At 46.8% G+C, this 144,179-nt stretch overlaps 2 protein-coding genes, 1 long non-coding RNA gene and 1 pseudogene across 6 annotated transcripts; 1 reads left to right on the forward strand and 3 right to left on the reverse strand.

The window, feature by feature from the left end:
* Window positions 1-1,697: 1,697 nt before the first annotated feature.
* LOC144152192 (uncharacterized) lies at window positions 1,698-5,010 on the reverse strand (annotated as a pseudogene). The gene is made up of 2 exons (XR_013319094.1): window positions 4,711-5,010; window positions 1,698-2,645 (listed from the first exon to the last, which is right to left on the reverse strand). The product of XR_013319094.1 is annotated as an uncharacterized LOC144152192 (transcript).
* An 11,872-nt stretch (window positions 5,011-16,882) lies between these two features.
* On the forward strand, window positions 16,883-105,424 carry LOC144152450 (uncharacterized). Its single transcript, XR_013319168.1, has 5 exons — window positions 16,883-17,017; window positions 42,147-42,280; window positions 44,360-44,392; window positions 94,095-94,200; window positions 105,231-105,424. It is a non-coding gene; the product is annotated as an uncharacterized LOC144152450 (long non-coding RNA).
* LOC144152185 (uncharacterized) lies at window positions 62,382-69,110 on the reverse strand. 3 transcript variants are annotated; one of them, XM_077683412.1, is made up of 4 exons: window positions 68,474-69,105; window positions 63,187-63,370; window positions 63,043-63,118; window positions 62,382-62,987 (listed from the first exon to the last, which is right to left on the reverse strand). In XM_077683412.1, the coding sequence occupies exons 1-4, from the start codon at window positions 68,477-68,479 to the stop codon at window positions 62,891-62,893; spliced, it is 363 nt and encodes a 120-aa protein (XP_077539538.1). In that variant the 5' UTR covers window positions 68,480-69,105; the 3' UTR covers window positions 62,382-62,890. The 3 variants fall into 3 exon arrangements, with proteins under 3 accessions (XP_077539538.1, XP_077539539.1, XP_077539537.1); XM_077683413.1 differs by lacking the exon at window positions 63,187-63,370 and having other exon boundaries at window positions 68,474-69,110; XM_077683411.1 differs by lacking the exon at window positions 68,474-69,105 and having other exon boundaries at window positions 63,187-64,051.
* On the reverse strand, window positions 73,058-75,986 carry LOC144152264 (uncharacterized). The gene is made up of 3 exons (XM_077683496.1): window positions 75,122-75,986; window positions 74,978-75,053; window positions 73,058-74,922 (listed from the first exon to the last, which is right to left on the reverse strand). The coding sequence occupies exons 1-3, from the start codon at window positions 75,357-75,359 to the stop codon at window positions 74,826-74,828; spliced, it is 411 nt and encodes a 136-aa protein (XP_077539622.1). The 5' UTR covers window positions 75,360-75,986; the 3' UTR covers window positions 73,058-74,825.
* Window positions 105,425-144,179: the final 38,755 nt, after the last annotated feature.

Here is a 144,179-nt window from a genome sequence, read left to right on the forward strand (position 1 = left end):
ATGGATCGCAGCTGGAACGTACACAAAATGGCCGCGGGTTTTGCGGGAATCGGCGTGCTGCGATTGCTCAGTGCATTTTGAATGCTGCCTCATGCTGCTGCTCTTGAGATGGTGCCTTGTGTGCCGAAAAAGTATTCTCGTGAAGAGCGCAATAACAAGTATACGGTAGGAAATGCAGTGCAGCCGCGATGTGTAGTGTTATCAACCCAGTCCCACTGAATTGGCCATGAAATATGAAACCGGACTTCGTGGGTACACTCGGTAGGATTCCCGCCTACCTGTCACTGTGAAAACTGGTAGTGCGATTGATTCGTTCCTACTTTTTTTCCTTTTTTGCAAACGTGCAGTGACCACAGCACAAAAGCGATGGAAATTGCTTCGGGACACTTTTGTGAAGAAGCGAAGGGAGGCCCCACCGGCACCGAGCGGGTCCAGCCCGACTAAAGTGGTTGAAGTGCGCTGGCCCCACTACAAGCAAATGAAGTTCTTGGAGGACACGCTGGACTACCCCGAGTATGTGACCATTCATTTATTTCATTGTTTTTTTATTGCTACGAGCAGTGATCACTGCATTGTTGGTTTTAAGTTTGTTGTAACGAAACTTCTAACTTCCTGTGCCAGGGAAGCACAGCCAGGGAACTGAGCACTTTGTGCTCAGTGGAACGAATCAGTGGATGTTAACACTGGAGCCATTAAATTTGCTTGCAAATTTGAATACATAAATATAATGCACGGTTCACACTGACATAGTCCGTCATAATCTTTAAAATGAACCAGTGATTCCTGCATCAAAATCTGTGTTGATAGCTTCTTTTTGTTTTTTACAAAAAAAATCCGGGGGGTATTTCGATATCTCTATTTTGAAATAAATAGGTGTGATTCACCATTGGACTGCTGTGCAACGACACACCACTGTGCAAAAACAGTGGATCAGTTGTTGACACCTGTGCACTGTTGCCCCCCAAAATACTGCGCAGAATATTCTCATGCATTGTTCTCACAGCAGCAACTTTTGGAAATGCAAGAAAAAATATTGCATAAATTCATGAAACGATCGAACGTACCCAAAGCATTGACCAAATACCGCATGTTGTACAAAATTTGTGCAGGACCAGCGGTAACCTGCATGGGAAAAGTACACCACACACATGCCGGCCACGCTCCCACCCACGAAAGGATGCCAGCCATGATCTCTAAGATGCAGAGAGCATCCTCTACGGCCTGTACGGCGAAGGAACACCCTACAGTAGCCCGTTGGCTACGCCAGTGCCACAGAATGTGCCAGAAGCAGGCACCAGTGCGCGAGGAGGTAGCCTCATTCCGCCAGGACCAAGCGTCACTGCCCCAGGACCAAGCACCAGCCGTGCCAAGCAAACCAAGAGGCGGCTGGAGAAGCGATTTGATAGAGAAATTAGCTTGCTAGGGCAAATGGCCTCCAAGGAAATAGATGCTTCCGAGCACTTCGGAATGCTTGTTGCAAGCAAGCATTGCCAATGCCCGGCACATCTCCGATGTGAAATGGAAATTGAAATGCTTCAGGTGGCAGCTAGGTATCTGAACCTGCAATAAAGACCTTCAGACGTGTCTACTGACTGTTGAATTGATTGGAATAACAGTGAAATAAGGGAGGCCACAAGGCCAAAGTTGGGAAAGGGCAACAGGAAGGAGGAGGCAGTGATTTTATTAACTCTCGTTGCTGTTTTTTTGTATGGCAGGCTACTTTAAAGTATCACACGTAACATAAACATGGACCCTGAAAACCACAATGATAGCTGGTAAAGTTTATTGTATGGGTCATCTAACAGAGCTGGGTGGCCTTTTTGATAATATCTGGTTTCACGACCAGACTTGACATATGACACTCCTGTTTCGGCATTTTATATTTGAAGAACACTCCCAAAATGAAAAAAACAATTGTTGGGATATATACATCTTGGAACCATTATAAGATAAAAAAACTTGCAACGCTATAAACATTTAGCTATCACTTTTATATTGCAAAGTCTACCCGAAATGATTGCCTAAACAGTCACTGCAGTATAAATTAGGTACTCAACTGTTACTGAAATGAAGGACTAATTAATGCTCTTACCAAATTAATGACTGCATTGTGTTCATATTAAGAGTACTTCTATTTATAGAAGCAAAGCTCTATTTAACTGAGGCTTTCTTTATTGTAAAACTTTCAAAGAAATTTCAGCGATTTTAGCCAACAGGGCTAACATTTGGCTTGGCTTCAGCTTGGGTACCATGAGTGCTAGTGGTTTGGCTCTGGGATGTTCAACATATCCCATTGCGAAGGGACCTTTCCTTCCTTTGTGAAGTACTGAGCGTACTTGTTGCGCACCCATTGTGCTGAGTGGCTGCTGTTTCTGGATTGCGACGCCCGCAGGTCAAACGTCGACGTCACCCCAGAGACATCGTCACGCCAAGTGCCGTCGATGACATTCCCGAAAGCATCTTCGTGGTCAGCGAAACCCACAGGGCAGTATGTCGACCTCGCTCCCTACTCTTCGCACAAAAAAATGTGTAGAACGCAAGCACCTTTGACAACACCCTCTGCGTTTTCTGGCTGCAGTATGATGGTTGTGCGGAATATGCGGTACCGTGCTGCCCTAATGCCAAAAGCATTTTCCACGCACCTCCTGTAACAAACAAAAAAAAATTCAGGGAAGCTTTCACTGACACGCAAGACTGGAATGGTGAAGCTGCTGTAGGTGAGCATTGGCGGACAGCGTTAAATTTCAGTAGCACTGCTTATGTACATAGTTGCACTTCTAGAAACCATCATATGCTTCAAAGAGGTTATCGTATTAGCGGCAAGTGGCGGATGCAATCATCGTCAGCGTAGTAGACTTCCACCAGCTCCTCGTCAACTTAAGGCACCGGTGACAGGAACTGCAAGTCGTCTCGGGAAGGAGTAGTATACTCGTAGCTGTCTCCGATTATCCATAATGGCTTCCAGAGAATGTGGCGGCCGTGGTGACCTTACCCAAGCAGGGTGTGCACATGTTGCTCTTTTGGTATACCACACCTGCACTATGTAAGCACACTACAGATTTCCATGGTGCCACACATTTTTCAGCTCCAGAAGAGTTGACACATCACTTCCAGCCCTCAAAAACCGCACCACTGACAAAATTCAGGCCGTTTGTGGACAATACAGAGTTGTATGGCATCGTTCACGGTATAATTTATTAAGTGTTTCTGTGTTCTCCAGTCAAAGCCTTGCCTTGTGCTTCGAGGCTAATGAAGCGTAGAGAACGACATGTATGGAAGGAACAGTGCCCAGAAACTTGAATGCATTGGGCATGTCCGAAAGTGTGTTGGCTGCCGGCTGGGAGAACTCAAGAAGACAGCGCGTGGGCTTGGAGGGAAGCTCACAAACCACCTGCAAAACTATTACGGCAATACCATTAGAGCTAATGTGGGGAACACTTCTGCAATGAATCAAGCTACCCTAGCCAGTCAGTCTGTTTCACTGCAGCTCTACAGACAAGCATCCAAGAGACACCCTGTGCCCACTTGGACCACAAAGCTGATGTGGGTACAAAAGGGTAGATGCACTCGGCCAAGAGAGGGCTTCCAAGCGATGTGCCTAACAAAGTGAAAACAGTGTACAATGATTTGTGTTTGGATTGACTTCTAATGAAATGTCTGCATGGAAAGACACAAAACGCAAATGAGTGCTAGCAATACTGTAATACATTTTTTTTTCACCGCTGTACACAACGTAGAGCTAAGTCTCAGCTTGATGCATATGGCATTGGGTAAGCCGGATTGCCCCACTGTGGCCCAGAAGTCTAAAGCAAGAGAAACAGCGTCCCGCTCATATGTAATGCCTCGAATACTGGTAAAAGTTTTTTTTATTTATATCATTTTTTTATTTTGTCCTTGCATAGACACGGAAATTGTTGCATTATTTTTGTGCTGTAGTGTCCAGTATGGGAAATGTTTTCATCCAAATGATGCGGAGTAGTGATCTGTGCCCTGTACTGCCTTTCTTCCGCCCGTGATTTTCCTGTTGTCGAAATGGAATGTACTGATACCAAATTTCCATACTGACATCTTGTAGAGAAGAAAGAGCAATCATGCAATTAACGTGAACAAGTGCGGTTATGAATAAAGATGTACTATAAAAAGCAATTTTCTGACATAAGTCAGGGCTTTCGTCAGAATGCACCTTAAAGTAATCTGCACATGCATGTATGCTCGTTATGGTAACACAGAGAGACGGACAAAAGATGCAGTGGGATTGAAGAAATAAGTAGCCAGGTAGTCTCAGTATCTGTATTGCTGAAATCAACATACCAGACTCAAGCTAGGGTTTTTATGAAGGTTACGTTGGATGGTTGCGTTTATGCTACTGCCTGACTGACCTTTTATGGTCCTCCTCCCTTTTGTGAATTACACAAGAAAATTAGAATTGGTGTATGAACACTGCTTCCTAAACCTGAGATAGCTACACTGCGGAACTGACACTTTGAGATCCGCTGCAAAAACAAAACAAACAAAAAATAACGTCACACGCTTGTTCAGATCTTTTTTAAATTGATAACATAAGTCTTCAAGCATAGCTATTCCTTCCTTCTGCAGCAGCAGGCTGCACAATTTATGTGAAATAAAAAAAAAAACACTAGAAACTCAGCGCCGATTCCCCTTTCGCTTCAGTGGCGGCCCATCTTTCATCCCTGCCCTATCTCAGCTTACCGTGCTCGGCTAAGCCGGTAGTTGAACACCCGTTCAGCCGGGTCATCTCGGAATCCAGGGTATGGTCTCAAGAAGTCCTTGCGAAGCTGGAAAGCCTCGTCTCCAACAAACGTGCACGGCAGTACAGCATTAGTGCCTGGAAGCTTCCCAACACGAGGAAGCTCGAGCTGATCTTCCTCTAAGCGCTTGTCAATGGGTGACCGCTTGAACAAACCACCGTCGCTGATACGGCCCGGTGCTCCGACGTCGATCAGGCGAAACAGGTATGCACTGTTGACGACAGCCATCAGTACGATGGAGAATGTGCCCTGCAGAAAACAACGCAGAGCAGATATGCTTTCAGACAACTAGTGACTGAAAAACACCAAAATGACTTGTGTGTACCAAGAAAGACTCTTCAAAATAAAATAATTACATTACACACGTTGTAGTTGTAGTAGAGACGACCGGAGTTAGCTGGGGCCTCTATTTGCGCATGCTTCCCGTCAGCGGCCCCTAGACAGTTGGGGAACTGCCACCTCTTTCAAAATCCATCAGCTATGGGTGCCCACTCTTCCTTATTTCGTGCCTGAAATTGCACAAACCACACATCTTGAATGACAAGATCACGCCTGCATTGGCAGTTTCTTCACCGAAGATGCATTTTTGAAAAATGTGCCCATACCACCCTTGCATTTGAATTGACTGTCAATTACATTGAAAACTACCGTATTTACTCGAATATAGGCTAATACTAGGCCGATGCCAGCAGGGCCTGGGTCACTTGTTTTATGAAGCGGTTCGCGGTTTGGGTTCAGCTTGCGAGTGAGCATTGAAAATGCTATGACAAGCACTGCAACTGGCTCCTTTGGAACGCCGACATGGGCCAAAATCACTTGTTCAGCTTAAACGGCTTTCACAGCAACAAGTTCGACAGTGTCTTTCACTTCCTAGCACCGGCCCATGATCGATTATCGGTTTATGCGTGCGCGGGTAGGGAGTGGAGAGAGAAAGAAAAACCATTTTATTGAGCATTACCTTCAGTCAGAGGATGCTCGTGGCCGCAGGAATGAGCCGAGCGGAGACGTCGGTAGCTCGGGTGACCAGGGAGGGTGGTTTGCACACCTGGGTCTGGGCTACGCAGTGCCTCCTCCCACTGCTCCTCAGATGTGATCAGGGGAAAGCTATTTTGAGGGCAGGCCCACATTATGTGAGTTAAATTGGCTGGGGCGCCGCATAGGGGGGAATTAGGTGTGGGGTATATTGACGGGTGAATATGCGTTAGCCGCGCGGGGTTTGCGAAGGCATTTGTTTGTAGGAGGCGCCAGACGTGTGCTTGCTCTTTAGGGTTTTTTTCCGCCAAAGGGCATACACGGCGGCAGAAGCGGTACTGTTTAGTGTTTACCCTGTTGTTCTGAATTTCGAGGCCCAGGATTTATAGTCCCAGGCCCTCTATATATCGAGGCCCAGGATATATAGACCTCTGGAATGCAATTGTCGTTATTGTGCATTTTAATGTCGGGGAGTTGCTGTTTACTTTGTTTAGAGGGGATTAGAAGGAGTTCAGATTTATTTGGTGAACCTGATAATCCTGCCTTCTTTGCTTCCTCTATTACCACCTGTGAGGCCTTCTGCAGAGTCTCCTCTATATATGCGTCCCTACCGCCTCTCATCCACAGAGTAATATCACCTGCATACAGACTAAATTTCAGGTCAGGGATCAGGCTTAGCTTTTTGGGAATGTTCAATATTGCCAGGGTAAAGAGGAGCGAGGAGAGCATTGCCCCATGCGGTTAGCCCTTGTCTGAAAGTAAAATAGTGCTCGAGGTGACGCTTCCTATGTTAAGTACTGCAGTTCTGTTTGCAAGGAAGTTCCTGATGTAGTTGTATGTCCAGGTACCTGGGTTAGTTGATTCTAGCCCTTCCATGATGGCAGCGTGGGTGACACTGATTAAAAAACTTCGTGATGTTAGTAATCTACTCGTCATCTAGATTCTACAACATCTTGTTGGTCATTTGATCTGGGCCAGGGGCCGACCCTGAGCGAAGTTTAAGTATTGCCGCACGTACCTCTGCCTCCGTTATTTCCCTATCACCGGATTTGGTCGCCTGCTATACTGGGGGAGGGATTTTGGAGTTCCGGAGGAGAGATAGGTTTTTCTGACTTGTTCTATGAAGTCTCCATCAGTGCCTGAGAAAGCTTGGATTATTTTAGTCAGTCTGTGTTTTGTGTTTTTGGTCAGTTTTGCTGTGATCTGGGTACAGCAGGGAGCGGGTTCGTGCACACGAAGGTATATGATAGGTTTCATGCTCTTACTGGTGATGTGTCCGTTTTGTTGGCCTGAGGTTTAAACGTGGCCGTAAAACTGCCCAATGCGACCGGTCCAGTGTCCTCAGTGGTAGGGCAGATTGGGTTGGCGTGTCACACAAACAGTATACGATGCCTACGACGCAGGAGGGAAAGAGACACCTCTACGTTTGTCCGCTAGGATAAAGCTCGGGTGTTTCCAAATGTAATTCAGATAATTGGATCGGAAGTATGCTCAGTCGTAAATTAAAAAAAACGTGTTTTGTTTCGTGCACTCCGTGGAGGGCGTGCAGCTTCGCAGGTCATCCGTTTTTGCAAAGTGGATGGGCACTAATTTTTTTACATCCGGCTCACATTCGAGGTAAGTTAATTTCGGGGGTCGGCATAGAATCGAGGCCGGCCTAGATTTGAGAAAATACGAGAATCAGTGCACTTTGTTTTAATGTGACAAAGCAGAAACTGTGTGGGCGTGTAACTCTGAGCCAGCAATTTCCTTTCCAGCACCCAGCACACACCTTCACGTATCGGGGCTCCAGTTCCTCCCCCAGCACACGTAGTGTCAGATGGATGGCCTCTCGAGCAGTCTGAAGGCCCACTCGCAAGTCCTTAGCGATGTCCATGATCGCATTACTGGAGCTTATGTACCTGCACAATCCACACACACAAGAAACCATCGACACGGTTGAAGAGAGATGCCATTATTATTCATGTCTGCTTTGTTCATGCACAAAGTTAACAATCTGACATTAAGACCACTGCGAAAAGCAAAGTAAGCGTTAAAGAAACTTCCTTGCGGCCACTCCGTGTGCTAAAGCTTTGTTTTTGCCCAGCCCGATACCTTTAATGACGAACGAGTCCACTGCAGCGAATAACTTCCCTGTGCTGCCATGCAATTTATTAATTTCTGGCTCGCTCCTTCTGTGCCCTCAACATGTAAACAATCGCAACCACTTTCGTAACACGTTTTTTGTACTGCAGCATTTCAAGAGTTGTAGACACCCCCTCTTTAGCATTGCCTTCAGGCTCTGTTCATTCTTGTTTATGTCACTGTACGACACTTTTTTTTGCATTTTTTTTTTATCTCATGACAAGGTAAAATTTAACTGATGCCATTACCAGGTAAAATGAACCAACACCTCAAAGTGGTCACAGCCCTGCATACTCGTTATTTTCTGTAATGTTTTTTTTTTGTTGCTGCTGTACTTAAAAAAACAGGCCTGCAAGGGCTCTTGCACAAAGCTGTCTTTTCGCCACAACCGCAGCTACAAGACTGCCTGATGCCAATCTTGATTTGCACGTAGCATGCGAGCTCATGCAGCTGGGTCTGTCTCTGGCTTTTGAGCACCTGCTACACTTTCCCTGTTGAGCTGCGTAAAACTGAAGGCCCTTCAGGTTCCATGCTTTCATGGAGCTCGTCATTCATGCGAAACCGAACCCAATGTGCTATGTATAGGGTGCAACATCTGCCAGCACGGCCATCTTTGCAGGCATACCCCAAGGAAGCGTACTTGGGCCAGCACTCTTCACAGTGTATATTGATACTGTCACTCACAATTTTTTTCTGCGTGCCAGTCCTTTATTCTGATGACATGCTGCTTCAGCCCATCTACTACCCTGCTGAACTGTACGACACTGACCACCTGTTAACGCTGCCAAATAGTACGGTCTGACATTCACTGGACGGTGTCATCCCAGTGATGCACCTGTGCATCACAGTGATGCACCTGTGCATCACTGGGGTGACGCAGGAGGTCGTGAACTTCCACGAGTGAGATCAACTGCTCTTGGTGTTAAACCAGACTCATGTCTGTTCTTAAGATTGTAGGGTTCAACGTGCCCACGCAACGTAGGCAATGAAGTGCGCGGTAGTGGAAGGCTCCGGATTAATTTTGACCACCTCGTGATTTTTAACATGCGGCGAAATCCCACACACACGGGCATTTTTGCTTTTCGCCTCCATGTCTGTTCTTTACTACTCGGGTACACCGCACTGTTGCCAAATTTCAGCGTATGCTTGGTTTCATGTACAGCACCACTGGCATGCCACCAGTGGTGTTGCAACAGCTGTGCTTTGCCTTGTATTCCTTATCATGGAGTACTCTCTGCCGTCCGGCTGCTCCCCTTAGCCACCTGTCGAGTTAGCCTCACTAGTGTGCAATGTCGTGCTGCTTACACGCGTTACTCGCACAGCACGCTGAAAAGACAGTGATATAAATACGAAGCCCACCACCCTGCTGCAATTTGCCTCCAGGTAATACCTGTCGAGACTTCAGACTGCCACCATTCGCCTGTTCCTACCCACCAAACACTAGAATATGACCCGTGCCTTAATCACTACACACAGAGCACTTTCAGCTCTTTTTGACTTACATGGAGAGATAGAGTTCCTCGTGGCTCCCCTATGCACTGGGGCAATAGCTTCCAGCAGACCTCACAACAGTTTCCCTTGAAAATCACGGCATGAAACCTGTTTCAAAGGCTGCACAGCACTTGATGCAGTGACCTGATGCTACTCGCTCGCCAGCCAATCTTCCCCACTACCTCAATCTTCACTGTGCAGCATTCACTGCTACGCCTTCCACCTCCTCATTCTCTGTCTTTTCACTTTTCCCCTCTTTTTCTCACTGTCTCACTCCCTCGTGATTCTCCAAACTCGTGTCCACACTTCGTGCTCAGGTAGGGTTTGAAAACCTCAATAGTTTGTGCGCATCTGCCTGCTTTGCCTCAAACACCCCTAAGTGCAAACTTTCTTCTATGCAAATCAGCTACACAACTTATGCAGAGGACAACCAGCCGTGATAAGTAATGGTTACCAGCAATATATGTGAACCGTATTTCCACTCGCTTCAATCGAGCTTATAAACTCTGCAATGCAGGCGAAATACTGGTCAAATAGAGGCGTGAAATACAGGCGACCCGGAGAGGGCAGTTGCTACAGCAAAACCAAGTCTATAGCCAAATAAGAAAGCAGTCTTCATCACAGCCGTTGTTGCGCTACAAAACGTACCTCAAGGTCATCGCCAAGCGCTCGCCGGAAGTGATGGGCTCCCGCACAACATGCTGCTTTTCCAGCCAGCGGCCTAGAAGGCCGTGGAGCTTATCAAAAAGCGCGGGTGCCATCCGGTAGAACTTAAAGAAGAGGTCAGTGTCCTGTTCCTCATAACCTGGAACTGCATATTAAGGAGATTAGCTGAAAACTGCTTTCACCTTTGCACCGAGCGGAAGATGAGATGCTCACCAGAGTGTAATACTCGCTCTCCTTCTTTCTGTTCTGCCACGCAGCTCGTACCCACACCGACCTGCTGTTTAGTAGTTGCTCCTGCTCCATTATTAACATTCCATTCCCCTCATGTAGAGAAGCCTGCGTCTCCTTTCTTCCATATCGCGCACGATAGGAAGCGACCTACCGTAGCAGTCAACAAACTGCAGCCAGAAAAGCGCGCGTACTTCGGCTTCACTATTTCCGAGAAAATCACCCCGTGGTTTCGTACGCACAAATGAAAGGCTTCGACGTTTAAGTGCAAAATTACTTCAAACATTATTTTAATGAGCAAAACGTATTGTAAAAGCTTTTTTGTTACGTTGTAAGATATTTTGTTTTATAAATTTAATTTGCAGGTGGCGTAGGCTGGGCTTGTGAAGTCTGGCCACCATGAGAACGCGCCGCCGTGCAAACGCGCCATGGAGGAATGGAACGCGCCGTGTTTTGCATGCGGGTTCTCGCGCAGAAACGCGAGCGTTTGCCGCGCGCGGCGTTCTCCGCGTGGGAAGAACGCTCCATGCGGTTCGGGCTTTACAGCGTGGCCGCGTACTACGGGCGAGGCCTCTACCGCGATCCAACAACGCCATTAGCAGCTGCTTCTTCTCGAGCGAGTGCAATCTTCGAGCCTCCGAAGCTACTCGATGCCCCCCCCCAGGGGACCGAACGGGACCGTTCTCTTCCGCCGGGAGGTAACGTGACACCTCGCAGCTCGGTGCTCGCCGTCTCTCTCGCAAGCTGCGTCTGCCCGCTTTCGAGGGGAGTGCCCACTACAGACGTATTTTGTGGTCTGTGTTTTCTGGTGCCTGTGGTGGACTCGTGATTTCCAACTCACCACGCCTGACCCTGTGAGTGCGATTGTGGTTCAACGGGAGACGAGTGACCGGCGAAGGGTTCGCGATGGGCGTTGATCTGTGCAAGTACCGCTTAAGAGTTGGCTGCTTTGTTCGCGCCAGTTTCTCTACGCGTTATGATTGTCCGGTGTGGCTTCAAGCCGAAAGTCTTACTCGACATCTGACTACTGGGGCAAGGTTCTCGCTGGTCTTGTTTTGTCTTGCCCACTTGCTGGTCTGTGCTGGCGACGTGGAAACAAACCCCGTGCTGGAGAAATTAGATCACGTGTTGACACTTGTTAAGGAATTGATAACATGAAACCACAAATTTCACGAGGAGGTATCTGGCAGATTGAGAGACTTCCAGCTCAATGTGACGGATATCAAAAGACGCCTCTCTGAGCTCGAGCAATCTGATTCTGTCAGGGACCTCCGTGTAGACGTCAGTAGTCTCAGCTTCCTTCTAAAGGAATCATGCGATCCGCTTAGGAACATTGACTCAAGGCAAACTCAGCGATCGGTCCTTGTTGTTGACGACCTAGACAACCGCATACGGCGCAATAACCTTATTTTTAAGGGCCTCCCTGACACCAGTCCCGAAAAGTGGGCAGACTGAAGAAACGATTACCGAGTTTGTTAGCGAAAACTTAGACATACAAGTCGGTGAGATCGAGTGGGCACACAGAATAAGTGAATGGAAAGAAGGACCTGTCCGCCCTGTAGTTGTCAAATTTCTCAACTTTAAAGACAAACATAACATCCTAAAGAATGCATGGAAGCTGAAAGACGTATTGTCGTCACGTGTATGGATCGAGGAAGTCTTTTCGCCAAGAATGCAATTATTCAGAAAACAGCTCAGAGGCTTTTCCCATGCAACGAAGCAACCAGGTGAAAAATACAAGGTACTTTCTGATAAGGGGATCCTGAATGGCCGGTTTACCACCTCGACCCGGTAACTAATATTGTCGTGCCCTTGCCGAGGCGCGGAACCCCTGCAACAAAACAGAGTGAGACAATTTCAGAGGAGTCAAGCGCCACGGCTGCTACAGAAAAGTGACTGAAAAATCGTTCGTCTTCAAAGCTGTCAATCCTCCTGGCAAATGTTCGCAGCCTATTTAATAAACAGGACTTCCTATGCTCGTTCACTGAATCATGTTCGGCGGATATTGTGCTTGGAACTGAAACGTGGCTTTCTTCTGATGTTAGTGATTGCGAGTTGTCATTGGCTACACAGTTTTCTGTATTTAGGAAAGATAGAACAGTGTCTCGAGGTGGTGGTGTTATTGTGGCGGTTAAAAAGAATTTGCAAGCAAATTTAGTAGGTACAATTTCATGTATAGAGATTTTATGGGTGATATTGCGCGTATCTGCCTCTGTGCGTTGGGCTGTCGGGGTCTGCTACCGTCCGCCAGATTCTTCCCCGGAATTTATTGAGCACTTAAACGAATCGCTGTGCTTTATAGAAAACAGGTATCCAAGATACCCAATAATTCTTGCTGGACACTTCAATTACCCAGGGATTCATTGGCGGTCAGGCATACCACATGGCAGCAAAAAAAGGCATGAATGTCAAGAATTTCACGATGTGTTGTCTGCCTTTAGTTTGAGGGAATTGGGCAGATTGCCTACACCTGACGACGGAATTTTAGATCTTGTGCTGACAACAGAACCAAGCAATATGCTCGTACATGTTTTAGATAACATCAACGATCAGAACGTAGTGCATTGTGAGGTAACATTAAAAAGCTCCAAAACCGAGAATAAAAAGAAAACAATTTTTGATTACAGCCGCGCGAACCGCGTCATGATAGAAACCGAATTGTTATCATTTTACGCGCAGTTCTTCACTTGATTTGCTCTCAGAAATGTAAATAAAAACTGGCAAATTGTTCGCGATAAGCTTCTGGAACTGAAAGAAAAATACGTTCCAAGAATCAGTACCACGTCATCGACGCAAAGCGCGTGGTTTACGAGCGGCGTTAAACGCTGCATCAATAAGAAAAAGCGACTTTATTCCAAGGCCAGATGATCTGATTCAGCTGATGACTGGAAGCGCTACAAAGAACAATCTAAACTGTGCAAAGCAGAAATCGACGCAGCCAAGGAAAAATGTCTCAACAACGATATAACAAACCTAGTGCAGACCAACAGCAGAAAATTTTTGAAAGTGATAAATCCAAAGTACTCATCATCATCGTCCATATCATTGTTTAAAAATGGTACAGACCTTTCCTCATCAGAGGCTGCTGAGGAATACAATTCGGTTTTTTGTTCTGTGTTTACAAATGAAAGCCCATTACCAGCCACTCTTAATATACAGTCGTTAGATTCAGCAATGAATGACTTGCTTATCACTCAGGATGGTATTGCTGCAGCCATTGATAGACTCTCGACCAACTCTGCACCAGGCCCCGATGAAATATCCACCAAACTACTAAAAATGACTAAAGTGGTCATATCCCCGATTTTAGCTGCTTTATTTCAGCAATCGATAGACACAGGATGCGTACAGTTTGCTTGGAGAATTGCTCGTGTTATCCCCATCTTCAAGTCAGGCGACCCATCTGTGCCTCTTAACTACAGACCGATTTCCTTAACCAGCATAGGTTGCAAACTTCTAGAACACATAATATCATCTGCCGTAATGAGCTAGCTAACAAAACAAAGCTTCTTTTTTTCTAATCAACATGGTTTTTTGAGAGGCCGTTCTTGTGAAACTCAATTATTCGAATTAATGACTTATCTCCATAATGCAGTACATTCGTCCTCACAAATAGATGCTATATTTATAGATTTCGCCAAGGCCTTCGACAAGGTCCCTCACATCCGTTTAATGGAAAAACTTTCTGCTCTTAATATCAACACTAAGGTTAACAGGTGGATTAAGAACTTCCTAACCCATCGGTTTCAGTCAGTAACCATTAATGATCATTCCTCCTGTAGGACGTCTGCCGCCTTTGGGCATAGCGGAGGAAGGGAGATTAAGAGATAAGATGCGCGGGCCGCGCGGCCGCGTGCATTGCCGCCCCCGCTCCTCTTAATGGCCGCCGCCGTAATTGGTTTTGCTTGGGGGGAAAGCGGCTTCCCTTTTTGGACTCCTCGGAATGGCGCGCCCTTGAGTGCTTTGGAGGTCACCGTGTCACTCTCACGGTGCCTATGCCGGGACGACGTCTTTTGTAAACGCCACCCTTGCTTCTCTTTGTGACCGCCGGACTAGTTCGGAAGAGACTGGCTCCCGTCTTCAGATGCGCCGAAAGGGCGCGGCCAATTAAGGAAGTAAAACGCCGCTTTGGGGTTGCGTGCCTTGGGGCCACCTTGTTACGCTTGGAGTGCGTAAGCCCGGGCAGCGGCTTTTGAAAGTGCCGCGGCGCCTAATGGCCACCCTGGCCGTGTCAAAGCTGCCCCGTGCATGTGTACGCGTCTTCCCGCGTCCGCCCCGTCTGAGGAGAGGAGGGAAGTGCGCGAAGTTTGAGAAGGCGGCGTTTGGCCCGACGATTGGTGGGAATAGAGATGTCCCTCTGGCCAATCAGGTGTGCTGTCCGGATCACAATGGACACGAGGGATTATAGTCGCGGGCAGAACGGCCAGCGGGAGACTTAGCTGAGACTTAGCTTGGGCTGGGGACCAGCGAGCCTCCGTGCTTAGTGCGCGTAAACCTTCCCGTCTAGGGCGCAACCCAGAGTCGATCGCTAAGGTATGGCACCTAGGGCGCAACTCGCAGGGTCGATCGCTAAGACGGCCATGCTTAACCAACCCTGTAATCAACTTTCTGTAACCAACTCTTGTAAATAACCGTAAATACAGTTTGTGTTTGTCATCATCTCTTCGTCCCGTCATCGTCTTCTTATCTCTTCTGCTTCACCGCCAACACCGCCGAATTCTTCAAGCGAAGGGTTCCTTCGCCACCGAAAACGAACCACAAACCCTGAAGAAGGGGTTTTTAACTCCTCCTCTTTAGCTCAAGTAACTTCCGGTGTTCCACAGGGCTCAGTCTTGGGTCCTATCTTATTTTTATATATTTTAATGATATTAACACTAATATCTCTTTTACTATCCGAATGTTCGCGGATGACTGCGTCATTTATCAGCAAATTAAAAACCTTCAAGATTTCTTATCCTTGCAAGCAGACCTCAATCAACTGACGAAATGGTGTAGGGATTGGCAGATGGAAGTAAATGTGCCCAAAACTAACGCCATAACATTTACCAAAGTTAGCGCGTCTGAGCCCCGTCACTATTTTCTCAATAGTATGCCTGTACAAACCGTAACCATGGTAAAATACTTGGGGGCCCCCATAACGTCTGATCTAACCTGGAATCACCATATCGATAGAATAACCAGCAAAGCTTCTATATCACTGGGATTCAGTACGCGCAATCGGCATTCAGCTAACACATCCACAAAGCTTCTGGACTACCAAACACTTGTTCGATCAAAGATTGAATATGCAGCGCTAATCTGGAACCCCCATCAGTCGTATCTCGCAAATAAACTTGAGGCACTCCAAAATGAAGCTGCCTGATTCATTCTCAGGAAATACTCACCAACATCAAGTATAACATAAATGAAACATTCTCTGAACTTACCACCTCTACAACAACGCCGGCTTTATAGCTTTTTATCGGTTTTTCATAGGCTATACCACAGGCATTCTTCTTTCGCTGCCTCGCTGGTGGCGTTTTTTTCCCGTTTAGATCATGCATTCAAAGTTCAACCAATGTTCGCGCGTACCAACCTATTTTTCTTCTCGCCACTCTTACTTGCTATATGTCACTGAAGTCAGCTCCCAGGTAACATCGTCACCCTCAGTAATCACGACTCATTTATCAAAGAGTTACAGTTATTCCTCAATGTATAAATCATCTTTCAGTGTTTGTTTCATTTTTGAACCTCTTAGATTGGTTCAATGTTCGATATTTGTGGTATTTTGAACCTGGGTCATTTTTTAACCCTCGCATTTTAGGAATTGTATAACTGTTGTGCGCCTCTTGTCTACCGTTTTTTTTGAAACTGCGCATTTCGACATGAATGTATTTGTATTCGCATTTTTATGGGTGTTGCTGTTTTTAATGTTGCAATGTGTTTTTTTTCATTGCGAGCCCCGTGTAATGCCCGTAAGAACCTTTAGGGTAAATAAATAAAAAAAACGTATTTTGCACTCTCTGATGTATGAACGCACAAATAATAACTGGTTTCTCCAAATAATTGGACCACGTTACAAGCGCAACCATGACCGCCCGATTTCGGCCAAAACACGCACTTTGTACTTTTACCGCAAGAGCGCGAGGATACCAGTGTCAGAGTTTTTCCCAATTGCTTTTGATTTGCCCCTGTGCGTTACAATCAGAGCTCACTGAAATGCTCGGTTCTCTCAAGGCGAGTATAAGTACGAGTGTTGTCAATGTGGCTCACAGTGCAGCAGTAAAGTTAAGATGCTCTACGTTGTGCTACATATTTGATGCCCTAAATGTTCTTTGGGGCGCGTGAATTGCCTCTGGACCATTCGTGTTGGACACCGGGTAGGTTATGAAATCTTCGGGGTCATTGAACCTGCTAGGGGAAACTTGTGCCCTTGACAAGATTATGGGCGTCCCAGCTCTGTGTGCTCGCCGTGATACTGCTTACGAAAGTGCTACGTGCGACAACGCCTTTGTTCGAATCGTGCTTATGTAATCTGGGGGGGGCTGTAAAAATAAATGTGCGGGAACAATAGCTTGACGGGCGAATAAATTTTGCGTTTGAAAAATGCCTACAATTTCAACTACGATGGCCACCCCCTAGGTTTTCTCATCGTTTTACTAAAGTCAAAAGCATAAAAACGAAGATTTATCACTTCACTAACAAGGTATACTTTATGCCATTTTGAAAGAACACCCGACAAGCACAAGTTGCGTACGAAGCCCAAAAAGGCCACAGGCATCGATAGTGTGAGTGGAAAACCTTTATTTTTTTGTTCAGTGAAGAATGTCTTCTTTCCTCCTAATATCAAGCTACTCCCACTTGTTTCTAGAAGCCTGCTGTACTAATGCTACATAGAAGCGCTTTGTTCGTACAACCATACGTCAAGATTTGTGCAAATACGTTTCACGGCATAAAATGATCTAAAAGCGTTAAGATTAGATGGTGAAGTATGCAATTAAGTGAGTTCGTAGAACAAATGAGCAGAAGGGAAAAAATATTTAAAACCAAATGGTAGAAAAAGAAAGGGTCCATCTCCCCGCGAGGGGCACTCGAGTAAATGCGTCGCATAGGGGGTGGGTGTATTGCGTTAACGTTTAGTGTTTTTGGAGTTGGTGGTAGTGAATGCGTTGTATCAACAGCTTCTTGACGTAGTTTGAAGGAGTTATTTTGGAATATTTTGCAATACTGCGTACACCCATTCCGCTTCCAGAAACTGACATAAGCTGCTTTAAAACAACGGGAAATGTGTGGGAAACAAACAAGGACAGCCTGATTGCGTAGTCGTTTCCTGAAACTAAATGTCAGAAAACGGTAACACGGCCAGACACATGGTGTTGCTGTTTTTAACAAGACGGGTCATTGTTAAGGCGAAGAAGTGGGTTGCTACGTCCTTTAGAAAATATATACCCCTTCGGACAATTAATATAAAATTCTTGTTCAAAAGTGATACAAAAACACAGAGAAACCAATGATTGAAATTACTGATGCACACACCTCGGCATTAGTTTCACATATGATCATGCCTTCTGGACTGCGATTCAACCCAACTAACTGCTACTCATCGTAGGTGCTGTCTGCTGGAGAAAATTGGTAAAGTCCAGTTCTCAGGCCTTGTTGCGGGTGTTACAAGACATTTTCGACGGTTGTGTTATGTGATAACATGCTGGACATCTTGTCCTAACAGACAGGACGTCTTCGAGAAGCACGTCTAAGCTAAGAACATCTTGTGTAGTGTTAAATTGGAATAGTGCTCCGGGCCTCGCACACGCCAAAATGTACATTTTCTGGTTGAACCTTGAAGGTTTCTCAAGATTGCCTTCTCTTTATTCTATCATACCCTCCACCATGCATTCTTTTCGAGTAGGATCAAAGTTTGTTGGCAGCTAGTATGAAATATTTCATCCTGACTGTGAACTTGCCCTTCCGGTCGTTATTTCTTTGCTCTGCTTGAACCTTAAGCCGTAGTAGGCGGACAGTTTTTTTCCTTTGGGATGGAGAGTTGTTTATCTGAAGTTCTATTTCGGGAGTTGCGGCTTGGGTTCTCCACAGGTTGTTTTTTAGAAGGAACTCAAATTTATCTCAGGAACAGCGCAGGCCACGTCCGCGATGGTATAATTTCGTGTGGCTTGAATGGCTTCTTTCAAGAAGTCTTGCTGTGTACAGGCAAAGCCCGTGCCTGTCCATACTGTGATGTCTTCGACGTAGATACTGTTCCTGATGTCTCCGATAGTGTTCAATTGTCCAGTGACCACTCTCGTAGCGCTATAAAAAAGGAGTGGTGATGAGACAGAGCCATGAGTCTTTGTTCTGAGGTTTCCTAGGCAAATTTTAGCAGTTTAGCCTGTTATGAAAGTTGCATGAAGTTTTGTATCCGCTCACTGAAGTGGGTTGAGCAGATGTTATAATCTTGCATGATTTATGAAGTTCAAGTTCCAAAAGTCAAGCTTTGACGTCAACATCCAAAAACGCACTTTTGTGGTAGCTCTTAGGTTGTCCACGATAGTTTTTTTGGATACGTGGGAGTTTTTCCTGGCTAGGCCCATTCGAGAGCAAGCTCTACATGCTGCAATGTTAGTGATCATTGTCCTCGAGCTAAGGGGGAGCCTATCGTGTCCAATATTGATTTACGAACACATGACGTAACGAAGGTGGGGCATTGGTTTGGAAAATGGGTTGCTTTCGTGTTCTGGGATTAGGCTGATACCTGCATATTGTCAGATGACTAATATTTGACCCTTTTTGATTGTTCATTGATGCATTGCAGTAAACATTTAATTGCATGAGTATCCAGGTTTCTGAGCGTCTTTTGACTTTCTCGTGGCCTGGCGTTTTTTCTTGCCGGGTTGGGAATTGCTGCGATGAGTTGTGCTTTCATAAAGGGGTATAAATTGTGGGTTCGGCTTACCACCACAAGCGGGTAGCAGACCAGGATTAAAGGTGTAGAATATATGGAAGTGTCAGCCAGGTCTCTCAGGAGGTTTTTGGTTCCCCTTTCGTAATAGCAGCATAAATTACGGGCAACGGTTGCCCATGTTTCTGCATCGATAAGTTTTTTTAGAGTGGGCCAACTAGAGATATTGCTCACCGCACCTTGTGGTGGATCGTAGAACTAATACCACCTCTGTCTGCTGAGATGTTACGCATATTCTGTAGTTTTTTAGAGAATGTGCCTATTTCGGATGTTGTTTAGCATTTCTTATGGTTAACATCAGAACTAATGGAACTTCTGTCTGCTGAGATGTGCTGCATAATCTGAAGGCTCCGCCGTAATTTGGGCTATGCGAAGTTTAAGGACATAGTTCCGTTTTTTCAGCCGTTCGATCAAGCTTCTTTGAACCTACAATTGGTGTAGGAGTAGTGGGTCAGTGACAGGATTATCGTTGGGAATTTGAGATGGTTTCGTGTGTTTGGATAGACTACGATTTCTGCTGGCCATTGCTCTGCGGTATGAACGTTGGCTGTTGGGGTGTCCTCATGGATTGCTTTACAGGTAATGACATTTACTTTTTCAACGCGTGGCGGGGTTTTATGTTGGCAAGAACCGGTTTCAATGTTGTGGTCGCTCCCTATGATATCATCTATTCGGAGCCAGTCCATGTTTTTATGTTAAAATAAAAGTTGTTATCCTGCGTCGGGGCTGTCGAGAAACTGTTTTCTATTCTTGTTGGTGCAGTTGCTTCGTTGCAGAGTGTTAGCTTATATTGCTGCGGCAGGCTCTGCACGCCTGCTCCTTTTTCGGCAGCAACCATAGAGCCCAATGCCACGTGGAAAGCGTTTCAGGCACCTAAAATGACTTTGTGCCCTGGAGATTGCCATTTACATGTTCTGTAAGGCGATCCATACAGGTAATGTATGCCTGTTGGCGACGGCAGATTTCAAGATGAAGAGGCTTGCTTGGGTGTTAATTTTCGGCAGGAGCGCAAAACAAAATTGTTTTTAATGACGAAGAAAATTGATACTGCGCCATGGCGTAGGAATTCTTGAAGATTACAGTACGGTACTTCCCTCTACTAAAGTATGTGTTCTAAACGACTGAGATAAATGTGATCTCCCCGCCTAAGTACAATATGGGGTCGTGTAACTTCCTCTCAGGACTAAAACTTTGTTTTCTAATATTAACGGATCTGCTTTTCCACTGCCAAATTGTGAGTTTCTTGGACATTCCGGCATTTCTCTGTGGACTAGCCATTTGGGCAGAGGGAGACATTCAGATAGGCGTTTTTTTTCTGAAGTTTTTTTTTTGTTTCTTAGCGGGTGTGAGCGCTTTTTAACTCTTGGTAAGATAGTCGCTGTCGGATCTTTTTGAGCCGTGTGCGTAATTGTTGCATAGCTTGTTCGACGCGCGTTTTTTGTTGCTGAAGGAAATGGTCGAAGCGTGGTTTTTTTTTTTTGCTAATGGGCTCATTGTAAAAGTATCGCAGGATTCTAGGGCAGCAACGTGGTCGTCTGTCTCTTGGCAGACCTTGTCCATTATTTTTTCATTTGTAATTCGTGTGTAATTTTCTTTTCCCAAATTATAAATTAAAACGTGAATAATTAGAATTCATCAATACATTGAACTGTGTGGTTAAGTTGAGCAAAGTTTATCAGGAGCTTATAAATAACAGGACCGGTAATTCCAACTCGAGTAGGTGCTCTCCAGATATTTCAAACAATGTCCCCGGCGCCGGTGGCGTGCCGCGTCGCACATTATTTGTGAAGCGCACCCGTTGTCTACACATGCGGTGGCTCACCTCCGGAAAGCAGAGAAGAGCGGAAAGAGAGGGAAAAGAACACTTTTCGTTCTCCCTCGCTAAAACGCAGTCGGCGTGGTCGCAAAACGGCCGCGGCGGTGGTCTCCCATCCGTACTACATTTTCTCAAAGAGCACCTATCCACACGGGTCCAGAAATCATGTCACCTACCCTCTGTGCTTAAGAGAGGGATGGCGGGAGATGCACCTAATTGGCAGCAAAAATTGTTAAGAAGCTTCACAATTACAGTTTACTGTTGCCCTCCTCGCTTCAAGAGCACATGCTCGACGAACTTTCGGGTCTGTACTGTGGTTGTGCGCATTATATTGGTGCTGTCTATTGTTGACGAGGAGAATAGACGAGCAACGACCGTCCTTTGCTCCATTGTGCAGCTTCCAGATAGAAGAAACAATGCACTCAGGTGGTTTACCTTTCGTCGCAAAGACGCATAGCAACCCAATGAAGTGAAGCCAGTTTATTATTTCATTACTCGTTGCATGCGGGGAGACGCATCATACGCAAAATTATACCGGCGTATTGGCTGGAATGTATCAGGTACAATACCTCTAACCACATTGCTCGCACCTGCTGAACCAGTTTCCAGAAGCGAGCAGGTATGTTTAAACATATACCCAAGTGCACACCGAAAGAACTGCGCGTGAAGTAGCCTTACCAGGCTCGATCTTGTAAAGCGGCGTCGCAGGAGAAACCACCCAAAGGAAGCTCCAATCACGGACCCGTTAATGCCCATTACAAGGGGGAGAAGCCAGCATTCGTTTCAAGACTTACGATATGAATTTTGCGTAAATACGTGAGCGCAACGTGGTGTCAACTGCGAGTGCAGAGGGCAAGTTTTATGGTCCGGCAATATTCTGCTAGCAGTAGTCGTACATCATCGGACATTGCATTGCGGTTACTGAGTTTGTCGTAGTGGGACTGCAGGGCTGACAGGGCTAACGCAACAGGGGTCCAGTAGCCTTGAATAAAGACCGTCTTATCTGGAATGCAACTTGTAGCACAAAATGCATCCTTAGCGTTTTCTTTGCTTACTCAGATCACCATACATTATTCAAATACCGTGCCACCTTTACAGGCCAGGAAAGGCTTTAAAGTTGTTACTTTTGCACCTAAACGTTATTATCGAAGCATTTACGCTGTACAATTATTGATTAGCTCCGAAAAACCTGAAAGCGATGAAGAACAACTCGCACACGCTACCTCTGAAGTGAACTTAGGGAACGGTAGCTCTTTTTATTCTACACCCGATGTTGTTTTGCTCGCACGGGACACCCGATTTGTTTGGGAAACCGTAAGTGGCTACACTATGACCAGTTTGTCATCACCAATTTTTGGTTGTCGCGAACGCCTGAACCACCAAACCAAAATAATTGCGCATTCTGTCAGATGGCAACCAAATTTTGAAATCATTTAACTTCACGGTTCGGGGTCAACCCACCCAGACTAATCCCAAAGAAGTCTTACTGCATCGAACCTACTGCATAAGGGGGCACAGGTAATTTATCTGCAACACTGCTTATGCTGGAGGCAGAGGGAAATCAGAAAGGCCATTTTTATGCAACCTAATAAGGCGCTTATTAAATGTTTAGTTTTTTACCTCCTATATCAAAATCAGAACACGACGAAGCTCAAACGCATAAGTTTACTTGTAAGGAAGGCCTAAAAACGTCACGGTTAGTACAATCAAAGTTTTGTTCACAACTGTAGCCGCCAAACACCATCCCCTTACTTTCGACCTTACCCATATTGTCCCTGTAGACCAGGCCATTACATCTTGCGGCCACTAACTACGTGGCGTAACAATATCGCCAACGTTGATTTGTCAAATTAAATGTAACTTAGCCAATTAGGCAAGACGAGAAATCGTGGTAAGTGCAAAGAAGGCGAGAGAAAAGAAGAAAAAAATTGCCTTCTTTCCCCCCCCCCCTTTCGTTGCAAATGTGTACGATAGAAGAGAGAATTTCGTCGAGATTTTCCAAGCACATCCCTCCGTTCGCTTTCTTACTCACCACCCACGTTGTTCTTCCCCCGTCGCTCTCCCCCTAATGTAAGCTCGCAAGAGGTTTGTTCTAGTCAATTTAAATTTACCGCGTTCCACAGCTCCCCGTCGGGTGCGTGGATGCCAGCGCTGCCGTACGGCGGAAACGCGCGCGATTAGAGGCGCCTTACTTCAGCGTTTATAAAATCACGTTGTCCTACTCAACGTGTGTCCCAAGCGTAACGTGGAACCAATCTAATGGCACCATTCGTAAGTGTTGCCGTTTGATTTCTTAAAATGCCGCCATAAGTAATAGGGGCGCGGGCGACAGCAGGCGAGAAAGTGTTTTTTTTTCCATTGGATGTAGTATTTCGTTTGCTATCGCAAAATCAAGCAGCCATAATAGTTTTATAGATGCAGACTGCAGATATCCTTCATGTATTGAGTTGCTGCGCCATATTCTCATAATGTTTTATTATTGTTCTATATTGTCGACCAGTAGGAACATTGCCACCGAATTTAAACGTTTAGATTTGGCTGTGGGAATATAAACCTATTGGGTGGTTTGTTTCTCACTTTGGCCGGCTGTCTGAGGCGAGAGACAGACAGACAGGCCAAAATTTTCCCGTTCAAGCAGCCCAAGAAAGACTAACGTCTTTAAAATAAGAACGGCACAGGTGCAATGTCGCTCTTAGTCTTCTACTCCTGTGTTTTGCTTGTGCCGGATATTACTAGAAGTAGTCAGACCACAGAGGTATAGTCGGCGAAATATCATACATGTATCATACACCCCAAATTCGGCCAAACCTTGCTGATAAGGTACGTTCGCCGCATAATCTGTGAGTAAACAGCTCTTTGCCTTGATACTGTGCGTGGGGAGGAGACGACAACAAAAGCAGGCGGTCAACGCTTAAATGACAGCGTACAAACCTGCTCTTGAGGAAAAAAACGCCCTTTTCTAACCAATATACGACCATATACACAAACAAAGCTTCTGTTGGCTTAGTAAAGTAGGGCTGAGTTACCTCATCAGAGTGAAGATCGATATGGCCGGAGAAGGAGTAATATTCTTCAGATGCCCATCTTGTTTACCGCCGCAACAGGCGACGACAGATGGCAGCTTGGCGGAGCTAACAGCGGTCACATCCAACAAAGAGCTTTAGTGGTTTTTCAGTAGAGCATAGTTAGTAAGAGTAAATTTGGGCTATTGTACTGATAAAAATAGAACCTTCATAACCAAAAACCACCGACTCGACATAGCCGAAGCGACAGACTATATAAGGCTCACTGCAGTACGATTTGCTCTGGAGAACGATCACGCTTTGTTAGCCTTTTCTTGTGGAGAAGAGCATGGCCACTCTGCGATCATTGTTCTTTAAACAACCCTGTTGTCCGGCTTTGTCGGAACAAAGAATGGTTTGGCGCTCTAGTTAGCAGACTTGGGGCAGCTACAAGCGTTTCATTTTGAATTTGGCACAGCACATTTCTGAAGCCTAATTTTGTGCCTAATATAAAAACATTCTGGATTTGTGGGGTCTTCTTCACCCACTAACGACATAAGGTATTGTTTGGCTTCTTTCCAACAAAGTAGGCTATCGACCTAAATGTGGAAGTTAACACGCAGGGTGGTAATGGGTTACCAATGTGGACAGCAGACGAACGGATTTGACATGCGGAAAGAAGGCTTTATTTAGGATTTAAACAAGAATACCCGTGGAAAACATAACTTGACAAATATTATAACAATAAAACTGCACCTTTGCCTACAAAATCCCCCAGACCCTGCAAAAATATATATCCGCTAACCCTGCCGTTCAATTGAAAGACATGGTATGCGAAATAACACTTCAGGCGTGCGTCGCCATAATTCTGAAGACGGCAATGACTCATTACTTTGCGAAAGCCGCTAGACGTTTTAAACTTTTAGCGACTTCTAATACGGTTGCTTGCACATCACAAATCAATTGCATTCTATACCAAAAGTTAGAATAAAAAGTAAGAAACTTCGATTTTACAGTGTTGGAAGAAGGTATTGGCAACAATCCAGCAAAGAAATACTAAAATTCGGCCTCAATAAAAAAATGTTTTAGCTGTGATGAAACATCTCCGGATATGGGAATTTCGGTTATTCACTTTAAGATGGCTGTAGTCCAGCTATGTGAAAATGATTGATAAGCGCGCGTAGCAGCGATGCTCTCAGTCAGATGTAAACTTGTAAACGAAACTGGGTTGCCATAATGCTGTATAGCAGGCTGAGAAAACAAGGGGGTTTTATACGTTGTCCTGCTGTATTTTTGGTTGCTGTTAAACAATGTGGAGCATAGTAAGCTTGAGGACAATCCTCTGGATAGGACCTAGGATATAAACAAGAATACAGCGATTTTGTGATAATGGGGACATAGTATGTAACCCTGAGTCATGACACGGTTGAAAGTTTTCTTTACATGGCAATCGAGTGGTTCCTACGTGAGTGCGGTTATATTATCATGCAGACAGCTGCGCACATTGATGTATATTTTTGAACCGCAGTTTGTTTCTTGTATGCTGGCCAGTATTAGGTCATCTGAGACCTTATCAAATGTCTTGAAGATGTCTAAGGCGAGGACCACTCGGATTTGAGCAGAGCTGAGCTCATCCATTATTTCCTCCATGAAATTGAAAAGGCAGTCCTGTGCCGAGATACTCTCTCGGTAGGCAATGAGCGTGTGCGAAAACGCGTTCGTGTCCTCGAGGTGTTTTGTGAGCATGATTGATATTACCTTTTCCGCGAGCTTGCCCAAACAGGATGGTAATGATATTCCGCTTTCTTGTATTTTTGTTTTGTGGCGACCAGCAGAATTAGCTGCGCGTACACCCATTTCTTTTTGCCCCGTGCGCCTCGGTGATCTTCCTCCTCTCCCCTTCTATGTAACCCCCTCTGGGTGCGAGGAGTTAAATACACGCGTGTCGCAATAAACGTTGTTCTTCTCTGCGCGACCCTCGTCCATGCTGCTGCGCCGCGCGCGCCGAGTTACAACGCCCTTAAAATATGCAGATACAGTTCTTTTTTAGGTATTAGTGTGAATCGAGACGTCTTCCATGCTATCGATATCTCCCCTTGTTGGCGGACTTGATTTATGAGGGTGGAAACACGGGCATACTTCTGATGGGAGAGATTTCTGGTGAGCTTGTCCTGAATTCTTTGCGGCCCTTGTTTTGTGTTGCGTTTCGTGAACTGCAGGGCAGCCTGTATTTTCTCGATAGTTATATCTCCTATCAGATATTGAAGATCGTTTGGTTCCTCTGTATAGTCTCGATATTCCGGGTCATCTTTGAGAGATAGGAACATGCTGGCTAGTTCCTCATTGTCTACCTCGGATCTTTGTTTTGTCTGTATAGCAGGTAAGTTATGTTTTAGCCTTGTCTGTCGTTGAATGATCTGGTTTTATGAGGCTTCGTAAAAGTGCCCACGTACGTTTGCGCTGCAGGTGTGGTTGAGCTTCTCGCACCTTGTTTTTAATGCCGCAATGAACAACCTACCACCGCATTTGGACCGCATCGGCGATATCAGATATTCCATATATATGCCAATGACATCACCATCCTCTCGCACCAGCTTTTCATATCACCAGCAATGGTGTCACCAGCTTGTCGCACCTTCTTTTAACTATCGCGATGAAGAACCTACCAGAGCATCTTAATCGCATCGGCGATGCGAAACATTCCGTATATATGCCAATGATATCATCATATGAACAACAAGAGGTACACCAGCACAAGTTCAAGAAGTACTTCAGCAATTGGCCGAAGTGGTAGATTGCTACGCCAGTAGCGGTGGCCTGGACTGTTCTGCTGAAAAATCAGGTATTCTTAGGGTAACTAAACACAAAAGCAAACTACAAGTCGAAGTGAAGGTGCAACTGCAAGGAAGAACCATGCCCAGCCTCGCCCGTCAAAGGCCCCGGATTAATCCGATAGAGCAATGGAAAAGCCAACCATTCATTCTGCAAACTCTTAAATGAGGGACATGTAGTGCTACAGATGCTCCGAAGAATTATGAACAGGCACTGGCGTCATCGGGAAGCTGATGTACTTTGCCTTCACACAGCCCCAACCACTCCCAGGATAATTTAACGTTTGCCACACCAAAATCGCAACAAATTTTAACTCAAAATGCATAGAGGTACTTTTAAGAAAGGCCCAAGAGAAGCCCAAGAGAATCAGGGAAGCGCGCACGAAGTGCAGCGTAACATACGGGGTAAAATCTGTACTTCTCCTAAACAACTTCGTATGCATCTGTAGAGGACCAAATAATGGTGAACCATTCGCATTAAGGCCATCCTGAAGCAGATCAAGACCAAGCCACAACCCGAACTCTACTATACGGACGCCAGTCTCCGAGATGGGACTAATGCCACCTTGTTGTAGACCGTAGCCATGCCCTCAGAACAGCAGGCACAGAACTTGACCTCAACCCAACCGGCGATATGGAGACAAGATATATCCCGCGTGTTATAGAGCACTCTTGCTGTTCTGCACCCGACACCGGCACAGTGTATATCTACACCTATTCACAGGCTGCATGCTGACAACTTCTCTGCAACCGAATACACAGAAATAGCCCACACGTACTCAACATGCTCCTACCACAAGTAAGAAGTGCTTCAAGGTGACCTGGGTTGTTGGGCACGAAGGCATGCCAGGAAGTGAGTGCGCACACGGATTCGCCAGAGCATTAAACCATCGACCACCTGAACTTGCACTTCCACATGCAAAGCAACGTAGGACACAGCCAGGATATCAATAACCAGTTGACACCACAGATCTCCTACGGCGAGTCACCCAAAACAACAAAAAAACACTCACGCGCCTGCCATCTGTTGTACTAAGGCCGATTGAGACAAACACGCTACCTACCGTACGCACCACACACTGATTCCAACAGTTACCGGGTACCCTCAAGTATCCTAACTGTGGGGACCACCCCAGCATCCATCATGCTCTCTGCACATCTACACAGAACCGGAAAGTTCCAACATACCCAATAATGCCCCCTTAGAATGAAAGGAGGCGGTCTGACCCTAGCACGGAAGTGCAAAGGACAGTGGTAAAACGCGCATGGATGTCCCTGACGACTATCCCGGGAGCTACTAACTATGGGATCCCCGTGGAAATATAGCTCTTTTTTTATGCTGGAAGAATTTTTTGACCTTTCCAAGTGCTCTAGCTTAAGTAAGATAACATTACTACCACGGCAGTGTGAAACCACAACACGCAAAAGAAATGAATCTTCGGCTGCTACTAAATTACCTTCTGCTTTGTTCTGCCGCGGTGCCATCATTGTCAGCGGACAAGCGAGCACGTCTCACTGTTTCGACACTCCAGATATCGCTGCACCCGACGGTAGCTGCACGAGGGCGCAAGTTTACCGCTACCAATGAAGCTTTTCTGGTTAGCTGTTTTGATGTTTCATCAAGCCCCTGAGAAGTTGACATAAAGGACGTGGCCGGTGGGCACGGGAGGTACGGAAGCATCTTTGCAAGCTATCTACCTCAAAATACTTTTAGATTAGAGTTAAGGAGGTGTTTTGCATTTCGGTAGCTATTGGTTATTCTTAATTTAGTAAGGTTATGGCTGTGCAACAGTCGTGGTGCGTTGGCGATTTTTCCCCAACCTTAGCGCTGCTCAGATGTGTTGCAGATTAATATAAACATCTACACAAACAGCACGAACGCACTTGCGTTAGCATAGCATACACATAAGTGGAGAATAGAAAGATAGCCCTGCATGCTCAATGTGGCTGTTATTCCACTTACTTCGCTAGTCGTCCTGCAGAACTATCTCATAATGACCTTGCTTCCTCCGATGGCTCTACCAGCCTTACTCCGCGCATAAAATAGGCACACAACACCAACCAACAAAAGTTGAACTGGGCAACATACTTCAGGAAGAAGATTTGCACTGGCAAAAAGACAGGCACTCTTTCTTACTGTCTCGCCATAGGTTAGTTTAGCTGCGAGACGCTTTTTGCATTGCCAACGCTCGAAGGCCTCACGCCGCAATGAATTCGCTCTGTTTTTTTGACAATTTCATCGGTAACATCGTTTGACAGATTAGAGAGGTGTTGTGAACAGGAACACATACACTTTCTCGTTGTCATATTATTTGATGAGGATACGCGTGCTTCATCATCATCATCATTACCAGCCTATCTACGCCCACTGCAGGGCAAAGGCCTCTCCCATTATTCTCCAATTCCCTCGGTCCTGTGCCAACTGTGACCAATTTATCCCCGCAAACTTCTTGATCTTATCTGCCCATGTAACTTTCTGCCGCCCCCTGCAACGCTTCACTTCTCTAGGGATCCACTCTGTTACCCTTAATGACCAACGGTTATCTTGCCTTCGCATTACATGCCCTGCCCACTTCCATTTCTTCTTCTTAATTTCTACTAATATTTCTTTAACACCCGTTTGCTCCCTGACCCACTCCGCTCTCTTCTTGTCCCTTAATGTTACACCTATCATTTTCCGCTCCATTGTCCGCTGAGTCGTTCTCAATTTAAGTTGAACCCTATTAGTGAGCCTCCAAGTTTCTGCCCCATAGGTGAGTACGGGTAAAATGCAGCTGTCATACACTTTCTTCTTCAGCGACAGTGGTAGGCTGCTATTCATTATCTGAGAATGTCTGCCATATGCACCCCACCCCATTCTGATCCTTCTAATTATCTCTGCCTCATGGTTGGGATCTGGGGTCACAAATTGGCCTAAGTAGATATATTCGCTTACCACTTCCACTGCCTCGCCACCTATCTCAAACCGCTGTGCTGTCCCGAGGTTATTCATCATTACTTTAGTTTTCTGCATATTAATTTTCAGGCCCACGGTTCTACTCTGTTCGCCCAGTGCGGAAAGCATGCTTTGCAATTCGTCCCCCGAGTTACTTAGCAAGGCAACGTCATCAGCAAATCTGAGGTTACTGAGGTATTCTCCATTAACCCTTACTCCCACCTGTTCCGAATCCAACGTTCTGAATACTTCTTGTAAACATGCTGTGAATAGCATTGGAGAGATTGTGTCTCCTTGTCTGACACCCTTCCTTATAGGTATTGTACTGCTCTCCCTATAGAGGATGATCGTAGCTGTAGAGCCATTGTAGATATCCTCTAGTATTCTTACATAATGCTCATCTACCCCGTGGTTCCGTAATGCCTGAATGACTGCTAGGGTTTCCACCCAGTCAAATGCTTTCTCATAATCTATGAAGGCTATATATAGGGGTTCAGTATACTCAGCGCAGTTCTCTATCACCTGATTGATCGTGTGAATATGGTCCATTGTTGAATAACCTTTACGAAACCCTGCTTGTTCTTTAGGTTGACTGAAATCTAAGGTTGCAGAAATTCGGTTTGCGATTACCTTGGTAAATACCTTGTAGACGACTGACAGTAAGCCGATCGGCCTGTAATTTTTCAAGTCCTTCATGCCGCCTTTCTTATGGATTAGGATGATGTTCGCGTTCTTCCAAGATTCCGGTACCATTGCGGTCATTAGGCATTGCGTATACAGGTTTGCCAGTTTTTCAAGGACAATTTCTCCGCCATCTTTCAAGAGTTCTGCTGTTATCTGATCCTTACCAGGTGCTTTGCCCCCTTTCATTTCTTTCAAAGCCTTCCCTACTTCTTCGGTCGTTACTGGTGGGATGTCTATCTCCTGTGAACTACTGTCTCTTTCGGCATTATCCTGTATGTCCTGGCTACTGTACAGATCCCTATAGAACTCCTCGGCCACTGTGACTATTTTATCCCTATTTGTGATGACATTGCCTTGCTTATCCTTAAGTGCATACATCTGATTTTTCCCCACGCCAAGACGTCTCTTCACTGCTTTCAGGCTACCTCCGTTCTTTACAGCGTATTCGATCCTCTCCATATTATACTTCCGTATGTCAGCTGTCTTACGCCTATTGATTAGCTTCGAGAGCTCCGCTAGTTCTATTCTGTCAGCTGCGGTGGAGATTCTCATTGTTTGCCGTTTCCTTATTAGATCTTTAGTCTCCTGTGAAAGTTTACCGGTATCCTGTCTAGCCATAGTGCCCCCGACTTCTACTGCACACTCTGTGATAATGCGTGTAAGGTTGTCGCTGGCTTCCTGTGTCGTAAACTCGGCTTCCTCGTTAAGAGCGGAATATCGGTTCTGCAGCGCGATCCTGAATTAATCTACTTTACTTCTTACTGTTAGCTCATTTATCCGCTTATTTCGTACAAGCTTTTTGCGGTCCCTCCTCAAATCTAGCCTAATTCGAGATCTTACCATACGGTGGTCACTACACCTTACCCTTCCGAGCACTTCCACATCCTGCACGACGCCTGGGTTATCACATAATATGAAGACTATTTCATTTTAGTGCACCCCATTCGGGCTCCTCCAGGTCCACTTCCGACTCTCCCGTTTACAGAAAAGGTATTCATTATGCGTAGGTTATTCCGTTCTGCAAACTCAACTAGTCGGTCGCCCCTGCTATTTCTACAGCCCAGACCATAGTTCCCAACTGCCTAGTCTCCAGCCTGATTCTTGCCTACTTTAGCATTGAAGTCCCCCATAACTGCGGTATACTGTGTTTTTACTTTGGCCATTGCCGATTCCACATCTTCATAGAAGCGTTCCACTACTTGGTCGTCGTGGCTGGATGTAGGCCCGTAGCCCTGCACCACGTTGAGCTTGTACCTCTTATTTAGCCTAATTACAAGACCTGCTGCCCTTTCGGTAATGCTATAGTATTCGTCTATTTTGCCAGCTATGCTTTTACTGACTAGAAATCCCACTCCCAGTTCTCTTCTGTCCTCTAGACCACGGTAACATAGGACGTGTCCATTTTTCAGCACCGTAAATGCTTCGCCTGCCCTCCTAACCTCGCTAAGCCCTATTACATCCCATTTAATGCCCTCTAATTCCTCGAACAACACCTCCAGACTTGCTTCGCTAGATAAGGTTCGCGCGTTAAACGTTGCCAGGTTCAGATTTCATTGGCGGCCTGTTCGGATCCAGGGATTCTTAGCACCCTCTGCTGCGTCACAGGTCTGACCGCCGCCGTGGTCAGTTGCTTTGCAGCCGCTGGGGACTGAGGGCCGAGGGTTAGTTGGCGTATTCATGGGAGGTTGTGGCCATTACTACACCAGGGTGGCCAATCCTGCTCTGCTGAGGTAGTGCATTGCCGGCAATGGTCGCCGGGGTCAAGCCGTACCCCAAGCCCCTTTGTGCAATTCCATCACTACGCGGATTTTTTTTTATCCGGTTGGAATTGTCCGGCACCGGGATTCGAACCACGGTCATTCTGCACGCGAGGCGGGTGTTCTACCTCTACGCCGTCGCTGCATCTCCCATCGCTGCGCCATCGCTGCATCGCGTGCTTCATATTTTGTATTAAAATGAGGAAATGTACAGGGTAAGGCAGATTAGGGGACCATTTCTCAAGAACGAATGTGTTTCTCCGCAGTTTTTAAGTCACTAGCATGTCCGAATAACCAGGGCTGGCTCTTTTGCAGCACTGCGCAAACTACTTGAACTGTGCGTGTTGTGACGTCCGAAATTTTGAAATTTGGAACTGAACTCACGGCACCAAATTGTGCAACCGTTTTTGTTAAGAAACAAAAATGTATGCGCGTGCGAAGTAATGTAAAGCTGCCTATAATTTTACTTAATTACATTACAGAATAATGTTTTTTACGAAACACGTTACACAACTATATTTATTTCTTCAACAGCAAATGCTCTCGCAGTAGCTTAGGCTATGTATTTTGTAAAGCGCGTCACATGGGTACCGTCCAGATGTTTAGAGAAGAACGAGAAAGCAACCACCCCGCGTGGCAGTAGCTAGAAGTGTGGAAATAACACTCTCAGGCATTGTCCAATTCCTTTAAACAGGTGCTGCCAGAGGAAAAACCTGCGCGCATTAGCTTCCATCAGTCGCTACAGTTGTGCCCTCTTCTCTACATTCGCGTTACAACATATGTTGTACCGGATTTACTTGCAATTCGCAGACGCGTCTGCAGCCCGAACACTTCCATGCAGGTTCCAGGCGCCATCCAGCAACATTATAACCGGATTTTCCGGTAGCACAGAAGGAACTGTTTGTATTTGGAAGATGAAATGCCTAAGTTATGTTAGAAAAAATATGGGCGCAATGGCACCAGTGGTTCAAGGCTGGAAAGCAGCAGAGCTGAGGATCGACCTAGCGTCTCCCCGCTATAACTGCGGATTCTAAGAAAGCGAGGGTTGTCATACCCCAGCAGTTCAAATACGTCTTGGACGGCCCAATACAGGAAAGACCACTAAAGTATGAACAGTGTTTCATTCATTCGCAATCGTTGCCACCTCCTTCGGCGTCGTCTTCTGACGGCACAGCCCAGTAGGGCAGGGAAAATCCTGTTGTGGCGCGCCCTCGCCCTGTTAGACTGCACTTCTTCGTTAGCTGATCCGATTAGGACGCTTAATAGACGCTCGGAAGCTTTCTAGAAAACACAGCGTGAACGCCTAAAAAACAAACATAATTCTATACTTCGCCGTGAAGTGGCAGCATGAACGAGCACAATACAAGAACATCCGTCACGCCTCTTTTCTGATCAGTTGCGCCAGGCCTGCAAAACAAGTGAGAGAATGTGATACCTGAAACATTTGGCCACCTTCGCAATTGAGACGCGAAGACTGAGGAAGCACTGGAGATGGTGTTCTTAAGCTTTAACTTGGCTTTTGTTGGGTCCGCCTCATGTTAAAAACATGGCTAAAAATCTGAGCTTTTTTTATGCAAAGTGAGGTAAATCAAACCCCACAATCCACACTCCTAAATTAAAAAAATCCAAACTTCGCAAGTCCAAATCAAAGCTGAGCCAAAGTTCAAAGCCTACGCCCGCCCTACGAGCTGGAAATAAAATTCTTAGCACCCCGCATATGCGATGACGGTGCAATCGCACAGACGCTGATTGTGTAACGTGATGGACCCAAGTTCGAATACGACCAGGGGAAGCGTTGTTTCTTGATGAGCGCACACGCAACAGCTATTTGTCAGTTCCTTGCCTCCTCGCCTCCTTTGATCACACTTGAGTTGCCAGAATATTCCCTCTCGTTACTTCGTCGAGCGGAATTTTTAATGGTCCGCACACACAGAAAAGACAAAGAGCGCTCCTGTTAACAGGGCGCTCTCTTTTAAAACACGTCCTTGATTCTGGTCGCTGTAAACAAACATAACTCGCCACCTCACGTTCATTACGTGCAGTGTAGCTGGTACGAAAGATGAATTGGTACATAAGGTACGCTATCCCGACCTAGTCTCTGGTTCAAGGTACCCGCTCCCCTCACGTGGAAGTTGGTTCCCTAAACGAACATCTCGGCGCTGAACCCAAGGGGTGGAGGTGCGGGATGTGTGTTACCAATATATTGCTCCGGACTGTTGAGGATTCTTCCATCTAGGTTACCGCGGCCTACTTCCTTCACTTCCGAAAATAACAGCTCCTACATGCGCTCTGGAAGTGTATAAAAATCACGGTCATTCCAAGCCTAAAAAACAATTTTTTTAACATCTTAAGACACGTTTTCTTACCTCCTGCACGGAGAAAGTTTTTGGACACGTTCTTCTTCTCGTATCATGTCGCATCAAAACTCATCCGGCGCACTACCGGAAGCCATGATGACATTCATAACCGGCATATACGCACAAGGCCTAGTCCTCCAGTTGTGGCGAGAATTCATCCGTCGCGCAACCACGTTCGGCACGGCCGCGGGGGATGCCATAAAGTATCCCAAGGCATTTGACTGCATTGTATCCCGTAATTTCTGACTGTTTGGCGCACATCGGTCAGGCAGGGCGCGTAGAAAAAATATCCGCCATTTTCTTGAAGGTCCGTACAGCACTCATGACAGTAGGCAATAGCGCACCAAATTCCATAGACGTACTATTCATTGTCACAACAAAATTTTCTTATCTATAGCCACTCCTATACAATTCGGGAATCCCGAACGTTCCCAAAAAGGTCGATTATCCTGTACCCTCAAGATTGATTACCTATACGGAAACCATATAACGTTCTAGTTCACAGAAGACACTGGCAACTTCGTTGACGAAACACCAAAGTGGCGCTGAATTATTGCCGAAAGACACCCAGACTCGCTGGCATTATCTGCTGAGCCACCGAACCAAAGAAACTTCTCCTGCAACCAAAATGCCTGGAAGAATCTTCTCGCAGCATAAAAACCTCTCACAGCTGACTTGCTCGCACTGGAATAAACCCTCAGTTTGCTTCTTTTACTTATAAAACATAGTAGTCTAAATATCCAATCAATCTCTCAGTTGAAATACACCATCACAAAAATCGGAGTTATCAAACTGCTCAGTATCCACCGATTTGGCCTATGAATTCACGAAAGGCTACACTTGTTTCAAGGATTTGTCATTGGCCTTCTCCCATATTCGCCCCCGTACCAGCACGCTATCGCGTGCTATTGTTTAGAAGTGATTGGTCATATCTAGAAAGCCGTGAAAGTGGAACTGCCAGTAAACTTCAACACCTCTACTTCCAGATTCGAGTACAGGGATGTGGAATTCCACAAGCAGTTGGTACAAGCACATGTCTACGCTCAAACGGCCCGCCCAGCTGCTAACCCCATTAAATTGTGCACTGTAGGAATCATGGCCCCTCTTACTCTACGAAATAGTACTGAAAAATCCCCATTCCTCAAGCCGTCACGCTCACAGTGTTGCTGGTGGAATGTCCCCATTATGAACTCTAGGCTACACGCGGGCCAATCCAAGACGCAAGAGCACTCTAGAAAGGTGTAGTTGGGTTCGCCACGACGCGCAAAAAATAGACGCCGCCCAGGGACGTCTTTACGACGCATATGCCGTGGCCCTGATCAATAAGCGAGACCAGATTTCCCAAACCGCCAGCTCCCTCTCGGAAAACGGGAGAGAACAGAAGATATTAAAAGTTGTTAACAATCAACGCTTGAGCATATACCAGCTGGTTTAACGTCGTCAACGGGGGCATAAAGAGCCACATAATTCAACCATTGACGATATTTTTGGCTCAGAACGATGTAATCCACATTAGCTGAATTGAAAGCAACGCAAATTGACACTATGCCAGTTATATGAGACGATAAAGCGGGTCCAAAGGTGTCGCTCTGCGTGGGTTACACAGCCCAAGGGGGGATTTCTTATTTTTACGAAACTATAAATTACTGATCCTAGTTAGTTTTGTTACTGCGTGAGCAATAGAAGGAGCCCACCAGCGAAAACTTCGCGGACTATAGTTCGTGAGGTTGACAGAAAAGCAGAGTCCAAGAAACCACGTGGCTGCGATTGGTGCTGCCTCCTCACGCTTGTCGACATTTTCTATAGAAATGCGAAGTCGAAGTGTGGCTCCTCATGTTCCTTTACTGACACCCCTTTCACGCGTGGTCTCGAGGGGTCCTAAGACTCTCGTCAGTGCTTTTAGGCTTGGTCAAATCTAGTACGCAACACGTTCAGTCTGGCAAAAAAAGCGGTTACCTTCGAAGAAAGATCTCTAAAACGCAAAAATTTCGCCATTAAAACTTCGTAAATCATTCCAAAATCCGCGATCAATAATTCCAAACCCAAAATCCGCTCTAGTCAAAGTGCCGACGACACGAAACCAAATGAAATCCTGAAATACAACGACAGCGCCGTCGGATAAACGTTGGCTTTATAACGTGAGGAACCAAGGTTAAAATTTGGCCACGGGAAACGTTTTTGTTCCTGTTGTATTAATTGTAAGTCGACTGCGGAGTTTTTGGGTAATGGGCTCTCGCCATTGAGTCTAAGGACAACACGCAGTAGCTCGCGATTCTCCAGATATCGGAGCGGAACCGCATCATATTCTTCTGTTCGTCGGCGCGATGTAAACCCGCGTAAGTGGCGCTGTGCCGTTTTGGGTTGGCTTGTTTTATTTGTCGTAGTGTGTTCTATGTTTGCTGGCGGGCCAATCAGGACTTAACGAAATTATGTCATCTCTTTATATCAGGCGGATAATCACCTTACAACACTTGAACGGTGGCGCAGGTAGAGGCGCTGCCCAAACTCAATATATGCGAGGAACCCCATTGTCTGCTCTCGGGCACCTGCGTCTTGTAGGCTAAGTTTCTTTTTTTTTTTTTTGAAGATCCACCACTTGCGTCACTTGTATATCAGGTGCTCTGCGCTTTTGGCAACGCTGGGAGTTTGTGATAAGTTAACCTGTTCTATGTGTAGACTGTACCTTCCTTTTGTAAAAACGTAAAGCCATTTCACTCAACGTGAAAGCCGTTGGAAGTACAGAGCAGTGATTCGCCATAATTGTCTGTAGGGCCGTTACCCGCTCACTTCTACCACCCAATGGAATTCCAATTTCCAGCTATTGCAGTGCTCGTGCGCCCCTGTCTGAAAATGCACCAGCGGGAGTTGTGTTGTTTTTGCGCACGTCTTTCCTCCTGCGCGTGCCGTCGTTGCACTACCACCTTTTGTCTCTTATTATCGTAAAAACCAGCCCAACGAGCCTTCCTGGATAAATGGACGCGGGCGCTACCGGTTAATTACGTATATTTTGCCTCAATTGTAGCTATAGTTTTCTTTGCGCTCAACAACGGGGAGATGCATGACAAGCGCCACCGGTTGACCAATTTCGACCACTTCTGACTATATAAACCGCTTGGCTTTCGAACCCTCTGCGTTACGCCGCGATAACAACCGGTACGACGGCATGCAGTGTGGCTCTACTTGGGTCTAATGAGAAAGCTACGACGACAAGGCGAGCCCCTCAAGTGCTCTGAACTTAATACGTTCTGCCTACAAACTTCCAGTTCTACCATAGCTAAACCTTCATGTCCTTGCTGCCGGGCATCATCAACAATTCGAACCCTTCCAACTCCCGATACCCGGTTTAGGTGACACAAGAGATCCTCGGCCGCACTTGTAGGCCTTTCTTCTGAATCTCCTTGGCTCACAGCGGTCCCAGCGGATCTACCTTGGGGAAACAGGTTGAAGCAAACATTAGTGTAATCGTCATTGTCACTCTAATCCCCCCTAGCCTATTTGTTTCATGCCGGACGAAGTGTTTTCCTATTGAACTTCACCAGCTCCTGTCCTGCGCTTCCCAAGTAGATTCTTCCCTCCAAATTTTCTGATTTCGTCCCTCCATCGAGTAAACGCTTCCCCTTCTCCTGGATACGACTCGCCTTATCCGGTCTGGAACCCTGGCTGTCAACGAGTTCACACTTCTAACTACATGGCCGGCCCAATCCCATCTGGTTTTCCTAATTCGAACCGTGATATCATCTTAAGTTCGCTCCTTGATCCGGGAGCCTCGTGTGTATTCTTTAGGATTAATCGCTATCATCCCTCTTTCCATGGCTTGTTGGGCCGACCTATAGTATGCTTTCAAGTTGTTTAGTAAGGCGCCAACTTTCCGCTCCGTACGCCATCACCTACAGCGTGCATTGGTGGCATTCCATTTTTTTTCGGTGAGAGAGGTAGCTTTCTTTTTATTATTCTGGAGTTCTTGCCCAGTGCACTCTTGCCGACACTTATTCTATGCCAGATTTCTTACTAGTGATTTGTATCAGCACTGACAACTTGCGAGAGGTAGCTACACTATTCTAAATGCTCTAGCGTGGCGTTGCATAAGCTGAAGAATGCCCCTTTGCCATGCTTATTTATGGTAACTTTATATTTACTTATGGTTATTTGTATTCCCACGGCCAAGCTCTCCTCACGTATTTTTAGTTCTTCACGCATAGTAGTTACTCACATATTTTTCGATGTTCTGCTGACCCACTGGGCAAGTCGATGTTGTCTGGAAACTTTGTATGGCTCAAGTATTCTCCATCCATGAAATTCCTGAGTTGTCCAGTCAAGCTTCCTGATTATCTTCTACAGACCTGCTCACAGTGTTCATGAAATTCTCCCTGTCGCGCTCCTTTTCTGCTGGGGGAATTTTCGATTTTCTTTTAAAGCATTCTTCTACCCCGTAGAGCTCTTATATGCGTCGTTTAGGTCATCTCTATTCCCAGGTCTTTTATTGCTTCAAGCACTGCTGCGGTGCTCGTTGAATAAAAGGCTTTTTCATATGCTATACCAGCCCTGTAAATGTTATATTCCGCGGATTTTCGAATTACTTGGTTGATGACGTTGATGGGATTTATTCTAGAAGATCTTTTTCTAAACCAATGCTGTTCCCGGAGTTGTTGTAACTGTAAGCTGTCGCTTAGCGATTGAATATTACGTTGCTGAAAGTTTGCTTACAACGAAGACAAGGCTGAATGCACTGCAATTCTTACAGTCTTTCAAATCTCCCTCTTTTTGAATCAAAAATATGTTGGCGTATTTGCAACCACGGGCATTATTAAAGTTCTTATGCATTCTGAAGATAGGTCAGCCAGCCTTCGCATGTTAATTTCCCCTCCCTAGTTTTAAAGATCTATTCTTGCGCCGTTGTCACCTGCAGCTTTTTTTCTATTTTCAAGCCCTTCACGGCCTACTGATCAGCGGGACCTCGCTAGAGAAGCTTGTAAGATCAGCAATTCCATCTGGTCTAACATCGCTGGCTTAAAGTCGCGTGAAATTGTTGTGTTTTGCCTAATGTTGCTTTGAATGTTTCTGAGCGAGCACAGTCTGTCTTTCCCAAAAAATAAATTCTTCATTGCTGGTTGTAGGCTTGCTCCGTTTTCTAGAGTTTCCTGGATCCTTGCCATGTTGTACGCCGGGACCAACTTGATCGCAACGACTGCTCCTGTTTCTTTAATGCTGAAGAATTCCACGGTGTCGTCTGGTATTTCCCTGGGGATTAGGAATCCGGCGCTTTGATGCCACTATTCTTGAGGACATCCATAGTGCAGAATGCGTCCGCTAGTCAGTATAATGACGCCTTCTTCTGTTTTTATACCTTCGCGAAACGCTAAATTATCCTACCAAAGGACTGGCAGCTCCTCTAATAGTAAAGCTACGACTCCCACACTAGATAGGGATCGCGCGTTTAGCGTTTCCAGGTTCAGATTCCAAAGGCGGCCTGTCTGACCCCCGAGATTCTGAGCACCATCTACTGTATCGTAGCCCTGAACGCCGCCATGGTCATGTGCTCGACAGCTGCTCGGGACTGGGGGCCAAGTAATGGGTTGGTCAATCATGGGAGGTGAGCCAAACTACTACACCAATGTGGTGAGATGCTGATCTGGTGAGGCAACGCTGTTTGTGTCCCTCAGAGACTTCGAACTCGCTTCATGAATACAAAAAAAGATGCACTGGGTTCGCTAGAAGTCTGTCTTCTTACCATGTCCACAAGCAAACAAACTCCCAGAAGCCTTTCGTATGAGCATATAAATTCATAGCTCCGCCCACGCAACTACAACTTATTAGCTGGACTAACTAAAGAAGAGACAACAGCAGTCGACGCTGGTTCACTGCGTTACTGCATAATTTGAATATTTCTAGGTGTATGCACCTTACTGCGGCGAGAACGATTACTGGGACTTGTGCGTTCGTGAACAAATCCGAATATTGATTTTCTTTAGGACAACCGCAATTGAGCATTCCAAATATTTATTCAAGAAACAACTGTTTGAATTGCATGCATTTATTCAAGCCTTTACGTTTAATATATAAAGAAGTTCTTTATGTAATTGATGATAACATGATTTCTTTGCTGGAATCTAATTTGTTTTTTGTATTCCAACGGTACAATCTCCGTAGCAAATTTCTGAGATTCTGAATCACTAATATTCAAAAAAGATTTCTTTTACTTCTTCGATAGTTCAATACCGTTGATTATATTCATTATTTTTCGATGGCGTTTTGCGGAGTTTCCCTTGTTCTTTTACTTTGTAACCTAGCGAACCTAGCAATGACCCTAATATTCTAGGGTGGATAAGTTGTTTCTTGCAAAATTGCTTCGAATAGGTAACTGTAAACGACAAAACCTCCTCACGGTCCTATATCCCTGTCGTCCCTAAGACATCTGTCTTGAAGCCCCTTGTCTTCCTAATCCACATAATTATCTGCATGATAACATAAACCCGTTTTTATATTGTCGCTGACGGTTGTATGCAATACAGAAAAAAATGTCTGACCCTCCGATCATTGTAAGGCTTAAACCGATCTTAATTTCCGCTTAGTGCCACACCTGCACTGCCGAAACTAAACTTCGACAAGTGCAAGTGCATGAGGGTAACTCGAACCTGCAGGACAACCACCGGAAACAAGCATTCCCTTAATGGCACGCGCACGTGAGTATACGACTAGCACTGCGAACCTCGCAATGGCCTTTTTCCGAAGTAACTTTTCCCGATCTCCCGCTTAATTAAAACAGCAACTCTACAAAACCTTCGTTCTTCCGAAAATTCAATACGCCTCATCTGCATGCGATCTGAATTCCGCCAACCTCGTGTCCACTCTTGCAGTCATGCAGAATTGGTCCGATTGTTTTATGGTTTCTAATTATTTCCGTACAGCCAGTGTCAGAAAGGTAAAAAAACATAAGTCCCGAATCTTGCATGCCGTCGCATAATACCGCACTGATGTTTTAGATCAAGGAGACCATAGAACGCTGCATTTTTTTAGTCACCACATACGCATCATCACGCACTCATCATGTCATATATGTTTGTGAGACAAGCAGCCGAACTAACATCTATTTTAACTTGTTCATCTTAAATTTTTTATCCATCTTGACTCTTAACTTGCCTGTTTCGAGGACCACTGTTTTTAGACATTTTATGTCGCTGTCCTGCTATTTAAATTTAGTTTTTATTAGTTTTTGTCTGTAAATCTCGTCTATAACGCCTCAAGCCCCTGAAAGCGAATAAATAAAATGAAATAAAAACAAAACGAAAGCTGCTCAAGCATCACCTAGTCTAGGTTGCCGTCAGCTGTAATTGGTGTATGTGCAAGTATCACCACAAGTGACAAGCAGATACCTTACAGCAAGTACTGTTAGCGGTAACACTAATTACACGGCAATTAGGTATGAATGAGCATGAATTCATGAAAATATTAATAATAGTCACTTTTCAATGAGTAGGCAAAAAATGTTTACGAATAGATTACGTGTCCGCATTTGAGCTTGACTAAAACTCTTACTTGCCGGCCTTTATGACGATGCGATGGCTCAAGACACACTTTCTTTCAGATAAACAAGAATAACTCAAAACGTACAAACTGAAAATATGCTGGGCGCGGCAATTATAGCCACCGTACTTTTCATGCTGCTTCTTACTCAAAACTGCATTTTGGAGAGCAGCGTTATGCCTAGTGACTACACAGGTAAGTATCACCACTATACTATTTTGGGAAAACAGAACCCTGGCAGCTACCCGCCCGATAGGTGTGGCGAGAACGATGCTACGAGGGATAGTTAAGCCGATGACCATTCAGCAGATCCAATATTGGGTACTGCTACATGAGTAGTGCGGTGTTTAAAACGTGTTCTGCGTTTGTAAATTGTAAGGTTTAATTACATTTTGCAAAACATGATGGGCTGTTGTAACCGGACCAATTAGCAGCTCAGGCGATCAGCATACCAAAAACTAAGATAGAGAATGCTGCAAGTTACTTTCCTGTAAAACAAAAAAATGTTGTTTTATTCATTGTGATTTCATGGTACAGGCACAACACAAAAATTTAATTTCGAGCTCTGCTGGAAGCAGGTGGACTCCTGTTCCACAACAGATGCTTGTTTGGCACTATGAAGAAACGCACCCCAAAATGAAACGAACTTACGTGCTCTCCATATTTAAAAAATATCAGCTGTATCAATTTAACATGCTTTGCCAACCGCCAACTGCTCAGTCACCCTGTCAGTATTGAAGGTTTCTCATGTCCGATCCGCTGGACTTGAATGCACTTAAAATGTTTCAATGGCACGGCTATGTGCAACCCCTAACGAAACCATATGAGCAAGGCATTCCTTGCCCCGATAATAAAAATTTACCTTTTTCTTGCATATTGCTTCGTCCGCCGACCGCACGGCTTTTCGCGAGAAACTAACAATGCATCTGACCTAAATGGTTTATGTTAAAATGGCTTTCTAGTTGAACCATGTCAGTAACAATCTTTTAGTGACCCATGCATTATGATGCCTAATACTTATGTATATTGCTGTTTTATTTCCAGTCTACGATTTTGCGTATTTTACTGCCTGATTGTTTCCTTTCTGAGCGATGTTTTTCTTCCATTTCTTCGTCTTTTCTTCCTTTTTATTCTTTTTGTGTGATGAAGAGTCCCTCATATATTGTATGCCCCCGCTTTATGTAATGCCTACGGGCCCTTAAGGCTTCATTAGAAATGAAAAATAAAAGAAATGAGTGGATAATTTACCCAGCTTGTCTACCATTCCTTTTAAAACAAGTATATGCCCATAAAGTATTACTAAAGCGGACGCTTTGGTTTGTATGGTGTACGAATTATGTTTTAGCACTTCCAGAATTTTAATTACTTAATGCCGTGCTATTGAAAGAGAAATGAACTCGTCTTGCTGGTGGTATTTTTTTACTGAAAGAGTCCAGACAATACCCGATGTGTACATCAAAAGAATGTATTCTGAATAATACAGCCAACACCGATTGCTTTTCATATATTTTTATACACGTAAAAACATCCTACCCAAGATCACCTTACAAAATTCGTAATAGGTTTTGTTGAACCCGGTTTTTATATAACTTCGAAGCATTTAGAGCCGTTATCAACTTTTGATTCTCGTATGTTGCGTTCGTGTCGACCCATTTTTAAGACGACCTAAGTTGGATATCACTTTTGCATACTGTTGGCTAACTCGTCACCACAAACCATTCCATTTCTTCGCGTTATCTTGAAGTCCAGTCATGCGTGCGTTCACTCGGCAAATTCACGTGTACCTTTGAGCAATTCTATACGCCTGCTTGCCCACTTGAAGAAATTTTAAGCTAAAAAGTGTTTCCTTGACACCACTCATATTTGATTGAGGAAGCGTGTCTCTTAATGATTTCGTGTCTACGCCTCAACCTTAACAGAGATGACATTTTAAACATTTTAAACTAATTGATTACAACAATACTGCAAATAATTTTCGAACAGTTTATTTAGCAGCAAAACCTCACGTATCCGCTGGTACGCTGCCAGGACGTCCGAAACCAAGCGTTTATAGGGTCTTTATTCTACATAAAAAAGTGTTATGGCTTCTCGTTTATGTTAACAGTAAGGGTTGCCCCTGAAACAACAGCTACGTATTTGGGACCTTTTACTAGTTGCTGCACAATACGCGGTGGCGGCTTCGGGGTTCTAAACAGCTCGTAAACAATTTTGTGCTGCTTTATTTCACGCGAATGTTTCATTTTTTCACTAACGCCTGTCTTTAATTGATTTCAGAACATTCTAACACACCCGAAGACGGGAATCCAGGTATGGCTGTATTTTTAGAATTTCGCTGCTTTGCTGAGGGTCATGGCAGTTAAACGTTTTAGGTGTTGCCGAATTTCTTGAACATTTCAAGCTGCGTCAAGTCAACAAATGGTCGTCAAGAAAGAAACGGTAAACACATGGGCATCGAGATTCAATGTTAGTGTAGGAAATTTAGCTTCAAAATAAATGCATGCAGATCGAACGCGTCGCCATTCGATTCACCATATCTTAACTACGTGTGGCACTTTGCTTGATGGATGTTTCGACGTCTGGGTATTCGATGATGTTTTGGAAATCCCACGCTCGCTGTTTTACACGCTTGTAACATAAAAATACTGTACGGCATTCCAAACTTTGCACACTGTTGGGTAGTTGGAGTATGATGCGCTTTCACACCTGATGCCCACGGAAAGTTACCAACCAAGTTCCAAAGGAAGTTTCATGCTAGAAAAACACTTGCAGAAGAACGCGGCGAACACCGCTATATTACCAGCCCCTGTGTTTGCCGGATTTTTGTGCGCAGGTCCCACAGAGCGATGATTGGCTGCTAAACGTTCATCTGGATTTAGGCTACAACCCTAAATGCTCGTCAACCGCCTCGACAAACTTTAAAGCTGAGATTGTAATTATATCTACCGTGGTTGTGGGATAAACAAAAGATTTTGTTGCCAAAAACACACGCATTCCTTAACGAAGCAGTCGCGTTTTAAAATGCAAACTGAAAAGGTGGTTTGTCATGCGGACCAAGGGACCAAAGGCGTATGTGGCCTGACAGGGGCCTCAGCCACCCGATTTACAGCGTACATAATAACACGTCTGTTCACAAATTTAACCATAATAGGACAATCGTAATAAAAAATAGCAGAAAGCAAAGTCATTACTACATATCCTATGTATTATACAAAGCATAGGTCTAAAATTTCCAGAAGGATCACAGTGTACACATAAAAGCAGCAATTCGTACGCATGAAGTTTGATTAGTTACACTACTATTTCACAATTACGTACGAATGTATTTTTCTTTGTAATTATTCTTAATTTCCACCTTTAGGGGAACATCTATACCTATATTTCAAACCCTTAATTATATATCAGTATTGCAAGCGTTTTGCCTAAGTAACAGTTCTTTGACCTCTTTTTTCTACGTACGTTCACTGGCGCTGAAGCTTAATTTTTCTCCCAATGTATTTATTGCTTCAGTTGACTAGTACAGGATAGATTGCTTACCATAGGTCGTTCTTACTTTTGGAGTGTGCCGTATTGTATGCCTGAGATGGTAGCCAGAAGATATATTGTTAACTTGATTGTGGGTCTTTTGCTTATAAATGGTATGCAGAACCTTCATGTAATGGATTTGGTCAGCTTGAAGCATTGAATATTCAGTGAATAAAGAACTTGTCCTGAAATCTCCGTAACCGTCATGATTATCTAAATATATAAGCAAAATTCTTTTTTGCAGTACAATGAGCCTGGTATAATTAGTTTTAGTTGTGATCTCCCACACCAAACTCCCGCAGCCTAATATAGAATGAATGAAAGCATTGCATAAGTTTTGTTTCAACCATAGTGGTATATATTACCCGATTCTATATATGAGGCCTATACTTTTCGAGTTCGGTGGGCGGTGAGCACTCTGCGTGTTCCACGAAAGTTGTTCTTCAAACCAAACTCCTAAGAACTTCTGTTCTGTCACTCGGTTTATCTTGGTTCCGTTCAATATAATCGGGATTTCTTTGTCAACATTTTTATTGTACAGCCTACATATCACGTAAGTTGTCTTTGTAGCGTTAGGTTGCAATTTATTATCTAATAACCAAGTGGATAATTGTTCCAAGGAAACATTTACTATTGAGTGAAGTTTAATTATATTATCACATGTGAAGAATAACCAAACTCCCGCAGCCTAATTTAGAATGAATGAAAGCATTGCATAAGTTTTGTTTCAACCATAGTGGTATATATTACCCGATTCTATATATGAGGCCTATACTTTGAGTTCGGTGGGCGGTGAGCACTCTGCGTATTCCACGAAAGTTGTTCTTCAAACCAAACACCTAAGAACTTCTGTTCTGTCACTCGGTTTATCTTGGTTCCGTTCAATATACTCGGGATTTCTTTGTCAACATTTTTATTGTACAGCCTACATATCACGTAAGTTGTCTTTGTAGCGTTAGGTTGCAATTTATTATCTAATAACCAAGTGGATAATTGTTCCAAGGAAACATTTACTATTGAGTGAAGTTTAATTATATTATCACATGTGAAGAATAAGTTAGTGTCATCCGCATACATTGCAAGTTCTTGCGGACCTTCTATATTTATGATGCCATTTACATCCTCAAAACCATTGTCACACTATACCGTATGAGGGCATTCGATAGATTGTGCTATACGGCTATAGCTGCCGGCCATAGTGTCCCATTCGACCCTAGGTCCGTAGCACCTGGCCAACGCACGTATAACTACGTTAGAGGTTTCCTAATATCCCGTCCGGCCAGACTTCAATTAGGTAACATTACGTCCGAGGTCGTAAACTGCCTTCAATTGGCAGACCCCTGGGAGCAGTCCTCTCCCCGCTGCCACTTAAACTAGTATGCTTAATATCCAATGCAAATTAGATTAGGTCCCAAACTTCCGACGAAGCCTCTATGCCGACGATAAAAACCTTTGGACATAGAGAGGCAGCGACGCGAAAAAAGAAAGCGCCCAGCAGAGAGGAGCCCAGATTGTCTTCGATGAGGCAAGAATTTCAGGTATAGAATGCTCCCCAGCTAAACTTCTTCCAAACTACTCATGCCCCCAGCCAAACAAGTCTCCTAGCCACCTTCAAACATAACAATACGTATTGGCGGAACGGATGTACCGACAGTGCCCAGCATAAAGATATTGGGAATAATTATCCAAAGCAGTGGTGCCAACACTCGCTCTATGGCACAACTAACGATTCAAGTGGACCAAACAATTGGACTAATACGGCGTGTAGCAGCCCGGAATAAATTACTTTAAGAGGCTAAAAGATTCAGACTAACTTCAACACTTCTAATCAACCGTATTACATACTCGCTAACATACCTTAATCCATCTCCGATTGAAATGGGCAAAGCAAATGGCCTTATTCGTAAAGACTACAAGACAGCCCTACAAATACCCCAGATAACTTGCACTGCCACATTACGACAGTTGGGCATCTACAATACAGCCAAGTAACTCATAGAGCCCCACAGGCTGAAACAGCTATTGTGACTGTCGGCATCCCCTACCGGCCAAGAATGCATGCACCGACTGAATCTGCGAGCCTCGCTAACTACGGATTTCATAGTCCCCATCCCCCATAAATTCAATCAACTTCTCATTCGCCCTCTCCCGTAAAACATGCAATCGGTACACAGTCAAAACAGCAGGAAACAACGAGGCCGAACTTTAACCAAAAATACCCAATAAACCCAAGCATGGTATAAGTGGAAGTGGTCGACTATTGGCGTCAGGACGCCTATACTGTGACGGCTCTGTATGACCCCAACATTCCACATATCAATGCCCCTACTCTCGTCATCATCACTGCAGGGCAAAGGCCTCTCCCATTAGTCTCAAATTATCCTGGTCATGTGCTGAGACCCATTTATCCGCGCCAGCTTCTTGGTCTCATCAGCCCACCTAACGTTCAGCCACCCGCTGCTCATCTTGCCTTCTCTAGTGATCCACTCTGTCACCCTCAATGACCAATGATTATGTTGCCTTAGCTTTACATGCCCTGCCCACATCAATTTCTTCTTAATTTCTCTAATATGTCTTAACACGGGTTTGTTCCCTGACCCACTCTGCTCTCTTCTTGCCCCTAATGTTACACATATCACCTTTTGCTCCATTCCCCGCGGAGTTATTATCACTTTAAGGTGAACCCTCTTAGTGAGCCTCACAAGTTTCTGTCCCGTAGGTGAGTACCAGTAACATGCAGCTGTCATATACTTTCTTCTTCAGGAACAATGGTAGGCTGCCATTCATTACCTGATAATGCCTGCGGAATGCACTCCACCCCATTCTTATCTTTCGAATTTCCTCTGTCTCATGGTCGCGATGGGGGAACACAACTTGACCTAATTAGATATATTCGCTTACCACATCCACTGTCTCGCCACCTATCTGAAACTGTTGTGCTCTTCCAAGGTTATGGGTCATTACTTTAGTTTTCTGCACACCAATTTTCAATCCCACGGTTCGACTCCGTTTGCCTAACGCGGTAGGGTTCTTTATAATTCCTCTCCAGTGTTACTTAGCAAAGCAACGTCATCAGTAAGGTTACCGGGGTATTCTCCATTAACCCTTATTCCCACCTGTCACCAATACAAGTTCTTAATACTTCTTAGAAACATACCTGAATAACCTTGTAGGGATTGTGTCTCCGCGTCTGCGCACTTCTTTATAGGTGTTTTACGGTTCTCCTAGTGGAGGACGATGGTAGCTGTGGACCCATTGTAGATATCCTCTGGTATTGTTATATAATGCTCGTGTACACCCTGTTTTCGTTATCCCTGAATGACTGCTGAGGTTTCAACGGAGTCAAATGCTTTGTCATAATCTATGAAGGCTATATATAGGGGCTGAGTATACTCCACGCACGTTTCCATCACCTGATTGATGGTGGGAATATGGTCCATTGTTAAATATCCTTTAGAAAACCCTGCTAGTTGTTTAGGTTGAATGAAATCTGAGGTGGCAGAAATTCTGTCAGTGATTACCTTGCTAAGTACGTTGTAGACGACTGACTAACCCGATCGACCTATAATTTCTCATGTCCTTCATGTCACCTTTCTAATGGATTAGGATGATGTTCGCGTTCTTTCAAGAATCCGGTACACTCGCGGTCATTAGGCATTGCGTGTGCAGGTTTGTCAGTTTTACTAAAACAATTTGGCCGCCAGCCTTCATTATGTCTGCTGTTATCAGATCTTCCCCAGGTGCTTTGCCCCCTTGCATTTATTATGCAACCTTCCTTACTTCTTCTGTCGTTACTTGTGGGATGTCTATCTCCTCTGAACTATTTTATCGTTCGGTAGTACCCTTTATGTCCCAGCTACTGTACAGATCTCTATGGAACTCCTCGTCTACTATGACTATTCAATGCCTATTCATGATGACATTGCCTTGCTCATCTTTAAGTACATACATCTCACTCTTTTCAATGCCTAGACGCCTCTTCACTGCTTTCAGGCTACCTCCGCTCTTTACAGCATGTTCGATCGTCTCCATAATAAACTTCCGTACGTCAGCTGTCTTACGCTTATTGATTATCTTTGAAAGTAAAACTCCGCTTCTTCTCTTCTGTCAGCTGGGTGGGGATCGTCATGCTTTGGCTTTTCCTAAATAAATCTTTCCTCTCATGGGCAAGTTAACCAGTATCCTGTCTAGACATTGTTCCGCTGACTTGTACTGCACACTCCGTTATAATGCGTGTAAGATTTTCACTAGCTTACTCTGTCGTAAACTCTGATTTCTCGGTAAGAGCTGAATATCGATTCTGCGGTGGGATCCTGAATTCTTCACCTTTATGTCTTTAAAGCTCATAAATTGGCTTCTTTTATACTTACTTGCTAAGGTCCCTCCGCTAATCTAGCTAAATTGCACATCTTACCATACGGTGGTCATTACACATTCAACTTCGGAGCACTTCCATATACTGCACGACGCCAGGGTTATCGCATAATATGAAGTCTATTTCATTTTTTTGCTCCCCATTAAGGCTCCTCCACGTCCACTCCCGGCGCCCACGTTTTCAGAAAAAGGTATTCATGATGCGTAGATTATTCCGTTCTGCGAACTCTACTTGTATGTCCCCCTTTTTATTTCTACAGCCGAGACCATAGTTCCCAACTGCTTGTCTCAAGCATGCTCCTTCCTGCTTTTGCATTGAGATCTCCCATATTTACAGTATATTGGTTTGTTACTTTACCCATTGCCTATTCCACATCTTCATAGATGCATTGAACTAGGTGGTCATCCTCTGTGGATGTAGGTGCGTAGCCCTCTACCACCTTGAATTTGTACCTCTTATTCAGCCTAATTACAAGACGGGCTACGCTTTCAAGTATGCTATAGTATGTTTCCAGCTATGCTTTTATTCAATTGTAATCCGAATCCCAGTTATTTTGTGTCCACTAGACAACGGTAACATAAGACGTGTCCATTTTTCAGCACCGTCAACGCTTCACCTGTAATCCTAACCTCAGTAAGCCCTCCGTCATCCCACGTATTCCCGTCTAATTCCGCGAACAATACCCATACACTCACCACGATACATGAAGTTCGCATGTTAAACTTTGAAGGTGTAGATTCCAATGGCGGCCTGTTCGGCTCCAGGTGTTCTTAGCCCCTTCTGCTGCGTCACAGTCTGACCGCCGCCATGGTCAGTTTCTTCGCAGCCACTGAAGGCTGAGGGACGGGAGTAATTGCCCTATTCATGGGAGGTTACTGGGGCCCTTATGTACGCACCCGCAATCCGGAAACGGCAGAACAGGCGGCTGTCGCGGTGGCACTAGCTCACTGGCCGACCCCTGCAATCATAATTTCAGATTCGAAAACGGCCATGCAATACTTCGCTACAGGGACTATTTCCCGTCAGGCATTCACAATTCTCGTCAACCCCCCCCCCCCCCCCACCCCTAACGCCGACGTAGAAGGGATCATGACTCCCGCCCATACAGGGTTGGGGGTAACGATCCGCTCAACAAAGCAGCTCGAGAGCTCCCGACCAAAGAAAGACCAATTCGAGTCTGCGCACATGGAGGCCGATCAGCCAGGGTCAGCTTATTAAGCTACAAAAATCACCGCACACTACCGCCTTTCCGCCGAATGTATCCGCGGACACATCGGGACCTTAGAAATGACGAAGAACATCTGTGGGGCCTACTACAGACGAACACACTGTCATGTCGCTCCAAAGTGCACCATATTCACACGAATTTATAGCAGTCACCCAATTGCCCTGCGTGTGGGGCGAAGGATACAGTAACCCATCTCATATGGGAATGCTGAGGAGACCCCTTTCTCTTGAGACCCTCATACGAGCTCTGAGAGAAGGCGCTAGGCGACTCGGACCTGGAGACCCAGGACGATTCTCGCAGAAAGAGCTGCCATGGTCACCGGCAGGCTGGAGCTCTCGTTCGCTGAACGCACTTAACCAGGCTTTTAAATAAAGTTTTTCTCTCTCTCTTTCAAAACTTATACTTATGTGTTCCGGTAACTAGCAATTGGAACTGGTTTTACTGAGGCCATAAGAGCCCTTGATCACCTCGGGGACAAAACGATCTTACCTCAGAAAGCCTACTTATTACAATTACATAAAATCTTCCGTAAAACAACCAGTACATATATAATATATATATATATATATATTTATATATATGTATATATATATATATATTACATATATATATATATTACATATATATATATATATATATATATATATATATATATATATATATATAATATATATATATATATATATATATATATATATATATATATATATATATATATATATATATATATATACACATATATATATGGTTACCTGCGGGCAACCCCGGAATAATGTAAAGTAAACAAAGGGTAGCGCAGTATGTTCGACTGCAGCCGCGAACGCTTGCAACATAGTCTTCCTCAACATCAAGCACCTTCCCTTGCATTCGTTGCTCAATTGTTTGGGTCACTTGACCTTGCGGACCGTTAGTAGACAGCGTAACATATCCCGCGGTGGACACGTTGCCCTCTTGGCCACTCAAGGCATCCCGTGTGAGTATTAGGGTTTGAGTCGGGCGACATGAACTGCTTGAGTCTTGCTGCTTCGTCTACCACGTCGAAGGAGCCGTGATATGACGCAGTTCACATCGCTTACACAATTTAGAACCACAAATGGCCCGGTGTAGTGTGCCAGCAGCTTCTCACACAAACCACGTTGGCGGAGAGGGGTCCAAAGCCACACAGAATCTCCTCTTCTGAACGACATGTCTTCGTGGCAGCTGTCGTAGCGCAACTTCGATAGGTCTTATGAGACCAGTGTACGTAACTGGGCGAGTAGACAGGCTTCTTCAGTGAGTCAGAGAGTCTTTTACTACGCTGCGGTCATCGTTAAGAGAAAACAGAAAAATCGTGTCCAAAGTGCTCGGCAGCGGACGCGCATCAAGGAGGTAGAAAGGGCTGTATCCTGTGGTCTCTTGGCGTGCGGTAATATATGCGTACGTAATGAAGGGCAAGATGGCGTCCCAGATTTTAGATTTTGTGTTTGGAATAAACGTACATAGCTATCATGTTGGTAAGTGTCCGATTGGTGCGCTCAGTGAGGCCGTTCATTTGCGTATGATATGGGGTTGAGTGCGGAAGCTGCGAAAAAGAATGCCGGATCTCTTCTTTGACAGCATAAGCGGTGAATTGGCGCCCACGGCCACTGATGGTGACGCCACGCGGACCGCGGCGGAGCAGAATACGGTGCAAAAGAAAGTTTGAGACCACGGTGGCAGTGACTGATGGGAGCGCAGCTTTCTCTTTGTATCTTTTCAAAAAACACGAGACGCCGACCAGTCAAAAAATCGTTCTTGACTTTTCGGCTTCCGGCACGGAAGCCTTATTCACAATGAATACATCACCAGAAATCGATCGTGTAAAGGGGGTTGAGTAATCGATGTAAGGAGCGCGCGTAGATTGCATTTAGATTTTCGTCGTTACGATTAACCGTGTTAGATGTGGTCTGAATGATTAGTGATTCCAGATGCAGGCGTGAAGTTGCCGATTTTTTTGTTTCGACGATTCTTGCACCATCCAGTCAATCTTGTGGTCATTCGTGACGGCGTGCTCTGCTAAAGCGTTGTTGCGAACGCTCTTATTCTTTACGTCACGAGCATGTTGCTGTAATTGTTTCTTGTAGTTTCCTGATTCCCCGATGTAAACATCGTCGCAGTCTGCGCACGGGATTTCATACACAACTCCGGGGAAGCGTTCCTTGGGCAAGCTGCCCTTCACTTTTACCAGCTGGTGACGGATCTTTCTTGCCGGAACGTGTGCCACCTGTACGTCATACTCCCGTAACACACGTGCGAGACATTCCCTTGTTCCAGGAATGTACGGCACAGAAGCCCGTTTCTTGAGGGGAGGAGGTGCGTCCGGTTGTCCCCTACGTGCCAACTGACGTTCCGTTGCATCGATAAAGCGTCTAGGGTATCCGCAGCTTGCGAGGTCATCCCGTACATTTTTCTTGTCCGCAGCCACATCCTCGGGCCTTGAGCACAGACGTTCGGCCCGCTGCAGTAACCTGCTAACAACGGCTTGCCTGTGGGCGGCCGGGTGCACAGAGCCGAAACTCAGGTATCGACCTGTGTGTGTATCTTTCTGGTACACGCTGAAGCTTAGCCTCTGGCCCTGCCGAGAAACGAGGACGTCGAGGAAAGGAAGTTTTCCATCCACCTCCTCTTCCAAAGTAAACTGAATGGCTCTTTCCAAGCTGTTCAGGTGATCCAGGAATTTGCTCACCTCATCTTTTTGGATGATGCAGAAACAATCATCAATGTAGCGGAGGAACACTTTATGGGATGGGGCGAAGGAGGATAACGCCCGCTGTTCAAGCGCGTCCATGGTGAGGTTCGCCGCCGTAACCGAAACAGACGCGCCCATGGGAGTCCCCTGGCTTTTCTTGTAGAAATTGCCCATAAAGACGAAGTAAGTGTTCTTAAGGCAGAAATCTAGGAGCCTGCGCAGGTCCGGTACATCTATCGGGCATCTCTGGGGAGGAAAGATGAGGTGAGCAAGTTCCTGGATCACCTGAACAGCTTGGAAAGAGCCATTCAGTTCACTTTGGAAGAGGAGGTGGATGGAAAACTTATTTTCCTCGACGTCCTCGTTTCTCGGCAGGGCCAGAGGCTACGGTTCAGCGTGTACCGGAAAGATACACACAACGGTCGATACCTAAGTTTCGGCTCTGTGCACCCGGCCGCCCACAAGGAAGCCGTTGTTAGCACGTTACTGCAGCGGGCCGAACGTCTGTGCTCAAGGCCCGAGGATGTGGCTGTGGACAAGAAAAAGGTACGGGATGACCTCGCAATTGCGGACACCCTAGACGCTTTATAGATGCAACGGAACGTCAGCTGTCACGTAGGGGACAACCGGACGCACCTCCTCCCCTCAATAAACGGGCTTCTGTGCCGTATACTCCTGGAACAAGCGAATGTCTCGCACGTGTCTGACGGGAGTATGACGTACAGGTGGCACACATTCCGGCAAGAAAGATGCGTCACCAGCTGGTAAAAGTGAGGGGCAGCTTGCCCAAGCAACGCTTCCCCGGAGTTGTGTATGAAATCCCGTGCACAGACTTCGACGGTGTGTACATCGGGGAATTAGGAAACTACAAGAAACGATTACAGAAACACGCTCGTGACGTAAATAATAAGAGCGTTCGCAACAACACTTTAGCAGAGCACGCCGTGACGAATGACCACAAGATTGACTGGGATGGTGCAAGAATCGTCGCAACAGCAAAATCGGCAACTTCACGCCTGCATCTGGAATCACGAATCATTCAGACCAGATCTAACACGGTTAATCGTAACGACGGAAATCTAAATCCAATCTACACGCGCTCCGTACATCGATTACTCAACCCCATTTAAACGATCCATTTCTGGTGGTGTATTCATTGTGAACCAGGCTTCCGTGCTGGAAGCCGAAACGTCAAGAACGATTTTTTGACTGGTCGGCGTCTCGTGTTTTTTTAAATGTATTCTCCCGGCCAAACGGGATTCCGTCACTGTCTCGACTTCACTGCCTCTTTGTAGCGGGAAAGGTAGTCCCCGCAGGCTTGCATCCAACGGTTATCGTGCGCAGACCTTGGGAATGGACCGACCAGGTCGATACTAACTTTCTCGAATGAAGAGTACGGTGGATTTACCGGGTACAGTTGGCCAATCGCCCTTGACGCAGGAGTCTTGTGCTGTTGACATTCGGAGCAACTCGCAACGTATCGTTCTGTCAGCTGACGCATTTTGGGCCAGTAAAAGCGCTGGCGTGTCGGGTGAAGCGTCCGAGCAAGTCCTAGGTTGCAGTGCAATCGTCATGCATAGCCTGGAAAACCTAAGTAAGTAATCTGAGGTGAACTTCAAGAAGCCACCGAGAACCGGTTGACGGGTAATTATTTTTGTAGAGTAGCCCGCCGTGCACACTGAAGGAGCTGCGCGTTGGACTGCGACGTGCTGAATCGAACAGTGATGGTAGGTACGGATGTTGCAGTTTTGGTTTCTTGAATGTACTGAGGTCGGGAAGCTCCGTGGTCAGAGCTGCAAGATAGTGGTCTAGGCTATTAGAATCGCCGTCTGTTGTTTCTATTTGGAGCCGAGAAAGACAGTCTGCGTGACAATTTTCGCAGCCGCTCTTGTAGGGGACCATTAAGTTCAATTTCTGAAGACGCAATCTCCACCGTACAAGGTGGCCTGAAGGGTCACGGAGGTTCACAATCCAACGCAGTGCCCGACGGTCCCTAACTACGGTAAGGCTGTGACCGTACAGATAATAACGAAAGCGCTGCGTCGCGAATATGACTGCCAGGCACTCTTGTTACGTAACCGTTTTATTACGGTCGGCTTTGCTCAGCGAACGACTGGAATAAGCATTAACGTGTTCACGACCATTATGACGTAGAACTAGCACGGCACCAATGGCCACTCCGCTAGCGTCTGTGAGAACTCCAATAGGGGCCGGGCGGTCGAAATGACCCAGGATTGGCCCCTAGGTAAGCAGTAACTTCAACTGGCTGAAAGCGTCATCACATTCTGGAGTCCACCTGAAAGAGACGTCTTTTTGAAGCAGACGCGTTATGGGAGAGGCAATGTCACCAAATCTGGGCACGAAGCGTCGAAATTGCGAACAGAGGCCAAGAAAACTTTTTAAATTCTTTACAGACTGTGATTCTATGAAGGATGCGAAAGCCTCAGCCTTGTGCGGGTTTGGCCGCACACCATCCTTGTCCGACAAAGTCTTAAAACAAGGGCTTGGCGCTAGCCCAAGCGACATTTTCTTAGTTCAATACGAGGCGTGCATTATGTATGCAGTCAAGCACAACAGCCAGGTGGGCATCATGCTCGTCGAAAGTGTGACCGAAAATGACGACATCATAAGAGATAGCACATGCATTGGTCCACTTCAAACCATGCAAAACTGTGTCTATGAACCGTTCCAAGGTGGCAGGCGCATTACACAAGCCAAAGGGCATCACATTAAGTTCGTATAGCCCATCTTGTGTGACAAAAGCCGTCTTTTTTTGTCGCTTGGATGCATAGGGATTTGCCAGTATCCGGATATTAAGTCGACGGAGGAAAAGTAAGATGCTGAGTTGAGGCAGTCAACTGCGTTGTCAACCCGCGGTAAAAGATATACATCCTTTTTGTGACAGCATTCAGGCGGTGGTAATCAACACAAAACCGCAAGGAGCAGTCTTTCTTCTTCACCAGAATAACGGGAGCTCCCCAAGGACTCGAAGACTCCTGAATCACGCCGTACTTCAACATTTCCCCGACTTGGTCGTTAATAACTTTTCGCTCAGACGGTGATACTAGATAAGGTTTCTGTCGAATCGGTGTTGCTGAGCCGGGATGTATGAGGTGATGTGCTTGGAATTTCGGAAACGGCAACGTAGAGCGGGTCTGGGAAAAATCAAATACGGCAGAGTACCGGGAAAGAATCCTGAACAGAAACAGGCATTCGGCAGAGTGGAGAGATTTATCAATCACTCCAATGAACTTTGCTTCCTGGGGAGAGGGATGGAGAGAATGAACTGGGACATCGGTCAGTGCAGAAATTGTGGTTGGGCCTTTTCGCCGTAGGAGGCAATTTTCATGCCCTGGGGAAGCACGGTTGTTTCATTCGAGCAGTGCACCACCCACCATATGGCACGGCCATCAGCCACTGAGACGACAGAGTTCGGAACCAGTAGGTTCTTTTTGGTACATTGTTCATGTACTGGTAGGTTCTTTTTGGTACATTGTTCATGTACTGGCTCCACCAAGGCTTTGAACGGGCCAGAACGGATCGTGGGCGGAGTAACCGCAATAAATCTTTCCGAAAGCGCTGGTACCACATAGTCTTTCAATGCAGAGACAGCGGTGATATCAGTGAAATCGTGCATTAATGGTGAAGAAACATCATCTGGCAGGTGAATTTCTGCATTTAAGCTATCAAGAGTAGCACCACTTAATTTGAGGAAGTCAATACCCGATACAATATCGTGTGTGGAACAGGGAAGCACAGGGAATTCTATCTTGAACACCTTTCCACCGAGATGCACACCTGCTAAACAGGTCCCAATCGGACACAAAACTTCACCTCCAACTCCACGAAATGTAACCGGTTGATCCCAATTTAAAATCACCTTTCGGCGTAAAGTCTCTTTAAATCTGAACCTCATAGGCGAAACCGTAGATCCAGTGTTCTCTAAAGCGCTTACGGGAATTTCATTAATTATAACGTCCACTTTGTTCTTTAACATTGAGACAGGCAGAGGTATTTCTGAAGAAGGCTGTCCCGTGACCTCAACCCCATCGGCCACACTGGCTAGTTTGCCGGTGAGGGCGAGCGACGTCGTAGAGAGGGGGACAGCCGTACGCTCTTAGTCGGGGCGTGACACTCTTGTCAGAGGCCTGTCTAGGTGGAAGTGCTGACGGCGGATGTCCGTAGCCCCCAAAATCACGAGGGTATGTAGTGCGCGAGAACACGGGCCGTTGTTCGAATCTCGGTGTTTGGCGAAGGCGGCGGCAATAACGGGCAATCTGTCCAACGCATCCGCAAAAATAGCAGACAGGAGGTTCTCGCCGAGACTCGGCCTGACGGTTCCTGTACTCGAGGGTTGGTCGTCAGACACTGCTTGGGTACCGGGAAAGGCATGGAGGGTTGAGGTGCTCCTTACGGCTCCTCCTATCCCGGTCGACCTTATGTTGCAGCTCCCGGTGATCCCCGAGAGTCACTGGATTGAAACGGGTGTTCCTCGTTGGGAAAACATTCAAGGGCCCTTCATGTATTGCACAGCCATTGCGCACTTCCTCAGGACGGTCAGTTAACTACGTGTGCCGTACGAGTTCTTCTCGCATGATACGACGCACAAGGATTGTATTCATTGTATGCACCAATTTTTGAGCCCTTAGATTTTTCTTTCAAGTACATGAATGTTGCGGCAGTGCAAAAATATGTTTGTGTCATGGGCATATTAAATTGTCTGAATGGCTAAGCGAACGTAATTCCGGTTACCGGTTGCGGTAATTTTGGTATAGGGTGTGTCGGTTCAGAGCGTTTTCCTATGGTCTAATTAGTGCACGGGCGTTTCGGTGCCCAGCTTTTCGGTACGAAAACAAGTTCAAGCGTGTGTTTTAGGCTGGAACACGCACGCGTCATGGCCCTGGTGGGCACAAAACTCATAGTCATTATTACACGTGTTTGTGCTGGTAATTGTGCATTATTTTAACTCAGTGGATATCCTACGCGGCCTCACCAAATTAAGCATTGTTTATTTGCGGAATATTAGCCGGAATAACAAAAGCGTTGAGATAATATGGTTTTTATTATATCGGTTTCTTTCTAGCGATTACTAACACTATGATTGCCTAAAATATTAGCGAAAAAAAGGATTACTTTTTTCTGCTTTCGAGTACTGCAATAACAACTGCGTCATTGAGCTCCTTCGCTAGGGCAAAGGAAATTCTACCTTATTAACTTAATCGGAGAGACCTTGTACTATTTTGGAAATTCTGCATTCACGTGCTATTCTTTGAGGTGCTATCGTAATGTACATAATGCTTTATATGCAATGCGTCACAAAGGGCATTTTCTCTACTTAGCCGGAAGCTTCCATCACGGTGTCACCGCCTTTTAAAGCAACCCGGATGTGTATAGTGTATTCGAGATTTGTATTTCCCAAATATCTTTTAAATGCTTTCTGGAGCATACATAGAGGTAATTTGCTAAAAAAAGACATCATGTGTTTTTTTTTCGGCGTTCTTCAGCTAAGGCTACTGGTCATAATGTAACCATGCTGTTATTCTTCTTCGAGATCAAAGTCACCATCAGCGGCTGACCATCCTTACCTCTTATGCGCACAAAGAGGAGCAATCACGAATGAAGCAAAGCTCGGACGAAGAGTTGTCTGCACTGCATTAGCAAAGGTGCCAAAAAAGGCATGGACTGCAACTGGCGGCTTCAGGTTATCATGACGGGTTAGAACGGGTTATAGCTTTTTAGCACTGACATTCGAAACCCTATTTTTTGGACGTCATCATGCACCGTATAAGGGTCATTTGTTTGATGGCGGTTGAGTTTGTTTAACAGGGTTCGAGAGCGGCTAATAATTACAAAATATTTTTACTAGGAATCATTTACGTCACCGCAGCGTAGCCGAATATGGGCGATGTGCTATCATAGCTGTTTTATAATACTGAAGCTCACGTTTAGCATTTCTATGAAAAAGAACGTTGTTATACTGCAAAGATAATAAAACGTCTTGTACAAATTGTTTCCATACTTTGTTCGTCCTACTGACGTGTTTTTAACTGTTTCGACCTTTTGACTCGTTGGATTTTTCGATTCGTTTCGGTACTTTTCACTCAGCTTTCACGTGAGTATTGGACCTTTTGGCTCATTGGACCTTATGACTCTCTGAATTTTATGGCCATAAGTGCGGAATCCGGCCGCCATCCGGAGTGGAAGGAAGACAACATGGCTACAAAGACGGCGATGGTGGAAGCTGACGAGGCGTAAGATACGAAAGCACTCGCCACGTAGACGTCCCTACAGAATTGAGCCAAGTGAACGAGCGTGCTCGATGGCATGGCTCGACTTGCGACTAGACGGCGTGGAAAAGTGGCCGAGTGCGCGGCCGCACGGGCCTTCGCCGGCGCAAGCCGGGTTAGTGACGAAGCAGCAACGAACTTTCCCCGGCGAGCGGGCACACTGAGGCGGCACACAACGCGCTGCTAGTCGCGGCGCGGGAATATCTGGTGCACAGTTCGGAACATCAACGGACAACGGCCGCCTCGTTATCGACGAGCAGACAAAATTATCTTCTGCGACCAACAGCGACAACACAACGAGTACTGGTGAGGTGGACGCGCTTAGGCGTGCTTCTTGTGAGTGCAACAGGGTCCCCGACGAACCCTAACGTTCGGGCACACAGACGGACAGTGGCACATGAACCAGAAAAACAAGAAACATGGCAACACGAAACGAGACGAGAAACAGAAGGTGTCGTCCTCGAGCATGCGGCCTAGTAGCAAATATTTTGAGGACATAGTAGGATGTGGGTATTGGCAGTTCAAGTAATACCATTTTATGCAATGCATTTTTTCTCAGCTTTGGAGAGAGAGGCCTGTCACGCTTACGTAAAGCGTGCTCGCTCGAAAAGAAAATATCCCGCATCTAAAGGGTATTTTACTGGCGCGATGTTCAGTGACAAAAACCAGCAAACCTGTAAATGTGTGGGCACGAGCTTTTGATTACAACGCTTACTAACTGTAGGCGGGAAAGTCGCAACACAGTTTTTGTGTTGTGATCCTTTTTCTGACCAATGATGTTGCATGTGCCCCTCCTCGCACAACAAAATTTTGGACAACAGAGGAAGCATTTTCAGCTTAAGGTGGCGGTCCCACACCCGCCATGTTGGAATTAGTTCAGAGTTTGCCACCAGACTACGCCACCCACCCGTGGCGGACGAAAATACCGGCACAGGCTTTCCGGGCGCGATGTTCCCCGTACCGGCGTCCCCTCCCCTCCGCCTGCGATTCGCGAGGGGAGACGCTCCTTTTGTCCGAACCTGAACCATGACCAACCGATTCTGTTCGCCGCCGTGCACGGGGGGAGGGGGGTGGGGTTGCTGGATTGGCCCTGCCTTCTTTCTCGCCGCGAGTTGCTTGGCGCTCGGCCTCCGAAATCGCGCTGAAGAGCTTTTTCTCTGTACACGCGCGTAGCACAAATAAAACAGAATAATCAACTAAACGTTTCACTGTTGTTGGGGTGAAACGTTGGACGAATGAGCAATACATATGTCGCCAAGATTGCCAGCGCACATTACTAAAAGAGCAGAAAGAAAGCTCGGTGTAAAGGAATGAAGAAAGAGATATTGTGAAAATTATCGGCGTCTCTTGATATATTTCAGGCGGTTTTTCTCAATGAACCGCCGCTAAATCGTCGGCACGGGCCTTGCGTATTTCCTTCTATCCTCGTCTTTCCCGCTGTGCAATAATGTCCTCTGTGTTGATGTCATGGCAACTTTAGCCGGAATCAGAACACCTTTGGACCCTAGTATGAGTTGCAAGCTAAGTCTGGCACAAAAGTTTTTTTATCGTATTACATACATAATACTGCAAATATAATAGACTGCGCCATATGCGCAAGTATCAGATGGCCTGTCTTCTATTCTTGCCTTCCGGCACCAAACGTAATTCATCATGCATGTTCAAGATAGAGGTCAAAAGATGCCGAAAGCATTTTGTCCGGTCAAAGGAAGCGACAGGTGCGCTGTTGAATTTATCCTGGTGCTACTGTTCGAAATTTTTTTTCCGACATCACATGTCTTTGTGGCATCCCACGTGATCGCCTCGAAAATATAACCAACATCTCACTGCGGCAGTCAACATTTCGTAGAACCTTTCAGCCTACATGCTTTGCACTGCAATCACGGCTTTACACCGGATGAAACTGAGCATAGCACGCCGAGTCAGAGGAAATATTTATTTAGCTTCCAACATAAATATTGCAGCTGGTGGTATCAGAGGGGGCGGGGGGGGGCGAAGTGCGAAGACCATATCAGCTTCAGCATATACGTCGCTCAGCGGCTTCAGCTCGCACAGGCAAGCGCAGGAGATCGCAGGAAATTGCTTTTCAACCCACCCTTGCTTCCCGGTGGGAGTTGGCCGTGGCCGAACTCCGCTGTAAAAAAGGAAAAAAAGAATGGGTGAGATATATGCACGCTATGAGCAAAAACAAATGATCTATAAGAAGAGCCAAGCTAACCTGCAATGGGGCAGTGATGCTAGTGCAATAGCAAAACGCGCGTTATAAAATATCACGGGAATGTTTCGTCAATACAATGGGGTGTTCTCGGGACTAATTTTGATTATAACTACGCTTGAAATAATCATGCCGGATGCGGCCAGCAAAACGAAATGGTGAAATGGCGGTCAGGACACTTAGTTCAGCTATAAAAATATTTTTTCTACGTACTAAGGAAGTTTATGCATACCTGAAGGGGAAAAAGGACATAGAAGTGAAATTGAAAAAAAAATCACTAGGTAAAGGATAAAATAAACAAACAAAATTCGAGTCGGCGTGCTTTTGCAACGGAAATTGAGTCCTAAATGTATGGTCGGTGTGAAATTACGTATGAACAGATTGCGAAATAATCGAGTTCTTTTGAAAGCAGTGCAACTGATACTTGTCCTTTTTTTTTTTTTTTTTGCTGAGAAGAGGAGGAGGGTGTGTTCAGGCGCCGATCACGTCCCTCAGCACCATCGTCACACGACCCATCGCCTCTTCGTTCCAGTGCACCATGTCCAGCCGCCGGTCCGACCCCATCCGCCTGTAAATGTGTCAGTGTTGATTACACTACAACCAATGTAGCCGGAGCAACTTACCGCTCGTACAGGCAATAGCGGACACGACGTCTGCCCAGCACAAAGAGGCGATGGATTTCAAGAGCAACAACTCCGTCTGCGTGAAAGTAGCGCAACGAACAGGTTATTCTCTGCCGCAAACTGTCGTAAAGAGAGACATAGTACCCATAGTCAGCCCGAGGATCCACGCGTTCACGGCATTCAGAATTCGCCAGTGGGAGCTGGACCGCGCAGCGCGGGCCACCGGCGGCAGCGTCATCACGACAACACCACATCCGCGTCCGAGTAACAGCGCCAATACGACCTCCAAATCCGCAATCAATTGGTACGCGTCGTCCATGGTTCTGGCCTGTGAAAAAAAGAAGAATGAAAATGGCAGTGTTGATGCAGAAATTCTGAGCATACCCTTAGCTCAGAGGCAGAATTGCATCTGTTGTGCATACCAGACGCAGGTCGTTGGTGCCGATCACCAGGACGACCCTGGGCTCCATGTGGCGGAGGTTTCTCAGGCAACTAATTACGCGGGACCCGGACACTTCCGTGTACGGACTATTCGGTGCCATTTATATTTTTGTGATGGGTATAAATTTGTCTCCACAAATCCTTTGATTCTGTTCTTCGCGTTTCCGTTGATTTCGTTCTCGTTCATGGCGTTTTTTGTTCTGTTCACAGTAAGTCACTATACGGCAGGTTGCTTCGTTTTACCTCTGTTCATCACTTTGCACCTCAGCATGTCACGGGTTTTCGGTCCACACGCTTCCATGTTATAGATTTATTATGATTATTATTTTTGTGAGGCCACCTGTCTTTTCTTTTTTTACCAGTGAAATCTCTATTCACGGTGCTGTCGCTGCCCTACACCTGTGTCAGGCTGAACTTCCAAAGGCAGCTGGCTATCCCTCTTGTTCTTGTGTTCCTCTCCCTTGCTTCTGGTTCCACTTATCCTAACCTTTCAACAGGATGTTGGTGCTGGAGGAGCGAACTAACTTGCTTCCAGATGTAGAGAACAATAGCGCCGTCTGAGTAAAGAGTTCTGCCAAAACGCTAGCTTTGGTCACGCCGGGTGAAACGAATCGGCCAAGATTGAGGGTCGGACTCTTGGCGACACGCGACGATGTTTTCTTGTTTTATTTTTATTTGGCGGGGGGAAGGTAAATATACGCTGCTGTTAGGTTGTATGGGGGTTGTTTTCCACGGCGGTTTTCCACTTGCTCATTCATCAACAACACCCTCGACGTATGCACGGCGGCAATGTTGGCTTCTCTGTCGACGCCAGAACATGCTGCTCAGAATTATTATACATATAAAAAAAAAGATCGAAACACGCGACACCATCAACTAAAGCCTTTCTGCGTTTGTTTGGCCTGCTTGCACTATGTAGTTTCTCTCTTGGTCGGAAGGCAGAATACTAACCCATTAGCGGAAACACCGAACAGATTTTTTTTTTCCATTTTCAAATGCGATTATAACTACTTATAAGCACCCGTTTCGAGTCAGTGCTCACCCTTGTTGCGTTGTTCCTTAGCTCGTGCGTGGTAGCTCATACCAGAAGCTGCGTACAGCATTGTGGAGGCTACATCGTTGTGAACAGTCCGCCTAATGCACCGTGAAGGGGGCTTAGGGCCAGGTGGAACCGCCAGGCCCCTGCGGCTTTCCTTCACGGTGAGTTAGGCGCACGCAGCTTCTTGTATGAACTCTAGGCAGGACACCGCGAGTCAACACGGTAAACAGTGTTTTTTTTTACTTCAAGAAAAAAAGAATTCTCGCTGCACATAAATTGGAGAAAAGCTGAACCTGCCGAGCCTACAAGCACCCCCCACCCTCCCTTCCACAATACCGTAGCGAATTCACCTCCGCAACCCACGACACCCCCCTCCCTATCTGAGGAAGTCCCTCTGAATGGGAGCCTGGTCGCGGCTCTTTGTAGTTGTTTGCTGATGGCGTTTTGAAAGTGTTTGAGAGGAGAAGGATGACTTTATTTCAGAAAGGAGGCCAAGCGGCCCTGTTGTGGGATCTGGGAATATGGGCAGGGGAAGATGGTTCGAATAAAGCGTTGTTATGGCACTTCGATTGTTCACTTCAGCACAATATGTCTGTGGTACCATAGCTATGAGAATAGCTATGGCATATAGCGAATTGTTTGGGCCGCTCGGCGTTCTTCCTTCCACTTTCTACAGGGTTGCCTTTTATTCAAAAAGAAAAAAAAACACTGTATAGGAAGACTGCTACGTCATAGCTTCACTCTCCAGGTAGAAATCAAAGCCTAAATTTAGGAAAGTATTGTTGTATTTTATGTTGATACCGTTGTTCAGAGTTTATTTTACCGAACATATATACACTTGCGGAGAAGCTAATTTCCAATTTCCATTTTGTTTTGAATGAATCGTTTTATTGAACAAGACAACTGATAGTATCTCCCAAACAGCTTGTTGACATTGCCACATCGATGTGGGTGGGGGGGGGGCTTTTCTATTTTAGATGCGAAGCATCTCTTGCTCGGGTCTATGTCCCGCGGCGTCGGCGTCCGCACTCTACTATAAAAAAATACTTAGGCCATGCCCGGTTTCGAACCCACGACTCTCTGGCCGCAACGGGAGGTACGCGGCGCTCTACGGCGCTCCACGGCCGCAGAGCGCTCTACGGCGCTCTGCGGCCGTGGCGGCTCAGTGGACGGGGCCGGGCTTTCCCGTTTCACCTTGTAGTGAGTAAGATCTAATTAGTCGTGGTGCAAGGGACGCGTGTGGGACTGGACGGGCATACCCTAGCATAGGTTCAAATCTTGCACCTAACCTTAGTTTTCGTAACATTTATTTTCTTTGCGCAAACGTTTTTACCACCACCAGTGGCGTAGCCAGGGGGGGGGAACGGAGGTTTGGGGGGTTCAAACCCCCAGAAATTTTTATTGCTGCATGTTTTCTTGTCTTTCAAATGTGTTAAAATGTAATGTTGAATGTTGTCCTGTAAAAACTACCAATTATATATATATATATATATATATATATATATATATATATATATATATATATATATATATATATTATATATATACGCATTAGGGTTGGGGCGCAACCCCCCCCCCCGAAATAAATTTCTGGCTATGCCACTGACCACCACCATCGGCTATTTATGGTGCCATCACCCAGTCACCAAATTTTCCAGAGATTGCATTCGATCTGACAGGAATGAGCTAATCAGTAATTATATTGCATGTGCTTGGTTGAATGAAAATTTTCCGTCCAGCAACGGGGTCATTACAGCGCCAAGATCATTGCATAATTTTGCTCTGCCAACAAAGTTAGATGCCACCTTTCCCAGCAAACTGAGGTCACACGTTTTGAGGTCACACGTGAGGTCGAACTGCAACAGTCCAGGCACTGACACAGCTGTTTATTGGAGACAAAACTTCCAACGCCGCTGCCTCCATACAAACTTTGCTGCGCTTGGAATGTGAATAAAAAAAAGAAAGCTGGCATACTCGGATGCAGGAGGCAGAGATTCGCCAAAGCTGCTGCGAAGGAACTTTTATTTACCCTTGAAATACTCTCGGCTATGTAATGTTACAATAATTTCATCAGAAGAAAGATGTGCTTGCCAATCAACGCGCAATGGTACACAAATTTCTTCACTTGCTTGAAATGAACAAGGTTACTGAACATGCTAACTACATGAAGGTTTTGCACGAAATAGGAACCAGTTTCGTTGACAATGGCTTTCGGCTGGTAAATGTTCCTCTCGCGGTTGCATGTTGTTTCCTGGCATACAGAACTCAGCTGCTTTTCCTGAAAACTTTGCAAAACAAAAATCAACAAGCAAGGGTAACAACAAAGGCCTTTATTTGCACTAAGCAAAAGTCATGAGCCCTACAGAGGCACACAAACTGGCAAAAGACCTTTGTATCTTACAGCAAGCTGAAAAGACAAAAATATAACATAATGGTTATCAAATACAGGGATGGGACAACAGGGTGAGAAAGCCGTGATGATGGAATCAGCCGTGATGGTTGCAGTGTTGGTGTTCATCAGAGGCACTGTTTTGTGCATATTTTCAGCACGTTTTCTGTAAAACACAATGTCTCTTTACTACATGTGCACCAGCAAAATGCATCGCAAGAAAAAACAAAATGTCAGGAAACATATAAATGTGCAAATGTACATAAAACCCCCGACGCAACCCCATAATTGGGCAGAAAACCTGTATCGCCTAGTTCCCAGATAAAGAAAGGAGGAGCTTATGGATAAGGTGAACAAAAGAGCACTACAAAAAAGGCATTGTCTAGCGTTCCGTCCAGACGGAACGATAAGGAATGCTAATGTTGCGGAACGGCAGCTGTCACTAAAGTTCTGTTCAGGAGGAACGCAACTCTCCGTGAGAGCAATCTGTTGATTTTTATCCAACCGAACACACCGCTTCCTCACACCGCTAGGGTCGTTGTTAATTAGTAATCACTATTTAGTAATTATAAATGGTCGGACTACCTCTAGCTAAGTACGGAAGGAACTCCAAGCTGCTACCCCATGCCTGCTTGGCGACATGAACAGAAAACAGTCTTTCTTGATATTTATGCAAAGGCAAAACCGCTTGTTTTTTAAGTTTGAAAGTTAAAGTTGATTCATCAAAAGTAAATGGTTACAAAAAAATTTACAGACTAGCTTTGTGCAGCCATAGTCACTTATAATAATTACAGATTATCGGACGTAACCCTAGCGTTGGCTGCGTCGGCCTTGGCTTCAGTGAGCCGTAGCGGTTCAGCCGGTTGGGTAAAACCAAAATCGACTGCTCTAGCCAACTGAGTTGTAAGGCGGGCGTGAAGTATAGTTATTACAAAAGTTCTAAATGCGTAAAAAAAAAAACAGAGCTCGGCAAGATTTCAACACCCAACTACAACGTCCGTAAGCAGAGGCGTAAGTACGACTATTTCACAACGCGTAGCTTTTACGGGTACGGCAGGAGCGAGTACGGCTATTTCACGACGCCTAGATGTTACGGCTACGGAGGCGACGACGGAGAGTTTTCAGGGCACGCCGGGGCGCGCGCCGGCGAGCGAGCCAGGTTAGTTCACGACGGGTAGGGGGGGGGGGGGGATTTCACGACGCCAGCGAGACGCCAACCATATATGGCTACCTTCTGCATTTTTACGGCCAGGCATTGGTGGCCGGGCCACATGCAATGGGAAGGGGCCGCGAATAAAAGTGCAAGCGGTGGCAGCAAGCGGTGGCTAGGCTCCGAATAACAAACCACCCAGAGCTTTTAGCATTGAAAGGTAAAACTAGCAGCCCCACGCCGGTCAAAATCGTGGTAAGAACTAAGCGCGCTGTTTCACATCCCCAACACATGCGAACCCTCATGCGGACCCTCATATTCCGCCAGAACACAACAAAGGCTGAACAGAAATAACACTCGCAGCGCGTTAGCGCGAGATTGCGTGCAATGAACACAAAACGAAAATCCTTACTTGCATGAGGAAGCTGCGGCCGCTCTCGCTTGCGCTCGGCGACTTTGTGATGCATTTTTACGCCTTATCAAACGTTTTGGCGTTTTACGGGTGTTACGCATCGCAGATCACAAAACGTCGCACCGCTGTACTCCACCGGACAACGGCGGTGCAGAATGCCCATAGATACCGAGCAAATTTGCTACCACCGAAGTTCGCACAGACCGCACGGCGTGGCGACAAAAACTGAACGAGTATCGGCAGTATCGGGTATCGGCACCACGACGAAGAAGAGGCGAAAAGTCTGGGGAGCCTGCATGTACCGCCTTGAGGCTCCCTCGAATAGTGCGTTTGGCCGCGCCATCGGTAGCAGAAAGCTGAAACGTAACGAAGTAGCTTTACAGTTTCGACACTGGATGGCGCCACATAAAACTGCAACGTTGTTATGGCTGTAAAATTGTCGCTACAGAAATAAAAAAGGGTTAATTGTACATTTACTTGGTAATGTTATAAAGATATGACATCGGCGTATATTCCATGTAACGCACTTTTTGGAGTTCCGTGTGTGTACGTAAATAGGCGCGTTTGAGCGCTTCGGCAGGCGTGATGAAAATCAGCCAATTTCAGTAACAGTTTATACGTGTTCTATTTATCACAGCGCAAACATTGAACGTAACTAAGTAAAGGAGGTCTTCAAGTTTGATGTGTGAAAATATTGAAACTTCGTCTTCAGCAGCAACGCAGAAAAGTTACACCAGAAAACCCATGTGTACGTGTAAACTGCCATATGTAGACCAAAAAAAATTTAAAACCGCTGAACGAAATTCAGCGAAATTTCGGCAGTATACAAATACATATGCTGGCAACGCGCACACGAAAACACATTGCTCTGCATTAATCCATGTAAAAGTTTAGCGCGGGTGAAGTTGCGCTATTTTAGCTATTTTCAAACGGCCGTATAACAAAATCTATTCGCTGAAACGGAACTTCCAAACGTAACTAACTGCATAGACATCTATTCTATGCACATACCAAACTACATGTAATTACGTCGTATAGTTTTCTCAAATTCTTACACCGCCCGAAGCAAAAAAAGCAAAAATACAATTTTTCTCTCTTGCAAATTGGCTTCTCCTTCTAAAGGCAAATTAGCTGGAATAGACCGGTAAGCGAGTTCGGAATCTAGAAGACTTCTGGTTTCTAATGATATATTAGCCATGAATGTGGTGCCAACTGGGGCGCAATAGCGCCTACGCAAACATCGTCCAAAACCGGCAGCGCGGGCCGATCGAGTGGGACCGCCACCTTAAGTCACGACTGGAGGCCACAAGCCATGTCATTAGAGGCAGACACCCTGACCCAAGCCTGTTTCCCTATAATCAAACACGGTCACTTTTGCCCCGTTCTTTTCGTGGGAACGGTCACTTTTGCCCCGTTTATTCTTTGGCTTTTACTTGTCAGGCCTCTGCCTGTATGTTCATTGGTTGCCTTTCGGGCCCTGCGAACCGCGATGTGCAACAAACTCCTCAGTTGACTGACCTCCCTAGTCCACAGAGTTTACATCCGGCTTGTCGTGCAGCCAGGGCGTCACGACTTCCTGTAGTCGGCGCTAAAACTATTCTAGACCGAAGCACTCAACCGTCTCGTGCTCTGAAAGCCGTCCCTTCTCTGAGCCACTCTTTTGTGTTACCTTCAGCTATAAGCTGAAACGCCGTGTTTGAGTCACACTTAGCTCTTTCGGCCTCACAGAACGTCTCGCGAAACACCTCAGCAGAAAATGCCTCTCGCAGGTCCTAATTGGTCATGCGTTCTCTTTCACTAAGAAAAACACAGACACTTTGCGCGTCATGGTCTGGCCTGCCCAGGCTCAGCGGTTGTTTGTAGCGCTCGCAGGGGCTTGCTTTTGTTCCTATGTCCAGGTTTCTGGCCTTGAGCACTTATTCTTTACCAGTCATGCGAAGCCTGCAGATTGTAGGCCTCTAACTACAGTGGTTGGCATCTCATAAACTGAAAACCGTCAGACGCCATGCGGTCACCTGCAATCCTGAAGACCCCCTCTTCCAAGCATCGGTACCACCAGGTATTCAAGAACCAATCTTTGCACTCCTTGACCTTTCAATAACTCATTGTCCCCAGCGTTTCAAGCCGTAATTTATAGAAGTAATTTGTGTTCTCTTATACTGCTTCATATTGATTTAGCAGTAGCATTCTAGCCAACCTCTTTCGCGGGAACCATGTTGGTAGAAATGTTCTTACTTTACACCACGACTGGTTCCATCTTCCAAAAGTTGAGTTCGCAGCAAAATGGCCTGCTGTGCTAGTTGGTAAATATGCATGATAAAACCTTCCGAATCCGTAACACTGGAAACAGGGGATAAACACTACATCAGGATCAGCACTTTCTCTAAACTGAAGTTTGGTCAGGACGCACGAAGAACACGAGAGCGTTCGCAATAACGCGAGCACACATTTATTACAAACATCAATAGGGTGAACCGAAATAATAGCAAATAAAATAACTACAAAGTGTGCGAGTGATTACCTCCGGATATAGGCAATCTGTTAATGTTTACACAGATAGAAGTCTGACTGAAAAAATTGTCACCACTCTGGCCTATCTTGATCGCTCCGGCTATCTCCCTGGTCAATTGGTGAGCCTGTTTGAAAGAAATTTTGGTCCCACAGAAATACGGCCTGCAACCTCACCGGTACAGGCACAAGGTGCAATACGCTGCGCTATGAGTCGATAAAGCTCTTTTAAAGGACAAATCACACTGTGAGGCGCACGTTGATGCGAATCCGGGTTTGTCCGACGTGCTCCTTACCACAATACAAAGCCAACGTTTAAACCTTGTTTCATACTTCACACCGCAGGCAATCCCGCCGCTACGACCGCCTCCGGAGAGCTACTTCGCAAAAGAAGAACACACGCCGCCACCCTTTTTGCTTGCTGAAAAAACCCTTAACCTCGTTCTTCTAACGCATTTTTCTCAACACATGCGACATTCTGTGCAGATATAGAATAAATGTTGGCCTCTTATTACTACCATTCAATTATGTAGGCCTATAAACTTTCCCTTCCTTCTTTTTAGTTATCTTATCAGTTCTTCACAAATGGTCCTAACAACATTGCTTGGGAACGGGGCATCACGCAGGTGAATCACTTAATCATCAAACGCCTGCTCCAAGCGACGCATACATGACCTTCTCAAAGCAGCGCCGCAGACAGACTTTGCAATTCTACGTTTCACCAGCAACTGAATGCCCAGATGCATAGTTCAAAATTGTATTCTCCAAGGTAGGGCGATCAAGCCAGTATAAATTTTCATTCTCCAGTTTTATATTCAAATTGACGGGCAAACTGTGATTTCGAAAGGAGCCTCGCAAGCGACTTTCAGTCCTAACACAACTCTTTTAGAGAGGTTTACAAAATCAGAGACCACTGAGAGGGAGTAATATCGGCTGCGTCTTACGAAGGATACGCCCCTTTGGGCAGGCGATGTGTGCATCGATCTGAACACTTTTGGTGTCCAAGTGGGTCACCAGCAACATGCCGGGTTCCCAAGCAATGTGCTGAGTTCAATTTATGAAAAAATGATAAGGCAGCTGAACAGAAGAAAGGATGACGTTGATAAGCCTGCATTATTTGACGATATAAATTAGAGGCCAGTGGCAATACCATATTTGCACAAAATGTCGCGTGGCTTGAAGAATGTTTGCTCGAGGTTCGATGTGAAGGTTCTTTTCCCGGAAAGAAACAAGGTTAGCAGGGAGTTTTCTTTGGTTGAAAAAAAAACTTTGCGGTTACCCTAACGTCGGGAAGAAGGGGTTTAAAGTAAAACACGGAACAAGGTTTGTCAGGGGCAATGTTGGCTCTGTGCATGTGCTTCCACTGCCTGGCGGTAAAGAGTACATCGGACAAACCGGGAGGGACGCCAGCGTTACCCTCAGAGAGAATGCATTTTCTTTGCTCTTTTTCTCACCGCGTGGCATACTGTAGGTCGTGCCGGTACCTGGGTGGCGCCAGAGGTTCTCCTGTGACACAAATATTTTCACGTATCCACTAGCATGTGAACGAACTGTTAATGTACACCGCAATTACATCGCCCTCGCTCGGACCACTCAGCAGCAGGCTGCTTTCGTGAACCTGCGGCCTTGCCTACAAGTGCCGCCTGAGCACGCCCATTTTGATGAAGCTGCGGCCACCACAATTCATACAGAAGCCAGCCACGTTGGCCTTGGAGCAGTGCTGATTCAATGGAAAGATGGCGCGGAGAGAGTTGTCGCTTACGCAAGCCGAACACTGTCCCGTTCGCAGACTAACTATTCAGCTACAGAGAAGGAATGCCTGGTTATTGTGTGGGCAGTCTTGGAATTCTGGCCGTACCTCTACGGTCGCCCATTTCAAGTTGTTAGCGACCAACACTCCCTGTGTTTGTTGGCCAGTTTGAAAAGCCCTACTGGCCGCCTAGCCCTCTGGAGCCTTCGACTTCACGAGTTTGAAATCACGGCTGTCCTCAAGTCAGGGAAACAACATTCTGACGCCGACTGCCTGTCTTGAGCTCCAGTGGAATGGGCTCTATCGGAAGATGATGACGACGCTGTGTTTTTTCGTGCCATCAACGCCACATCTTTGTCCGATTAGCAAAGGAAAGACGTTGAGTTGAACCCACTTCTAGATTTCTTGGAAGGGTGAACCACGCACAAGCCTAAGCTGTTTATACATGCACTCAAGTTTTTTTCTTTGAGAAACAGCATCCTGTACAAGCCAAACTTCGCCCTGAACGGAAGAAACTTTCTTCTCATTGTTCCCGCGAGCCTTAGACAAGAAATGCTATAGGCCTGGCACGACGACCCCATCGCTGGTCACCTCGGTTATGCACGTATGATGCCCCGAATTAAACAGAGTTACTAATCGCCCAAACTTCCTTCGACATTGAAGCAATACATTCCTACCTGCCGTGACTGTTAACCACGTAAAACACCGTCGGGACGCCCAGTCGGTTTACTTCAACCTGTCTGAATACCGGAAACAACGTTTTAACAAATCGGCATTGACTTCTTGGGACCCTTTCCTACGTCTCAATCCGGCAACACGTGGATACTTCTCGCCACCGACTAACTTACACGATACGCCAAAACGAAAGCCCTGTAGCGTTGCATAGCTCTCGACGTGGCCCACTTTTGCATCGAAAACATTGCTTTGTGCCATGGCGCTCCGGCAATTGTTCTTACAGACAGGGGTACCACATTCAACGCAGATTTCGTGCGCGTTTTCATGAACCTCACCGATACTTCCCACTGAAAATTTACAGCTTACCATTCACAGACAAGCGAACTGACCGCAAGGGTAAACAAAACAATTGCAGACATGCTGAGCATGTACGTCGAAGAGCAACACAAGATTTGGGACCAAGTTCTGGCATACGTGACTTTTGCCGACAATACCGCCAGGCAAGAAACCATGCGCATGGAGCCACTCACGCTTGTGTACGGTCGCGAGGCAGCCACAATGTTAGATGACATGCTCCGTCACGACAGTGGGGGTGACGACACGACTGCTCGCCCAGTGCGTGGAAGAGGCGCGTGACCTCGCAAGAGATCGGACCAGGCAACAACAGCGGCATGATGCTACTGCTTACAATACTAGCCACAGGCACTCCGCTTTCCAGCCTGGTGACAACGTGTGGGTATGGAGCCAGACCAAATAAAGAGGGCTATGCTAGAAGGCTCCTCAAGCGCTACTTCGGACTCAACAGGGTCCTACAGACTTAGCGATGTCACGCATGCAGTTACTCCGGCGGACAGCGCCTCCACAATGCGCCGTCGTCGTCGCCCCGAGGTCGTCCACATAGTCCTCATGAAACCATTCTTTGCGAGGACGTGACGGGTCGAACATCAAGTTCCATTCCTTGCCGCCTTAGCATCGGGACGATGCTTTCTTTGGAAGGGACGTAAACTGTCACGTATCCAGGAGCATGTGAACTAACTTTTAATTTTCGACATCGCGGCCAAGGCGACGGCAACGACGAACGAGTGCTACCCGGAACGGAATAATATCAGAGTTTTCCTCTGGCAGCTTCAGGGATACTCGATCAAGAGCGTTCTTCTCCGCCGCTTCTGCTATTAGCTTCTTCTAGTAGAGCTCACACACCAAAACCCGCATTTGCTGCAGGCGGCAATATGGTGTTCAAGAAAGAGCACCACCTGACCAGGGAGATGTTTTGCAACGGAAATTGAGTCCTAAATGTATGGTCGGTGTGAAATTACGTATGAACAGATTGCGAAATAATCGAGTTCTTTTGAAAGCAGTGCAACTGATACTTGTCCTTTTTTTTTTTTTTTTTTTGCTGAGAAGAGGAGGAGGGTGTGTTCAGGCGCCGATCACGTCCCTCAGCACCATCGTCACACGACCCATCGCCTCTTCGTTCCAGTGCACCATGTCCAGCCGCCGGTCCGACCCCATCCGCCTGTAAATGTGTCAGTGTTGATTACACTACAACCAATGTAGCCGGAGCAACTTACCGCTCGTACAGGCAATAGCGGACACGACGTCTGCCCAGCACAAAGAGGCGATGGATTTCAAGAGCAACAACTCCGTCTGCGTGAAAGTAGCGCAACGAACAGGTTATTCTCTGCCGCAAACTGTCGTAAAGAGAGACATAGTACCCATAGTCAGCCCGAGGATCCACGCGTTCACGGCATTCAGAATTCGCCAGTGGGAGCTGGACCGCGCAGCGCGGGCCACCGGCGGCAGCGTCATCACGACAACACCACATCCGCGTCCGAGTAACAGCGCCAATACGACCTCCAAATCCGCAATCAATTGGTACGCGTCGTCCATGGTTCTGGCCTGTGAAAAAAAGAAGAATGAAAATGGCAGTGTTGATGCAGAAATTCTGAGCATACCCTTAGCTCAGAGGCAGAATTGCATCTGTTGTGCATACCAGACGCAGGTCGTTGGTGCCGATCATCAGGACGACCCTGGGCTCCATGTGGCGGAGGTTTCTCAGGCAACTAATTACGCGGGACCCGGACACTTCCGTGTAAGGACTATTCGGTGCCATTTATATTTTTGTGATGGGTATAAATTTGTCTCCACAAATCCTTTGATTCTGTTCTTCGCGTTTCCGTTGATTTCGTTCTCGTTCATGGCGTTTTTTGTTCTGTTCACAGTAAGTCACTATACGGCAGGTTGCTTCGTTTTACCTCTGTTCATCACTTTGCACCTCAGCATGTCACGGGTTTTCGGTCCACACGCTTCCATGTTATAGATTTATTATGATTATTATTTTTGTGAGGCCACCTGTCTTTTCTTTTTTTACCAGTGAAATCTCTATTCACGGTGCTGTCGCTGCCCTACACCTGTGTCAGGCTGAACTTCCAAAGGCAGCTGGCTATCCCTCTTGTTCTTGTGTTCCTCTCCCTTGCTTCTGGTTCCACTTATCCTAACCTTTCAACAGGATGTTGGTGCTGGAGGAGCGAACTAACTTGCTTCCAGATGTAGAGAACAATAGCGCCGTCTGAGTAAAGAGTTCTGCCAAAACGCTAGCTTTGGTCACGCCGGGTGAAACGAATCGGCCAAGATTGAGGGTCGGACTCTTGGCGACACGCGACGATGTTTTCTTGTTTTATTTTTATTTGGCGGGGGGAAGGTAAATATACGCTGCTGTTAGGTTGTATGGGGGTTGTTTTCCACGGCGGTTTTCCACTTGCTCATTCATCAACAACACCCTCGACGTATGCACGGCGGCAATGTTGGCTTCTCTGTCGACGCCAGAACATGCTGCTCAGAATTATTATACATATAAAAAAAAAGATCGAAACACGCGACACCATCAACTAAAGCCTTTCTGCGTTTGTTTGGCCTGCTTGCACTATGTAGTTTCTCTCTTGGTCGGAAGGCAGAATACTAACCCATTAGCGGAAACACCGAACAGATTTTTTTTTCCATTTTCAAATGCGATTATAACTACTTATAAGCTCCCGTTTCGAGTCAGTGCTCACCCTTGTTGCGTTCTTCCTTAGCTCGTGCGTGGTAGCTCATACCAGAAGCTGCGTACAGCATTGTGGAGGCTACATCGTTGTGAACAGTCCGCCTAATGCACCGTGAAGGGGGCTTAGGGCCAGGTGGAACCGCCAGGCCCCTGCGGCTTTCCTTCACGGTGAGTTAGGCGCACGCAGCTTCTTGTATGAACTCTAGGCAGGACACCGCGAGTCAACACGGTAAACAGTGTTTTTTTTTACTTCAAGAAAAAAAGAATTCTCGCTGCACATAAATTGGAGAAAAGCTGAACCTGCCGAGCCTACAAGCACCCCCCACCCTCCCTTCCACAATACCGTAGCGAATTCACCTCCGCAACCCACGACACCCCCCTCCCTATCTGAGGAAGTCCCTCTGAATGGGAGCCTGGTCGCGGCTCTTTGTAGTTGTTTGCTGATGGCGTTTTGAAAGTGTTTGAGAGGAGAAGGATGACTTTATTTCAGAAAGGAGGCCAAGCGGCCCTGTTGTGGGATCTGGGAATATGGGCAGGGGAAGATGGTTCGAATAAAGCGTTGTTATGGCACTTCGATTGTTCACTTCAGCACAATATGTCTGTGGTACCATAGCTATGAGAATAGCTATGGCATATAGCGAATTGTTTGGGCCGCTCGGCGTTCTTCCTTCCACTTTCTACAGGGTTGCCTTTTATTCAAAAAGAAAAAAAAACACTGTATAGGAAGACTGCTACGTCATAGCTTCACTCTCCAGGTAGAAATCAAAGCCTAAATTTAGGAAAGTATTGTTGTATTTTATGTTGATACCGTTGTTCAGAGTTTATTTTACCGAGCATATATACACTTGCGGAGAAGCTAATTTCCAATTTCCATTTTGTTTTGAATGAATCGTTTTATTGAACAAGACAACTGATAGTATCTCCCAAACAGCTTGTTGACATTGCCACATCGATGTGGGTGGGGGGGGGGGGCTTTTCTATTTTAGATGCGAAGCATCTCTTGCTCGGGTCTATGTCCCGCGGCGTCGGCGTCCGCACTCTACTATAAAAAATACTTAGGCCATGCCCGGTTTCGAACCCACGACTCTCTGGCCGCAACGGGAGGTACGCGGCGCTCTACGGCGCTCCACGGCCGCAGAGCGCTCTACGGCGCTCTGCGGCCGTGGCGGCTCAGTGGACGGGGCCGGGCTTTCCCGTTTCACCTTGTAGTGAGTAAGATCTAATTAGTCGTGGTGCAAGGGACGCGTGTGGGACTGGTGCGGGCATACCCTAGCATAGGTTCAAATCTTGCACCTAACCTTAGTTTTCGTAACATTTATTTTCCTTGCGCAAACGTTTTTACCACCACCAGTGGCGTAGCCAGGGGGGGGAACGGAGGTTTGGGGGGTTCAAACCCCCAGAAATTTTTATTGCTGCATGTTTTCTTGTCTTTCAAATGTGTTAAAATGTAATGTTGAATGTTGTCCTGTAAAAACTACCAATTATATATATACAGTCGAACACAGATATATCGAACACGGGTATATCGAATTATTGCCTATATCGAACTCATAAATTATCCCCTTGAAAATTCTGTGTAAAAGTATAGGAATTCGTACGTTTATATCGAACCGTATTTTTCCCGACATTGGGTATATCGAACGCCGCGCGAGCTGGAAGGTGCTCTTCGGCGGTCGCTGCACCCCCGATTGAGGTTGAGGAGGATGTGGAGGAATGCGCGGGCATGGCGAAGACTGGCTCGCGTAACTAATCCCCCCTACTGGAACGAATTTGCGCTTGCCCACTCGGGCCCCGCTACCGGCCGCCGTAGGGTTAGCGGACGGAGCCCGGTATGCTAAATCTCTCTAGGCACACAAGCCTTAACGCTCGGAAAATGTTACAGTGTGAGGCAGGGATGCCCCGACTGCGCACGTCTTTTTTTTTTTTTTTTTTTTTTTTTCTTGCGGCTGCGTACGTTCCTCGGCTTGCCGAAAAAGAATTTTTTTTTCTCTCTCTCTGGGTCTGTCTTCCCCCGATGTCGTCTCGGGAAAGGGAAGAGGGAACGAAGGCGCTGGCGGAATCCTCCTTCTTTTGCATTTTGCTGCTGTTGCTGCTGTTTGGCGAGTTGTCCCGCACCTTTCGGAGATCACTGTTTCTCTCGGAGATGACCATCGCTAGCGCTTTGTTGGAGTCCGTTCAGAGAGCCTTGGAATTGTTACCTTCAAAGTTATTGTGGTACGTGCTCGTTGTTCTTCTTTTTGCGTGCGTGTTGTGCATGGTGTGCGAAGGCGCAGCGTACTGCTGGAATTTTCCACTTGTGCAGCCCCGAGAAGATCGAGACCAGCGTCTTTAATTTCATTTCCTGGGCGAAGGAGCAGGCCAAGATCAGTAATTTTTTTTTCACGGAAATAAAGCGTCCTGTTGCGTCGTGAGTGCGGAATTAGTTGTCATTCTTGAATGCGACGATCGGTAAATGCTCGTCCGCCATAGGTGAGGTCTCAGAGCCCATTATTTTTATATCGAATTTTTCATATATCGAACTAATTCGCGATCCCCTTGGAGTTCGATATATCCGTGTTCGACTGTATATATATATATATAGATATATATATATATATATATATATATATATATATATATATATATACATATATACGCATTAGGGTTGGGGCGCAACCCCCCCCCCCCGAAATAAATTTCTGGCTACGCCACTGACCACCACCATCGGCTATTTATGGTGCCATCACCCAGTCACCAAATTTTCCAGAGATTGCATTCGATCTGACAGGAATGAGCTAATCAGTAATTATATTGCATGTGCTTGGTTGAATGAAAATTTTCCGTCCAGCAATGGGGTCATTACAGCGCCAAGATCATTGCATAATTTTGCTCTGCCAACAAAGTTAGATGCCACCTTTCCCAGCAAACTGAGGTCACACGTTTTGAGGTCACACGTGAGGTCGAACTGCAACAGTCCAGGCACTGACACAGCTGTTTATTGGAGAAAAACTTCCAACGCCGCTGCCTCCATACAAACTTTGCTGCGCTTGGAATGTGAATAAAAAAAAGAAAGCTGGCATACTCGGATGCAGGAGGCAGAGATTCGCCAAAGCTGCTGCGAAGGAACTTTTATTTACCCTTGAAATACTCTCGGCTATGTAATGTTACAATAATTTCATCAGAAGAAAGATGTGCTTGCCAATCAACGCGCAATGGTACACAAATTTCTTCACTTGCTTGAAATGAACAAGGTTACTGAACATGCTAACTACATGAAGGTTTTGCAGGAAATAGGAACCAGTTTCGTTGACAATGGCTTTCGGCTGGTAAATGTTCCTCTCGCGGTTGCATGTTGTTTCCTGGCATACCGAACTCAGCTGCTTTTCCTGAAAACTTTGCAAAACAAAAATCAACAAGCAAGGGTAACAACAAAGGCCTTTATTTGCACTAAGCAAAAGTCATGAGCCCTACAGAGGCACACAAACTGGCAAAAGACCTTTGTATCTTACAGCAAGCTGAAAAGACAAAAATATAACATAATGGTTATCAAATACAGGGATGGGACAACAGGGTGAGAAAGCCGTGATGATGGAATCAGCCGTGATGGTTGCAGTGTTGGTGTTCATCAGAGGCACTGTTTTGTGCATATTTTCAGCACGTTTTCTGTAAAACACAATGTCTCTTTACTACATGTGCACCAGCAAAATGCATCGCAAGAAAAAACAAAATGTCAGGAAACATATAAATGTGCAAATGAGCCAACCTCTTTCGCGGGAACCATGTTGGTAGAAATGTTCTTACTTTACACCACGACTGGTTCCATCTTCCAAAAGTTGAGTTCGCAGCAAAATGGCCTGCTGTGCTAGTTGGTAAATATGCATGATAAAACCTTCCGAATCCGTAACACTGGAAACAGGGGATAAACACTACATCAGGATCAGCACTTTCTCTAAACTGAAGTTTGGTCAGGACGCACGAAGAACACGAGAGCGTTCGCAATAACGCGAGCACACATTTATTACAAACATCAATAGGGTGAACCGAAATAATAGCAAATAAAATAACTACAAAGTGTGCGAGTGATTACCTCCGGATATAGGCAATCTGTTAATGTTTACACAGATAGAAGTCTGACTGAAAAAATTGTCACCACTCTGGCCTATCTTGATCGCTCCGGCTATCTCCCTGGTCAATTGGTGAGCCTGTTTGAAAGAAATTTTGGTCCCACAGAAATACGGCCTGCAACCTCACCGGTACAGGCACAAGGTGCAATACGCTGCGCTATGAGTCGATAAAGCTCTTTTAAAGGACAAATCACACTGTGAGGCGCACGTTGATGCGAATCCGGGTTTGTCCGACGTGCTCCTTACCACAATACAAAGCCAACGTTTAAACCTTGTTTCATACTTCACACCGCAGGCAATCCCGCCGCTACGACCGCCTCCGCAGAGCTACTTCGCAAAAGAAGAACACACGCCGCCACCCTTTTTCTTGCTGAAAAAACCCTTAACCTCGTTCTTCTAACGCATTTTTCTCAACACATGCGACATTCTGTGCAGATATAGAATAAATGTTGGCCTCTTATTACTACCATTGAATTATGTAGGCCTATAAACTTTCCCTTCCTTCTTTTTAGTTATCTTATCAGTTCTTCACAAATGGTCCTAACAACATTGCTTGGGAACGGGGCATCACGCAGGTGAATCACTTAATCATCAAACGCCTGCTCCAAGCGACGCATACATGACCTTCTCAAAGCAGCGCCGCAGACAGACTTTGCAATTCTACGTTTCACCAGCAACTGAATGCCCAGATGCATAGTTCAAAATTGTATTCTCCAACGTAGGGCGATCAAGCCAGTATAAATTTTCATTCTCCAGTTTTATATTCAAATTGACGGGCAAACTGTGATTTCGAAAGGAGCCTCGCAAGCGACTTTCAGTCCTAACACAACTCTTTTAGAGAGGTTTACAAAATCAGAGACCACTGAGAGGGAGTAATATCGGCTGCGTCTTACGAAGGATACGCCCCTTTGGGCAGGCGATGTGTGCATCGATCTGAACACTTTTGGTGTCCAAGTGGGTCACCAGCAACATGCCGGGTTCCCAAGCAATGTGCTGAGTTCAATTTATGAAAAAATGATAAGGCAGCTGAACAGAAGAAAGGATGACGTTGATAAGCCTGCATTATTTGACGATATAAATTAGAGGCCAGTGGCAATACCATATTTGCACAAAATGTCGCGTGGCTTGAAGAATGTTTGCTCGAGGTTCGATGTGAAGGTTCTTTTCCCGGAAAGAAACAAGGTTAGCAGGGAGTTTTCTTTGGTTGAAAAAAAAACTTTGCGGTTACCCTAACGTCGGGAAGAAGGGGTTTAAAGTAAAACACGGAACAAGGTTTGTCAGGGGCAATGTTGGCTCTGTGCATGTGCTTCCACTGCCTGGCGGTAAAGAGTACATCGGACAAACCGGGAGGGACGCCAGCGTTACCCTCAGAGAGAATGCATTTTCTTTGCTCTTTTTCTCACCGCGTGGCATACTGTAGGTCGTGCCGGTACCTGGGTGGCGCCAGAGGTTCTCCTGTGACACAAATATTTTCACGTATCCACTAGCATGTGAACGAACTGTTAATGTACACCGCAATTACATCGCCCTCGCTCGGACCACTCAGCAGCAGGCTGCTTTCGTGAACCTGCGGCCTTGCCTACAAGTGCCGCCTGAGCACGCCCATTTTGATGAAGCTGCGGCCACCACAATTCATACAGAAGCCAGCCACGTTGGCCTTGGAGCAGTGCTGATTCAATGGAAAGATGGCGCGGAGAGAGTTGTCGCTTACGCAAGCCGAACACTGTCCCGTTCGCAGACTAACTATTCAGCTACAGAGAAGGAATGCCTGGTTATTGTGTGGGCAGTCTTGGAATTCTGGCCGTACCTCTACGGTCGCCCATTTCAAGTTGTTAGCGACCAACACTCCCTGTGTTTGTTGGCCAGTTTGAAAAGCCCTACTGGCCGCCTAGCCCTCTGGAGCCTTCGACTTCACGAGTTTGAAATCACGGCTGTCCTCAAGTCAGGGAAACAACATTCTGACGCCGACTGCCTGTCTTGAGCTCCAGTGGAATGGGCTCTATCGGAAGATGATGACGACGCTGTGTTTTTTCGTGCCATCAACGCCACATCTTTGTCCGATTAGCAAAGGAAAGACGTTGAGTTGAACCCACTTCTAGATTTCTTGGAAGGGTGAACCACGCACAAGCCTAAGCTGTTTATACATGCACTCAAGTTTTTTTCTTTGAGAAACAGCATCCTGTACAAGCCAAACTTCGCCCTGAACGGAAAAAACTTTCTTCTCATTGTTCCCGCGAGCCTTAGACAAGAAATGCTATAGGCCTGGCACGACGACCCCATCGCTGGTCACCTCGGTTATGCACGTATGATGCCCCGAATTAAACAGAGTTACTAATCGCCCAAACTTCCTTCGACATTGAAGCAATACATTCCTACCTGCCGTGACTGTTAACCACGTAAAACACCGTCGGGACGCCCAGTCGGTTTACTTCAACCTGTCTGAATACCGGAAACAACGTTTTAACAAATCGGCATTGACTTCTTGGGACCCTTTCCTACGTCTCAATCCGGCAACACGTGGATACTTCTCGCCACCGACTAACTTACACGATACGCCAAAACGAAAGCCCTGTAGCGTTGCATAGCTCTCGACGTGGCCCACTTTTGCATCGAAAACATTGCTTTGTGCCATGGCGCTCCGGCAATTGTTCTTACAGACAGGGGTACCACATTCAACGCAGATTTCGTGCGCGTTTTCATGAACCTCACCGATACTTCCCACTGAAAATTTACAGCTTACCATTCACAGACAAGCGAACTGACCGCAAGGGTAAACAAAACAATTGCAGACATGCTGAGCATGTACGTCGAAGAGCAACACAAGATTTGGGACCAAGTTCTGGCATACGTGACTTTTGCCGACAATACCGCCAGGCAAGAAACCATGCGCATGGAGCCACTCACGCTTGTGTACGGTCGCGAGGCAGCCACAATGTTAGATGACATGCTCCGTCACGACAGTGGGGGTGACGACACGACTGCTCGCCCAGTGCGTGGAAGAGGCGCGTGACCTCGCAAGAGATCGGACCAGGCAACAACAGCGGCATGATGCTACTGCTTACAATACTAGCCACAGGCACTCCGCTTTCCAGCCTGGTGACAAAATGTGGGTATGGAGCCAGACCAAATAAAGAGGGCTATGCTAGAAGGCTCCTCAAGCGCTACTTCGGACTCAACAGGGTCCTACAGACTTAGCGATGTCACGCATGCAGTTACTCCGGCGGACAGCGCCTCCACAATGCGCCGTCGTCGTCGCCCCGAGGTCGTCCACATAGTCCTCATGAAACCATTCTTTGCGAGGACGTGACGGGTCGAACATCAAGTTCCATTCCTTGCCGCCTTAGCATCGGGACGATGCTTTCTTTGGAAGGGACGTAAACTGTCACGTATCCAGGAGCATGTGAACTAACTTTTAATTTTCGACATCGCGGCCAAGGCGACGGCAACGACGAACGAGTGCTACCCGGAACGGAATAATATCAGAGTTTTCCTCTGGCAGCTTCAGGGATACTCGATCAAGAGCGTTCTTCTCCGCCGCTTCTGCTATTAGCTTCTTCTAGTAGAGCTCACACACCAAAACCCGCATTTGCTGCAGGCGGCAATATGGTGTTCAAGAAAGAGCACCACCTGACCAGGGAGATATGCGAAGCGTTCCAGGTAAGCCAGAGAGGTGACAATTGTATCAGTCAGGGTTTTATCTCCATACATGCGAAGGCGATTGTCTACATCCGTAGGTAGACACTCGCGCAGTTTGGAGCTACTGTATTTGTTTTCATTTCGGTTGACCCTGTTTGTTTTGCCTGGAGGGGTTACTAGGAGTTGTTTTGTACCTCGGTTACCCGATTGAATTTCATTTCAGAGCAAGGGCTCGTTCTGTTGTCCTACTTGTCCCACGTTATCAGTGCCCCACGTTCTTAAGTATTCGGCATCCTACCTTGATGCCCTGGTCTTTGTTGTCGCTTTTTGATCGAATGCACTGTGGCAGGCTTGTAGACTGGGGCCCGCTGCGCCAATGTGGTCGTCAGTGGCGGCGGGCGCTTTTTGACTTTGGGGTTAGCAGATCTACTTGAATAGCGCCCATTGTGGACTTGCTGGGACCCACGAACAGTTACTGCATATGTTCAGGGTTTCAGCAACGCACCAGTAAACAGCCAGCGATCTGAAAGTGGACATATAAATATTCCTCAAAGAATAATCTCTTCCAGTGGCCTACGCGAGATGAATCTGCACCGTTTATTCTCTAGCGGGGAATCTCCATCAGCAAATGAAAACAATATTGTCACGAAGCCAAAGACGACGCACTTGTATTCAAGGAAAACAAGTTTACTGGAGTGAACTTCTTCTCCCCTAACAACTCAAACAACACACAGGCGACGAAGCAACCGTCAACAAAGTGACGTGCGTAGGCGAGCGTCGCTCAGTCGAATACCATGGCCTCTGTTCGGCAGGCTTTATGCTTTGGCGCAAGTGTTTTTAAACCACTGATTTACATCGTGAACATTGTAGATAAAAGAAGATTATTCTAGACTAGTGACGTTAGGGTGAAACGCTCTCCTGATCAGAAATAGATAACCCGTGCGGCATAAAAACAAATGTTGGAACATGCGCTTTGCTTCGGGCATAATAACACAGCCGGGCGCGGCCGGACAGCAATAACGAAACATAAGCATAAAACTCAATGCATGGTTCGCGGCATTACTCCCCTTCTCAGAGCGCATCGCCCCGATGCTAAAAAACGACAGTCCGAACAAACAACGGAAAAAAACTCCATCGTCTTGCCAAGTGATGTTTGAGGCAAACCATGTGGAGGACTTCGTGTTATGTGCGTCGTCGTGATGTGCCGGAATCACCACCGGGGGTCATTTCGTAGGTAAGTTGCCCTACACGTCGTATAATATGGTATGATTCGAAACACCGTCGCCGAAGCTTCTCACTTAGTCCATGTCGCCGGACGGAAGTCCAAACACCCATACGATTGCCTGGGTGGTACTCGGCCTGTCGGCGTTGTAGGTTCTAGCGTCCCGCATCCGTCTGCTGACGGCCCGTTGTACGAACTCGAGCGAGCTGGCGGGCCTCCTCCGCTTGCTGAAGGTATCCATGGACGTCGGTGGTGAGGTAGTTATCTTTTACGTGCGGAAGCATGGCGTCAAGCATCATACTCAGCCGGCCGTCTTCCGTAGACAACATCAAACGGTGTCATCTGCGTAGTTTCCTGGATCGCTGTTTTGCACCCAAAAGTGACATACCAGAGGACTCCGTCCCAAGTCTTGTGTTCAACGTCGACGTACATAGACAGCATATCCGCGATCGTTTTTGCAGACGTTCCGTTAGTCCGTTCGTTTAGGGGAGGTACGCCGTCGTTCTTCGGTGATCCGTGTTGCTGTAGCGTAAGACTCCTTGCATAAGCTCCGCAGTGGTGGCCGTTCCGCGGCCCGTGAGTACTACTTGAGGGGCTCCATGTCGCAGCACAACTCGTTTATGAAGAACTTGGAGAATTCTTGCGCAGTCCCCCTCGGAAGAGCGGTGGTTTCTGCGTAGCGTGTCATGTAACCTGACGCTACGCCAGTACGCGTATTCTCGGATCGTGCGAAGAGAACGGCCCCAGGAGATCCATTCCAATCTGTTGAAAGGGTCGCGATGCGACGTCGATCGGCTGCAGAAATCCGGTGGGTCTCGCCGGCTGTGTTCTTGGTCGCTGGCAGTCACGGCAGCTCTGGACGTAGTGGGACGTATAGGTTGTAAGGCAGCGCAAGTAGCACTTCGCCTTGATTGCGTGCTCTGCCGAGGTGTCCGGAAGACGGGTCGTCGCGGCACGCTTCCAAAAGTTCGTCCACGAGGTCTGCGGGGATGACAAGAAGATAAATTGTTCTCGTACCAGGGTTGAAATTTTTCTTTGTTCACGTGAACGGAGTTTTGAGGCTAAATGTAGGTAAGTTGCCTTTGAAGGCCCTTGGCACGCTGACGCTGCATCCTTCGAGATAGTCGATCATGACGTGTAACTTGGGATAGGTTACTTTCCGTCACGACCCCAAAGAATCCGCCGCCTTCGTCGGAATCTTCTGGTGGGGGTTCGATGGAGACGCGAGGCAGGCAGTCGGCGTCGTACTGTTTCCAGCCAGATTATCCGCTATTTAAACGTTGAATTCTTGGAGGCGCAAGCTCCATCGCCCAAGACGCCCAGAGGTTTACTTGAAATTGGCGGGCCAACACACCGCACGGTGGTGAGTCATAACCTTGAACGGCCTACGAAATACGAATGGGCAAAACTTCGAAATGGCCCATATGATAGCTCGGCACTCTTTCTCGGAGGCAGAGTAGTTTTTCCCCTCCTTCGACAGACCACGGCTAGCATAGATTATTACCTTTTCGCAACCGCTTTACTTTTGGACGAGGATGGCACCCAAGCCTATATATCACTGGCGTCTGTGTGCATTTCCGTTTCGGCACACTCGTGGAAATGACCGAGCATGGGCGAGCTTTTAGGAGTTGTTGCAGCTCGCAGAATGTTTACTCTTGGACACGTTCTCACCTGAAAGGGGTGCTATCTTTCGTGAAGCGTGTGAGTGGCTCTAACAATGTGCAAAGTTTGCGAAGAAGCGCCGGTGGTATGCGCACAGTCAGAGAAATCTTCGCCTGCCCTTCTTGCCTTTCGGTATTTGGAAGTTCGCTATGGCTGAAGTTTTCGCCGGGTAAGGCAGGACTCCCACAGTGTTGACGACGTAGCTCAGAAACTTCAGTTGCTGCTGCGCGAAGCGGCACTTTTCAGGCTTCAGTGTTAACCCCGACGTACAGGCCCCAACCTTGCAAGGTGTTCGTCGAACGTCCGGGCAAATCGAGGTCTGGACATTGTCGAGGTATAAGAGGCAGGTGTGCCACTTGAGGCCAGCTTGCACAGTGTGTATGACTCTGTCAAATGTTGCTGTCCCCGTGCATAGCCCAAACGGCATCACTTTGAACTCGTATAGGCCGTCCGGAGTTATGAATGCAGTCTTCTGTAGATCTCTCTCATCCACTTCAAATTGCCAGTAGCCTGTCTTCAGATCCATTGGTGTGAAATACTTCACGTGGCAGAGGTGGTCGAGGGCGTCGGCAATTCGAGACAAGGGGTAAGAGTTCTTTTTGGCGATTTTGGTTATTCGCCGGTAGTAAACGCAGTACCTCAATGTGCCGTCTTTTGTGTTCACAAGTACGACAGGAGCAGCCAAGGGACATTTCGATGGCTGTATAATGTCGTCGCCGAGCATGTCTTCGACATGCCCTCGGAAGGCTTCTTTCTCGTGTGAAGACACGCGGTGCGGTGTGCACACGCGGCGGTACACACGCGGCACGGTGCGTCGTGTACGAGATTCCGTTGTCGTGCAAGCGCTCCTATATAGGACAAACAGGACGCTGCCAGAATGAACGTTTGAGGGAGCACGCCAACAAAGTGAGGTCTTCTACAGGTGGCACGCTGTCAGCGCAGTGCGCCTCGTGTGGCTGCACCTCCCGGTTTACTGAATGCGCCACACTCACCTCTTACCGTGGGCGAAGGGAGAGGGATATCTTTGAGGCCTTTCAAATCAAGAGGAAAGGGAGCGACTGTATCAGCGAACCATCGGTGTCATTGTTGGATAAGGAAATCGCGTACCTACATGACTAGTCGTCTTCAAATCGTTATGCGGCGAAAGATTGTCGTTGCCATACTCACTATTCAGTTGCTATCACCTTTTTGTCAAAATTTTATTTCGTATTTTTATGTCTCTTTCCTTCTCTTCCCCTAGTTTTTCATGTATATATTTTCTTGCGAATTAAAATCGCACAGTTGCTCGTCAGCGCTTGTGTCGTCGATTACTTGCTCAGTCCCGTCTTCCGCACTGTTTTCAAACGATACGAGGTGCGATGACTGTAGGGTAAGTCGGGCTCCATCTTCGTTTATAATTCGGTGCTTCGCATGAGGTGTCTGACGTACTTTTGAGTTCGATGAAAACACTTGGTGTAGCAACGCAGCAAACCTGATAATTTATTCCCTTTTTCTTACTGCAGCGCCGGGTTTACGTCCAAAGTGTGAGGCAGCTTGAAAATATCTGCGCGTGCGCGCGCAACAAAGTTGGCGGCCACGATCACTTAACTTGTTTCTTGCGTTGCTTTGAGGAACGCAATTGCAGCGCCCTTATTTAGATGCTGGTACTCCTCGGGGGATTAGTGACGGAAATGTGGGATTTGCCCTGCTTAAAGCGCGCGATGCCTCTAGCGACGGAAACACCACGCGGTCGAGAAGCAAACTTTGGTCACTCTCTAGGGTAGCGTCGACGTCAGGAGTAGCACCTTCACAGTAAACGGTGATCATCAAGCTTGCGCGGGGTGGCAGGGTGACGTGATCGTCGAGGATCCTTACAGCAGGCCGTTGTTTGGGGCTCGGTCCCGGCGTCATGTAGTGATCTAAGGAAAAAGTTATAGACTTGGTCTGTAGATGAAATTTTGCACCGTTGTTCATCAAAAAGTCCATTCCTAGAACTACCTCGCGGGAGAAGTAAGCAAAATGACGAACGCCGCAGGGTACGTTGTGCCGTCTATAGTGACGCGTGATGTACACGTTCCACTTGGCGTTACCAGATGGCCTCCTGCTGTGCGTATGTGCGGACCGTCCCATCTTGTCGGAACTTTCTTCATCTTAGACGCGAATGACCCCTTCATTACTGAGTAGTCGGTTGTTGTGTCGATGACGGCGATTACACCAAAGCCGTCGATGGACAACTGGACGTCGGCCTACGCTTTCCTCGAGTTTCAGGTGCGTCGGGACGTCCTATCGGATTATTCGTGTTGGTGGTGGGGCATTATGCATCGTCGTTGTCGTCGTCTTCTCAACGGCAGGCTTGGTCAGATAGGGCACGTGTCGCGCCGTGCCGCTGTCGTCGTGTTCGGGAGTCACGTCCGGGTTAGATCGCTGGTCTGAGGGCATGTCCCGAATCATGGTGTTCAGCGAGTCGGTGCGTCACTGGAGGGTTTTCATTTTTCTGCGGTCGTGCAACTTTACCTCCAGAAGTTGCTGCGTTACTTTCCCCCGCGTCATCTGGGGGAGGAAAGGTTATGCAGCGGAATTATATTTTACATTTTGTTATTACGATGCCAGCTATTGTCCGAGCGCGACTGGGCTATTCAGTGCTTAGACAGTAATGATACTTAGTTCGTTCTGCTGTTAAGCATTTTCAGATTTTTTGACACCTGTGGACTTGCACCCATTCCTTACTCACCTTGGCTATTGTGCTTTGATCGAAAATATTCTCGACAAGTTTAAATACTTCTGCAGAGCGCTAGGCTCAAATGTATACGCATGACTACCAAATTCTGTGGTAATATATTCCCTACTCTCAGTCAGCTCACAATTCTTATTAAGTGTTTCTCCGACGGTTTTGAAAGTAATTGCTTTTTTGAAGCCACATGCAAAAAATGTTTGTCTGTCAGTATATCTGTCTCGGTGTCCGCGTTATAATGCACGACCACAAATTCACCATTTAGAGATAAGGCTACCGTCAGTGTAGGAGCCCGAAACCACAAAACTGCCCCTAAATGGAGTGACTGGGAAGCTTTATATATCTTGGGACGCTTGACAGCACGCGGTTAAACTCGGCAGCAGTGAAAAGTGGTTGGGAAGGCCAGTGTAACGCCATTAAACGAGAAAAGCGGGATAACGCAGTGAAATGAGTGACGTGGGGGCCCTTAACCTATGTTTTCCATTCTGTCATTGCAAAAAGCCGGGAACAAGCAGCGGCGGAACGGTAGTAGACAAATGCAAGCATTTAAATATGGAAGCGCGCCGCACATAGCGAAGCAAACGTACCAAGAGTCAAAAAAACAAAGCGGTGCAGATTCTCGAGACTGTGGGCCTGCGTCACAGGCATTCAACTAAAATCTTTTCCCATTTATCTCCCACAAAAAATTAACATGTACTTACCGTATTTACCAGCTAAGTTTGCATTTCAAGAAAACTAACACTGTCTCTCCGTTTTCTGAGAGATGATAGTCTCAATACTCTTTTTGTCAGAATCTAACTTTCCGGTATGTTTGGTATAATGCTTAAAATCAAAGCACAATGTGGCCTTTGCTACCACCACTTGCTTCTGGTGTAGTATATTAACGGCGATCGAATGCTTCGCACAATGACTCCAATGACTGTTTGTTACGTTACAGTAACCAATTGTTTTCAACATTCCTAATTTAGAAACTCGAATCTCACATGTCTAGTGGAGGCGGACGTTGTCTCAACACCCTAACGCCTAATGAAACTAATTCATAAGAGGTAAAAACCAAAATAAAGGCCTATAGGTTACCCAGGCGTAGAGCCCGCTGTATTTGTCGGTACTGAAGGAGGGGTATTTAGGGGATCAAATATAGGGCAGGCGAGAGAGAATAGGAGGAGTACGTGCACACACTTTAGTCACTCTGCGGGCACTATAGCCGTTCATTTAGGCTGGTGTCCTTCAAACAACGCAGGGGGGCTTTTGTTGCCTTCTGAGAAGTCGATAATAGGGATATGTTTCCTAGGATGGGCGGAGCTGTGGGTGCTTGGTGGTCCATTCTACACAGTTCGGCTTTCCGAGTCTTTCCGGTGAATGCTGTGGGAAACGACAAAGCGCATGCTCGATTGGCTCTTCAGCCCCCTAGGCGTCGCTGTGCGCTCTACTGGCCATCCCGATGAAGAAGTAGGCTTTTGTGAAGGCCGCTCCCAACCGCAGCCTACAAATTCAAGTGAGCTGCAATCTAGACAGCCCACACGGAACATGGCCCCGGAGTAGAGGGCCCTGGTGGTGGATGCGCGGATGCACAAAGTCTGGTGTATTTCATTGAATAATGATGTTCTTATATGCGACCTGATGAACCACCTGAGCGGCATCGGTCCTTGAGAGTGGAATTAAGATGGTGCTTTCAATTTTATTGCCAGTCCGGGCAGTGGAATCATCCAAAACATCGCCGATTATTCTACAATGACTGGGCACCCACTGTAAAAAATTTATAATGGCATTTATTTGACAGCCTGGCGAAATAGTTCTGGCATATCGGTCCCTACTTGGGGAAAAGGACCATAGCGCATAGCTGCTCGCATGATTTATAATGTGCCTGCAGAAAAGGAAAAATAGAACAGGTTTGGGGAGCAGCTTCCTTGATGTATCAAAGAGCCTTACGGAATGATGCAACTTCAGTAGCCCTCGATTATCCGGCATGGCCAACGCGGGATGAAATTTTCGTCAATTCTGTTTCAGTGAATACCACACTCTCAGAGGTTAAGGCCGTCACAGAACCATCTGTGTTTACACGTTTTCGGTTAATGTGTTGCTCATGGAGCAACTACATGGCAAGTTGTTTGAAGGCCAGTTGCAGCAAGTTGGCCTTCTTTCCAATGCCAGTAGCATGGAAACGAATTCGGCGATTGCCCGGGCACCAAAACGGGGAGAAGGCTGTGGCCACAGGAGTGCACCTGAATGGTATTTCAGTCATGTGCGCTGCGACAATCGCTGCAAATGGAGAGCGAGGGCGACTTCTGGATTGCTGGGCTAGATCACTCGGGGGCCCGGACTGAGCCGGTATCCGGGTCCCGGCCCGACCGGTGGCTCGGGACGGCTGCCCGACGCGGATTACCGGCTGGCCCCGCGATGGGCCGCGCCCAATGCTGCGGGATGTGGCAGGGCTCTGGCTTAAGGGTATGAGACAGGCCGGGCTCTGGCTTGGATTCCGGGGCCTGGTTATTACTATTTAGCCCAAGGCTGCGGGATTTGACAGGGCTCAGGCTCGAGGCCATTGGCTGGGCCGGCTCTGGCTTGGATTCGTGGGCCCGGTTGTGACTATTTCCGATGTGAAATATAGAAAAAAGCGAAAAAAACTGTTGTGAGTTTTTTTTTCATGAGCCCCTTGACTTTAGTTCTATGCATTGTTTTAAAACGTATTTTACGAGGTCTCATAGTCACTGATCTATAATTTAACCGTACTTTTGTGCTGCTTCCACATTTTGCATTTTGGGGCATAAAATAGCAAAGATGCGATTACTAGAAATGATCTAACACGGAAGAGAATTTTGCACAGCCTGGAATTCTGCACCTGTGGATGTGGCTGAGAATGTTCCTTAGATCGCTCAGAAGACATAATGCAACACTCTCAGGTAGTGTGCCTGGTACAGCTACATCATTGCTCTGACCGATGTGCCCCAATTTTTTCCAGCAAGAAGTGTGAGTATGTGGAAAATAGCGGTGAATTTTGTCTTCAGAAAGTCACAAGTGCGCTCAGTGACACGATTGTGTCAACGACCATGCTAAGGAATCTAATTATTCAAGCAAGGTATCGACCCCCTTGATAGCGGATATGGGGAGATGCGTTTGCGGGCAAATGCAACAACGCACTTGTAACAAGAAATGCTCAGTTCTTGCTTTTGGAGGTATTCTCTCGTACTTTGGCTGCTTTTGAAGCCATTTTTCAGCTGAGGTCGATTGACAACCGAAGCCTGGAGGGCAGATATCATCCCCGTAAGTGGATAGAGACAGCTTTCGGCAGATTGTGTACAACTCCGGTTATGGCCAGGTGAAAAGTGTTGGGCTTAGCACCCAACCTTGAGGAACACCTCGTTGAATAGTGTGGTGCTATGTTTGACCATCTTCTGTCAAAACAGAAATGATGTTCTGGAAAGGAAGCTTCGTATCCATTTCAATATTTGGCCACCGAGTCCGAAGTGCTGAAGGGTGTCTAGAACAGAACAGTGAAGTACAGTGGCGCAGGCCCCCGTGACGTGAGGAAAACAAGCTTCTGAGAGGCGTTTGCGCCTTTTTCTTGTGGTACAAGCGTTACTGTAACTAGCACACTGTCAATAGATTTAAAACAAAGTCCCTCAAATCGTCGTTATAACGCCGCATAACTACACTTCCTGTGCTATCCAAGAGAAACCTTTCTGACCTCTATAACACGAGCAAATTCCTGTAAAACCACGTGAAACGTGCGGGTCAACCTTTACATGACAACCAGTCTTTTTAGCGCAAAAACTTGGATTGCATTCCTCCTGGATAAAGCGCGACGGGAAGTGTTCCTCAGGGTGCGAGCGGAAGAGGATACAGGCAGCTGAGGGCCAGGGGTGGCACGAAAGTGTCGTCCCTTGAAGTCCTTCCCAGCGGAGGAAGTTGCGACCGCTCCAGGTTTTTATTAGGACCACTCACTCCGGAGTAGATTTATGTTCTGTAAACCTTATAAACTACAAAAAGGTCACGCCATTCCTCAAACCATGATAATGTATAATGCGACAAGACAATATCCCTCATCTTCTCTTAATATCTGAGCTCTACTTTGGTGATCTAAACGATGTTCCTACGTATTGTTATTAGTTCTTTTTTTATGAATACGTGAACCTTTTAAGAATGGCCATCAAGCACACTGGAGGCCGTGCATGCGCAAGACTTGTGGGAAAATGGCGTCCTGTGAAATAGCATGTAAAATGCGACAATAATATTCCCAAGAATAGGCTCTGAATCTAGAAGCTGACAAATGCCGGAAAGTTATGCCTTACTTTTATCTTCTTACCTTGCGCAGGTGACTGTATATTAAATGGCACAAAACTTGTCAATGCGTCCAAACGCGGCACTGAATTTCCATGTGGGATATGGTGGTGCGCCTATGGAGAACTCTATTTCAACAAGTAAGTGCAATCTTCGAAAAGCTGACTACCCAATTTGGCAGATTCAGATGGTTATCCAGCATGGGTAGAATGGACTCATTTTGATTTTTGCTCAAGATCAAACACGGAGTTTTAAATAATTTAAAGAGTGCTGACCCAAAATTTTGAAGGCGAGATAACTTCAAAGATGAACAACACATACATCATCTGCAAAATATCAGCGGTAAATACAGCCGTAAAGATAGATAAATCAATTTTAAAGTGTGCAAAACGCAGCCGAGCAGCCAGCTTACGACCTCGCGCATTCGCATTCCCTGAATGTGGAGTAAAAAACGACCAAACCCGTCACCAGTTTGTGTAGTACGCTTCCGCACAGCCGGCGTTTCTCGCGGCTCAAGGCTCCGATTGGTGGTCGGAACTTTTGCTCGCGAGCAACAAACGATCCCTTTGTTGGCGGCACAGGCGACTGGATTTTGTTGGCACATAGGGTAGCTGGCCGCAGCCCACGTTCTACGGCGATTGGAGGCACTCTATTGTTATTGCTTTTTCTTAAACTTGCGGCGACAATGGGCGGGGGACACGAAAAGAGCAATGAGCGAGTCGCATGGTCGCTGCGCAAGCGGTGGTCACAGCAGCAAAGTGGCGCAGACCGGTACAGGTACCTCGAGCGGTAGCTTGTTTCCGCTGCACAAAATGGAACGCAAGAACCATACAAGGTAGCCCATGCGAGAAACAAGTTAATGATGCGATGGCGTAATGCATTAAAAAGCGTCATCTCGTCAACAAAGGAAGAGTTCTCAATTAGCCTAGAACACGCAACTTTCCGTTTTTATACCTGAGGTAACTGCAAAAGTTTGTTTCAGCTTGAGTATGAAAGCGGACGCGAGAACCGCAGCCAGCTGAGCTGACACCACCAGCCCGGCCCCATTTTGAAAATGAGTGAAAATTTTGTGTTTTATTATTGCAAAATAAATGATTTTTCACACAATTTATTAAGCACAATTTACAAACGGCACGGTAAGTGTATATAAGCGGGCAGAGCCTGGGGCAATGCTTTGAAATAAACTAATTAGCATCAAATAGCATCAGGCAATAGCATACAGGCAATAGCATCAAATAAAATAAACAATGCACGCAAAGGAAGCACCCAGTCGCGCGTCCGTTGCCTGCTTAGCCGTGTACTTCGGATTACATAAATAAACACAGCCGCATAGAAAATCCACGTTACAAATAGTTACATGCAATCGTCACTTAGTATGTTCGTTATCTTCTAGTGCAGGGGTCAACAACCTATGGCCGCGGGCTACATGCAGACGGCCGGGCAGTATTACGCGGCCCCAGCACGTCAGAAGCCCTACCCTATTTCCGTTACTATCTCAATACCGACCCCCCCCCCCCAGTTTTGATCTCAAATGGGGTTAGACGAAAGCGAATAACAGAAAATTTATCGCTTTCAGATGCATTATCCCCATCTCCCCAACCAGCCACATTATCAAATATAGTAACATATTTGTGGCAATTCACTGATTTACTTCTCTCTGCCTTGAAAGAACTTCTCTCCGTCCCACCCGATTTGTCATTCACGGCTTCATCAACTCGGCCCTCCACCTCAAAACGTTACCGGCTCCTTTCCCAGTCTTTTAAGTGCGAATTGAGAATATATGAAGAAAGAGCGTAATTAAATAACCCTAGCGCAAAAAAGAAAATAGAACGACCCTTAGTTCACCCGCAGGCTTCCGTCTACGGTCCCCACTTTCAGGGAAGAAAATGACAAAACAGATTGCACGATTCTGGCGATCGCTGCATTTTTTCACTGAGCTACGATACAATAAAAAGCAACCCAGCGCTGCCCCACGTACTCTTACCCGGATAGTAAAGCAGCAGTGGTTAATGAAAGTGCACCCATGAGTGCACAGGTGCGTAAAACCGTGGCGTACCGCAGCCGACAAGCCTGCGCGGGCCACCGAACTTAGCTAATTTTTACGCGCGATCGACGCCGATTGAGTTAATCTTTTTTTGATCGGAGCTTGCCGAAAAATTATTTTCAGCAAGGGTATTAGAAACCTGTGATTGGCAGAGCGCTGTCTTCGTCCTTGAAGTTTCCTCGACGCTCGTACTTAGCGCTGCAAAGTGTGCAGCGTGCCTCGGGAGCGCAGGAGCCTGATATTACCTTGAATCCCAGATTTTTTTGTGTAGTCGTCTTTTAGTTTTGATCTCAAACGGGGTTAGACGGCAGCGAAGAACAAAAAATTTATCGCTTTCAGATGCAATATCCCCCATCTCCCCAACCAGCCACATTCTCAAATATAGTAACATAATTGTGGCAATTCTCTGATTTATTTCTCTCTGCCTTGAAAGAACTTATCCCGTCTCACCCGATTTGTCATTCACGGCCTAATCAACTCGGCCCTCCACCTCAAAACGTTGCCGGCTCCTTTCCCAGTCTTTTAAGTCCGAACTGAGAATATATGCGGAAAGAGCGTAATTTTATAAATTTTGTGAAATTCCATGTGAGTGTGTTTGCGTGCAACATATTTAAACAATCCCTTTTGGTTCAATTGATCGAAGTGTTTTTTTGTGCCCGAGAGATCAGCATAAATTCCATGCGCCTGGCCACGCGCTGACGGCAGGCCCGATTCATGCCTCGATCAAACCGCCCGCCACACACGGGCCCCATCTTGGCGGGAAATGGCGCCCCAAGATGTCTCTTCTTTCCCCTTCGTGGCGGATCGGCTGGCTCTCCTTGCGCCTTCGCGGCGGCTTCCAATGACGCAATCGCTTCGCCTCCACTCGCCGGATTCGTACGGCAGCCAGTGGAGAGACCTGATTGGAGGGATTCAAATAGCTTGCGGCTGCAACGGACCACCAGGGTATAAAACTGCCCGGAAGCAGACGTGAGCGCGGCACTCATAGGAGGCTTCGAGTTCACACGTGCTTTAGCCTAGTGCGAGCGATGTAACGCTTTTGTTACGCATCTACATATTGTATATAAATTCTGCTTCAACTCATCGTCGCCTCGACAACTTCGTCGCTCCACTCTATGCCGCGCTGGTAGCGGGCTGGTTGCGACGTCAAAACCAGTGTTCCACACAGGCAGACTATAACTCCTGAATAGAGAGTTGGAGGTCATGTTTGGGCTGCGCCGTCGCAACGGACGCTGCCATTGTTAGGTCGCACTGCATGCTGGGATATGATTTGAAATTTGAAAATTTCCTTTTTGAATGCTCCAAGGCACATTTGATTGCGTTTCGAGAAGACCGGGTGGTCACTGGATTAGAGGAGGTGTCGAGATCAGAAGAAAGGGTGGCAAGCTACGTGACAATGTTATGACCTTTGAGGTGGAGGTACAGGAAGTCAGTGTCCATGAGCACAACAATTACGTAGGGCCGTAAGGAATGGCCTTTGTGATAGAAAATGAGAAAATGTGCAATATATAAAGTCTGAAAATGACAAAGCGGCGATAGAGAGATCGCCTAAACTACAAACAGGTTGGATCGGACTGACAAAGCATGAAATTCTTCCTCAAAATGTGGAACTTGAGGACGCTGGACTTTTTCAACGCCTTCGAGACGTGCTCCTTGCTTGTGCAAAGGCAGAACTTGATAAAACGCTGGCAATTTTGCAGCGCCTTACCATACACCGAGTTCATAAACAATTTTGAGAGGTTGTTTTGAAATAACTTGGAAGCCTGGTGCCATATATTATGATATTGCTCTATAACGCAAGGCAGGACAGGCGTCACGGAAAATGCGATTATTTGGTGAAGTTTCTACGCCCGCTTTCCGAGAACCATATACAGATTCAAGTTTTCATGGTACCAAACGCACTCGTCCTTGTCAAGCAGCGCGTAAGAAACAGCTTACGCTCCGAAGCATTTTTTGGAAACAAAAAAAGCTCCACAAGTTTTTCGGGGCGCTAAAGTTCGTAGGGTGCAGCAAGTTTTTCGGGAGCGAGAGGAAAGCTCGAATGATACGCATTCAGCTTCCGAGGATATTCAAGATCTACTTCTAACACAAAGCCCTGCAGCGTGCCCTGCACAGCCCGTTGCAAACCAAAGTTCAACACTGGCTGTTCAGAAAGCAAGCGCAGGTCGCTAAAGAGGTGGGGTTGCTGCATGCATAAAGCGTATATATCATTTGCGTCAAAAGAGAGAATTTGTGAGATTTTTTGGTCATGGTTGAAGTTGTCCCTTGCGAGATAGTTGGTGACAACATGACGAGCTGATGCCTGGCATTTGCCTCCGCGCAGCCTTTTCATAAAAATAAAAAAAAAATTAATTTTAGTTGAGAGAGAACCTCCAAATTAAATTCTAGACATCATTAGCGTGCCCTCCCCGCGGCGTGATGGCAGGGTAACAAAATTAAGGGGATCGATGTTGTCTCTATCATAGGTGTATTGCAGAAAATTCACCATGACGTCACTTAAGAGGAGGCCGTCAACCGTCACGTACTAGTCACTGTAGTCACCCAGCGTCTTGCACTTCAAGGCCAAGAATGCCCATTGCACGTGTGCGTAGTCCTCTTTGGATATATGTTCGTCTTTGAACATATTGTAAAATGACTCCCTGGGGAGCAGTTCGGGTCCATCGTACTGCAAAATCTCGTCCAGGTAATCGTAGCACATCGGGTTCTCGCCCAGAAGGGGTATTATTCCGGATACACTTGTTTAAGACAGCAAAAGAATTGGGTCCCCTTTGACTTTAAATTTCGCGCTAGCTTGTCGAGACTGCCGTTCGTGAAGGCCAATAAGTCGATCATCTGTAATGTACTGATGCGTACAGTATTGAATTTTTTAGAGTAGTTTGCTAGAAAGTTGATCTTGCCGCAGTCAGAGAGATCGGCGTAGGGCATAATGAATGGGATATCGGACGATAAATTATGAGATTAGAAGAAGGTTGGATCTTTAACTGCGCGAGATGTTAAATCTCTAACAGAGGCTCGCACGGAAAGCGCGCGTGATGTGGTCATGATCCAACCCCTTATTGTTTTGCTGACGATTACGTGCACACCACACAATTGGCAGGCGATGCGTTCAGCTCGGCATCTGAAGACGTCATCCGCATAGGGCGATTGAGCGCCTTCACTTCGGAGATAATTATCGGTACTCTGTTGAGTTTCTCAACGAATTGTTGAACAAAGTCTGGACCTCGGTAAAGGAATTCGTCATAATGTTTGTCATCATTAGATCATACGATAAGAAGACAGCACGGCGAAAGCACGTGCCTTCGCTCTTCAGCGAACTCCAGAATCGGCTCAAATTCAAATACACCAAAAAATGGGGAAATTTTTAATTTGGTAAGGGCTGTCGAATTGGAGAATTTTGGCCGCAGTTGGATAGGTACATTTGGCCGGCTTCTGATCCCCACAGTAACAAACGCGCCTTTCGCACGTGCTCTCCCTCTCTAAGGCCTCCACGCGGCGTTTGGAGCGTTTTCTTTTTGTGCGTGGGTCAGCATACAGCTTCGAGAAGACACTAATCAGGACAAAGCGACCTTGTATCAGCAGCAGGTTAACGTCATTTTCTTTTTCCTCATTGGCAATTTAGAGTGGTTAGATAAAGTGGTCTTTCGAATTATACCCCAATGCATTGACAGAAACGTCGTTGTGTTTTTCAAAATTTTGCACGACGCAGAAAAGGCAGTGGGTAAGGCAAAGTTCCATTTGTACAGAGCTTCACAATCTCTGTAGGAGGATGCCCGTAGCCGTTTGTAACCGGTTGCCGGAGACAGACATGCAGGAACCGAACGTATAAGCACTTGTCCACACATCTCGACACAGATTTTTGTGTACGTTTAAAACGCTACGCTTTTTGCACAGGCCTTGAGCAGATCCATGCCTGCGCAACCGACCCGAGAAATACGCAGCCTGCCAACATGAATGTCACAGGTGTAGAAGTCCGGCACCACGAACCGCCACGCACTGTCCTGAGAGTTTTCCAGTTCGGCGGATACCTTCGCACGCTCTCGCCGAAGGACATATTGCACAGCCAAGAGGCCACGCTGATCAGAAGTGATTATTAAAAAACGTGGTTGAAGACGGCAATTTGTTCGTCATCTTGTATTTTCATTAAGACTACTCGCATGTTAAAAAAACGGAGCTATGCCGTAGTGCTTGAATGTGGCTGTCATTCCAGCTCTGTCTGTTTCAAACAGTGTAGAGACATTTAATGCTTCCGACTTTTTGTCGGCGAGAGCTAGCATGTAGTGCGCGGCACAGTTTAGAAAAGCGGTTGTGAATTGATAGAAAGGGCTACAGCCTAAGTCTTTGGCATTGTGCTCGCGCTCACTGTGATCCTCCGAATCGACAGACAAAATGGGGAAAGTGCGTTCTCACCTGTTCTTCCCAAAAAGGACTCGCAAGGAGTTTTTACTTCCGGCAGTAATGTATTTAAAAGATCAAAAATATTTACACAGATAAAAAAGGTGATACAATAAGGAAGAGGCAAACAGAGATTTCAGTACGCTAAATGTTAAAAAAGGTAAAGAAAAAGCTAACGGAAAGCACTGGATACGATTTCACTGAAAAATTGCATTCACTATGTCTAAAAATAAGAAAGGAAGGAAGGGAGGGATGCGGAAAGAGGATATATGTACACTACAAAAGGGAGAAATAGGATTTAAAAGAATCAGCTAAAAATGATAAAGCTGCAGCATCTCCACTCCGTGGATAATGCCGAGGGTATGGAGCACGGCGACTCGAAACGACATCCAACTTGCGTCCCCAGTAACATCATATTTGCGCCCCGACCTTCATTCGATTTGAGCCGTGAGTTAGAGCTTGATCATTCCTTAAATGAAACTGCAACTCACGGCTCAAATCGAATTTTGCTTGATTTTATCTTGATGGTGGTGTGCGCACAGATGGACGCGCACGGACATTGGGAGGTCCTAAGGTACTCCGCACCGTTATAGGCGAGGGAGTAAGCCGTTTGACTCTTGGGTGCTAACTCACGGTCGTAGCTCTTTGAATGGTCGAATACAGGCAATAAAGAAAAAAAAACGGTCGTAGCCTAATGGATAAGACGACTGACACTAACCCTGGTCTACCAGACACAGGCTTGAATCTTGTCGGTGCCTGCGTGATATTTTGGGATGGTATATGCTATGCGGAGAGAGGCGCACGGACATTGTGCGGTCCTACGGTATTCCGCACTTGTTATTCCAAGAGAAATCTAAGGCATGGGATCAGTCGAGCACAGGGTTTTCCCCATTAGAGCTCATCAACGGACGGCAGGTGCGAGGACCGTTAACTATCCTTTAAGAACTGTGGACTGGAGAGAAGCTCGACGAAGAGTCGAAAACCACATATGGCTACCTATTACACCTCCGCGAACGGCTTGAAAAGACGCTGGAGTCGGCTCGACAAAACTTGCTCCAAGCCCGGGGGTCCCAGAAAAGGTGGTTTTATCGACGGTCTAAAGCACTACAATTCAAAATCGGTAATCAAGCTTTGATTCTGCTCCCAACGACTCACAACAAACTACTGATGCACTAGAAGGGGCCATACAAGGTCTGTGGAAAGAAAATTTTTTTTTACTACTGGCTCGACCTTGGACACTCCAAAAAGCTATTTGACATCAACATGCTCAAACGGTATGAAGAGCGAAAACCGGAGATCACATTGCAGACCTCATCATTCATCGAGGTGGAGGAAGCAGAATCAGAATCCCGGTTTCCTGACTACAGCGCTCCTGACCACTGTGGAGTCGAGTCTGTTAAACTTTCGGATAGTCTGGATCACGACCAGAGGAGACAATTGCATGACCTCTTAAAAGATTTTCAGGATATATTCTCAGAGCTTCCGGGAAAGACTCTTGGAGTGCCAATTAGAAATAACCACTGAAAAACCCATCAACACACCGCAATATCCTCTACCGTTCAAGATACAAGAAATTGTGGACAAAGAGGTAAAAGACATGCTGACACTCGACATCATTGAAGCCTCCAAATCGCCGTACAACTCCCCGATAGTTTCGGTGAAGAAACCGGATAGCAGTTATCGAGTTTGCATAGATTTCCGCCGCATCAATGAGATCCTGGTGGCAGATGCGGAACCTATCCCAAGAACAGACATTATATTTGCGGAGGTCGGAACAAAGGATTTTTTTTTCGAAGTTTGACCTGACCAAAGGGTACTGGCAGGTGCCTTTGGACGAGGCTTCACGGTCAAAGACTGCCTTCTCAACGCATTCTGGGCACTGCCAGTTTAAGTGCATGCCTTTCGGCATCAAGACGACGTCGGCGGTTTTCACACGCCTCATGAGACTGTTATTGCAGGGCATGGATAACGTTGTTCACTACATCGGTGATGTCCTGGTCGCCACGAATAACTGGGAGGAGCATCTCGCGACTCTCCGGGAGCTGTGCGGAAGGATTCGGTGTGCTGGCCTGACAGTTAAGCCACAAAAGTGTGAATTGCGCGCCACTTCCGTGACTTTCCTCGGACATCGTTTGAGAGAAAGCAAAATACAACCTGTGGAAGGCGTGGTCACGAAACTCATTGAGTCCCCCAGACATGAAACCAAGAAGCAAGTACGCTCGTTTTTGGGACTTGCCGGATATTACCGAGACCTCATCCCACGTTACGCTGAAAAGGCACAACCTTTGGTTGAAATGACCCGAAAGACCGAGAAAAACAAGGCCGAGTGGACCCCTCAACGGGTGCGAGCTTTCGAGATTTTGAAGTCTGCCTTGTCTTCTGGACCTGTCATTAGAGCTCCGGACATCCGGAAGACATCTGTACTGCGCACCGACGCATCGGAAAGTTGTTTAGGTGCTGTACTGATGCAAGAGCATGACGGAGTGCTGCATTCGGTTTCTTACACCAGCCGCCAACTCCTGCCTCGTGAAACCCGGTACTCCGCCATCGAACGGGAATGCTTGGCACTAGTTTGTGCCGTGGAGAAATTTTACATCTATTTGTACGGAACAAGATTTGTTGTCCAGAGTGACCTTCAGCCCTTGAAGTACCTCGCTAGCGCGAAAAACCTTAACAGTCGAGTTCTCCGGTGGAGTCTAACTCTACAAGAATATTCATTCAGAGTAGAGTATATCAAGGGGTACGAGAACGTAGGAGCGGATTACATGAGTCGCCTGTTGCCGCCAACCAATAATTAAGATAATTGAGGTAATAGGGTAACGGTGCAGTGGTTGGTGTTGTTGGGTTCAAGCCAAGTGTTCTTGACGACTTTTTTTTGTACCTAGCGGTGGCATGACACTGCGAATCGTGAAGTGCTGTGGTTACTCACGGGAGACTTGTAGTGCACGAGTGTGCTTGACAGTCACTGAATGTGAGTGATTGTGTTCACCGTGTGCGGGATGGTGTTCACCGTGATGCCAACTACGTCTACCCCATCCGACCAACCAGCAGTGATTCTTTCCCTCCTTGTGCAGTTTTTTTTTCACGGAAGAAAAAAACTTTCTAAAGGGGGAACACATGTAAGGTGAAGCAGTCTGTAGGTGTGGACGACGACGACGACACGACGTCGCGGACACATGCCCGTGAAGGGATTGTCCTCGTTTTGGCAGGGCCGAAAAAGAAGAAGTGGCCGGCTACACTAGTTGATGACGGTGAACCCGAGTGGCCTATGAGAGCCGGCCACAACGGAGCGGTGACGAGGCCAGAGGGGAACGAGGAAGGACGGCCATTCCAGTGGAGGAGTTCGGAGAGGACGGTTCGAGGAGAGCGGCGTCCAGGCGCAGATCGAGAGCTCATCGGGTCTCGGGGACCCAAGCTCGGAGGCATCTACCTGACGCCAAGGCCTCCCCTGACCAGCGTCCTATTCTCCAATGTCCTGGCCCGTCGCAGGCACACGCGCTGCGGCGTGCCCCGGTCGTGAACGACCACGGCCTGGAGATCATCGTCCAGCGGCGGCTACCGGGTGCCGACTGCCCGCGGCCTTCGGTGACGTGGCGCCTGGTGGTGACCAGTTTCCGGCCACGACCGCTCCCGCAAGTACTGTTCCTGGAAGATCTGCGACGGAGCTGCATCGTCAACGGCCTAACACGCGAGACTTCCCGACGCGGCCGTCAGCGCAACGCAACGCGGGCCCCCGACGCCCCGAGTACTACGCCTCGCCACGGTGAACTCGTTATGAACTTTTTGTGACACTTTTCTAGCGCTTAGATTTATAAGGTTTTTGTGTGCATTAGTTAGACGTTTTGTGTTTTGTTAGCTCTCTGGTAGTCCATCGTTCTAAGTATTATTGTCTGCATCGTGCTTTGTTCTGTAATACATGTTTTCTTCATAACCTCTCAAAGCGCCCTCGTCTGATTAACTGGTGACTGTGGCTACCCCCAGTCGCCACTGAACACACCCTACCCAAGAACCTGGAGAGGGGGTTTTCCTTCCCTCCTCACACCGGTGACGGGGAGGGCATTCATGCACTGCGTACGCCTCGGCTAGGGGTTTTTACGATTCCACGCTGTTCTGGTAGGCTTGTCGGACGCATTTTCAAACCGAGGATATGACAGGAGCGTGGTATGCGGATTACTGTGGTATCGAGAAGGCCCAGCCAACGATATCTACTGATGCCGAGCATGTTATTTCACATAACCGTAACCGAAACCGGTTTGAATTCTAATCTTGGATATCGTTCAATCACGTACCACCTTGTATTGTGGTCACCGGTGTTAGTTCCAGCGGTAGCCGCAAACCGCGCATGGTACTTTTTCTTCTTTAGGGTTTAATAAAATAAGTATCGCTCTATCGACCCGATGAAAAATAAAGTGCTTTCATTTGAGGCAGTCTACGCAGTGCAAGCAAGAACAGGAGCTTGACAAATTCACTTTGGTGTCACTTTGCACAAAAGAAAAAGTAGAGTAGCATCAATTAGCTGCTAAAGGCACCTATTTGTACATGGTACGAAGCATATGTAGAAAATATGGCGAATAAAAAACTAATGAATTCCGTTTTCAAAAAAGTCTAAAAGTACAGTATTAAAACAACACAACTGTTAACGCAAATTGGAAGGCAATATCGCAGTTACCTGAAATGAAAGCGCACAGATTCAGTGGAAAGCTTAATCGTTTTACTTTCTGTGTGCCGTTGCAGATGTAGACCCGGTCGGAAGGACTGTTACCTCGCTGTACCAGGGAAAGGCCCTTACCCTGGTTGCTGTCAAGGGATAGTGGTGTGCGATCACCTCCACCCGCCTGCTCCACGAGCAATCTTATTTTTTCGACCATGGTTCTGGTTCTTGTAATCATGTAGTCTGCATAAAGCTTAGGTTTTGTCATGCATTAGAACCACACTTACATTTGAAGTTAACATTCTTTATAGAAGATCAAATTGATAAACCTCAGCCTGTAGGCGAGTTTTATTTGCGCTACATGAAACTTTTGTAAACTACTGAGGACAACATAAACCAATAGGAGCGAAAGACCTGAAAGCTAAAACTGTTTCAAGGGCATTGATAACATTTTCTTAACGTTTTTGATGTACTAGTGGAATTATTGTGAATGCGTGCTTTTGTTAAAGCAGGTACTTAGTTATTCCCTGGCAGCGCCTTACGCATAGCAACTTAACCATACGGCCACTTGCCTCCTGAATTGTTTTTTTTAATTCAAAGCACTATCGCTGTCCACCCCCTGCATACGCACAGAAGACTAACAGAAATTAGACGCGGGATCGGTTCGCAGACGTTGCGAGCATTTTTCTGACGGAGGAAAAAAGCGAAAACCTGAGTGTGTAGAAATTTCAGCGCACTTGAAATATCCCCGGATTGCCAAAATTAATCCAGATCCCTCAACTACGGCTCGAATCCTGGTGCAGCTGTAGCTTCGGTAACGTCACGCTGCGGCGAATTCTCGTTTTTCGACCTTGCCGGAAAGGCTTAAAGGAGCCATGAAGAGAAAATGCAAGTTGGTTTTATTCGAAAGATTTCGTGTTTTATAGTGCCCCCAGCGCTTGTCCGGATACAAATGGTGCTTTATTCACTGAGAAATTAAACAATTTAGGTTAAAATTTTGATTTTCCCGCTCAATCGTTCGTTTGCGTGGTCCCAAGTGACATCACTACAACCGACCACTCTGCAGCCTAGAATACCTTCATTCACGCATCCGCCGTACAGGGTAGAGACACGTATACGCTGGCTCCGCCATTTTCGGTTGCTCGCTCGCCGCCGAACCAAGTCATTGTGTCAACACCGCGCTAAAATTATCGCCGCAACGCGGTTTACTGAAGAAGTTTGAATCATATTGTCTGTTTCGCGTTGCTAGGTCTCGTGGGAAACGAAAAGGATAACGCGTTGCGCTCGTTGGCCCAATTGCGATGGCACGGGACCGTTCAGAGGTTGTCTCCACCCTGTACAGCGGTGTTGGTTTGTTCCCGCGTTTCTTTACGTTCCGTAACCTAGATGGTGCCACCATACCGTGGCAAGCGTTTGGTTTGTTTCTGCCCGCATTTAAACCTGGCTTGTTTTTGTTCTGGGAAAAAATATTCGTTCCCTGAAACAGTGCTCGCTCGACAAATGGGGTCACGTAAAACACTGTTTCTTGCGTCAATCGGCCAGTGTCGTGTCAGACAACCCCAAGCCCCGTAGTGCTGTGCAGCTAAACCAAGCATGCTGTGCGCAGTACGAACAGAAGAACGAATCAGTACTTCTATGTTCTATGCTTTCGTAACTTCCAGTGTTTGTCCAATCATTCTTATTGCTTTGTAAAGAATGTGCCCTAAATTTAAGCGCAAATCGCTAGTTCGGCTAGTTTGTAAGTTCTACCTAATTTGCGTCTGCTTCTGCCAGCCTCCGCCAATCGCGGAGCTTAGCTCATGTGACGACATAGGTTTTGTTGCGGGAAATGAGCTGGTGGGTCGCATGACCATTCCCGTTTTTCCTAATTATGTAGCTTATTTGAGCGAAGTTTACGTTAAAAGTGGTGTCAGTATGATTCTAACGAGAAAATCTTTTGAATGAACCAAACTTGTGTTTTCTCTTTATGGCTCCTTTAACCAGAGCCAACATTAAACCTTAATTAAAAGACGCAATTACGATTTCTTTCTGTTAGTGCGTGTTCTACTCGGCCCAGCTGCGTTTTATTAGTCAATTTTGAAGAGTTTGTGCCAATTGTGTTGTCTGAGTTCTGCTCCGCCACAACCGACTCTGGGACGATAAAAACCACCACCACCACCACCAGCCTATCTACGCCCACTGCAGGGCAAAGGCCTAACCCATTATTCTCCAATTACCTCGGTCCTGTGCCAACTCTGACCAAATTATCCCCGCAAACTTCTTGATCTCATCTGCCCATCTAACTTTCTGCCACCCCCTGCAACCCTTGCCTTCTCTAGGCATCCACTCTGTTACCCTTAATGACCTGCGGTTATCTTGCCTTCGCAATACATGCCAAGCCCACGTCCATTTCTTCTTCTTAATTTCTACTAATATGTCTTTAACACCAGTTTGCTCCCTGACCCACTCCGCTCTCTTCTTGTCCCTTAATGTTACACCTATCATTTTCCGCTCCATTGCCCGCTGAGTCGTTCTCAATTTAAGTTGTACCCTCTTAGTGAGCCCCCAAGTTTCTGCCCCGTAGGTGAGTACCGGTAAGATGCAGCTGTCATACACTTTCTTCTTCAGCGACAATGGTAGGCTGCTATTCATTATCTGAGAATGTCTGCCATATGCACCCCACCCCATTCTGATCCTTCTAATTATCTCTGCCTCATGGTTGGGATCTGGGGTTACAACTTGGCCTAAGTAGATATATTTGCTTACCACTTCCACTGCCTCGCCGCCTATCTCAAACTGCTGTGCTGTCCCGAGGTTATTGATCATTACTTTAGTTTTCTGCATATTAATTTTCAGGCCCACGGTTCTACTCTGTTCGCCCAGTGCGGAAAGCATGCTTTGCAATTCGTCCCCCGAGTTACTTAGCAAGGCAACGTCATCAGCAAATTTGAGGTTACTGAGGTATTCTCCATTAACCCTTACTCCCACCTGTTCCCAATCCAACGTTCTGAATACTTCTTGTAAGCATGCTGTGAATAACATTGGAGAGATTGTGTCTCCTTGTCTGGCACCCTTCCTTATAGGTATTTTACTGCTCTGCCTATGGAGGATGATGGTAGCTGTAGACCCATTGTAGATATCCTCTAGTATTCTTACATAATGCTCATCTACCCCCTGGTTCCGTAATGCCTGAATGACTGCTAGGGTTTCGACCGAGTCAAATGCTTTCTCATAATCTATGAAGGCTATATATAGGGGTTCAGTATACTCAGCGCACTTCTCTATTACCTGATTGATCGTGTGAATATGGTCCATTGTTGAATAACCTTTACGGAACCCTGCTTGTTCTTTAGGTTGACTAAAATCTAAGGTTGCAGAAATTCGGTTGGTGATTACCTTGGTAAATACCTTGTAGACGACTGACAGTAAGCTGATCCGCCTGTAATTTTTCAAGTCCTTCATGTCGCCTTTCTGGTGGATTAGGATGATGCTCGCGTTCTTCCAAGATTCCGGTACCTTTGCGGTCATAAGGCATTGCGTATACAGTGTTGCCAGTTTTTCAAGTACAATTTCTCCGCCATCCTTCAAGAGGTCTGCTGTTATCTGATCCTCACCAGGTGCTTTGCCCCCTTTCATTTCTTTCAAAGCCTTCCTTACTTCTTCGGTCGTTACTGGTGGGATGTCTATCTCCTCTCAACTACTGTATCGTTCGGCATTATCCTGTATGTCCCGGCTACTGTACAGATCCCTGTAGAACTCCTCGGCCACTGTGACTATTTTGTCCCTATTTGTGATGACATTGCCTTGCTTATCCTTAAGTGCATACATTTGATTTTTCCCCACGCCAAGACGTCTCTTCAGTGCTTTCAGGCTACCTCCGTTCTTTACAGCGTATTCAATCCTCGCCATATTATACTTCCGTATGTCAGCTGTAGCCTGTGCAGTTGCAGGCACCGCAACAAGGAGTTTGCAATTTCCGTGATCTACTTGATATCGCGAGGGAAACAAATCACGATAAAAACAAATCCTGCTAAAAGATATCAAGTAGATCACGGAAATTGCAAACTCCTTGTTGCGGTGCCTGCAAATGCACAGGCTACAGCATGGCTTACAACGCGTGAAATACCAAAGATTATTTTGTTTTTCGCGAGCAAATGCATTATTATGCCATCTTAATACAAGGACATCAAACATAAGCGGGCAGTAGTGAATATTTTTACGGTACTGCATGCAAATTCATAGCCAATGCGTATTTCCATAAATCAATACATGATTGTTTCCCTCGCGTGTTCATAAAAACGCACCTGACTGTATCGTTAGGTACGCGTCAAGTGCGGTATTTTAGTAAAACATCGCATTAGTGAATTTCGAAGGGTTTGTGCAAATTGTGTTGTCTGAATTCTGCTCCGGAAAAGCCGACTCTGAAACAATAAAACAAATCCTGCTAAAAGATGTCAAGTTGGTGATGGAAATTGAGAATGTTGTTGCGGTGCCTACAAATACACAGGCTACATGCATGGCTTAGAAAGATTTAAATACCAAACATTATTTTGTTATTCGCAAACAAATGCATTATTCTGCCATCCTAATACAAGGGATTGAAACACGAGAGGGCAGTAGTGAACATTTCTGCGTTACTGCAAGCAAATGCACAGCCAATGCGTATTGCCATAAATCAATACATGATTGCTTCCCTTGCTTGTTCATAAAAACGCACCTGACTGTACCGTTAGGTACCCGTCAAGTACGGTATTTTAGTAAAACATGGCATAGCACTCTAGTGCGAAGTATTTCAGTATACACCAAGCGTCTAACGTTACCTGCTACGGAACCCAAGATGGATCAAGCGCCCGAAAACGTCTCTGGTACAGACATTTTGTTGGGTCTTTTTCTTCGTCGGGCCTCATCAGCCGCAGATGCCCATTCCGGTTTTCGCGTGATGTCTATGCGTCTGTGCAGCACCATCGATATCCGAACTTGCAGTTGAAGCCATACCGTCGTAAAACAATCTTTGAAAAAAGTGTTCAGCTGCAATTGTTGGTCTTTGCTAGAAATGCTTGCAAGCGCCGACTATTTGCTTTTCTTTGTATTAAATCATCTTTTCACCACGCAAATGATTTAACAGTATGACTTCACTATTTGCCCTGAAAATTTCGTGTTCTCAGCAACAGATGGCGTTAAACTATGGGCTCACAAAATGAACAATGGCTATCGGAGTAAATAAAGCTAAATGAGTCGTCAGATTTTCGCAAACATTCTCACAGAAGCTCATCTAAATAAAAGGTAAGTACAAGAATTGAAAAGAGAGTTTGGAAAACTGGAGTTTGATCGGTATTGAAGGAGATGGCTGCCTGAACAATTGACGGGCACGTGCCACTAACACAAGATAGCTTTCTTGGGAGCAAAGAAGAGCCGACACCGTGCCCTGTGCTTCCGAACGCCTCATGACTACTTGTTTTACTTCGTTATCCTTTAACCAAAATCCCAGCACTAGCGACGGGCTGTCCACGCCATCTCTTTTTTTTATGCTGTCCCAAATCGGCGGGATGCGCGGCAGGATGCGCGGCGCATGCCCATTCAAGGAAGTGTGTGTCTGAAGCAGAAGCGCTGCGCTGCGTTCATATTAAGGCATGGCAGGCATTCGTGCCTGTCGCCGAGCACGCTCACCTCCAGACGATGCTCGCGCTGTGACTCCCGCCGATATCTCAAAAGCGGCCTTTGAAGATTTCTGCCTCCCTGTAGCAATATCCACTGATGCGCCGCTTCTGCCGTGTATTGGGTTCCTCTGAGCTCGGCAGCTGTTGAATAAGGGAGTTTTGTAAACGTTTTTTGAAAGCACAAAAGTTTTTTTTTCTGCGGCTCACCTCACCGCTGTCGCCTTTGCAGGGCACAGGAACACCTCTGCAGCCGAATTTGTGAACCAAGCTAGACGCCGGCAGAACGCCGGCTGCTGTCTGGAAGTATTATACCCGGAACCGCGGTCTTCAGTTTTGCCGTAGTGCTTATTTACAGCCCCACTAGAATCTCGGCAATCATAGCTTGCTCGACAAGTGATATCTTCTGTGCAGCACTAGAAGTCTGTAGTCGAGAGGTCTCTCCTTTCTTTGACCTTCTCGCGTTTTTGTGAGTTACACAGGGAGTCCGCATAGTCGGTGGACGACCAATAATGCGATGTTTTCGTGCGTGGTAGCTCAACAGCTTTGAGCAGCGAATGCTTCAAGCGTCCATGGGCACATGGGGCTGGTTTTGAAGAAGGTTCTTTGTAGTTCCATGGCTCACCCAACTCTGTCAGGTCGGGCCAGCTTGTCGCCTACTTATCTCGGCGCTGCAGCGGCGAACTTTGTTTTACTGCAGGGAGAGCTCCAAATAGTTAGCTTTGCACCCCACGTCGACAATACCATCGAGAAGGGGACAGGGGCTTTGGTCACTTCGCAGATGTGTTTTTTGTCAACTTAGCTGTGAGCGATGTGGAGCTTGTTTGCATCATAGATTTTATGCATGATGACCAGATGCTCATCTCTGCTTTCTCTCGGCCGTTATCCGCACTTTGTTTCGGACGTGGCAGTAATTTGTATGGCGTCCAATTTTTTATGTCTGAGGCGTTTACGAATTGGACCATGGCACCCGCTGCTTCACTACAAGGTAAAAAGAGGCAATCGTGCTGCTGCTCGCAGAGGGCGGCGGACTCATTCATGAGTCCACTAACTCAGACTTATTTGGTTTCCATATAACTCACGCGTAAGTTTCAGTGTGAGTGAGGGGTGAGACTGGTGTGGTATCATGAGTTGAGCCGGAGTTATTTGAGGCCGAGTGACGTAGAGCCCGGATGATGTCGAGTGAGTTTCCCCCCGACTGCGTTTGAGTCCAAGTTATCCCGAGTGATCCAGTTTGAGTTTGAGCCTGATTAACCTCGAGTGAGTTTGAGCCCGGCCGAGTTTGAGTACGTATGAGCACGAGTGCGTTTCAGCCCAAGCGATCCCGATTGTGTTTGAGTACGCCTGAGCCCGAGTGAGTTTGAGCCCGAGTGAACGCTCAGTCCAAGTGAGACTGCACGAGAGCGTTTGAGAGTGTGCGCAACTATGTCCGTGTGAGATTGCGAGAGCTCAGCCGGCATTCCTGTATGTATGGGCATCCATGAATTTACTCCTGCTAGAAAGTAGGTCACAGTTGTGGGCATTGCATTTCATAACAATGCCGAAGCGAAACGATCAGTTCAAATGAGCCAATGAGAATGCTACATAGCTCATGGCTGGCGGCTGGTCTCCTCTATTCCAAGTTAATGAGGTCACTGTTCGCCACAATGATTTTGTCACGCAGAATGCCGCTATGACTGCGAGCGAAGGCGTGCCTTCTTTAACACCAAGTGCAAGTTCGGCAGCATAATGAACATGAGTAACGCTGCCATGGCTCACAGTTGTTCTAGAGTTCCCAATTCTTATATTGCATTGTGAGAATGCGATTTTTTTAGGCCGTCTATTTAGCTTTACAGCTAGGTATGATTGTTCTACAACCGCAGCTCCCATTATTAGGCATTAACATTTGTTGTTAGTTAGCTGCGTTGCGTAAGTTGCGTGATTGTTGGGCAATTTTTTGAGTCAGCTGGAGGGAAGCTATGGAAATAGGCTGTTCATTTTTATGAGTCCCTTTGGGCTCGGCGCTCGGGTTTACGTACGGATGCGGCCGCATTCCCGATGCGCATATAATAATGGGGGCAGCCTGAACTTAAAAAGTTTCTTTTTTTATTACTTATGAGGATCGGAATTGGCTCGCTAGTACTTTTTAGCGGCTGGGCGTGTGGTAATAGACTGAGAGGTGATAAAACGAGGCTTACCTTGCCTGTTCTTTATGATGAAGCATCTGGGAAGCTGGGAGAGCATGCTGGGAAGGCACATGGCGGCGCTTGCTTGCTGGTTGTTCACCCGCTTCTGTTAACAGTTATGATATGTTACGGGCTTAATAAAGAACAGGTGAGCGCTGGTGGTAGACGGAATTGGAGGGGAAAGAGTTCAGCATGCTTTTTCCTGTGTGCCAAGAGTGGGGGGCCCCTTTCCAGTTCTGAGATGTTTGTCCAGTAATTGTAAGACACGCTTGGACCTTGACTTTTGTTGCCTCTCGGGTTCGTTTAGGCCTGCTGTCTCGCCCAATAAATAAATAAATAAGTAAAGCAAGAAGTACACAAGCAAGAACGAAAGAAGATTAAGATAAAATTCGAAAGTGAGGCCGCCAGGGTGTCCGACGTATGAATTTAAAGGTTTCAATGAGGATAATCACGTGGAGCAAAAAAATGCTTTCTGGATATAATCATAACATATTCACGGAGGGTGATAGATATGGTAAAAACTCCGAATTAGGCCACTAGTGCGTGTGGAGTACCAAATAAATGTTTCGATGACGGTAATCAAAGAGGTAGAATACAAATATGCTTTCTCATTATAGTGAAGAGGTAGTGATAGTTACTAATAGATCTGGATAAAATTAAACGTGACCTTTAGGGCGGGTGAAGTATCAAATGAAAACCCTCGATAATGAAAATCACGTGGAAAAAATCACAACATGTGCTCTGCTTATAGTCATGAGATATCATGGTGCCTAATTCATGCCGATAGGCTATATGTTGTAGCAAATTAAATGTCGGTATGGGGGAAATCACACAGAATCAACAAAACAAACACTTTCAGCTTAAAATGGTGATATGTTCATGGCTAGCGATGCATTGCCGTAAAATTCTGTGTGATGGCACCAGGGCGTGTGGCATGCCTAAATAATTATCTCCGTAAAAGGAGATAGATCGTATGCAATTATGGGAATACAGGGCACTGAATAATGACCAGTTAAGTAAAAAACTAGCGCAATCCGCCCTGTGAAAGTGGTTGGAAAGCAAAGCTGTCAATAGCACCCACAACGATTACCCATGCGGCGTCACTTAAATTCACTCTCGGCGCTCTACAAACAGTGAAACAATAGGGAAGTAAAATGCACTTAACCACACATTCTATTACTTCAAAGAGATATTCTTGGTAAGTTTAAATTAATACATGATGCATGAAAGGTGATTGGTTGAGTTGTATTGGTGTAGCACATATGTGGGAACACTTTTCTTATAAAAGTAAAGCTCAAACCCGGTGTTAGGCGATCCCACTACTCCGTCTCTGCCGTCGTGGACGGATGCGAAAAGATCAAACGCAGAAGGAGCAGGAGGAGGTGTAGCAGGAGGAATTACTTCTATTCAGATTTCTGAACGGCCCAGAGTGCCGCCCAGGGGAGTGGTTCCTTCTTCACTGTAGCCCATATTCAGTCCGCGCCGCCTGTGCTCTGTCAACCAGCTGAAGCTGGGTAGGCAGATAGGGGCTGGACAACATCATCTCGCATTGCTTTTGTTTGGTATTTGACGGAACGAGAGGAGGGTGCTCAGGGCTAAAGTCGCGCACCCGATTATGTGGCGGAGTGTTCCTACTTCTGAGCAAATTCCCACTCAGCATCGTAGCGATTCGGGGCCTTAAGTGAAGACGCGGCGGATGTGGGAAGGAGCCGGATTGTATGAGCCGTAGGGTGGTTTGCTGTTGTATGGAAAGGTCAGGGTGACACGAACGTAGGGTCTGTCTCAGAAGGCGATTATGCTGAGTTATGTCCCGGAACGAGACAAGCGGTTGACTGTCCTCGTGCAGCTCCATAGCACGGGGGGTAAAAGTGCAGGCTTGGTCGGCGTATTCGGTGTCCTCCATGGAAGGGTAAGCGGATGCCCAGAGAAGCAGAATAGAACCATTTGGGGAGTGGTTTTTAGCACACGCAGTGCAGGTCGGGACACCAAACCGGACTGGTAATTCCGGTAGGCTTGTTAGGAATCGATGAATACATTACGAACCCCTGGTTGAGTGAGAGCCGAGGCGATCCCTGCCTCTTCGGCTGCCGTCATGTCTTCGGTCTTGAGTGAGGCACAAGCAAGAAGATTGGTTCTGGACGTAGCCACGATGATGGCGTACTGCTGCCCTCGATGTTGGAGGCGTCTGTGTATCTCCCAAATCCCCTGCATAATCCCCACCGAGGGTAATGCTGAGCGTTGAGCCCGTGCTTGTCGGTGACCCTCGTGGTGTGAGGGGTTCATATGTCTAAGCAAATGGAGCATATTGAGTTCTTGTTTCTTGTCACCAAACATCCAGAAGTACATCGAGCGAAGTGACATTTTGTGCTGCCCAGCCAATCTGCTGAAGGATGTGGTACACGCCGCAGTTCTGATCATTAGGAGCTTCTGGATATAAAGATGGTCATCTATCAGCTCTCCCACCATGTTGTAGAGCTCCGTGCTAAGCCGCCTCTCTCTCTGGGAGCCCTCATGGGAAGACCAATGGCTTGCTGAAGCGGCTTTCTAATCATTATATAAAACAACTTTATGTCCTCCTTGCCGTGAAGAAGACAGGGGGTTGACGTAAGTGAGTCTCGAGAGGACAAAAGCTTGAACTAGTAGAAAGGTATCGGATTTTTCGAGGACTCGCTTCATGGTGGCAACTCACCTCATGACGTGTGTGATTTTTATTGATGCTTTGTTTGAGGCGCTGAAAGGACACGTCATTCTTGGTGTTGACCTGAAGAAGTAGGCCCAGAATCTTGATGCTGGGGCTTCGAGTGTTGGTCTGGCCATTAAGGAGTATTTGATAGTGTTCCTTGAGGTGTTGTTTGGTGTGAGGGCGGATGACAAGAAGCTGAGGATGTTTACGTGAACACTGGCAGCCGCAGGCTTAGCACATTGGCGTAATAGAAGTGCGATGCAATGAGTTGGTGTGAGCTTCCCTAAATCGCTGTCGCGTGTCATTCAGCGATAATGCAGGGGTTAAACCCGTAGATGTGCTTGGTGAGTGCACCACTTGTCTCCTCCGTCTCCGCGTGGGCTCGTAGCTAAATATGTAAGACAACGGGCTGTGGCTTTGTTACTCTATTAGTTCCAGGTTCGATTTCTGGAAGTGCCAGTAGATTCTTTTATTTGGTCGCGGGAGCTTTCTGCTGACACCAATGGTCGCGAATGGACCTTTGGGGGGTAGAGGTAAAAAGCTTTGCTTTAAATTTCTGATCCGGTGCCCCAGAGATATTATTGTGCCTGTGAAATATTGGCACGCCATCTTAAATGTTTGTCTAATACGACACATGGTGGCTTCCAACGTCCGTGAACAAGCGTGCGTTGGGAGAGACGAAATTTGAAAAATTAAAAAGTAAGGACCAAAAAGTTTATTGTTGAGATAAATTGTCACAAGTAGTCCGTAGACTTCCACAGACTGAGTATGCTCCAACTTGAATTCAGGGCCACACCCCACCAAAGCAATCATTGCTCTGAGGCTGTTATTTCGCGGCTACGCTTCTTAACGGAAGGCCTCAAGCATGACTGTGTTAAGGCCGAAAGCCTTATCACAAGTTGATAGCATTAATGGAGAATTCCAAGTAAACACAAAATCTTGACGTTAAAGTTGATAGCATGAATAGAGAATTCCAAGAAAACACAAAATCTTGACGTAATACACTCCAAACTTGGAGCATCCATTATTGCAAGCATTTACCGTAAAGTTTCGAAAGAACGGCCACCGCAAGTACATGAATATCAAGTGAAAAATACAGTATAGGCATTCGTTCATGTCAGGCGCGAAAAACTACAAAAAATTGGTGGTACCGCGTCCACAACTTCCCTAATGTCAAGAATAATAGGATGTGGGTGAACATTCGGGTCCAGTGCGGAAAGTACAAATAAGAGACTGCTTCGACCAATTATTATATGGTTCTCGTTTGTTTTGCTCGCTCGTTGTCGCTGAAGCCGCCTAACGATGCGTCGCTGTCAAAGTGCAACCCGACCATCAGCGCTTTGTCCAGCATGCTCTCCTGAGAGGGCAGGCGCTGGGTCGGCTCGCCGTCTTCAGAACCGTCAAGGATTGTCGAGATACCACACCGCTGAAATGATGGCAGGACGGTATCTGCGCACAGAGACTCTCACGCCTCTGACACAAAGCTTATGACGTCATGTCCCTACGGGTTCATTGCGTTTTCATGGTGACAGCCCCTTCCCGCATGAAGATCCATCAACGATCCATTAGGTGATCCTTCAATGGTTTCATCCAGCTTACGTCTGCTTGCTGGGGATCCGTTTCGTTCTCATCGAGGGCCTCCCACGCTGTCTCGGTCTTGTGAATTAGCGCCTGTTCGAAGATGAGGAGCCACTTCACATCATCTCGGTTTGCACTCCGCCGCCTTCCCTTTTATTATTGAAATGCCAGCGTTGTCACCAATTAATTTTTTGAACACTCCAGTCGTACGTTCTCTGACAGGAGCCGATATTCGGTTTCAATAAAAAATTCGCCCAAGCCCATTATACCAACAGCCTACACGGCAGTGAACCCAAAATCTGCGAATAGATTTACAACAAAAAAGGAACGAGCCTATACAGCTGCCTCTAAACTGGAAACCTAGAAAAACGTGCAAATTCACTCTCCGTAGCAGTCATAGAGCGGGACTGCTGTACGGGATGCGTCATTGACTTGATAAAGTTACATGTTATCTGGGAACTGCGTACAGCGTTTCCCACTTGCTCCTCCTAAGTCAGAGTTTCAGCAGAGTTCAGTATATCTGCATATGATGTGCAAGATGAATAAACAAACGCACATTGATATTTAGAAGTCCACACATCACTCGGACCGGACTGTCACTTGTCCCATAGTTTGCTGCGCCACATTGCACCCTCAATAATACATGCTGAATTTCGCCAAAAGCGTTTACACTGGTTCGGAGAAAGAACTAACGTTTGCAGATATGAAGACTACTATACCTGTAATCTGAAGTGCGAGCAGGGCTCTGGCAGGAATTCGGGCCGTCGTACTTTTTAACGCAACGAGGGCCGGTAGTTTTATGCACCCAGCTGTTTCACAGAGCGCAAGCGTCAATCAACGACGAGCGCAATCTTTGTTCACGATACGAATTGTGGATTCACCGGCAATGTAATATTCCCGCTTACAATTGATGGGTGCATGTTCGCGATAATATACTATGAATAATCGGGCTCCAAGAGACGTCGCACAGCTTCCCAGAAGACTGAGATTGGCTCAGCGTAGTCGGGCGGAAACTTCTGGCTTTCGTTGGTTTACCACGCGCATCAATATCTTAAAATGGCTTTCTAGTGTTCCAGGCAATGGTTCGAAGCCACCACGTGGCCGAGGTTCATTTGGACCACCAGTTATCCGGCGCGTTCTAAGAGGTTACGGTTGCTTACCGCGAGCCCAACTGCGGGCTCGCAATCCAAGAAGTCCACGCGGACTTCATCAAGCTCTTCGCTGAGTTCGGGCCGTCGGTCGCTGTGTGCTCTTCTAGATTTGTTTTTCCGTGAGACTGCTGCCGTAGAGACTCATAATTGTTGTTCCATTCGCGAACACGTTTCCTATAGAACTAGCAATGTATAGCAGTTTTGCTGGCACGGTCGCATTCGTCTTGTGCCACCAAACAAAAAACTCACCTTTTTCTGCACTGAATAGCTACTTGGCATGAGATGTTGCAGGCGAGTTCGGATGACAAATTTTGAACTAGGCACAAGAATGACCTACTGCGGGCATTTCTCTCTCAATTTCTTTCTCTGGCAACTGGCTATCCACTGAGAATCTATCTCCCCACTCGTCATTTCTTCTACTACCCCTTCTTCCTTTTAACTCTTTCCATCTACGATTCTTTTATACTCTCCTTGGCAGTAAAGCCGGAAAGGTTGTGCCTCATTTTTCAAAATCGAGCCATAGGCGGTGTTTGGGTTCGCGGGAAATTTTGGCAGAGGGAGATCTTCGGGCATTTGAAGGCTCCGAAGCAAGCGCGGTTTTAGAAGGTGGATGGTCTTGGGGATCTTTTAGTAACTTGGATAATTCACCCCAAAAAGGAATGAGTGTTGCATCGGGGTGAGTGTTCGTTTGGAACTTTACCGTTTATTGTTGTGACTGCCTGTACATCACAAACCCAGGGCGGTGTCTTAAGTGCCAACGGTTCGGTCATGCTACAAACTAATGTCGCGGTAGAATAAGCTACACTGAGAACTCTTATGCTCTAAACTTCACAGGCACCACCTCTCAAGGATCTCACCTTATATATAACGCACGTGCAGGAAGTTGCAACAGGAGAATATTCATAAACACTCGGGTCACGGAAAATATCTCTTTACCGGATACGCAATTGAGGTTCTCTTTCTCTCTGCGGAAGCACGCCAACTGAGCTCTCTAGAGGCCAGATTGGCGTCCTGTTTCTTGTTTCATTAGCGACACAGTGCCGCGATTGCGCTTTGTGCTGCCCCTGCCCTCCGCTAAGCGGCCTTTGGCAGCTCAACCGTTACCGCACCGCATGCACACAGCGGTTGCCGTGGCAACCAGTCAAGCCGGGCCCGATGACGCTCCTTCCGTCACCAGTACACCAGCCCCAGAACACTTTAAAGCATAGAAGCTTTGTACAGCGGGGGACTGGCAATACCCTCGCCCCACTGCCGGCTCCGCCCCCAGCACTCTTGCAGCATGTAATAGTGGCGCCTGAGGCAAACAGTACTTTAACAGGTTCACGGTCCGAAGAACCCGATATGTCGGAAATTTAAGGACATCAGTCGAAGTCGTGAGCGCCACACCGAATACCTCTGCATCGCACCATAAGAAACGGCGTGCAATGTAGCGTCACTTATACACGCATACTCTTACAACTAAGGATCATCCACAAATGAAAAGATGTATGTAAGGTCCATCGCACATCATAATTCCCACGAATTCATCACACTTCTTTCGGCCAGACCACCATACACTGGCTCAACTTCACAGCCCCACTACCACAAAGTCCGTTTCCCCACCACAATCCACAAACATCTCAGAGTGCACAAGTACGCCGAAAGATGCACACTGTGTACAGTAGTAACCGCGGAAAAGTTGACGATGATGGTTGAATCTTCATGACGCAAGGCCAACTAGGGTAAAGAGCGCCATAGAGGAGTTAGGTACGAAGGATGGAAAAGTACACTCTAAAATCATTCAAAAAACACAAGTAAAAGCAGTAAAAAACAATGAGAACGGCTTATGTAAAAGACCAGATTGTGATGGTGCGTGGCATGAAATAAGGTTGAAAAAACTACGCGTGATATGAAATGAGGTGGAAAAACTTGATGTCGCTAAGAAACTTAATGTTGCGTTGTAGAGGAATCATGGGATCATCCGCTAAAGAACAGTGCTGGGTGTAGTGGAATGTGATGTCTCTAGAGGTCGGCGAATTGTTTGTGTCGTGTTGTTTGCAGTGGTTTCCATTGAAGTAGCACATGGATCACGAATATGCCTTCTCTACACCTGCTACACAGTGGTCTTGGAGATCCCGTGAGCAGGTATGACTGTGTTGCATCCCTGTGGCCTATCCGTAATCTAGCCACGGCAACTTCATTGTGTATGTTGTGTTTGTCACTGGTGTAAGCTTCCAGGGGTGGTTTTATAGCGTCTAGTTTGTTCTCTGTGTGCTCATTCCAGTGTGGTTGCCATGTTTTGCTGAGGTGGTGTCAGATGTGTGACTTCAGGTCAGTCTAAGGTATAGTTGTTATATTAACTGTAGCTGTAAGTGCAGCGGCAGTGGCCATTTGATCTGCTGTACCATTTCCGGCGATCCCCGAGCGACCTGGCGCCTAGCACACGGTCATTTCAAGACTCAACGCATATGCTGACATAATGGTTTTATAAACTAAATGAATAATATGATTTTTACAAAACTGCTTAAATGCGAATAACGTACTACGCTCAAGGAATTCGTGAAGTTGATGGATTTGGGAATTTTATGATGGACTATTGCTTTACAACAACGAAAAGGCCAAGGCTTCAGCCGTAAAAATGCTTCTGTTCCAGTTTAGGGTATTAGATACCCAAGGATCCGGTGTCAGGATCAGGATCCGGTGGGATGCCACGCCTCTTGGAAAACAAAACAGAAGTGCACTTCCCTGGGTTAAATTTAAAACCGTTGCTATCTTCCCAGCCAGCTAGCTTGTTAACACCAAGCTTGGCTTGGTGCTCGCAGACAGACAGGTTACAAGACTTAAAGGATAATTGTACGTCGTCTACATAAATTGAGCAGGAAATAGACGGTGGCAATGCCTTCCTAAGGGAATTCATTTTCACAATAAAAAGGGTGGAACTTAAACTCCGCCTTGTGGCACTCCATTTCTCTGCACATGAACCCTAGGTAGTGCAGTTCCAACTCGCACGCGAAACGTTCTTTCGGACATGTAACTGGCAAGCGTGTTCATCATGCTACCCGATATGCAAAGGACTTCAAATTGATGAGGATACCATACCTCCAAGCAGTATCATACGCCTTTTCTAGATCAAAGAGTACTGTCATACAGTACTGCTTATGGAGGAAAGCATCTTTAATATACGCCTCTAATGCAACGAGTTGATCGTTGTAGATCACCCCGCCCTGAAGCCTGCCTGGCACCTCTCGAGAAAACCATTGTACTTTAAGAAGTACACGAGTCTCCTGTTTATCATCTTCTCAAAGAGCTTACACCGGCAGCTTGTCAGGGCAATGGGACGATAACTGGCAGGAGAGGCAGGGTCCTTCCCTTCATTTAAGAAAGCCACTACTATGGCTTCCCTCCAAAATCGTGGAATTTGCCCCGAAAACCATATTCTGTTGTATAAGTGTAGGAGTGTTTCAAGGGTGTCTGAGTGTAAGTGTTGTATCATTGTGTATGTAATCTTATCTGCACCTGGAGCTGAAGGTTTACATCTGGTCAAAGCAGCCTTCAGCTCATGAATTGAAAATGAGGAATTGTAGGAAGTTTGCGACTTCTTGGTATCACGCAGGGACTTCTTTTCTGCAGATGTTTTGTATTTCTTGAAAGTATTTGTGTAGTGTGCTGAGCTGGACACGTGTTCGAAGTTTTGTGCAAGTGTGTTAGCCTGGTCTTCAAGTGTGCCCCCTGTTGTTCTAACCAGGGGTAAGCTGTGTGTCTGTTGTCCTTTGAGCTTACGTATGTGTGCAGACTTTGTGTGTGTCCGTGTAAGAATAATGCATGTAAAGAAGGTGTGTCAACTCTCTCGTTTTGACTCACGGCGCATACGTTTTCCTAACGCCTTGGCCCGTTTGAACAAAATCAGGTTACCCGACGTGGGGTACCGACGAAGGATACCCCACGCCTTGTTCTGGGCCTCTCGCGCCCGCCTACAGTCGTCATTCCACAACGGCCCCCTCTGGTTGCGCGGGGCAGCAGAGGCGTGGGGAATGGACTTTTCGGCGGCGTCGACGATGTGTGCCGTGAGCAGTTGGGTAGCTTCTTGAACGTGTAGGTGCCCTATGGATGTGTGGTGTAGTTTGGATGTCTCTGTGAATGTATTCCAGTTAGCTCTTGCTTCATTAAACCTTTTATGGGAAGATGGAATGCTCGGGCCTGTACCTATATACGTTAATGAAGTGGGAAAATGGTCACTACCATATGGGTCTGTGCCCACACCCCACTCAAGACATGGCAAGAGAATTTCAGAACCAACAGCCAAGTCAAGATGTGAGTATGTGTTGTTGCCTATGTTATGGTTTGTAGGCTGTTTATTGTTGAAAAGGCATGCTCTTGAAGATATAAGGAATTTCTCTATCAGGACACCTCGGGCATCCGTTCGAGAAGAGTCCCAAAGAGAGTTGTGAGCACTCAGGTCGCCTGTAAGGATGTATGGTTCGGGCGGCTGGTCAACCAGCGCCTCGAAGTCAGAGCTCGTAAGTGCAACATCAGGAGGAATGTATATGGAACATACCGTTATCAACCTATTAAATATTATTGTGCGGATGGCTACAGCCTCAAGGATGGTGCTCAAGGTGACAGGGTGGCACGCTAAGGATTTGCGGGTGGTTATGGCCACACCACCAAAAAAACGTTCCTGCGTTGTTGCAGCCGCCCCTTTCCATAGTGGCGAATTCCCGTGCAAGCCGGGTGAACTTCCCAAGCGTTGTAGTCCCACACAAGGGCCGAGCGCCAGGCCAGGGAGTCGCTTGTACCTATTTTACCGGTAGGTGCCCGGCGCCACCAAGGAACACGAATTTACATAGTGCCTTCCACAGCCCCGATGGACGCTCAACTCGCAACCGCCTGTGGCAGGACATGCCGCCAGACTCTTTCACCCCCGGCAATGGCGCAACGCGGCATGATGGCCGGCGGCCCCGCCAGATGGACAAGGGTCAGGGGCCCCTCGATAGGTTAAAGGCAGCTTTCCAGACGTGGATTCCCCTTTTAAGGGTCCGCACTCGACCAGGGAAGCCTCTACCCATTAAAGAAACCGGTGGGTGCCCGGCGGCAAAAGGATTCCAACCCAGTTCCTTCCGCATACCAGGCGAGTGCTGTACCTCTGAGCCACCGCTGCGGTTAGATATCATCGGTTTCAGATATCATACCTGCCTCAGAGATCCCACCCTGAGGGCTTTTAAGGCTGCGGTGAGGTGTGCCCTTGATCTCCAGCTCTTCCATGCGGGTTTGTTTCAGAAGGATTTTGGATTGCTGCGGATTTTTTACTTCAACTAGCACGTCACCATTTCTTATCTTTTTGGCGTCGTATGTTTTGTCGTTGAAACATTCAAGGAATTTCGAAACAAGAAATACGAATTGAGAGCTATCCCTCTTCGATTTGTCCACAGATTCAAGGATCAGAAAAGGAGGGTAATTAACTGACTTTGTGAGCGAGATCGAAGGCAAAGGAGGAAAAGAAGCTTCGGTGCGGCTCCTTTTTTCGAGGACCGATCACGTTTGGGGGGGGTGGTAGAAAATATTATAAAGCCTAGTATAAATGCAGGGGACGGGGGTACTTCCTTAGGTCTGGTTACCCTGATACCGAGGGAGATCCCGGAGCTCCCTGCCTGGAAAACAGACAGTGAGCCCATCCGCCGGAGCTTGACCACGACTCCGATGGTCACTGTTCGTGATTTCTCACCCTACACCTATAAACACATTGCCATGGTTGAATACATCCTATGTTTGGGGGCTCGGCGTCCTCGGTGTAGCCCATACCGTCACCAAGATTACTCAAGGGGCCCCGTGCGGCGCCGCGGAAAAGTTTGAGCCAAAGCGCGAAAACCCTGCGCAAAAATCTTCCTTTCACCTGCTACACCCCCCCATTTCCGTACCCCACGCACCCTAAACATGCCATCACCATCGTGCACACTAAAGGAAACGAGCCAACCTAAGCTGCCATCCTCAACACAAACATCTAATAGGCAGAAGAACAAGCCCTTGCATTAGCAGCAACTACGCATAGTCTCGATCGTAATCCTAAACGACCCTCAGTCCACATGTTGTAACTTCATCCTTGGAAAAAAAACTTCAGTGGATAAAACCATTCGACTATGCTTCCTGCCCTCCCGCGAACCGACACAGCATCCAGATCATCCGAAAATACCGACACATCATCCGAACCGACACATCATCCAGATCATCCGAAAATACCTTCCTCCGCATTCCACCTCAGCCTGGCCGAGCCGATTAGCATCTGCCGTCTTCAATCCTATTCCTAAACTCATGGCACCCCCTTGCCTTCGTGTGTTCAACCTGCAAATTCTGCCCCTGCCCTGTACCTTCTACCACATTGTATTGGAGTGTCAACTCAGCCCATCCCTCACCCCTCACGCCCACCCACGTACGAGCAGTGGCTGAGCCAGCTGACCAGCTCCGACCTTGCATGGCGGCGTTTGCTGGTGTTGAAAGCCGGACAGCCAGTGAAGCTCAGGGCTAGCCCGACTAGGAGGACCCTCACTGGACAGACACCCCAATATGCGCACTTGCTCAGCTTACAATAAATGTTTATACTCGCTCTCTCTAAGTCTACAGCAGAGAAAACGATAAAACCCTTACAGGATAACTCACCCGTACTCCTACACAGACACACGCATTCCAATCGCTCCTGACACAAAGCAATGGGAAAAAAAATGTGATCCCACGGAATTGTAAGGTACTAAGCAAAATATGCATAAGGTTGACAAGATTTTGTAAACTGATCAGCGTGGTGACATAGGTATTCCGGAGAATCATGCTAATAGTAATCACAAAACCTCCCAAAGGGTTACTTGGTCTTTGTACAGTACAGGAATGGCAGGACATACTTTTCAGGTGGTTTGCAGCCACCTTTGCTCGAACAAATTACCGTGCCACAATTAATCTAAACACCGTCTTCGACGCTGTGGCTGTGCCTAAAATAATTTTGAATATATTAGAAATTGTGTGCCTTATTAAAAATACATTTATTTGCCAGTTATAGAGCTCAAATGTTAAGGCACTCTAAGGCTAGTTAACTGAAGATTTCTCTTAGTTGGCAGCCTACGTTTGTAATTCTGTTGCTGTTTCTGCAAGGACGCCTGAGGTCGCCTCAGTGAAATGTTTCTAACATTTTAAGGAGAATGTTTAATAAGCACAAAAGTCTAAAACTAATAATATCAGACAGAACATTTACTCGCACCTCGATTTGGCTTCTGGCTCTTCAGTTCTTTTCCTATTATTGAGACGGAAGGGGGCAGGCCCATATGGTGGTTATCACTTCTGTACATTGCTATATATCGGTAAACGCTAAAACGGTTCTGCTTCCCAAAGTCGAATGAAGCTTGAGCGAACCGAATACATTTATTAAACATCTAAACTACACCACACATAATTAACAAACCCATGAGCTGGGAAGGCTACCAGACTCATTGCGGCGCCGAGCATCGGTGCAGCCGAACCGTCTATTCCGAAGGCATCAGTGGAGGCTGGCAGTACAAAGAGGCTCGGGTGGGACGATGACTGTATACATGCAGACACCCAAAACACGGCATTGTGTGCCTTTCGTTCATACCCCACATTATATATGTGCCTTTCGTTGATACCCCACATTATACAACCTAATATATTTGTAACAGGCACAGGCGCTGGATAAGTGTGTGCGCAGTGACGAAGAAAGATAAAGTTAGCCTGCGTTTCTTACAATAACACACACATACACAAGCACACCCGAAGTCTAGACACAGATTCGTAATCCCAAAGGAAAACGGAGACACGGCCTACCACTGATTAGCACAGCAGAGACACGCTTGACCACCATGCTAACACACGTGCACAGCACTCCGACCATGTTTCCGGAATATACAATACATGAACAGTTTCAAGCAGCAAAATTAAATTATCAGTCCAGAAGACGTCCTTACGCAACACGTCATATGTCTCGTACAGTTTATAGTTGTGACTTCATTTGCTAAAGGTTGCTCTGAGCACATGTAAGCATCCTGCTCCCACAGCAGTCATCATACACACTAAGATAAAACTTCTACGAGTAGAACAAACACACACTCATGCAACACTCATACACTGGTACAACAAAATATGGCTTTCATAGCGCCTTCAGAGTACTTGTATTCGGGCCGTAGTTATTGCTTCCTTAGAGGAGCGAAAACAATCGTCGTCTTCTGCAAGTAATCTCCCATTACACCGAAGAGCTTATTGTGCAAGCTTCTTGATTAAAAAGCACGTGCATAGTTCTTAGAGTACAGTGATCTTCTCGAGAGCTGGCAGGCGGGATTTAGGGCGGGGGGATCTGCCAACGATGAACATTTGGCTGGAAAATCGTCAACAACGATGCTTTCATTCATATGCAGTATTGCATAACGGCATTTTTTTATATGAGGGAGGCTTACGAGAGTGCATGGCGCGACGGCATTCTTTTAGAACGAACCATTTAAGCCTATCAGGCAAATATTCAACACTCTGGCTAGTTACATGTGTAACAGAGGCTCTCATACGACAGTAGTTTTTCCACTTTCCAGTCTGCATGCATAAGCAAAAAGTGGGCCCGAAGTGGGAGTGCGGAGCTCAACCTTGGTCATAGTAAAATGACCCTACCTGGGTAGGCCGTGCTCCATACAATTTGCTACTCAGCGTAACCAGGCAACGTCAAAATATCATTCAAGTCGTATTTTGTTCATTTGCGAATGTCAACTCCACATCGGTGTTACCAACTTTCTGTCTTTGCAGAAAAAAATGGTTTTGTACTGAACGCGACAGGAAGTGCGTGCGTTGTATTTTACAGCAGGCGCGAAATCTTCTGGAACCCTGACATTACACTGACGGGATATCGATTATTGTCAAAAAGGAGATGAAGTTTTATCAGTGAATCTTTTCTTTCGCGGTGCTTTTATCGGACGAGTCCTGGTAACGCGGGCGTAGCAATATGGAGAGGGCACACCTTAGAGAGGGGGAGAGCAAGTTACAAGCGTACCTACAGCGTAAGGGGAGGAACGGCTAGCGCAAAGAACAGGTGCAGCGGAGTGGGGAGAGAGGGAGTGAGCGCCAAACGCAGTTTGCAGGAGCCAAAGTGCGCTGGAGAGGGTGCACCGAGAGCAGGTAGGCGGAATCAAGGAGAAGAAGAAAGGAGTCTGCCAAGTAGATAGCACGCTTCGAACACACGGTTCAGAGAAGCGCGCATCTATAGACCAGTGCGTTTGGCGGTCGTTTCTCGAATTTTCCGAATCCGGGTAAGTCGCACGCTCTCCCGAAGAAGAAGGCCACCTTCGGGAGAACCAGAGAGAATTGGGGGGGGGGGGGGTGGAAAGGGCACGGCGATGTCGGGCACATCCAGAAGCCGGCGCGAGGAATACCGAAGCCATGCGCAAGCCAATCGATTTCGGCTCAGCAAGTCTGGGCTTGTGCAAATCGATCTGCTTTCTTTGAGTTGTATTTCAATTAGAAAACACTCCGCAGCTTAGCTGTTAACGCAAGCATTCGCAACATTAGGTCAGTAAAGCTGCGATAATTTTTTCGACGCAGTGCTTGACGAAAAACTGACATTCCTTCCACACAAAAAAGTAAACATCAATGCTAAAAAACTCTGAGCATTCGCATATTCCCCTCCTGCGTTCCTGCTGTGCCTAAGAACAACTTTGCTACCTGCTTTGCCAGCTTGAAGGCTACCGACCGTACAAAGGTAGTGTCGTGTTTGGGTTGGCAGCAAAAAGACCAATAAACCTAATGGACGCAGAGCAGTGCTTCGGTCTTCCTCCCCAAGCGGGCACTTTCTTCAGTAGCTCGCTCCAGCCTGTACCTCAAATGCAGTGAATAATACCAGGAACAGCAGAAACCATACAAGGGCTTTCTGTATACTGCCAGAAACATGTCAGTGACTGACGATAGGCCTCCTGCGCTGCCAAGGGGGCGGTGCGCAAGCGGCTTCCGGGCAGTACTTCCGGGTAGCACAGAGCTGCGCGTGTCCCATAGGATCGCGTGTTAACAGAAGCAAAATGAGCTCGATGTTCCCGATTGTTTTGCTACATGGTCACCAGCCCATCCCCGACGAGTCCGTTCTCTTCCGGCGATCAACTTGGCATTAGGGAAAAAAGCTTTGTAGCACTAAATACGTTTACAGCGCCGACGAAAGTGCCGCGACGGTGACGGAGCTCTCCCACTCGCAGGTTCACTGATCATTTGAAGCGAAACTTATAGTTTAAACTAATACTCTAGGTAACAGGGACTTTTCAAAAACAGCCGTTCAAAAAATAAGAGGGATGCAATCGGCGATGATCGCGCTTTAAAAAGCCAGCGAGTCCGGCGGACCGCTGGCTCGCCTGCTGCGGTGCGCCGCTCTTTTGCGTACCTGCGGACTATGCGTGCACTTTCATTAAACAGTGCTCGTTTGCGTCGCCGTTACGAATACATGTTGCAGAGTTAGCTTGCCGTTTTGAAGCGTATCTCATTGACAAAATGCAGCGACCGTCAGAAGCGTGAAATCTGTTTTGCGATTCCGAATTTAGCGGCCGTAAAACAAAGTGGTCGGGCGAACTGAGAGGCCGCTCGCTTTCCTTGCTTGCCCTCACTTTACTTAATTACGCTCTCGCATTATATATTCGCAGTTCGCACTTAATAGGTTATAATGACGGTCAGCAAAGTTTTGAATTGTAGGGCCGAGTTGCATGCAGCCGACAAGGCGGAGTGCATGGACGGCCAATCGGTTGGGAAGAGAAGGGGGGCTTTGAGTGCAAAGAGAAAATACAGGTCAAATTTCCAATTATATTTGACCTGGCAAAGTGTGAAGATGGGGGGCAATTCAACTGGAAGCCACCAATTCTCTGTTCTTATATGGCTGTCAAACTCTATTGCAGGTCAAAACTGGCGTGTCGGCGTTCAGATTGTTCGCGACGACCCCTGCATTAGAAGATAACCAACACGGTCAGTGAAGACCGTATGTAAATATTCGGGGCCCCGCGCCGTGTATGCGGCTGTGTTATGTTGTGCAAATATAGAAGTACACATCTCTGCGACCCCGGGCGTGCGATTCGGTTGTTGTTTTGCGTCCTTGGATAGCGCTTAATTTGTTTATTTGACGCTTTGGCCTCACCTACTCGTTATAGTATACATGTACCCTGTCGTTCGTAAATCGTGCGGCGTAAAACTTTACGCAAGAAACATTTATTTTGCGAAAATACGAAACAAAATTTCCACTCGTCTTCAAGGCCGTGCCAGGCCAGCAGTGTCAGGTGAGTCAGCTGCGCAATTCTTGCGTTCGCTTGCATGCTCCCGCTGAAGCAACCTTTTGCAGTTACCAGCAGCGTTCCGTGTTTATGCTACTCGTGAACTTTCCTTTGTCGACCGCACGCAAGTAGAAATAACGGTAATGGCCGTCAGGAAGTTAGACCACTCGAACTGGCGATAGTGTACCACGCCGCGACGACCTCGACAGCTCGCTCAAAAGAAAGCTGATAAATCGGCTTGTTTTGGCGTACATTATTTTTTCTAGCCTCTGCGACTACTTTAAGGGCTAATTCAGATAGTATGCAGTCATTTAAACGCGCCACAAAGCGATTAAACTAAGTACAACCCACTTTCACTCTGGCTTGTATTTGAAAACACATGGAGGGCGGCGAGGGTCGTCTGCTTAAGTACTACCCAGAGGCGTCGACCACTAGGGGCGCTGCATGTTGCCAAAACTCCAGCGCAGGAGACCTATGCCCCTAAATACACCTTGACGATACATGTTCTATGAAAATGTTTTTAAATTGTACTTTTCACTGTCCTAATTTTTACTGGGGGATTAGGCACCTCGTCTCTCTGTCTCCTTTATAGATCTGTACAAATGACATTTTAGTCATTTTTTTCACCCTGGCACCGCCGCCGAATAATCACAGAATACTTGCCTTGAATGAATAACCATACATTTATGGCTACAGTTGAACCTGGTTGTAACGAACCAATATGTAACGAATTCCTGTATTAACCGAAGTTTTGCAATTTACCATTGGCAGCCCCATTGAAACACGTTTTCGCGTCGTCTGTGTAACGAAGATGTCGCTATGGCGAACCTTGATGCAACGAATTCACTTCTATAATGAACCATTGTTTTTTTTGCACTTTTTCTGAACAATTGGCTGGATAAATGCACTAATTTAACGAATTTCGCCAGGACCGTAAACTGCCGTGCGTTTTCAGGTGTGAGTGCAGTCTAGATTTGGTGCTAGGCCTGCCTGTCGGCGTGTAGTCGCGCGTCTCCATCGCAATATGTGATGTAGGTTCGCCGGTGACAATTCCCGCTGCCAGAAAACAAAACGTTTTGCCTGTACAAGACAAGCCTTAAATGCCGTCTCCGCCGACGAGAAAGACGAGCGCCGTCACCCGGTAGACTATCCCAGCTAGAACCTTGCTTCCAATTTTGAGTGCGGAAAAGAGCGTCAAGTTCGCCTAAAGCCGTCCTTTCCGCATATGTTTGGCCATTGAAAGGAGCTAAGACACCGAGAAGTGTCGATGGGCAAAAATGATGCTTAAGTTAGTTCGTGAATACGTGGGTGAGTGACCTAGCTACTTTGGAGTGCCGTGTAGTGACTAAGCTCGTGGGAAAGCAACTGGCGGAAATCATGCAGTTTTTCACACTTAAATAAATCCTTGAAGGGTGAGCTCACCGTCACTTATGTATAGCGTTTTCATTTCGTTTCTACTTCATTCACACGAGCCTTTACTCGAAACCTGCATGTAACAAACACCTGCATGTAAAAAAAAATTGCGAATTTTCGTCAACTTTGTTATATCCATCTTAACCTGTATAACGTGACCGTTCTGGATTTATGGCCAATTGGCAGTTTGAATATACGGGGCTGTAACCTCGGCAAGGCCACCATTGTTTGCTCATCACAGCTGGGCCCAAGTGCAGTTGTGCATGGCGCTGGCCAGAAAATGTGTGCCCTCTGCAAAACAGTGCTGTAGGTGACGCGATTGTTTTGGAATGGAAGTGGCTGCGTTAACTGCTCATAAACGCCACTAATTGTTGGCGTTAGCGCCCGCATTTTTCGAAAATTCAAATTGTGTGCATGAATAATTTCTTTCACCCCAACATAAAGCCCACTACTGGTTTCAAACAGCGGTGTTATAATGAAATACAAGTCGTATTTAAAATGGTCTAAAAAATGCGTTCTAACCAAACAGCTTCAAACATTTGAGTTTAAATTTCCCATGACATGCCACTCTTGGTGTACGAGCACAAACTTTTGCAGGAGTAGGGAGAAAAGAGGGTATTACCCTTCGGAGCATTTGGAGCAGTACGTTTGCCCAAACACGGAATAAGTCGCGTACTTTGAATTTTATCAATACATCCCAATACCGCACGCATGTTTTCAGCATAGCATCACTTTAAAAATATGTAGCCTTTCAGAACATTTGGAGAGCATTCCACGCGAATTGCTTAATGCCAATGATTTTGGCCAAAACACGCCAAATTTAATATGGCGAAGTTGGTCACCTGTACTTTGGCAAAAGAGTGCAAGCATCTAAATAGCTCACTTAGCTTGGTCATTGAACCTGGACGGGAAAAATAGGGCCTTTACGCTATTTCAAGGGCCTCAGCACTTTATCCTTCATGTTATAATGCTTACAAAAGAGGTACGTCCGACAAACCTTTTGTTCAAATCTTGTTGTATACTCTGTGCAACCTCTAAAGACAACTGTGCGTGAACAATAGGTGCAGGGGCGAAACAGTTTGCCGTATGGCAAAACCCCATCATCATAACGTCGAAAGCAGTCACCTTACATTTATTTCACTGACGTTACCTCCGCGCATTCCTAAAGTAGATAACATAAAGTGGTGATTTATGACTGGACTAATGAAGTAAAAAATAATGCTATTTGAAAGAGCAGACTGCAAGCACTGCATTTTCGCAGCTCAAAAAGGCAACAGGCGCTCATATTTGTGAGTATAAGATCATTATTTGCGTTCTTCACTTAAGCGTCCATGATGCTCTTTTGGTACTGAGCCTCCCTACTTGTTTGAAAAAGCCTGTTTAAATTTTGCTGTGTACCAGCTTTTCCCTGGTGTGATATATCCAGGATTGCTTCAGGCAGTTATGTGTTGCTGCCTCAAATAATTTAAAAGCGTTGAGCTGCTATTTCTATTTTGATGACAGGGAACCCCAAATTTGCCTACACTAAATTGCGAATAATAGCAGGTTTACGGTATTGCGTTGAATGGTTGCCGTGTTTAAATATAAGCAGCATGCTTTGCAAGAACGCGTTATGTACGACAATGAAGCAGTAACATAATCATTGCGGGGATGCTCTGCAAAAGTGAACACCCGAAAAGGGCCCGCCACTGGTATCCCTATCACCACTGTCTTTCGCGAAATGGCACAATGATCAGGGGAATTAGAGGAGGCGTTGCTTCCGTGCGAAACGTTAGTAAAAGCCCTTGGCGTTTTGTGCCCCTCAGTTTTCTTTTTCAGCGCTGAATCTTTCGCCTCGGCTGTGCTCGTAACACTCCCTAAGCTCTTAGGGATAATGGGTGAACCCCAGAATCCAGTTTATTACAGATGCTCCTAGCTATTTTCGCCAGTCCTGTTTTGTGATCTGAGGCTCGTGGGCGTAGGACGTACGGGCATACAACGTCTTCTAAAATTAACTGATGTGCTCGTTAATATTTAGTGCGAAAGCTGCTGTACACCTTCGTGGGCGCTCACCTTACCTTATCCGGATGAGCAGTAAAGGTACCCGCAGATGTTCTTCGTTTTCTAACTTCACGCCCGCGCCATCCATTCTTTTCGAGTTGGACGAAGTTTCTGTAAAACCAGCTTCGAGGCAATTTGTTTATGAACTTGCTCGTTGTACCCCTTTTCGCTTTTCTTGGCTTGAACACCTTTCATTCTTCGTTTACTCCTGCCATTAGAACATATACAGTGAAATCTTGTAAATTGCAATTTCAATCATTTGACTTAATCAATAATTTCAACAGTATGATTCGGTCGGGCCAAATTTCACAGATGTGTATGAATAAACAATGCCCGATCATTTGAACGCTTGCCCTTTGCTTGCCTTCTATTCGAACTATGGGCCAAAGCGCCGGTCGCTTGGCGCATGGCGCACAGGTAGATAGAGGAACGCACGCGGCGCCTACAGATAAGCTGCGTCGCCTCGGGAAGGAAGCCTACAACGACAAAAACACGCAGAACAAAACCTCTATCTCTTCCGTGGCTATAACGATGCCGCCTAAATGGTCTCAGACTGCCGCGGTGACTGTCTAATCTCGGTTGTACGTGACCTTCGAGTTCGCCTATTCCAAATGCTTTAAAGGGGCCATGCAGACAAAATATAAGTTTCTTTTATTCGAAAGAGCTCGTGTTTTGTAGTGCCCCAACGGCTCGTCTGGAACCTAAAAATGCTTTATTCACTCAGAAATTAAACAATTTATGTTAAAATTTTGATTCTCCTACCGAATCATGTGTTTTCATGACGTCTGCAATGGCATCAATAGAACAGGTCCTCCAGGTAAAGGTGTAGTGCTGCGGAGCCTTGTGTACAATTAGTCAACCTGTAAGCGTTACCATACCCAGGCCGGCCGTTCTCAGCCCTTGCCTAATTTTTGACCGTATTTCTACATGGCTTGTTTTGTTAAGATAGAAAATAGCCGTTTCGTGAAACATGGTGTTCGCTCAACAAATAGGGTCACGTAAGGCACTGTAGCTTACACCGATCGGCCAGTGTCGTCCGAGACAATGCCAAAGCTCCGCAGTGCTGTGCAGCTAAAACAGGCATAGTGCGCGGAGTACCAACTGCTGCACGCGCTGGTACTTCTATGTTTTAGTGTGCTTTCGTATCTTCCACTGTTTACCCCACCCCATTCCTACTGTTATCAAAAGAATGTGCCCTAAATTTAAGCGCAAATAGCTCGTTCGGATAGCGTGTAAACGCTGCCTTATTTGCGTTGGTTTTGCCGACCTCAGCCAATCGCAGAGCTGGCACATATGACATTACTGGTTCTCTAGCGTGAAATGAGCTACTGGGTCACAAAAGGGCTGTCAGCATTCTCAACAGGCAATCTTTCAAATGAACCAAACTTGTTTGGCGTCAGCATAGCCCCTTTAAATCACGTGTGAATGCGTTTTTAGGTGACACCTGGCAATACAAGCGCCAAATTCGCAGCACGAAATAAATAATTGACATGGTTATCAAATGAAGCGTACTGTTGTGCTCCTTCACCTATGTTAAATGATACCTAAATAGGGTGGCGAATGCTACGGGGCTAGGCGCTTTCACCCTTTCCTCGCACATGAAAGCTCCGCGTATGCTACAAGCTGACAACCTCGAACAAAACAACCTAGAGGCACTTGTCAGGCATTGGCTCCCCTCAGTGGTTCGCAGCAAATATCGTATTCTCCGCCTAATTCGTGCGGCGAGGCACTGCTTTTCGCATCGGCCGCGCTAGAGATGGCATGTCAGCTTTCGCAAAAAAGACTTACCATCGCCGTTGTTATTCTGTTACGCTTTTTGAAGCCGTGCGACGACGATCGCCTGCACCATCTTTCCCCGCTCCATCATCCGCTTTCGCGCAGTTGTAACCTGATTTACAGCGATAGTCCGGATCTGTCAGGGGGTGTCGGGCGTGCGGGTTGGTGTGCCGTCTGTGCTCGCCATGAAGGAAGACGGTTGCCGCGGTCACGGGCACAGCATTTTTTCCTGCAGAAGGCTCTATGTGCTTGTCAGCGTTATTCATATCCTGTTCTCGACGCACTATATTAACGAACTCAGCTGAGCTCATGTAACGGATGGCGACCATCGACACTCATCCGTGCAAAGATACGCCCTGCCGGAGTGACACTGTTGTAGAAACAGCTCGAGCCTCCGAAACCACCTGCGGCTTCCCCGATAGCCGGAAACACTGATTGGCTGCAGCATGTGATGGAACCCGGCCATAGCGGAGCCGTAGTCGTCAGTGCCCGCAGCGCCGCACAGCCTACTCCAGGAGCAAAACAGCTACGGGAAAGCTCAGTTGAATAGTGGCAAGACTTCACGTGTAACCAAGGAAATAAAAGAGCGCTTATATAGCAAAGTGCGTTTTAAACAGCGACATATTAAGGGCCCCTTTATTGAGTAGTATTATTATTTTTTACAGGGAATATTTTAGTTGCGGCCCAGGTTACCTAGCTTTCTCTGTTATACTGGACGACAAAGTAAAGAAGATTCGAACAATTTTTTATTTCCTCTGCCAAGCGAAAACAAAGGGTGAAGCATCGAATACTTTATATTCTTGCACAAACCATCGCTTCACGACAGCGATAAGACTCCTCGTGTGTTATATCGCAATCCCCGTCACTGATGGTCGCATCATTGGCCGGAGCACCTGCTTTAACGGTTGTAATGCGTTAAAGGGGCCGTAAATAGAATGTTGAAGGCTATAAGGCCAGGCGTTTTCATCATTTCCTCACGTCTCGAAGAGGTGTGGATGCTAAGAGCTGATGAACTCGAGAAAAAGAACCTAGATACACTTGTTAGGGCCCTTGTGCTCCCAGGTACGCGCCGCCATTGTCTGGGCTCAGTGGTTTCCCCGACTGTTTATTTTTAACAGCGGGGCGCGCATGCGCCACTATTAGTGCGCGCTTGCACACATGCGACGCGAAAAGCGGCGCGCGCATGCGCACTGCTTTTCCCGTCGGCCGTGCTGGCGATAGAACGTCAGTTTTACCATAGGGGAAACGCCACATAGGAGGGTTCAAAAAACTACATACTTACTCACGATAATAATTGAAGGTTTCCACCTGAGACATAGCGACCCGCTTGCGTTTCTTGCACGTGGCGCTGTCGTGGCGAACAGGTATCTCCGAGACAGGGTCACGCAAAAAACAGCGTCTCCGCAACTACTCGGTCACTACTTTTTGAAGCCGCGACGATGACGATCCTCAGCACAATTTCACCGCACTATCATCCCGCTTCATGCATTTGTACACACTTTCAGCAATAGTTCGGATCTACGCCCGTGTGTACGAGATTTCGGCGCACGATAAAGATCCCCAGGTGGTCAAAATTAATCCGGAGCCCTCCACTACGGCGCGCCTCATCGCCTGCGTTGCGTCGGCGCGTTAAACCCCACAATCAATCAATCAATCAATAGTTCGGATCTTTTAGGTGACGACGAATTTCAGCTGCTCCGGTGTGTCCTATTCATGCGCGGTGTACGTCCAATTTCAAGGCAGATCGTTTCCACTTTCACGTGGGAAGCGTTTCCGCCTACAGAAGACGCTCAGTGCTTGTCAGGGTTATTCATATCTCGTACACCACGCGCTATATTAACAAACTCAGCTAAGCTCGTGTGAAGGATGGTGCCGACCGACATTAGTCCCTACAAAGATACGCTGTGCCAGAGTGCCGCTACCGTATAAGCCTCCCGAGCCGCCAAAACCAACAGCGGCTACCCCCAATGCCGGGAACTCTAACCTGCTGCAGCATTGAATGAACCCCCCAATAGCGCTGCCGTTGTCTTCAGCGTGAGCTGCGTTATAGAGGCTACGACACAAGCATAAAAAGTTAGGTCAAAGCTATGTGAAAAGGCAGCAAGAGTTCACACGTAGACAAGGAAAGAAAACAACGCTTATATAACCATAGCGCGCTTGTAATCGCAGCCTATAGGGACCCCTTTATCAACAATTGCCTTTCGCTCTGAAAATTTATTGGGAGTGCCCACTTCATCACATTCGGTCCCTGCGGCGTAAAACGCAAGACTGCGGTTTGTACTGGCGTTACGTCTGGCAACTTCATTTTTTACTCACAGTGGCCTATGTCGTTGTTTGTTGCATATTTATAATCTACGTTTAGAGTTTTGTGGTTTTCAAAATTTGTGATATTGTAAAGACGCTCCTTAACTTTTGGGCGTACTCGATATCTAGTAGACGCATTAATTTTGGGGGCTTTGTACAGTGGTAGAATTTCAATTTCTCCCTAGTACTTACCCCTACTAACTGTGGCTTCAAACTATTCCGAGTATTTAATCTCAGGATCTGAACGGCCAGTATCTACGAGATCTTCCGCTTGTCCACTGGTCTGTGTGAAAGCGCTGTCATTTTCCGTGAAAATAAAAATATGAGCACCCTTGTACTGCCTATTGGCGGTACTGCAAGTGGTTCTGGGTCTTTAGCTTTGCCCGCATAAACATTACAGCTTGTCACATGATCCAGCATGTCCAGAGCAGCGCCTCCAGGATTTGTACTTGAGTAGTAGGCGTCCTAAGGGCTTGCAGCTGTGCTCAACGAGCCAAACGCCTGGTTCACGTCTGTATTGTCTATGCATGGGAGCACTTTTGTAGTAGTAATCTGATATCTCCTTAGGTAGGCTTTGCTTCTTATACTTAGGCAAGCTCAATCTTTCCTGAATTGGCATCTCTAATCCTCGGCTTATTATTGCTACTAAGAGGTGAGGAGGCTCTCTGAGATGACCAAAATTAGTTGGTGTGGCTCTCCTCTGAAGGCTTCTTTGGGTAGTTTCGCTCACAAACAAGAAACGTAGACGGGAGCCCCCGAAATCTCTCCGGTTAGTGCTTTCATGAGCCGTTGTGATGATAATGATAGGGGGCAAGATAGGGGGCGACTTCTTTCGCAACAGTAAATATTTTAAGAATCACTTCCGTTGACTGTACACCAAGGGCTATAAATCTGTGTATAATATTTCCGAGACCTCGCGGAATATACATGATGGGCGATTTCCTAATGTGAAACTTTTAGAGGTAAACACTACTACTAAACCACCCCTGTACAATCGTTTTTCTTACAATGTTTTAGGTAAGAACCTTCAAAAGAAAGTACATATAGCCGGAAATGGTTCTAAAATGCAGATAAAATAGTGGCAGCTAGGAATCATTATACAAACCTACCTTCCCCCCTTCGAGTGAGCACGCCTCACAATTTTTGTTTTTATTTTCGTCTACCGCCTTCGTCTGTCCATGGCTTATTCGGGGAACGGGCGAGAAGCCGCCCTTCTATTGCGCGGCTGCCAAACCAAGGAAACAGTGTACCCAGATGTTATAGCAAGCGTCAAAATAACCGCATAGCAACTCAATGCAGACATGCTGCTTTTACTCTACCCAAGTCTATACGTCATCTACGTGGGCCAGGACACATGACAGAGCTGTAGGATAGAGTGCAATCGGCCGCAGTATGGTACCCGGTAGGCAAATGCGCTACTACCCGCGCGTACAACAGGTTCAGGACGCACTGCGCACGCGCAGGTGCTTTCCTTGCCACCCAGACTGACTTTCAAGCCCATTGATTGTAGGGTTTAACGCGCCGACGCAACGCAGGCAATGAGGCGCGCCGTAGTGGAGGGCTCCGGATTAATTTTGACCACCTGGGGATCTTTAACGTGCGCCGAAATCTCGTACACACGGGCGTTTTTGCTTTTCGCCTCCATCAGAAAAGCGGCCGCCGCGGCCGGGAATCGAACCCGCGACCTCGTGCTCAGCAGCGCAACGCCTTAGCCACTGAGCCACCGAGGCGGGTGACTTTCAAGCCCACCTGTTCACCCAAGATATCCTTTTCCGCTTAAAAGAGGATGTGTGCAAAATTTCCAGCTCAGCCCAACTGCGCGCTATTCTAGCGCTAGACTTACAAAAACACTTTTACACAATGCCATCAACCAGATGCGGCCGCTGCATGTGCAATTACATTCACGGTGTTCTCTCGAACCACACCCCCGCTTATACGATTCCCGGTTCATACGCTAACCCTTCCTATCTCCCATCAAGGACCCCTCAGGGATCTACACTCTGCACTATTTTTTTAACCCTATCCGGTCACCATTCCCCCGCGACTAGCCATTATCCCCGGACTCAAGCATTCTATCCCCGTGGATGATATTGTCACAAAGCCGAAGACAACGCAGTTGTCTTCAAGGAAAATAAGTTTATTGGAGCGAATTTGTGCTCCCCTAACAACTCAAAGAATACACAGGCGGCGAAGCAGCAGTCAACAAACAGACGTGCGCAGGCGAGCATCGGCGAGTCGAATGCCGCGGCCAACAAACAGACGTGCGCAGGCGAGCATCGGCGAGTCGAATGCCGCGGCGTCTGCTGTGCACGGTTTTATCTTTCGGCGCGAGTGTTTCTCGAACCGTCGATTGACATCCAGAGCATTGTAGATCAAAGACGATTATTCTAGGCTATTCACGTTAGTTGGAAACGCTCTCTCTATGTGAGTGAGATTTCCCGTTCGGCATAAAAATAAAAATGGAATACGCGCTTCCCTTCGCACAGATAACACAGACTGGCGCATCCGGGCTAAAAGCAAAACATAAATAAACAAACACCATGCTTAGGTCGCGGCATTACCCCCTCTAAAAGTGCATCGACCTGATTCTAAACTAAAGAACAGGCCGAACTAAGAACACAAATGTCGCTATCTTGCGTGGTAAAGTTTCAGGCAAACCACGTGGACGATTTCGGGCCGCGTGCGTCGTCGGGATGTTCGGGAATCACCGTCGGGGATCACCTCGTATGCAAGTTGGCCAACACGTCGTAGAATCTGGTAGGGTCCGAAACACCATCGCAGAAGCTTCTCACTGACTCCGCGTCGTCGGATGGGCGTCCAAATGAACACACGATCCCCTAGGAGGTACTCGGCGTGTCGGCGTCCGAGATTGTAGCGTCCGACATCCACTAGCTGCTGGTTCGTTGTACGAACTCGAGTGAGGTGGCAGGCCTCCCCCACACGCCTAAGATATGCTTGGACGTCGTGTTGAGGTCGTCGTCCTCTACGTGCGGCAGCATGGCGTGAAGCATCGTAGTCTGCCGTCTTCCGTAGGCAAGCTCGAACGGTGTCATCTGCGTTGTTTCATGGATAGCGGTGTTGTACGCAAACGTCACATATTAGAGCACTTCGTCCCAGATCTTATGTTCAACGTCGACGTACATGGACAGCATATCCGCAATCGCCTTGTTTAAACGTTCCGCTTTGGGGGTGGTACGCCGTAAAACGTTTGGGGGTGGTACGCCGTCGTTTGTCGGGGATCCATGGTGCTGTAGCGTAAGATTCCTTGCAATAGCTTCGCGGTAAAGGCCGTTCCACGGTCCGTGATTGGGACTTCAGGGGCTCCATGTCGCAGCACAACTTGGTTCATGAAGAACTTCGCGACTTCTTGGGCAGTCCCCCTCGGAAGACCGGCTTTCTCTACGTAGCGCGTCATGTAGTCTGTAGCTACGACAATCCACTTGTTCTAGGATCGTGACGTAGGGAACGGGCCCAAAGGTCCATTCCAATTTTCGGAAGGGCCTCGGTGGAACAGCGATCAGCTGCAGAATTCCGGCGGGTCTCGTCGGCGGCGTTTTTCGTCGCTTGCAGTCACGGAAGCTCCGGACGTAGTGGGACACATCGGTTGTTAGGCGGGGCCAGTAGTACTTCTTGATTTTTCCAATAGGGCTTGCAGTGTCGAGATGTCCAGATGACGGGTTGTCGTGGAAAGCTTCCAAAATTTCCTCACGAAGGTCTGCAGCGATGACTATAAGATTATTTGTTCTCGTTCCCGGGTTGAAAATTTTCTTCACGTGGATGAAGTTTTTTTAGGCTGAATACTTGTAAGTTGCATTTGAAGGCCCTAGGAACGGCGACATTGTGCCCTCCGAGGTAATCAATCATGCCGCGTAACTCGGGGTTGGCACGCTTTTGGACGGCTAGGTCGCTCTCCGTCATGACTCCGAAGAACACACTGTCTTTATCTGAGTCTTTAGGTGGTGGGTCGGCGGGGGTGCGGGAGAGATATTCAGCGTCGGAGTGTTTCCTGCCAGTTGTATAGACGATTGTAACCACGAATTATTGTAGACGTAAGCTCCATCGTCACTGACAGCCAGAGGGGTCCTTCAAATTGGCGAGACTACACAGCGCATGGTTGTCTGTCACAAGTTTTAATGGTGTACCATACATGTATGGGCGAACTTTTGAAATGGCCCATATGATAGTCAGGAAATATTTCTTGGAGGCAGAGTACGTTTTCTCCTCCTTCGACAGACCAAGGCTAGAATAGGGGATTACCTTTCGCAACTGCACTGCTTATGGACGAGGGCGGCACACAAGCCCATATTACTGGCGTCCGTGTGCATTTCCGGTTTGACGTTTTCGTTCAAATGAACGAGCACAAGGGTTTTTGCAGGCGTTTTAGCCACTCGCCGAATACTTTTTCTTGGTCGTTTTTCCACCTGAAAGGCGTTCTATATTTCGTCGAGCGAGTGAGTGACTCTGCAAGGCGTGCGAAGTTTCCGACGATAGTACGCGCATATTCCATGAAATCTTCGCACGCCCATCTGTTCTTTCAGTCTTGGGAATTTCGCTATGGCTGAAGTTTTCACCGGGTCAAGCAGGACTCCCGCGGCGTTGACAACGTGGCTCAAAAACGTGATCTCCTCGTACGCGAAGCGGCACTTTTCAGTCTTCAGCGTTTACCCCGACGTAGGAATGGCCTGCCTCGAGTACAGACTCCAATCTTGCTATGTGTTCGTCAAAAGTCCGGGAGAATACCACAACGTCGTCGAGGTATACAAGGCCGGTGTGCCACTTCAGGCCAGCTAACACAGTGTCCATGACTCTTTGAAACGTTGCTGGTGTCGTGCACACCCGCCGGGGTGGCTCAGTGGCTAAGGCGTTGCGCTGCTGAGCACAAGGTCGCGGGTTCGATTCCCGGCCGCGGCGGCCGCTTTTCTGATGGAGGCTAAAAGCAAAAACGCCCGTGTGTACGAGATTTCGGCGCACGATAAAGATCCCCAGGTGGTCAAAATTAATCCGGAGCCCTCCACTACGGCGCGCCTCATCGCCTGCGTTGCGTCGGCGCGTTAAACCCCACAATCAATCAATCAATGGTGTCGTGAACACACCAAATGGCATCACCCTGAACTCGTATAGGCCGTACGAGCTATGAACGCAGTCTTCTCTCGGGCTCTTTCGTCCGCTTCAATTTGCCAGCAGCCCGTCTTAAAATCCATCGACGAGTAGTAGTTTGCATGACAGAGGTGGCCGAGGGCGTCGTCGATACGTGGCAGGCGGTACACGTCCTTATTGGTGATTTTCTTCAGTCGCCGATAGTAAACGCAAAACCTTATTGTGCCGTCTTTTTTCTTCATCAGTACGACCGGCGCAGCCCAGGGGCTTTTCGATGGCTGTATAATGTCGTCGCTGAGCATGTCTTCCACTTGTGCCCGGATGGCTTTCCGCTCGTGCGAAAACACGTGGTACGGTGAATGACGCATAGGCCGGGCTCCATCTTCGGTTATTATTCGATGCTTCGCAAGCGGTGTCTGGCGCAATTTCGAGTTCGACGAAAAACACTCGCTGTATCGACGCAGAAAGTGAATAATGTGTTCCGTTTTTTTAATTAGCGCCGGGTTCACGTCTAAGGGATGCGAAAGCTTGAAGGTATATTCGGATGCGCGTTGAAAGTCGGCGACCTTGATAACGTCACTTTCTTTTTGCGTTTCTTCGATGAACGCAATTGCATTGATTGATTTGATTGATTGCGGGGTTTAACGCGCCGACGCAACGCAGGCGATGAGGCGCGCCTTAGTGGAGGGCTCCGGATTAATTTTGACCACCTGGGGATCTTTATCGTGCGCCGAAATCTCGTACACACGGGCGTTTTTGCTTTTCGCCTCTATCAGAAAAGCGGCCGCCGCGGCCGGGAATCGAACCCGCGACCTTGTGCTTGAACGCAATTGCAGCTTCCTTGTTTAAATGTTTTACTCTTCGGTGAAATAAGTGAACAAAACTTGGGAATGGCATTCGTTAAAGAGGGCAATTCGATTTGCGCGCAATTGGCGCGCAATATTGGCGATTCGCCTTAGGTGCGTCTTCCTTGGCGTCCCGTTTTGGGCTGCCGGGGGTCGGGAGGGCGACAGTGGATGGTGGTACGGCGGGACTGCTTGACAGCGTGTTGGAGCAGGGTGGGGCCGACGGACAGCCGGAGAGTAGGTCACACCTAGTGGTTCGCGGGGTACTTAGGATGGCGTAGAAGTCTCCTAAGCTAGTTGTATTTCTTCCCGTATTGAAGATCCCGAGGACGCACGCGACCCGAAAATGTCCACCTGGTTCGCCTGAAACCTTACCACGCAAGATGAGCGACATTTGGGTTGTTTGTTCGAACTGTCATTTATTTTAGCACAGGGTGGATGCACTTTTAGAGGGGAGTAATGCCGCGACCTGTGCATTGGGTTTGTTTATTTATGTTTTGCTTTTACTGCCCGGCTGCGCCGGTCTGTGTTATCTGTGTACCAAAGGAAGCGCTTCAATTTTTTTTGTTTTTATGCCGCACCGGTTATCTATTCAGATGAGGAGAGCGGTTCCAACTAACGTGAACAGCCTAGAATAATCTTCTTTGATCTACAATGTTCTGAATGTCATTCGACGGTTCGAGAAACACTCACGCCGAATGATAAAAGCGTTTAGAGCAGACGCCGCGGCATTCGACTCACCAAAGCTCGCCTTTGCACGCCACTTTGTTGACTGCTGCTTCGCCACTTGCGTATTCGTTGAGTTGTTAGGGGGGACAAGTTCGCTCCCATAAACCTATTTTCCTTGAAGACAACTGCGTTGTTTTTGGCTTCGTGACATCTAAACGTTGGATTTGCATCGATTGTTGGCTTGACGAGGGCTTACGTTGCATGTACCCAGCACCTCCACCAGATGTCGCGTGTGCGTCGGGCCGGTGGAGAGGGAACGGTGGATGTGGCTTCACTTTCGACGAATACTGTAGCCACCACAACCGCTGGTAACTCAACAAGCGGCGTATTTGCGGGTTGGGCTGCCGGAGTCATCCCACTGGGTGT

The sequence above is a fragment of the Haemaphysalis longicornis genome, unplaced genomic scaffold, assembly GCF_048455015.1.
Source record: "Haemaphysalis longicornis isolate Haplotype H1 unplaced genomic scaffold, Haemaphysalis longicornis Haplotype H1 scaffold_9, whole genome shotgun sequence".
NCBI lineage: Eukaryota > Metazoa > Arthropoda > Arachnida > Ixodida > Ixodidae > Haemaphysalis > Haemaphysalis longicornis.

Excerpts from the sequence above, each read along its gene's own strand:
- LOC144152185 (XM_077683411.1), bottom strand. The coding sequence starts at position 63,424 with ATGCTCAGAATTTCTGCATCAACACTGCCATTTTCATTCTTCTTTTTT. Across the intron at positions 63,119-63,186 it reads GATCCTCGGGCTGACTATGG|ACGGAGTTGTTGCTCTTGAA; the intron begins GTACTATGTCTC and ends ACTTTCACGCAG. Across the intron at positions 62,988-63,042 it reads CGCTATTGCCTGTACGAGCG|GCGGATGGGGTCGGACCGGC; the intron begins GTAAGTTGCTCC and ends ACACATTTACAG.
- LOC144152264 (XM_077683496.1), bottom strand. The coding sequence starts at position 75,359 with ATGCTCAGAATTTCTGCATCAACACTGCCATTTTCATTCTTCTTTTTT. Across the intron at positions 75,054-75,121 it reads GATCCTCGGGCTGACTATGG|ACGGAGTTGTTGCTCTTGAA; the intron begins GTACTATGTCTC and ends ACTTTCACGCAG. Across the intron at positions 74,923-74,977 it reads CGCTATTGCCTGTACGAGCG|GCGGATGGGGTCGGACCGGC; the intron begins GTAAGTTGCTCC and ends ACACATTTACAG.